The sequence below is a fragment of the Neurospora hispaniola genome (genome assembly GCF_033458365.1).
Source record: "Neurospora hispaniola strain FGSC 10403 chromosome Unknown B0T23scaffold_4, whole genome shotgun sequence".
In the NCBI taxonomy this organism is placed as follows: domain Eukaryota; kingdom Fungi; phylum Ascomycota; class Sordariomycetes; order Sordariales; family Sordariaceae; genus Neurospora; species Neurospora hispaniola.
Genome location: NW_026944409.1, coordinates 4,230,687 through 4,340,205, shown reverse-complemented (window position 1 = coordinate 4,340,205; position 109,519 = coordinate 4,230,687). Strand labels below are relative to the sequence as shown.

The following is a 109,519-nucleotide window of genomic DNA, read 5'->3' as shown; positions in this document are numbered from 1 at the left end:
CCTAACCCTAACCCTAACCCTAACCCTAACCTAACCCTAACCCTAACCCTAACCCTAACCCTAACCCTAACCCTAACCCTAACCCTAACCCTAACCCTAACCCTAACCCTAACCCTAACCCTAACCCTAACCCTAACCCTAACCCTAACCCTAACCCTAACCCTAACCCTAACCCTAACCCTAACCCTAACCCTAACCCTAACCCTAACCCTAACCCTAACCCTAACCCTAACCCTAACCCTAACCCTAACAATCCTTTTTTCAATACCCTTTATAATAACCGACTTTCAATTTATTATACTATTTTTAACCTCCGATTACAACGCAGTCTTTTTACTATAGTATATATATATATATAGTATAATATAGTATAAAATCCAATAAAAATCAAGAATCCCAAATCTGGAGTTCTTTTTTCAATACCCTTTATAATAACCGACTTTTAATTTATTATATTATTTTTAACCCCCGATTGCAACGCGGCTACTTTTCAATACCTAGTATATATATATAGTATAATATAGTATAAAATTGAGTAAAAATCAAGAATCCCAAATCTACAATCCTTTTTTGAATACCCCTTAAAATAACCGACTTCTAATTTATTATATTATTTTTAACCCCCGATTGCAACGCGGCTACTTTTCAATACCTAGTATATATATATAGTATAATATAGTATAAAATTGAGTAAAAATCAAGAATCCCAAATCTACAATCCTTTTTTGAATACCCCTTATAATTATTAATAAAATAGAGTAAAAACCACACTAATACGAAAAGCACCCTACTATACTTAAATATAGTAAGGAGCAAATCCGGAGTTGAATATAACTTTCGTCCTTAGGAATTAAAATAGAGTAGCAAAGTCACAATTCATCAACTACTACCAAAAACTAATAAAAAAGATAAAATTCTCCTTATTAATCTTAAATTAATTAAATAGGTCTAAAAATTAATTTTTTTATAAAAGAGTTACTAAATTTACTATTACAAAAACATTTAATAATAATTCTATAGTATAGGAGCGGGATTCTTTAATTTATTATCGAGGATAAATATTATTTAATCTAGTTTAGAATCCCTACCTTCCTCTCTCTTCTCGGTCGGGATCTCCTCCTTATATCCCCTTTCTACTTATTATATTCCTAAGGTCCTATCCGATTAATATAATAAATCTATTCTTTAATAAATAATAAATTAAAGCCTAAATACCTCTACCTATTATTTAAAAACAAAAGCCTATAATAAGGAAAAGAAGAATATATAAAGAAAATAAAAAAAGAATAAACGAATTACCCTATATTATACTTCCCTTTAAATATTCTTATAATCCTTCTTAAGAATATTTATATATTTAAAATAAAGAATAAAGAAGGAATATACTAATACTTATAATTAGGTAGGAGATCCGTACTAAAGAAATAATAATAAGAAAAAACGAATTATAAGTTATATTAATAATAATTTTAAATAAATAATTAGAGTAAAAGTTTCTTCCCTTATTCTTATTCTCCTCTCTTACGTCTCTTAATACCCTTAATAATAACCCGCTCTCTCTTCTTTACTTCTTTCTTTCTTTTCCTTCTCTCTTCTACCTCCTCTCTAAATAAATCCTTTATATTTTCTAAATTTATATTTAATAAATCTTAAACTTTACTTATATTAATTACCCTAAATTAGAATAACTCTTATTTTATTTTCCTTAAAAAGGTTAAAGTATATCTCTATTCTATATTTATTATAGAAGTATTCCTAATACGTCTAATCTTTAGTAAGTCCCTTATAATTAATCTCTTTATTAGGAATATAAAATAGTTAATTAAAAAGTAATTATAATTTCTAAATATAATTTTTATTATTTATACTTTATTACGCTTCGTTATCCTCTTTTTTTTAAATTTTAAAAGGGTAGAGGGGTTTAATATTAGTCTTTTCTTTTGTAAAGTTTATAATATTTTAAATTTAAGAGCGGATCCCTCCTTTTCTAATTCGGGCTTAAATTTTAATACTTTATTAAGTATAAAGGTAGGGTTTCTATCCTTATCTTTGATATTCTTTTATTTAGATATATTTGTAGTAACGTTTTTCTATTTATTAATAAAAATTAAAATAGGTAATTTAAATCCCTATTAAATTAAATTGTAAAAGGCCTTAAAATTTCCTATTACTACCTCTTTTAGCGGATTTTTAATAATAAACGGGTATAATTCTTTATTATAATTGTATCCGTTACCTAGCCTGTTATTTAAAATTCGTACCAAATCTTTATATTACTCTTCGTTTAATAATTCCTCCGTACTATTAATTTATTATATTCTAATATAATTATATATAATATATATTTATTACCTAATTATAATCTCCTTTAACTATTCTATATTATTAATTTATATTTAAGGTTTCTAATAATTACCCTCTTCCTAAAAAACAAAGTCGATGTAAGGGTATAATATATTAGTAATGTACCGATCTCTATATTTTATTTTAATAAAAAATAATCTGGCCGTTTTGAATATTTAAAGTCCGTAATTCTAACCGAATTATTAATAAAGAAATACGTATGTTAAGGTATTATTCTAAACCTTTTTTTACTTTCCCTTTTTATTTTAATATATATAATTCTCCTTATATAAAACCTTAAGCGCAGTTTTAATCCGTTCTACCCTCTCCGTAGTAAAGTTTGAATTATATAAATACTATATACTATTTATTTAGTCGATAATTACTAGTGAAAAGTAGTTTCCTACCTAAATTGGTAAATATTACTATTGTATCTTTATTAAAAATTCTTTAAAATTCTCCCCTATTACTTTAAAGTACGGATTCGTAATATTTAATAATAGTATTATTAGTAGAATATAAATTTAATTATTAAAATTCTTTAATATTTATATTAAAATTATGTATATTTTAATACTATTTAGTTATTACTTTTAATTAATATAATACTATAAGTTTATTATCCCTAAGGTGTATAAATACTATAAAATCCTATTAGGCTAGGTAGATTCTAACCAATCTTCTAGGGGGAGGAAATTTACTCCTATAACCTTCTTATAAATATTTTTATTTATATCGCTAAATATAAGAATAAATAGTAATTCTACTATATTACCCTAATTCCCTTTCTCTTCGTACTTAGAGAAACGCTAATCTAAATCTAGTAGTAACTTCCTAGGCGGTTCTAATTGTAAGGGGTAGACCTCTCCTAACTATATATCGATTTCTCTCTAATTCTTAATATCCTCCGTCTATACTTATCTTATATTTTTTATATATTCGTTTATCTACGAATTATAACCCTAAGATATAAGGGTAGGGGGAATTTCTAATTATAATTTAAATTTAGAATCCTTTAGAAGGATAGTCGGGTTTTTAAAATTACTTTTTTAAAATATAAATTTATCTTTATAAGAGGGGATCTCTTCCAATATTTATTTTTCCTATTCTATATTTATAATTTTAATAGGTAGGCTATTAAAAATTTCTTTCTTAGCAAATTCTCCCTTCTCTTTCTATAATTTAGAAGGAAGTTTATTAAAAGAAGGGATCTCTTACGCTAATTTTTATATAGGGTTCAATCTGGTAATATTCGGGGGCGAATTTATAAGCGGAGTAGATTTTTTAATAGTAGTAAGTAGTAATATAATAAATTGAATCTCTTTAGTAGGTAGCTCTAGTAACTAACGAATTTTTACTCTTTATTAATATATAAACTCTTTTTTACTCTCCTTTTTTTAAAAGGCGGAAATTTCCTCGTTATTACTATTATTACCTTTAAATCTCTAGTAGCGAATATAAATAATTTATTTTAGCTTTATATTACTAAACGGATCTTCTTTTATTGCGAATTAAGTAATATTAATTTTATAATATCCTAGGGGGTTAATTACATCTTTTTTTAGTAATATTCTAAATTACTATAATTATTTATACTTAAATATAAGCCTAAAGACTATAGGCTATATAGTTAAATTATATAGGTATAACGTCTTTATAAACTCCCTATTAAAGGGTCTTTCGAATTATAATTCCTCGGGCTAGATCCGTAATACCTCTATCTCTTATATTTATATAAATTATTAAATAATAATTTATAATACCCTAAGTTAAATTTATAATTCTTCTATCTTATATATTTATATAGGATATTAAATAATAATTAATATAGATCCGTTCTTAATAATATAATAAAGTAATAATAGTTATCGGCGTATGCCTTTATTAAAGATTTTTCGTTTTTAATATAGTTAATAATTTAATCGTATTATAAAGATTAAAAAGATTACCTAAATATTATTTTGTAATTGCAATCGGAATTTTAAATACTTCTTAAGTACAAATCCGCTAGGAGGGTATTTAATATTCCGTTTATTTACCTCCTAATAATACTTTCGTACTTCCCATCCCTATTTAAAACCTTCCCGCTTTTATTACCTAAGTAATACGTATTTAATTAAATATATTTCGTTTATTTCTTTCTACTTCTATTAATAAGCACCTAATTTTTTTTCGCTTTTCCTTATTTATATCTCTATTAACTTTTCCTTAATAATTAATTATAAGATATCTTCTAATTCTTTTTCTTTAGTAGTATAAATCTATACTATATTTAAAAATTCTCTTCCTAATACTTCTAACCTTCTTTAAATAATAATTTAAATAAAGGAAATTCTTTTTAAATTCTAAGGCGAAAATTTTTAACCGAATACTAATATTCTAAAGTTTATTTTTATTACTAGAAAAAAATTATTGGTTCCTCTTTCGATTAACCCTATCCCTACCTTCCCTTTAAAAATTAAAAATAATCTAAAATATTTTAATAAATATTTTAATAGTAAATACTAATTTTTATTGAAAATTTTTATTAACTTATCTCCGGGTCCGTTCCCTAAAAATAATTTTTAAAGAATAGTATATAATCCTTATTATAAAATTTTTATTAAAAAGGTAAGGATTTTTTCTTTAAAGTATCCTACTATAGTTAGTTTAATATATTTTAAATAGAAATTCCTAAAAAATATTAATAATTTCCGCTATTTTATATTAATTTTTAAGATAGCCGATAGGTATTGTAAGGCGATCCTTTTCTATATTCGAAATTTTAAAGTTAAAAAGTATCCTCCCTAGAGAATTTTTATCGAGAAGAAAGGCGGTTAGCCCTAAGGGTATTATATTAATTCCTTCCGTATTAAGAAAGAATATATTTTAATTCTATTTATTTAAAAATTTAATATCCTGTACGAATCTACTCCTCCCTAATTAATATCTTCTTTTATACTAATTATTATCTTTTCCTTAGGAATTAATATATTTATTCCTATTATTTCGAATAATTCCAAAAAATATTTATTTCCATCTTTACCTCTACTAATAAATAAGAGACTCCTAATATCTAATTGCCCTTTCTTAATTGTATTTCTATATTAATAAATGTTAAAAAAGGGATTTATAATAATTATATATAATTTAGTAAATCCGTTACCTAATATATATTTTCCGTAATTAATTTAGAGTATTTAAAATTTTTCGCTTAATATTAATTATAATATACCGGTCTTTATTGGATATTATTAAATAACCGAAGTTAAGGTAGGGATTTTTTATTTGTTAATAATATTAATTAATCGGATTAGGTATCCTTTAAAGATTGGATTCCTTTTAATAGGAAAATATAATCCGAATATACTATTTACGAATGTAAATAATTAAATTTAAAGGGAAAAGGGGCTATTATATACGGTAGTTATAAAGTATTAAAATTATTTACTTAAAATAATTCTTTATTTTAGTAGAGTTTTAATAATAAGTTTAATAATAATTAGGATTCAAATAATAGTTCCTCAATCGCTAGAAATTTATCCTTTAGTAATATAGAGAGTAATATCGGAAATAAGGGTATAAATTCGTATAAAGTTAGTATACCCGTAGTTAAGGATAATGTTGCTCCTTCTTTAATAGTTTTAAAAAAGTGTAAATTAAGTTATTATAGTTAGAAGCAGGGCGAGAAAGGTAGTAAGGGGATAGAAATTAATATTGTAAGTAAAGGTAACGGTATAAATTCCTATAATATAAATAAATTTATAATTAGAGTTTAAATAAATCTCCTTTCGTTAATTTCTAAGGATATTAAGTTAGATTATTATAGTAATAAGTAGAATGTAGAGGGCGGTAATGAAATAGAGGTTAATAATGCCGATTCGAATGGTAGTACGGATTCGTACGGTACTGATATGTCTCTAATCGAAATAGAAGTAATTTTAATTTTTAAGAAACTTAAAACAATTAAGTACGAAAGGGATTAAAGTAAAGGGAATACTTTAGGCAATTGTATAAATTTTAAAATTCTATTTCCTAAAATTCTACTTCTTAAATTTATAGAGTTCCTTTTTAAAGATTAGGTTTTAGGTTCGTACAACCTTTTGGATATAGACGACGATGCTTATTTTTTTAAAGATTTTAATAAATTCTTTCTACTTAATAGTAGAAAATATAGTAAAGATAATAATAAGAAATATAATACTAATTTGTAGCCTATTACTATTCGTAATATATTTAAGACTCCTTTATTTAATTATACTTCTCCTATTTATATGTATAGTTCTAGGGGTAAAGGGGACCCTATAGTTATTTCTTTATTTGAGGATAATAATTCGTAAAATAGGGAGAAAGGGTAGAGGGGCGGATTTCTTACTATTTTTTAGGTCGAAATCTTCCTTTATTCTTTTGGTATAGCTATAGTATTTAATTTTCCCTTCGAAAGTAGTAAGAGTCTAATTTACTACTTTCGCTAAAAAATTAAATAAAATAATAATAAAATATAATAACTATATATTTTCTAAATTACTAATCCCTTAATTATATAGTATAAATCTATTACACCCGTCTCTATAATATTACTACGTAGTACTACTATATTAAGGCCGGCTTAATCTAATTCCCTTTATATTATAAAAATTAATAAGGACTTCCCTTTATTAAAAAATAAAAAAGTAAAAATATTAAAGTATTTTAAAAATAGAAATATAATTGCAAATATATAAATTACAAACTCGTAGAGAAAAATAAACGTTAAAAGAAATATTATAAAGAAAAAGGGTTAAGAAAGGGGGCTGTATTATTATTTTAGTTTCCTTATTATACGTTAGTTATCGGGTACGGATTTACCTATCCTTAGGTACGCAAGCGGAGCGTTAGGTTAATCCTTAGGATTTATCTATATTTTTAGGGGTTTCCCTCTAAAAATTGTAACCTTAATCCTAATCCGAATTAAATTTTTCTATATCCTATTTTTAAAAATATTCTACCTCATTTTCCTTTTCTCTATAACTATATTTTCTCTAGGTTCGTATTATAATACCCGTCCTAAAGTCTCCTCTACGAATAATCTATTATTAACCGGTTTAAGGTCTTTTTAACCTCCTCCATCCTTAGGTAAAATCTATTCCCTATTAAATATTATATTTAGATTTTCAATATCCAATATTACTCCATCCCTAACTATAAACTTCTTAATCCTCCTAATACTTATAAATTTACTAAACTATATTCTATCTAAAATATTAATATAGTATATACTTCCTAAATTAGAAATCCGGTATATTTTATAGGGGCCTTATTATTGGTACGAAAATTTCCTTATTAAATTTATATCAATCCTTCTAATACTATTGTACTTTAAAACTAAATCGCCGACCTCAATTTAAGCGTTTTTAAATTGTATTTTCCGTTAATCTTATTTATTATAGTAATTAATTACTATTTCCCTTATTACTATAATTTTTTTTACGGCCTATATAAATTTATATTTAGAATTTTTATATATTTAAATAATTATACTAATTAATTCCTCCTTAATTATTACCCTATTATTATTTTTCTAATTAGTAACTTACTAAGAGAGTAAGTTAAATTTAATTAGTAATACCGGATTATAATTATATATTAACTAGAAGGGAATATACCTATAATTTCCTTTAATAGTAGTCCGGTCTATAAAGAAGATATAAAATAAATACTTTTTCTAATTAGTACTACTCCCTCTAATTATCTTTATAAATAAAAAAGCAATTATAATATGTCCTTATTTATTTATACTATTAATTCGCAACTTATAAAGTACAATAAATTCTCTAAGAATCCCTAATTAAAGCAAATATTTAATAATAACCTTCTAAAACTCCGTACTACTATTAACTAGAATTATTAGAAAGTATCCCCACTTTAAAAATAGGAATTTAAAAAAATCCTTTACTTTATTTAATAAAATTATAGGGAGTAAGGTAGCTTTTATATAACCTATTAAATTATTCCTAACTTCTAATAAAGGAACTTTCTTACTATTTGTACTTAGGAGGTATTAGATATTTAATATCTATTTTCTAAAGGGGTAAAAGTTCGGGTAAGTCTATTAGTAGCTATCTTCGAATTATTTGGGATTAAATATTTAGTAATTAGGGTATAAGCGGATTAATTCCTCTACTTAGGTATATATTCCTTTCTAATAGTAATATTTTATAATACGGCGGTACGTCCCTTCTCGGCCTCTATATCCTACTTCGTTATAGTAATAGGATATAATTTATTAGCGTTCCTTTAGACTATTAATTAATTGTTTTAGGCTCTAAATTGAGGTTGTAGGGCGTAACTAAAGAATTCTATTGTATATTATAAATTTAATAGTATTAGTCCGGAATTAGCGTTTTATAACAATTCTTTTCAATTCCGAAGGGACTTCGTAAATTAATAAGTACCTAGTAATTTCTTTTAACTTCTTAAATTATTCCCCTTAAAATATTAATTAAAGGTTATTTATATATATAATAAAGATAAAATAGATTTATACGTTTATAAAATCGTTAATATCCTCCTTATATACCTATTTATAGAAATTAGAAAGTTTAGGGGGTTTACGAAATAAATTATTAATTATTATATTTTTATTCTTTAAAATATATTTAATGTTAAAATTAAAGATTTTTATTTAAATAATCTATTATATTAATAACGCGCTAAGTATATCGCTTATAATTCTATTTAATTGGTAGATTAAAATTATTATATTAGTTTTAATTATAAAATAAGTACCGAATAAATACCTTCTTAAACGCTTTAAAGTATAAAGGAAGCTCTAAAATTCCCTCTTTATAGTATTGTACCTCTTTTTAGTACTAGATTAAATCCTATTCTCGAATTGGTATAGGTATTGCTTTCCGTCCGGGCTAATCTGCTCTAGAATAATTCCCTAACCTTCTAGTAATATATTAATTATAAGGAAAATTATCTTATAACGGTCGTTATTATATATTAGGGTAGTAAGGATTAGTGTAGTAGTAATTATATATTATAGGTACTCTATTACGAACTATTCGTTCTCTATTTATTAGAATTTAATATTTTTTTTATTAAGTTATAGAGGGGGATTGTAATAATACCGAATCTTTTAATTTAGATTCTATAGTACCCTATAATACCTAAGAAAGTGTAAATTTACTCTAGCTCCTTTCCTTTCTTATTGGTTTAGTATTCGTAGTAAATCTATTTATTAATTTTTATAATTTTATTTATAGTTAGCGCTCTTCTATCTAATATATATAAGTATTTTACTAATACTACTTCCTTTTAATACTATTAGGATTTTACGGCCGCAATTATCCTTCCTACCAACTCTATATTAATAAGCACCTTATTAATATTTATAAAGTATTTTAATATATATCTCCTAATTCCCTTAATATTAATTTACTCCTCGTTATAATCGCTTCGGGGTCTTTTAATATAGATATTATTAAAATAAGGTTAGTAAACGTTAAAAATCAAATCGTATAATATTCTTATTATTACCCTTATAAACTATATAATAGAATTCGTACTTCCTTATAGTAGAATAGTTATCCGGAAGTAACTAATAAGGGTTGAGAAGGTAGTAAAGTTACAATTTACTTTATTAAAGGGGATTTAATCGTACCCTAAGAAGAGGTTTAATAAAGATATTATTTTGCAATTTCTAAATACTTTATTAAACTCTTCGTAACCTAAAGGTAAGTTAATATCTTAGAGAATTACCCTATTAATCTACTAAGTATTATTAATAAAATGTAAACCGCTATCCTTCTTTATAATTAAAAACTAATTATTCCTATATACCGTATAATTTTCTTCTAAAATCCCCTTCTTAATTCAATCTTTTAATAAATCGCATACCTTATTATAAAAGATTTTCGGAATTAAAATAGCTTTTATCTACCAAATAAAGTAAAGGATAATACGAATTTCCTAAAATAGAATAATATTAGGATCTAACTTTCTATATTCAATAAAATCCTAAATTAAAATTTACTCTCTATTAAAGAGGATATAAATAAATAATTCGATTTCTCCTTCGTTTAAAGTATTTTAAACTATTTTTAATAAAATTTGGAATTGTTCTTCTATTAAATGTAACCCTCAAATTAATTCTATAAACCTTAATACTATATAGCGGTCTTATTCCGAGCCGTAATTTTTAAGTGTAGAAGCGATCCGCTCCTTTACTATTACTAACTTCTTTTCTTTCTAATTAGAGTCTCCTCTAAATTTTAACCTATCTAATATAATATTATTAATTAAATTTACTTTCTATACTATTCGCTTATACATTATATTAATTTATATAATTATATATTCTAATCTTCCTTTAATATAACCCTCCAACTCCTTCCTTTTCTCCCTATAATCGTCCGGTAATAACAAATACCCTACTAGCGGGTCCTCCGAATTTATATTCCTTAATAACTTCAAAAAAAATTTCTTCTAACAGTAATAAATTTATCGAAAGATATTCAAACTTCGCGGGCCAATTAAGAAACCCTATTCTTTCTCTAAAAAAACTACTAAATCCTCCGCTATTTTATTACTAAAGAAAGTAATTCGCTTATTATCTTCCTCTAAAATATTTTCTAATAATTATTTTTAATTTACTAATAAAGTAGTCTCCTTTATACAATTTTTATTAAACCTACCTCCTTACCCTTTAATATATAAGGCTACTATAATAATAAGGGAGTTAAACCTTCTATTTATCATTTTACCTCCCTTTAAAAATCTCTAAATTAACAACCAAAGCAGTACGGATTACTACCCCATCGAACATTATAACCGTATAATTCCTTCTACCTTCTTTATACTTTATATAAACTTTAGCGTTTTAAAAGAATAGTAACCCCAAAATAATATTATAATTTAATAGGGCCTACTTTATAATAAAAAAATAGATTTCCTATCCCTTATCGAATAATTAAACTTTCTTATAAATTTTACTAAGAAATCCCTTCCTTCCTCTATTACTATTAATATTAGAAATTTCTATAATAATATTTTAAAATCCTAATAAATCTATTAATACCTTATAAATAGTATTATACTTAATACCCGTATTTAATAAAATAGTAATTTTCTTTCCTCCCTAAAATTTAATTAATACGTAAAGTATAAATAAAGGAGTAAAGCGTATAGTATTTCCTTCTATAAGGGGCGATTTATTAATAAATTTTATTTAATTTATAATAAGAGCCAATATATCCCGAAGGGAGATAATACGTATTAGTATAAATCTATTCTTTCTCTAATCCCTAATATTACGCTATTCGAATAGAAAGAAAATATTATCTTCTAAGGATAACCGGGCAAATATAGGGCTATTATTCTTCAAAGCGACTTTAATTAAATTTATAAATATATCCATCCTAGGCTCCTATTTTTCTATAAATACAAAGTAAATTTACATCTTATTAAGCCTAATAAGAACGAATTTATTAATTTCCGAACTATTATCAAGAATTATATTACTATAGTACTTAAATTATACAGTAAAGATCCTATCCTTACTATAAAAAACCCCGGAGAATTATTCAACCCAATTATAAATAGCTAGGGTATTAATAAAATTATTTCAGACAATATCTTTAATAATAACAATAACTTTAATATTTATAAATTTAATAATTATAGGGTACATTTCCTTTATATTTAAAATATTATTTCGAACCCGGATATCCTTTATATATACTTAATTTAATCCTTCCTCCCTTTATACGAATAAAACCTTCTTAAATTATAATTCTAGTACCTTACTAATAGGGGTAAATAAATATATTCGAACTTCGTTATCTAAAATAATCCTAAATTACTTAGGGGCTAATTTAAATATTTCTATAATAAACGGATAAAGAATTAAAATAAAAGGAGGGGTAGTTATAGAGTTTAATACTATATTATTAGTCCTAAGCCTTTTTAATTCGCTAACTACTACTATAATATTCTAAAAAATAATACAAATTTCTTCTTAATCTATATTTATTTTAAAAAGCCCTCTTAATTTAATAACCTTATTAGGATTAATAATAATTATATAAATTTAAATTACCTATTCCCGGGTAAGAGAGGATATTTTATATAATTCTTTAAATACCTCTATTAAAATATAATTAATAGCGATAGCGGGGGAACCGTTTTTAACTTAAATTTAATCCTAACGTTATTTAACCTACTTAGGATCCTAAAGTAAGTCAAAAACTAGGATAAATAGTACGTTCTACAAATTATACTATTATTAAACTTCGAATTCCTACTTCTTAAACTTCTAATAATTAGGGTAATTAATAACTAAAGTTATAAGGAAACGGATCGCATCCCCCAATCAGCCCAAATTAAATATTTAAAAATATACATCCCTAAGGACTTTATTATTATAATCTATCCTAAAGCCTATAAATACTATAATATTCATACTTCTTTCTCAATTAGCAAACTTCTAATTAATAATACTATAATTATAATTAATTTCCTTCTACTTATATTCCTAAATATAATAACCAAACAAACTACACTAATAGTACTACTATTAATACCCTCCTCTATCATCTCTCCTCATACTCTATCCATTCCCAATTCTTCTATATAAAATATTAATTTGGATAACGTTAATTTAGGGATTCGTAAATTAAATAAGCCAATAAAGAGCGGGCTACTAAAAGAGAAGGGTTTACTATTAAATTTAGGGAGCAAAGGCAATACTTCGGGCAATTATTAATTACTCTATACAATTAACTAAACTATTTATAATCTTTTTATTAAGAATTAAAGTAGCCTTAATAGGGATTTACGCCTTTATAGTAATTTTTTTAATAAGGATTTTAAAACTAATATTTTCCTTAAAGAATTTAAAAGAATTATCTAGGCCAATTATATACTTAACTTTATATTTATACTTCTTAATAAATATCTCCTCCTTACTACTATTATTAATATCCAATGAAGTACTAGAATTAATATTATCGAACTATTCTACTACAAATTTATTTAAAGATTAAAAAAATTCAATCTATTTTATAATATAAAATTCCTCCTTCAATTTCTATAAGAAGGTAGTAATTATATACCTTATATCAATATATAATTTCCTATAGAAGTTCTTAATAATATTATAATTAGTACTATACTAATCCTACGCCTTTTAACGAACAAACAATACTAAATAAATAAAAATAATATTAACAATCTTATTTATCTAATAAGGGACGTACTTAATATAGAACTTCTTTAGGGTAATAAATATACTATTTATTTATTTAAAATCCTTTACTCTATAAATAACTTTAAATTTTTTAATAAACTCCTCCTAAGTAGCAATATCCTTAACCTTAAAATTATAAAGGAAACCCTTACTAATATCCCTAAATTCCTTTTTATATTATTAAAACTAAATACTAATCTTAAATTTATTATTTCTAAAATTATAAATACCGACTTCTTCCTCAAATAATTTAATATATTTAAAAATTCTTTTTCTATCGAACTTTTTCTTTAAGAGAATTTCTTAAATAAAAGTAGCGTTATTTATAAGGAGGGCGGCGATAACATTAAAAAATACTTTACCCGGACGAATAGGAATATTAATCGAAGGAATTTTATTAGTAGGGGTACTACTAATATTAAATATAGTAGTTAATTTAAATTTGTAAGGATTTTAGTAAAGAATTTATAATTTATAGTATTAGTATTAAAAAGTAATACTTTTTTCTTTCTTCTTTAATAAGGAATTAATCTAATACTCTTTTTTAATTCTTTCTTCTTTATATAAGTACCTTAGTAACTATAATAATTAATTTTCAGAGTTTTATATAAGTGCTAATATCTAAAGGTCAAACGAACAGTATAACTAACAAATTAAAATCGCTAATACTACCTCCTCACCTACCTTACTAACCTTATAAAATATTACTTATATCGCTCTAAAAATACTAAGTAAGGAATAGAATAATATAATTATTAATCCTATAGTAATTTCAATAACTTAAAGTACTAATTCTATATATAGCGTATAAATATCTAAATACCGAATATTATTTAATAAGGAATAGATTTATATTAACCTTCTTTTCAATTATCGTTCTTTATTTAATCTTTTTTCTTAAATACTATTTAGGGTTTTTCTAATCTAATTTTATCTTCTTTCTTTATTATAATCGGTCCTAAAATTACAAAATAAGGGGTTTCTATTCTAATTTTATAAATATAGCAATTTAAAATATCTATAGTCTACTACCGGCAAATTATAAATTAATTAATAAAGCGGAGATCCAGATACGTCCGGAATTAAAGTCTCTATTAAATTGAGTAAGAAGCTCCTCTACCGGAAGAATTAACCAATTCTTTACTATTCAACTCCTAACGTTCGAACTAGTATTCTAAAGTTTTTAAAATTAATTTTTATATCTTTAAGAATCCCTCTTTAGGAATTTCTTAAATTCACATCAACCAATTTAACTAGGAATTTAAAACTCAATCTCATCCTTATTACTATTTAAAATAGAGCAAAAACCACACCAACACGAAAAGCACCCTACCATACCTAAATATAGTAAGGAGTAAATCCGGAATTAAATATAATTTTTATCCTTAGGAATTAAAATAGAATAGTAAAATTATAATTTATTAATTACTACTAAAGATTAATAAAAAGGATAAAATTCTCCTTATTAATTTTAAATTAATTAAATAGGTCTAAGAGTTAATTCTTTTATAAAAGGGTTATTAAACTTATTATTATAAGGGTATTCGATAGTAATTCTATAGTATAGGAGTGGGATTCTTTAATCTATTATCGAGGATAAATATTATTTAGTCTAGTCTAGAATCCCTACCTTCCTCTCTCTTCTCAATCGGAATCTCCTCCTTATATCCCCTTTCTACTCATTATATTCCTAAGGTCCCGTCCGACCAGTACAATAAATCTGCTCCTCAATAAGCAATGAGCTAAGGCCTAGATACCTCTACCTATTATTTGAAAACAAAAGCCCACAGCAAGGAAAAGAAGAACACACAAGGAAAACGAAAAAAGAACAAACGAACTACCCCACATTATTAACCTTTATTTTTATTTATTATTTTTAACCCCCGATTGCAATGCAACTATTCCCCCTTCTTCCTACTATAACTAACCCTAACCCTAACCCTAATAAGCGTTTTTTCCCTTCCTTTCTACTACCCTACCTTCCTACCCTTCCCTACCCCCCTTACGAATCCTTTTATTTAAAATCGTATATTATATTCTAAAATCGAAATTCCACCCAAAGCCTTTCCATCTACCCGGGTGGGTATAAAATAATAATAAATCATCTTTTACTTACTTGGAAATAAATTTTAATTACTATATATAAAATAAAAATATAAAGCGCAACGCAAATTTAAGCGTACTTCCTAGTCAACTTCGAACGCAACGCAATACTTTCTATACTTATATAATTAAAAATTATAATAACCTTTTTCGGGGTAAGAGTAAATTTAATAAAAGTAACTTTATTTTTACCCTTCGAATTAATAGCGGGAAGCTTTATAATTTCCGTTTCGAATTTAAAATCTATTATTTTATAATTCTTTTTATATTATTATAGCTAGTTCCTCCTTATAGGAGAAGGTAGAGGTTATAGATCGTTAACGGCTTTTCGGTTAGTATGCGCCGTTTAATTAGTATAGCATTTCCTATTAATCGTTATTATAGCGGTAGCGGTAGCGGCAACGCGGGGGTCGGTCTTCTTAATAGTAGTACGAAGTATAGTAAATTACAATAGGTAATTGCGGGCGCGCGGGTGTGAATAGCTTTGTTATTGGTGAAACTAATTGATTCTAACTATTTACAAACTCGCTAGCGACTCGGCAGCTATCCAGATGATGGGGGTGCCAAAGCGGATCAGGCGTTTGGCGGTGGATACGGGGATCAGGCGTTTGGCGGTAGGAACAGACCAAGCAAACTACTCCACCCAGACGACAGCACTAAGACCATCCTCCTCACCAGCCCTACCTTTATTACCAACCTGCAAGTTAGCAACCAAGTTCCCAAGCTTGCCAGTCGCAGGGTCCCTCGACACGATAGCTACATTGGAAGACGTCTGCCCACCAAATGCAACCAAGGTGCCGTCCTTGTTGATGTCAAAGGTGCGAGGATAGTAAGAGTACGAGTTGGCGGCTTCCTTCCAGGCGATAGCACCGGTCTGAGAATCAATAGTGTAGATGGCGACTGAGTCCTGGTTGGAACCAAAGGTCTGATCTGCGCGGTTGGAAGCGTACAGGAAATTGCCAGCAACACGAATCTCGGCAGCCTTGGTAGTCGGACCACCCTTCTTGCCAGGAGCATAGGTGGAAAGGGTCTGCGCTCTGCTGAGGGCGAGGCAACCGTTGGAGTCAGTGGGGTACACCACATTCCAAGAGGAAACCGAATTGCCGAGTTCGTTGAGTGTGTACAGGCGAAGCACGCCGTCAGCGGATTTCCACCACTGTGCGTGACGCGGGCCGTCGCCAGGCGAGGCCTGACCAGCTGGGCATGCGGTCAAGCGGCCGGTGCTGGCGTCGATCTTGAAGATGCGGATCAGGTCGGCACCGAGATCGGGAACGAGCATGAACTTTCCGGTGGGGTCAAGCTGAGTCTCATGAGGATGGGGCACATCCTGACGTGAATTCGGCCCACGTTGCGACATGGTGAACTTCTCAAGCTGAACCTGGCCTTGTCCGAGGGGAAGTTTGTACGTGGTGATGGTTGATGGGGAGCTGCGGTGGGGTCAGACAACAACAAGTCTTGTCGAGGATCGAGGGGTACTTACTACTGCGCCGTGGCAATGAAGCCCTTTCCATCGGATCCTCCGTATACCTTGCCGTGGACCGTGTTCCCACTGGTCCGGGTTTGGCCAGACTGAGTAAGGCGTCCGTCGCTTCCCACATTGTACTGGGTGATGACACCACTTCCGGTCCAAGACTCGTCGAAGCAGTAGGCAGTCTTGGTGTCATTGTAATATTCCAGCCACGCAGGAGTTGTGCCACAGCCACTAGCCTGCGAGGTAATGGAAAGTTTGCCGGTGGTGCCACTGGTGGTCAAGGAGAGGGTGTAGACAGGTCCGCTGAAATGGGAAACCAGCAAAGTGGCGCCCAGGGCGGACGGAGCCAGGGCGAGGCCGATCAGCAAGTTGGACAACAGATGAACCATGTTGATAGCGACGAGGGAGAGAGAGTTGAGGAGTGCTGGCTTGGATGTGATGCTAACGACTTTGGCGATGCCCTTTTGTACCTGTTCGTTGTGGGCCCAGAACCCGGCGGGAAGGGCCGTCTATCACGGTTTGACAAGCTGATTTTAGCCGGAAAACACGCTCTTGGTGCTGTAGATCATCCGAGTTGTACACAATGCCAGGCTGGGTTCGGAGCCGAATGCGGCTGGCGATTGGAACGCTTCGTAGTATATGATGGCTAGGCAGCACGGGGTAAACTCGATGGTCAAACGCAGGCGAGACGGGGTAACATGGGTGCGGTGTAGCCGGAGGTGGACAACGACGTCCAAATGGAGGAAACCGCACCGATTCGGGGATATCGGCAGCACAGGCGGGAGGTTACCCCACAAGACGTGATCCTGCCGAGAACTCGTCAATATCCGGGAGAAAGGCACGAGGGAGATTCGAAGCGTCGTAAATGGGACGTACTTTGATCGAAACTGGCCAATGCCATTGTAGAACAACTGCGTTGGGGACGAGATATTGCAAGAGTCGAGCGAGGATCGAATTGGACAGCAAACTGCTTGTTTCCGGTCGGATGTGACGAGGTTGAGACACCCCCATGTCGCTATGGGATCTAGGGGCCGTCAAGGTAAGCCTGAAGGGGTCCAAAGTCAAGGTCCATCAGATTGGATCGCTTGACAGATGAGACTGGTCATTCCGAAGTTGTTTCGTCGTGAAATGTTTCAGTTGTAAAGTTGATCATCGGGCTCCCTGCAGGGTTCCAGCCTGTCCCCATCCCCGGCCCATGCAGCCCACGTCTTATCTTATCGCATTCCTACCTTTACCCAGCACAACGGCCATGACGTCAGGGCTTCAGCTACCATTTGTGTCCCTCGTCTTGTCTTCTTGTGCTTCCCGGCCATAACTCTCAGCTTGCAACGATTCTGCAAACCGCATCTCTTGTTTTCTCACCAACCAATATTTCCAGTTGATTTGTCTGAATCCAGACTCTCTATCTAGGAAGGAGTGAAAACCAATCGACCGCCTTCTCCATCCACCAAGCGAATTCAGCCGCGGTCAACCGCATCCGCGCGCCCACCATGTCCGACATCATTGAAAACATGAAAGAAGCCCTCAACCCCAGAGAGCGCAAACAGGCCACGGTACCAGACTACGACCCTCACACGCGCGGTCCTTACCCCGATAACCAAGCCTCCACCGTTGTCAACCCAGCGACCGAGAACAAGCAGTTACATGTCAATCCTCCATCAGGCGACATCCCCGACGCAAAAGCGGCGACATCAACGCAGAAGTCGCAAAAGATCGCATCCGGGGTGGGTTTCAATGCCCCCGAGGGAACTTATGGTCCTCATGGCTCACGCATTGCTAACTTCTTGGATCCTCGGGTTGATTCAGACCGGGATGGACGACCGAAGCACGGTCTGAGTGATGTTGGGCCTGTTGCTGCGAGACCAGCAAAGAGAGATTGAACCTCGAAGCGATGCGACAAGAGACAACAGTGGGGACAAAAATATTGAGTTTGGGCCACGGCTGGGGGAACGAAGAGTACGAAACGAAGCGATTCTGTCCATCAAGAGGGAGCAAAATGTCTGCGTCTCGGAAGATTGGAGATTGTGACGAGAGGTGAGGAATATCGAACTATCGGACATCTGCTGAGAACCAGGGAGGCGGGTCGTTGGCACAGATATTGTGATCATCTCAAGAGTTCTAGAGACATCCTCAGCCGTAGACCTCGCAGGCAGTATGCATCATCCATCGCCTGGCATCTGTACAGGCAATGCAGTGCAACCTCAACGTCTGTAACGAGGAGTCTCCATCACAACCTATGATCTAGAAGTATGATCTTGAACAGTGTTTCCCCATGGACCTACACTTGCGATGTTATCTGCTACTTCCACGTCTTTGTATCTTCGCTATCAAACATTACTTGTATACATATTATGCCGACATGGCAGTATTGTTCGTTGAAGATCATCCTAGACCAAAAAATCCGTCTTTCCTGGGACCAAGCCGTCCAAGGCTCATGGCTCGTTACTCCACCAGATCCAGTCTACTCCCAAACGCCTGGCCGTTTTCCACATTACTAAGATACGGTTGTATTTCCCTTTTCTTTTCTCCCTCAAGTTGCTGCCTCAGAGAGGCTTATCCAGAATCTGATCTCCCACCAAGGTCTTGTTCCTGTAATCCGCCACTGCACTCGTCGCATCGCCTCCCTTGAACGCCGACTGTATCAAGAGCGGCAGCATCGCATTCATAATATTGTCATTAAATTCCCTCTTCGCCAGCTCCTTACCGCCCCAATGATGCCTGACGAGCTGTCCCGTGCAACCCAGATTCTTCTTCTCGGGAATCCCGTTTGCCTCATTGCATGGCAGCGCTCTTATCATGCTCTTGCCCGGTTCCTCCGCAATGGTCAACCCGTCCAAGAAGTCGTACCGCACGTGGGAGCTGAAACCCGACTGTTCGTGGAAATAGACGCCCTTCCACTCGGCACAGCCCTTGTATCTCGTCTCACTGGGACATTCGGCCCAGTCCTTGAACATCCTCTGCGTGTTTTCCGAGGCTTGCGCAATGATGAAGCCCGTGTTGACGTTCAGGTTCCCCCTCTGGTCGCGGTTGACCTCGGCATTCGGATCCTCCGCCATAGCCACCATGACCTTGTCGTCGATCTTCCAGTAGTTGAGCATCCACTCCAGCGGCAGCTCGGGGCTGGGAAAGATGGCGTCGTAATCCATCATCACCACTATGTCATATTTCTTCAGCAGCTCCTGCGTGAAGATCACCTTGGTCCAGTGCGGGGCTCGGTCCTGGTATGTAGGCGCCTGCACAAACTTGTAGGTATAGCCGTGAATCAAGGCGTAGAGGTAGTGAGAGAGAAACCCGGCAGAAGCTGGGCTGAGGGCGTCCCAGGTCGGCAAAGACGAGGAAAAGACGCCGCCAGCACCGGTGTGGGGGCGCGTGTCGACATCGAGAATGCAGATACGCTTGCCGAGGGATTTGTGGTGGATCAGCTCTGAAGCTGGAGGCAGGCGTTTGACGGTGCCATCGCGCGTGGTAAATGTGGGGCTAGTGATGGGAACGACAAGGGGCGCGTAGAGTGCCTGGATGATGGACGAGAGGTTGTCGAGTGGGCCACTGGTTTGGTTGGCAGCGCAGGAGGAGGGGTTGGTGGTGATGACTACCTTTGGCATGACCACCGTTGGCCTGGCGGAGGAACGAACAACGGATTAGCGACGGTCAGGTGGTGGGGCTATGATCGACGACGGGATACTCACAAGGTCGAGCGAAAGGACTCATGATTGAAGAGGCCGGTGAGGAGGAGAAGTGTAACGAAAACAACAGGGAGAATGATGAGGAGGCGCCGGGCTGGCTGGGAGAAGGTAGGTAGGACCGACATGCGAGCGATGGTTCCGCTGAGGCGCGGTGGGTGGTCCCTAACAGCTGAATCCAACAACAAAAAGAAGAGCAGGCGAAGGCTTAACCAAGAAGCGCAATGGCATGGAGAGCGAAAGAGCGGCTGTCGCAAGGACAAACGAAGTCCAGCGGGACAAGAGCCGGACCAGCAGTCGCGTTGGGAGAAGAGAAAGGGGAATGGAAAGGGAGGAAAAAGCTGCTTGAGTGGCGCAGGGAGCAGGTAGGCAGGTATCGTGAAGTGACCGCTGAGAGGAGTCGGAAACCCTGGCAGGATACTACCTACCCCGAGAGACCCTGGATGGGGACCAACAAAGTTCCTTCGGTTGGGTTGCGACTATGCTGCTTTCAGCTTGGCCGCGCCGTGCTACCCGCGTTTGCTTTCTGTTCCAGCCCTTTAGCGTGTGTTGGTACTAACTAGCACGGAAGGAAAAACCCATCGCAAGTTTGGTGGCACCAACCTCGGGTACAGTCTGAACAGCTGCACTGGTGTTGGTGATGTTGGTGTCACTGGTTTGGGATGATCAAGGGAACCTGAAGGGAGAGTTCATGGTTCATTTGGCTGCCCGGATATCCCCGCCTTATATGATCATTTACAGCTGAGACCTACGATGACGACAGTCAAATGGCCATTGCCATGGTTTCTCGCATACACGCACCATAGCCATGAGCACATTAACCAAGCGACCTCAACGCCATGCCAAGTATCACGACCTGGGCACCAAGGAAGAGGTAATTCTGCAAACCGTACGGCAGTGCGTTCCTTGAAGCTGTAGGTAGTAATGCGGAACGAACGCACTGCTGTTGTAGACGGAGGGTCTTGGCGTGCGTTCCTCTGCGCGCAGCGCTGCAACGGCCCCAAAACTGAGACCGAAACCACCGATGGTAAATGATGAGACTGGCTCGTCCGACGGAACTCAGAAAGATGCCTCATGATGCGGGTGTTTGCATTGGCCTATTACTTTGTGTATCCGGCCCCTTTCAAGCATTAGTCATTTTGCCTAAGGTACCTATCGATGCACTTGTTAAACTGTTGAATCCTGCCCGTCACAGTCTCAATCTCAAACGGACTCTGTATACCGCCAAAAGGGGCCGCGCTGGATTTTCAATCGCTATGGAGACAGGGGAGTCGGTCTAGCCTGTTGGAGCATAGAAACGGTGGGGAATTCCAGCAATCTCATCTGATTCTCACAAGGATCCATACCTCGAGGTAACCTAGGGTTCTCAGCTTGGCATCGCACGGCCTCTTAGGCGGGCTTCTAGACGGCATCAGGCAGCGGCCGTCAGCGATCCCGTTGCCCCTTTGTTCGTGCCCATTGTGGAATACCTCACCTCGATCACGAATCGCACTGAGGAGGGAGACGAACAAACGCATGATGCAAAGAATTGGATGACACGCTGAGAATGAACCGTGAGAATGGTCAAGAATTGAAGATTGATGCAAAACTGAGCCCTACACTACCCGATCCCTGCGTCAATCCATTCCATCGACCAGGCAAGCGGGCGGCCACCAGGGGGTCCCGCTTTTCCTTATCCATGCCCTTTGTAGGGAGGTACTCCCCTCCTTATCAGCACGTCCGGGTCCACCGGCTGCCTTCCTCGGATCCTCCCGAACCCAAGGACTGGAACAAGCTGTCGGTCAGTCGTCTCACTTCCCTTTCCGCGCATCGGATTGAAGCAATTGCACCCACGACTTTTCGGTAACCACCATATTCCGAGCTGCGCGGGTACATGTTAGCATGGCGCTGCCACTAGTCAGCGAGACAGCGACCACATTTGAGGCCGACTGACGAGCCCTCAGCTGCCTAGGGCCCTTTCTCGCAGAGGTATGTATGTGCCGGGTGCCCGACCGTTTGGACACCAAGAGCCAAGAATGACAGCTCCCATGATCGTCGTTTCTGCGTTTCCCACTCCCCCGACAATAACCACTTTGCTCCTTCAATTCTTTCGCCACGCCATACACTAGCTATATGGGGCCTCAACTATCTCTGACAACTGTTGAACCTCCAGGTACATCATAGCTTATTATCGACGACCCCCGTTTGCCGCGTCTCCCGAGTATCACCGTTCATAGAGGGCGCAACTCGTCGCCGCGGCCAATGCCTACACAGTGCGCTAGCCAACAAAGAGACACGCACCAGTCACAGAACGCGGGGTCTCTGTGCCAACTCCAGTGCGCTTTGACGATGCCGTTGAAATGCAGCCTATCGTCCTAATAATCGCCTTTTTCGTGCTGCCCTATGAGCCTTCCGTTGCATAGCTGGCCCGGATAATAAATCACATAACCGTCTAAAACCATTGGTTGGTTCGGATTGTTGTCGTCCAGTCATCTTCAACCTTCAGCCAAGCGTTGAACTGGGGTCAGGGAGGGAGATTACGCGGCGAAGGTAGAACCCCCTGGGAAAAACAGATTGGACAATGGACGAGTTCTACACGTGGCTGGGTGCGTCTTTGGTGTCAGGTACGTTTCCACATTGGACAATTAGTGTATGATGGGCGAAGCGATGCCAACGTCCAGGAGACTGGGAAACGGTGACTTTAGCGCCTACCAGCACGTTACGGAACCCACGTTACCGACCAGTGAGCCAATCTGCAGAGGGCAGCCAAAACGCAGGAGAAGCAAAGCAGAAAAGAACCCTTCAACCCCCTGGTTGATTGTCCTTGCCAAGGCTTCCAGTGCCTCAAGTTGCTTTCTAGGCCCGAGTCCAGAGTCCCAGCCCATAGACAAGACATGGATGCCACCGCCCTTGTCATTTCTGTCATTCCTGTCAGCCCCCTTGTCGATGTGACATCTCCGCCTTGTTTCCTTTTCATTCACATCCCGTCTTGCCCGTCCGGTCGCCTCGCCCATTTCCATGGTCAATTGATGTGTGACCATGCCGCGGATTGGGCAAGTAAGGTGTCGGAGGTGCCGCCATCTGTGCGACAACACGCTCATGTCAGCAATATAATGTGACTAGACGGAAGGTAGGAAGTCAGTAAGAAATTAGGCCAGCGCCGATGGAGTCGATCCACGCCATCAGACTCAGAAGCTGTATGGAAGAACCCATGGCTACAATGTGTACTACACCCTCCTCTTCCGTGTCACCGCCGTCATTGCTGTCTTCAACTCTGCCATTGTCATCATCGTCATCCAAACAATGGCAGCCATGTACTCGTCGTCTACCATAGCCACGTCCGAACGGAGCCGTCGCTCAAGACTCGATTCCACACTTGTTGACTTCTCTCCGGGCCTGGATACCGAGTCTGATCCCCTATTACGATCTACCTATCCATTTGCCCGCGACCATGATTGCCCTTCACATGAACCGTACCGCTCCATCGCCACCGCCAACTCCTGCTCATTCTCCCATGTCTCCATCAGCCAGCAGTCCCAATCCCAGCCCTCCCTCCTCCAGCTCAGGCACAGAATCAACCGCAAAACAGATCTCCTCCTTCTCCCGCTCCTCTCCACCCTCTACCTCTTCAATGGCCTCGACCGCGGCAACGTCGGGAACGCTCAGACACAGGGGTTCACAGCGGATATCGGGTGCGAGCCGCGCGATTTGAACCTGGCTATCTCAGCATTTTGGGTCATGTTTGTTGCTTGTCAGCCGGTATCCGCTGCTTTTGGGAGGAAATGGGGAGGGAGAGTGTGGATTGTTGGAATCATGGTAGGTTGTTTGATTGAGATACAATCTGCCTGGCTGTTAGGATCGCGACGGTGATGGATCGATGGAGTGAGATTTTGGGTAGAAACCAGAGTTGCGGATGGCTCACTGGCTCAACCTCTCTTAATTGGATCCTCAAACTGAATTCAGGAACACTTGACTAACACGCACTTTGTCTTTTTTGTCCAACTGTAGCTCAGCTGGGGAGCATTGACACTGTCTCAGGCCTTTATCAAAGGAAGAGGTGAGTTGATATTCATACTGTAGCCCTGCATGGCAGTTTTATCGAACTGCTCGAACTCCATCAAGTTACAAGTCTCTGGCTCTCTTTCCCAACCTCCAAACCAGTCACTACTCTTTACATACCCCCACCCACGCACACAGTTCCCAAGGCTAACGTACTCATGAACCATAATAGGCTCTCTCCTAGCCACCCGCCTTCTCATCGGCGCCTTCGAAGCCGGATTCTATCCCACGGCCCTCGCCTACTTGACAGTGTTCTATCCCCCTTATGACCTTGCTGTGCGCATTGCGCTGTTCTATGGACAATACGCGGTGGCAGGGGCGTTTTCTGGGGCCATAGGTATGTACAACGTCCCTTCCGTGTCTCCGTGAACCTTTCGACATGTCATCAGTGCCGCCGAAGGTGCAGTAATGATGGTGAAACCATGACTCAGCCCACCCTGTCGCGGCCAGCAGACGTTAACGTTGACGTGGACTGGTGTGGATGTACACCTATCCACGGCTCCATTCACATCCCCGGCCATGGCCCATGTCCATCAACCCAACAATCATCTATGCACGCACCACAGTCACAGTATAAGTTGCTCTCACCCTGGGGATTCGCTCGCTAACCGCGAGTGGACTAGCCTATGCTATATTCCGGATAGAGCACCCGACGTTGAAGAGCTGGCAGCTCCTGTTCCTCATTGAAGGTGGTGCGACGTGTCTTGTCGCACTGTTTGCATGGGTATGGTTGCCCGAGGGGCCGGAGAGTGCTTGGTTTTTGACATCGGAGGAAAGAGCGTTATTCAGGAAATGTCGAGTCGTAGATGGAGTTAAAGCTAGTAGTGAATGGGCAGAAGAGGGCGATGATGAAGAGGCCGGACATGGATATAGAGTGAACGGGAGATGCCATAATGACGATGAGACCGAGAGCCAGCGGATGGTAACAGGAGGTGTTGAAGAAGAAGCATCCGGGCGTTTTGTAACCTGGCGAGAAATTGTCGAAACTGTCCGTGACTGGAAGCTCTGGTTCCTTCTTCTTTGCAACATTTGCGCCAGTATCCCCAGCACCGCATTCTCGGTCTTCTTACCTTTGGTGGTAGAGGGGATGGGATACTCGGCCCTGCAAGCCAACCTGGTTCGTTGCATGATTTCTCATCTCTGCATCAGATTCCCGCACTCATAGTACATGTCCGCTAATACTCTCCGGCAAACAGATGTCAGTACCCCCCTTCGTCTTTGGCGCATTGGGCGTCTACCTCTTTGCCCTTTCCTCCGACCGCTGTCAAGAGCGGGGATATCACATCATGGCTGGACTTGCCATTTCCGCAGTCGGGTTAGCAGGCATTGTTTTCACCACTTCCTCGTCCGGCAAGTACATGGCCCTGTGCATTCTTCTCTTCGGCTCCTACGTACCCCCGCCCCTAACCGCTGCTTGGCTATCCAATAACACGCGTTCCCCCAACAAGAGAGCGCTTGTGCTGGGTGTCAACGGATGGGGTAATCTGGCGGGGGTTATTGGGAGCTGGGTGTTTAGGATCGGCAGTGGCCATGGTCAAGAGGAAAGGGGACATGAATATAGGGAGCCGTTATTGATCACATTTGGGTTTGTTGGGATAGCAATCATGGGGTATTGGGCGTATACGGAGGTGCTGAGGTGGGAGAACAGGAGAATGGATGAGGCTGAGGTTGGAAAGATGGTGGAGGAGAGCAGCATGAAATGGGACAGCGAGAATCGATGTAGGACAATGGATGGGGAGGGGAAGCCAAGTTCTAGGGGTCATAACTTGTAGGCCAAGGGTCGTGTAAGAAAAACGGTGATAGGTGGTGGATGTAGGTATAGCTCCGTATGTCGGGTACCTGGTCCTCTTGATTGAGAAAAAGATTGGGTATCAACGATCGCAGTCATTAGTGTAATGCAAGGACCAGCAACTACGATGCAGTGTGGCTTCGTTGTGGGTATGTAGCTGCGTTGGTCCTTGGTGGATTTCTCCGTCGTAGATCTGCCTGACCGAGTTCTCGAATGGTGAAATTCTAGACTGGACTGGATGTGAATCAATGTCGTGTGAATTGGTTCCAATGCTACGCGGCCAGCCCCCCCACTCTCGCACATTCATGTTGCGTCCCAGCGTTGCCTGTTTTGGCTCACATTGATCACACATGGAGACTTGGTAGACACTGGAGGCACACCGCCCGTCCCAGGGCCCATTGTTTTCAGGATCGGTGGTGAAAAAGGCGGAGGAGGATTGCCATGCCGGGCACTCCATGGCAACCATGCCATTCCATGACACGGGTCCCGACGGGTTAGCACTGTCTTGGTTGTACCTCTCGAGGACGAGGTGAGTGGAAGGTATCCTCTTTGACCACGGGGTACCCATGTTGCGTTCCACGGCCGTGGTGTAGTGTACTGTTTCTTCAGCAGCTCTGGATGCCACTCAACGCTTGCTGGATACCTTACGGGAGCTATGCTGATGCTCGCTGTGACGAGGCAGAGCCATGAAGTGGAAATCTGATCCAATCATCCGATCCCACGGGTACACTCGCACTGCGCTGTACCTTCCATGTCGACCTTGTCATTGTCTTGTCACTGGATACTCAGTGGCAGGACTGCTTGTCAGCATCGATGGACGCCGCCGTTCGGTTTGTCAGATTGGAAGCTTCACCTTGAATTTTGCACAGGCCGGTCTAACCCCTCTGGGCCTAGCATCCTTCGCCGGTCTCGCGGCTGCGCTTGTCATGGTAGGTACCTAGGTCATGGTGGGCGGCCAGAAGCAGCGAGTGGCTCCCGGTCCCATCCACCCCCCCAGTCGAACAAAATGTTTCCCCTCCTTCCTTTTTTTTTTTTTTTTTTTTTTTTTTTTTTTTTTTTTTTTGTTGCTCCCCTCACCACGCTTTGATGAAAGAGCGATTACCGAGTGACAGGTGACTTGTCATGGGAGTGTGGGTTGATGACTGACCAGTCCCTCGTTGGTATCGTGTCATTGAAGGATGGACCAAGAAGACACTGCTTCGTCCCTACGAATTATTGCCTTGTCGGCAATCATCTTCGACGCAAGGTAAGCTTTTTTGAAGACACTGCACGGAGAGGAGTCGGGAAGTAATCGGGCATCAGCCCATTGGGTGCTTTCCCCCCTTCCGGTGCCGTCGGCGCAAATGGTCCATGCATCCCGGTGAAGGCTGATGCATGAGGATGAACCGGCAAGAGCAGACAAGAACAGGCTGTGAGGACCGAGTTGTGGTAGCACAAGGAGCGAATGTCAAGCCCGGGCCTGTTCTGTCCCATGTTGTTGCCTCCAAGGCTTTGGATACCTCCCGTCTCAGCTATTACATGTTGATGACCAAACAAACAGAAGCGAACGAAGAAGGGCGATCGCGGGTTTAAAGAGGGAAAAAATGAAAATTGCAGTAGGTACCTCTACTTGTGCTACCTTACCGCCCTTGCCTCACCTTCCTCCTCCGAGCCATCTGTGGTACCATGGACATGTTACCCCTCCGAGTCCACATTTCTACCTACTTGCCCACTCGACATCTGTGCCCCGTGCCCCTGTACCCGGTCGGGACCAGTGGGAGGAAACAGTGGGCTCCGACGGTCGATGGAAGAGCGGGTGCGCACGGGCTGTTTTCCGGATACAGTACCAAAGACATGCTCTAGGGCAGCTCGGCAGGTACGTTACCTCCAGATGTAGCTTGGGTTAGCGGGGTGTCTTCCCCCCACCCGCGTGTATGCCCTGGCCGTGTGCCCACCGGTGCCCCAGCGAGCCCTGGTAGCCCCTGGCAAGCCCTCTCAGGCCCCGGCAACGGACTTAGCTGCCACAAAGCCTGCTATCACCGAGTACCTTGCAAATATTTCCTTGGTGTTCTTCCCATCCACTCCCGTCCGTCCCCTCCCCAAGGAATCCCTCCAATCCTCGCACCACGCAATCCGAATCCGCCAAAAGCGCATGGAAGTGGCCGGCGCGGGTACAAAATCCACGGACGGGTACTGACACCGATGCCAGTGCGGTACTTGTACTCGCTGCTAGCTTAATCATCAGCCGCCGCTTGTCGCCGACTCCTTCCTTTTCTTCGACTTCGACCTGTGTGCTGTGTGGCCGACGGTGATGGGATCTTGAGCACGAACGAATTGGAAATCCGGGTGTGGTTCTTGAAAGTCGACGTCTCGATTCCCGACCTGGGCTGATTCCACTTCTCCTCCGGCGGCTGCCTTACTCACCTTGCTGCTGCTCCCGACCTTCCTTGTCCCGTTGTCCCGTCTCTCCGTCGTTGCTGCCCGTTGTGGATGACGACCTAACCACTGACCCCCGTTGTCCCCGTTTTCTCCTTCCCGTTTTCTTCTGGAGCGAGGAAGTGAGTGACTTGGCGGAACGAACTTGCATTTACACTTGCCGTCTTTCGGTCTTGCCTTTTCGTCTTTTCTTCACCTGACTCGCCCCCCCTCTTTCCAGTCTTCTCTTCTCTTCACTTCCTCCTTCTTCCACTCCCTCCACTCCTCTTCCTCCATCCTTCCCGTCTTCCCTCGGTGCTTCTTCTCAGCTTCACCCAACTAACCACCCTCCTTCCTCCCCCCAACGACACGACCTGACGCCCCGTCTGGACGTGCCACCACCATCGCGACCACACGGACCACACCGGTCGGTCAAGAGGGGGAGCCGTTGTCAGCGAGTCCTTCGTTGTGTGCACCTAGTGGTCAAGCCTGCACATCTGTGACCTCGATCGACATCACCCGGCCTCACTTCACCTCTTATCGCTCATTGACGCCGGCCGACGCCGACACTCCCGGGCTCTCATCTCACTCACCTCACCGGTTGACAACTCACTCTCGACTACAAAGACTACCTGCTGAACGCATCATCGCCATCCTCGCCGTCGACAGGAGGTGAACAGGACGACGCGGCACTGGCAAGAACCAAGGCTATTTGACGCACACTGCCAGATGGAAAGTGTGGTCGGGTGCCAGTGTGATCCCAATCGCCTCATCATCCTACCGTCCCTGACCTATCGTCTCTTCTCGCCAACCTTTTCGGCATTTCCCCTCCTCCTTCCAGAACCCAAGGCAAGCACCACTTGGGATACAGGTGTGACAGCAACACCACACCGACAAGCTGGCTTCAGATATGCCGAGGTCGTCCAAGAGTTCGGGCGCCGACGATCCCAACTTTCGCTTACCCGTCAACCCGCGGCGGAAAAAGGTCGCGCCCGAGCAACGCAAGCGCGTGGCCCTCGCCTGCAACAACTGCAATGTCAAGCGCATCAAGTGCTCGGGCGAGAAGCCGTGTCGCCAGTGCACCCAGGCCCAGCGCCAGTGCATCTACCCCCAGGGCGTTAAAAAGGTCACCGTCCCCCAGACTTACATTGACGGGCTGCTCGGCAAGATAGCCAGATACGAGAGTCAACTCCAGATCACCAGCAAAGCGGCTAGCGGCATTGGCAATGGTAACAGCAAGATCGACCTCAGCGGCTTGCTTCAGCCGTTGCAGGCTGTCCAGGAAGGGGATCAGGGCGGCATGAGCATCGACTCGCCAGACGGCGTAGGGGCCGCCGGCCAGGCCTATCTCACCGAAGGCTCGGTCACGTCCACGACGTCGCACTATGACTACCCTGTCCATGCACACAACCACAACTTTGAGCCCGCCTTCTCCATCGATGAGGACACGGAGATGCAGATGGACTACCCCGTCGACGACGGCAGAATGCTGGCCGATGCTGAGGGTACCGCTCGCTACCTTGGAGAAACCTCTGGCGCCACCTTCCTTGACTCGCTCAAGGCCTTCATCAAGACGACGCAGCCGCTGGCCTCCAAAGGTCTCTCTCCCAACCCCGAGACGCCCGACGGCAGCAGGAATGCAACCTTCCTCAATTCGGTTGGTCGCTACCAGACGTTCGATTCCCGTCCTCTCCTGCTTCCGACCATGGACGTGGAGCCGCGCATCCCCACGCAGCTGGAAATCCAGGCCATGATCACGCAGTTCAAGACCTTTCTCCAGGACGACAACGGCAAGGCAGGGTGCGGCGGCATTTTTTTCTGGCCATTCCAGGACCCCGCCAAGATGGCGCTACCGGACCAGTCCGGTTTTGGCACTGGCTTCAAGCTGGACACCACTAAACCGCGGAACCACACCGCTCGGGAGCACGGCCAACTGGCATTGGTCTACACAGCCTTTGCCTTTACCCATCTGCTGACCCTGACCGAGGAGAATTCCCGGGTGGATGGCCAATTGGGCGAAGCCCACTATGCGGCGGCTAGGATGCTGATCGGAAACCCCCTGGACATGACGTCCTACACAATTTACAACGTGGCCGTTTTGGCCCTGATGGCCCTGTACCTGGTGGAGAACAATCGCCGAGATGCCGCCTACATGGCCATCAGCAACGCCATGCATCTCAGCGTGATGCACGGCGTGCACAGGGAAAGTTCAGTCACCGAGGTCGAGCGTAGGACTTTTTGGACGGTTTACAACATCGATCGGTTAGTCCATGCCATTTCCCACCGGTGTTGCCTCCTAGCGTCAACTAGCCAACCACTTGCTGACACATACCCGTTTCTTCTAGCTGGCTGAGCTGCTTGATGGGTCGCCCACCCGCGGTCCCTCATCAGGCCATTACCCTGTCCCTGCCACAGGAAGCACCGTGAGTTGTACCCTTCAATCGTACCTACCTTCACCGTACTTGGCCTAATGGTGTGTCTCAATAGGGGCCTTCCTTCGCCGCTTGGGCTGTGTGCACATGTGGAACTGTCCAAGATTTCCGCGTACATCGTCAACAACAGCTATCGTCATCATGCGAACAAGCCGGCCGACGGGTTCGATGAGCTGCCCTTTTCGGTCGCAATTGGGAAGCTTGATCAATGGCATGAGAACCTGCCCAAGAGCTTGAAGCTCGAGAATTTGGAGGAGAGTCCCAGCAACTATTACTACTATGCACTCCAACCCGAAGCCGAGGACCCGGCACTCGGTACCGACCGGGCTTTGTTGTCACTGCACATGGCTTACAATCAGGTATGCAACCCTGTTCACCCCTCACATGATGTGCATGACAGACAGCTAACGGTTTTAGCTCATCATCTTGGCAATCCGTCCCGCGTTCCTCACCGCCGTTAAGAAGAAGGTGGCCAATACCTGGTTGACACCTGGGCTTGAGGGCCCCGGAGCGGAACCGGAGAATCCTTGGACCCGAGCCATTCGCAAGTGCAGCGATGCCGCACGGCGCAACCTCCGCATCGGCAGACGACTACAAATCATCAGCCCCGGCCAGAAGCTGCTCGTGCAGGACCTCCATCACATCTTCAATGCTGCCATCATCCTTCTGATGCATCAAATCCTCTTTGTCAACCAAAGAGTGTACGACATGTTCCTCATCGACAAGGCAAAGGAGGTGTTCAAGAATGAGGCGATGACGGGCAGTGACTATGGGAAGGACTGTCACAACGTCCTCAACGATCTGAAGCCCTTGGTCGATAAGCTGCACGAAGTAATTCACCGCAAGGAGCATGAGCAGCTATCTGTCCCCACGGAGAAGCAGCAGAGCGGATCGGTGCATAGCCCTGTGAACAGAGAGACCACACCGGGTGCCCTCTCGGGTCCGATAACGGGCTCTCCGACGAAGCCGTATCCCAGCCATGTGCAAGGCTGGTTACAGAATGTGAGACCTGAAGACGGTACCACGGTTGTTCAGGAGCTCAAGACATGGCAGGATGATGACGGTATGCAGGTATATAGACCGGGCAATTCGCTTGCCTAAGACCATGTTATGTTGTTGGTTCTCTCGTGTCATCCTTCTTGTCTTTGGCGTTTGGAAGTTCCCATGTGTTGGACACCACGGATGCACTTGCTTGTTAGGAGTCTCATGATACAAACTGCACGGCAGGCATCGGCACTAGCGATTATACCCCTTTACTTGATAGAATTAGCGTTAAATTTGTTAGATCTTAAAGCATCCTTTGCCTTCTTCGATGACACATTGGTAAAACTCCGTACCCTCGCGCACTCCATGGGCTTCCCTGGATACTTGATATTTTGAGCTGATATCGTTCTCCTTTTTCCCTCATCCGGTACCACTGCAGCATCAGCTCACAGGAGTCCAAAAAGTCGTTTCTCCAAACCCTGAAGCGCCTCTGACTTCTTCTTCACGTTCTCATCATTCCATTCGCCCTCCTCAGTAACGTAAGCATCAATGAGCCCTCCAGCACACCACTCAAAAGACACGTTTCTCACTTGCACTTTTACCTGCGCCTTCTCCTTTTCTTCATGCTTCTTCTCTTTCTTCTTCCCCTCAAATCTTGTGGCATGAGCAAAGTTCAATACTGTCCTGGCAGCCCCTCTAATCCGCTTACTACTGCCCTCGCCCATCCACACCCTCGTCACTTGTTCCAAACCCTGATCCTCCACCACGTGCTGTTCTGGCGGTCCAGGGAGTGCCACCTTTTCCGAGTCGCAAAGGACTACCACCTTGGCTTCTTTTGCGTTGTGTTGAGTGGCGAGGAGAACAGACAGCGAGCCCGTCTTGTTACTCACTGAGCCGTCTGAGGCGATGCGGTCGGCGCCTATCACCACCAGCTGCACCCCCCGAGTGGCATGACAGGCCGAGGCATCGGTGTAGATGGTGATGCTGTGTTGGCGGTCGTTATTGGATGCCAACTCTGTGGAGAGAGCTTTGGCGAGGCTGGCGGCGAGAGAGACGCCTTCGAGCAGGGGGCGGGATTCAAGGACGCGGATATCAAGGACGAAATTGGGGAGAAGGATGGGGAGATGGGAAAGGGCGTGGGTGATCGTGGAGGACTCTGACAAGGTCAGTATAGAAAGAGGTTTTTGAGGTGTATTGAAGGAGGGGAGGTTACGGGAGATGTAGGAGGCGAAGGATCGGGAAATCTGGTCATTGGTCAAGGGGCGGGCAGAGATCTCCCGGTCCAAAACGGAGACGATGGTTGATTTGAGTTGCTTTCCGCTGCTCTTGGAGCTGGTGGCATGGTCCTGGAAAACTTCAGCCTCAACGGAAGCCAAAGCAGACAACAAAGCAGACATGATGGCCGCGCCCATACTCTCCCGTCCATTCTTCCACAGATGCCATGCAGCCATTCTAATTTCCTTCCACCATTTGGCCTCTTTCCCATCTCCATTCTCTCCATCCAAGACATCGTCGTCCATCTTGTCGATCACATCCCGCAAGATACGCAAGGCATCACCTGCCATTTGCCTCGCCCCACTCACATAATCCTCTTCCAGACGTTTACACCCCTTCGCCAGCACCTTTCCGGCTTCAAGTCCAAGATCAATCTCAAACCAGACCCTCCTCAAACTCTCCTTCAGCTTCGGCACTCCTCCGAAATCTTCAGTATCTCGCACGTCCAACGGATCGAACCATGCCCACCCCTCGTGCTCCCAATTGATTTTTATTTTTTTCTCGCTTCCCTCGCCATCCCCAGCCGGGTCCTTCAACAAAAAGGCAAACGGCCAGATTGTCCATTCTCGCCCGACTGATTCATCGGAGAAAGTGTACGGCTTCCCTTGCCGAAGGAGTTTCAGGTCGGAAGCAGTTAAAGTGGTCTCTTCATGAATCTCACGCCAGGCTGCGCTAAGGGGGGAAGGGTCGGATGAATCGATGGAACCGGAGATGGGCGCGTAGTGATGGGTGTAAGTGCTGACTTTGTCGGAGCGTTTGAACAGAGCCACGAGTGGTTTTTGGATAGATGGATCAAAATTGGAGGTAGTCGGTAGAGAGGAGGAGGAGGAGGAGGAGGAGGATGGAGGGGAAAAGTAAGCAGGGGGGAGTTTGAAGATGAAAGAAGAGACCACGGATCGGTGTTTTAGTGGCTTCTGGTTGGTAGAGGTACTTGGAGCAGTGGAGGACGGGGTAGAAGTGGACATCGATAACGACCGATGCAGGATGTGGGTAGAATGGTGATGGGCAATGTATCGCAAGCTAGTCCAGCGTAGGCTCGTCAACAATTGCACAAGGTTACTTTCGGCGCTCGCCCAATGGAGAACTGAAGGAAGGGAAGATGAACAACGTCGGATTTGTTCGGCTGCAATGTCGCGATGAGTAGTATGGTACGATGACGTCATCCTCAAAGTGCCCCGGTCTATCGAGGGCCAGATCAACAGATAAGGGTTAGGGGCTGTGATTGACAATAACGCAAAGAGGAGGTACCTAGAGGTAAACGCGAGACACTACGTGATAGCTATTCGTACAACCTAGGCTTGAGACAGAGTACGCAGAATTTTAGGTAGTTACTTGTGGTTTCTCTGCGATTTTGCGTTCCATACAGATTCATAGTTTCATACCCCCAATGCCTTCCCATTATTCTTATCCCTCCCAGAGCCTTCTGCTTGCTACACCTATCTCAAGATACCTAGTGAGGCTGATATCAAATAAAACGGCGGTTATCAGGCAGGATGAATTGGTTATTTACCTATCATTAGCGCTTATTCAGGCACCGAGATAAATTCGATCATGACTGGTCCGCAGAATAGCAGCCGTTCTCGCCAAGAACATTGAAGGGTGGTGTTACTCAGCGCGCTTGCACAGCATCAAAATTTGGGCGTTTCATTCGTACCACATCGAGCCCCTGACGCCCCTTTTAGTATAAGTCCGAGGCTGGTCCAGAATCTCATAAAGATCATGTTCAGCTTTTGGTTTTGCTGCGCCGCTTGTGTGGATCGGGGCTTGGTCGATTGGACATATAACATTGAGGTCTCGACCATTGTCGACGTTTAAGACGAGGTCAAGATGGCAAGCTACAGCTACCAGCAACAATACCCACCACCAGCACAGGCCGGAGCTGGACACCCTTACCAGCCGTTCCCCGGTCCTCAGCAAGTGGACAAGACAGGTTTTGTGCCCGGCGAGATTCAGCATCCATATCCGGACCAGGGCACCCCGATGTTGCCAGAAAAGAACACAGGTGCCGGGTCGGGGTCGACCCTCCTCACGGTGAAACGGAGCATCGCACTTGCCGTCATCGGTACCTTGGCCTTGCTTCTTGCGACGGTCATTGGTCTTGCGGCAGGTCTAGGTGTGAGCCAGAAGAACCTCCACGATGCCAAGAATAACTTGAAGTTGGCGCAAGCGAGCATCACGGCAGGACTTGGGTAGGTTTTCCTTCCATGAATCCAACCCAATGACCCGAACTAATGAACCCATCTAGGGCAATCACCTCATCCCCGACAATCGCAACTGCCACCTCCACCAGCACTTCAAGTGCGTCTTCGACTGCGACCACCATCGCAAAGATTGAGTGTCCATCCATCAACGGAACTTTTTACACGGCAACGGTGGCCGGTAATTCTAGCAGCCCCGGTGGCAGCAGCAGCAAGAAATTCCAGCGTCTCTGCGGTGTTGACTTTGGAAAAGGAGAAGCCGCCGACATTGGCTCCGTAAACACGACCAGCTTCAACTCGTGCTTGGATAAGTGTGCGGAGAAGCAAGGGTGCACCGGAGCGGGATGGGGTGCGATCACGGGCGACGAGGAAACCCATCACACGTGTTGGATGAAGACAAATCTGACAACAAAGGGGCATGAGGCGGTGGACGAGTGGGCTTTTGGAGTGTTGGAGTTAAGTGGTAGTGGGAAGGGGGAGGACAACGACGATGGTGATGATAATGATGTTGATGGGAATTAAGTTTGGTGATATTGACGTTGAGGAGGGCAATTGAGGTGACAGGGTAAAGCGAGGGGTCGGAGAGAATCACTGACTGATAGTGATTGAGAACTACTTTGTTCGTTTGCTGGTGTCGACGTTGTAGCTGACGGGAGTTTTACCGTACATCAAAGACGGCTTTTTAAGTTCCCTCTGCCATTTTCTGGGTGCGTTGCTGCCTGCCAAGTGAAATCCCGCTGTTAGCACTTTATCGTCCGTTGATTTCCGACTCGGCTAGTTGGTGTTTCCCTCCGTGTCGCGACGCATTCTTGCCATTGCAGCGGTACAGTGTGGTGATTGGCGAGGACGGGAAGCTGTCATCAGGTCAGGTCTGGGACCCCATCGTCGGGTGCTGTCGCCCTTCCTTCTTTCTTCCTCTCTCTGGTGGTTCAGTTGCGTTGTCACTTTTCGAGCCCAGCCTGGACAAAGTGAGCGAGGACAGTGGTACGGGCAGGCACTGCACTGTACAGTAGTGTTCCCACAGTAAAGACATTCAGCGGCAGGCAGTGTGTGCAGCTGAGTGGGCTAGACTGCACCAATAGGTAGCACTGTAGCCCGTTGTGTGGTCGGTGCGGGGCTGCCCAGTATCCGTTTTCGATTGGTGACCATCCTGTGCATTCCATCTTGCCTTCCATGGAACTGAACGAATTGTCACAAAAACATGAATCTCATTCGGCGTCTTGCACCTCCCACACAACCGATTGTTGCCGACCACTCAAGCCAAGTTACTCCAAACCCCCCTGGATCACAAGTCGGCGTTGGTATTGGTGGCACAGTATGGAGGCCACGAAAATCCGGGGAAATTGGAGAAAATGATGGGAACAGCGGCCCGCTTGAGACGACCTGGTCGGGGCCGGGGACGTCCTCCTTTTCCTTTTGCAATTGAACTCAGGGATGCGACACTAATGGAACGACGGGAAGTGGAGTTTACGGCGGATAATGTCACTCCATGTCTGTCACAGCCCTGCCCTACCATCCGGAAGAAGTTGCTGTTGGACTTGCGGTTGGATCTTGTGTTCTTGAACCTGATGGACAAAGAGATCTCCACAGTGAAAGCTGGGGGAGTTGAGCACCTGGGTCGCTCTCTCGCTGCTCCCATTCCACGTGGAAAAGATGGATCAGTGGTAACCTCCTCCTACCAACGGGGCATTTTCCCATCATTACTACCCTATCTACGAATGCAGCCGTACTGACATGGACCACCTCACAGACCTTCCGAGTTCTCATCATCACTTCAAGACTGTGCGTCACAGCTCGAATATTTGCTCCAACCTCTTTTCCTAAACCGAATACGTCAGGCGACGGCTGGCAGATGCAGAGCTCGTCCACACAAGCTGTTGGTCCGTAGCACAATACGACAAGTGCTTCAGCGAAATTAAACATGGCGTTTTCGACTCAATGCTGCCTCGCCCGGTTCACCGTCCCATCCACCCCAGTCGGATGAACATCCCTCGCTGCCGACATGGATCGGCGTCACCTTTGCCCACAGTTTGGGCACCACGAAAGCTCCCCTGGTTCTATTTCAGGGACAAGCGAGCCATGCTCTTTACCCGTCCATGGGGTATCCGACGCGTCGAACGTTCGATAACTCCTGACTCGACAAGCTTTGTTCGATCATGGCGGACTAGAGGTTTGAGGAACGAAGACGCACAGGCGAGGAGGATCTCGTGGCATGCAGCCCATATTGCGCGATTGTCCAACTCAAGACTGCTAGTGCAGGTCATCAATAACCGCTATACACGGGACAAGAGATCGTCGCGATTGGGTGAGAGAATGCCTTCACCTGCGCAGAGTCTCCGCAAGGTAGAACCCGTCTTCCCCGCCATTCACATTACACCACTTCCAAGCATAGAACATACAGCAAGAAGTCTTGTTTGGCACAGAGTATCATTGATGAGAGGTGCCGTCCACTTGCGCTGCAACGGCGGCTGGCGACCCCGTCTTTTCACCGTTTTGTTACAGTTCTGGATTATAGTCCAGTCAGACCTCGTACCGGCCCTCCACTACTGCATTTCTTCTAAATTAAATCAAGAATGATACCATACTTGGCCAAGTAAATGAAGTTTGAGACAGACCATACCGAACAGAGATGAAATCCTTCCCAGGGGTCTATTAGTGGCCTCGCATCGTCAACCCATGGGTACTGGGATGTCACGACGATGGCTTACCCCAGAATGATCACCTATTCTTGTTGCCTCCTTCAGCATGTCAATGCTTCCCCGACCCCTTTTTGCCTGGTTCCCGCTGGAGGTCACACTCTAAATGCTCTGGGGATCCTCATATACTACCCGGAGATGGAACCCTCACTGCTACTCCTTTCTTTCTCCGATGTTCTGTCGTGGTATTCAACCTACTATCGACTCCAGTCTGATCGAAGGTTACCTCTACGCATGCGTGTCCTAGTCTAAACCCAATTTGAAGTTGTCCCTGCTCAGCAGCCTTGATCCTCAACGTCAATGCCAACAACGACGCCTACGACACGAACGATCCGGGTCGAAATTGGGGGCGACCCCAACGAAAGGGCTCCCGACGAAGGAATGAACGTCCATACCAAGCCCAACCCAAACCCAGACAATATCTCGGGGATTTACGAGGAGATTGCGGAGGTAGAATCTCCGCGGTTTGAGAGGGTTTACTGGACAAAGGAACCGCATTTGAGGAAGCTCTACGGCATGACCTCCTTCCTTCTGGTGGCATCGGCAACGACAGGCTACGACAGCATGCTTTTGAACACATCACAACAGATCCATGCGTGGAACCACTTCTTCTTCCTGGAGACGAAGCTGAACCCGGACCTTGCAGATCCCGTTGAGGATAGCAAGCTGGCAATCTTGATTAACATGTTCAACATCGGCTCAATCTTATCGTTCGTTATAACCCCATACGTGGCCGATAATTATGGACGAAGGCCCTCCATCGTAGCTGGTTGCATGTTCATGATCTTTGGGGGATTTCTAACTGGTTTTTGCAACGGTTACGGAAGTAGGTACCTACCTTTTTATCTCGCCTTCTTCAGTGAGTTTACTAACAATGACAGTGTACATGGGTGGCCGGTTCCTCCTCGGTTTTGGCAACTCACTCGCACAAATGGCCTCCCCCCTCCTTCTCACCGAGATCGTCCACCCGCAACATCGCGGCCCCGTCACCGCCATCTACAACTGTCTTTGGAATGCCGGCGCGCTTTTGGTGTCGTGCATAGCATGGGGCACGTCCAACATTGCCTCCAACTGGTCCTGGCGCTCCATCACGCTCCTGCAGATTCTGCCCTCGGCCGTCCAGCTCGCAGGCATTTGGTGGCTTCCTGAATCTCCACGATACCTTATCAACAAGGAACGCCATGATGAAGCCCTCGACATACTCGCCAAGTGGCATGCCGGTGGTGATAGACTCAACAGAACAGTACAGTTCGAGTTTCGTGAAATCAAAGAGACGATTCGCATCCAGAAGCAGCTGGATGAGGCATCGAGCTATGTCGATTTTATCAGGACCAAGGGAAACAGGTGGCGGTTAGCCATTATCATCTCGCTGGGTGTCATTAGCCAGTACTCTGGCAATGCCCTGTTCAGCAATTACATGAATGCTGTATACGGCGGGGCGGGGATAACGGAGCAGAGCCATAAGCTGGCCATCTCGACGGGGAAGATCATCCTGGATCTGATCGTTACCATCTTCGCCGCGCTGAATGTCGACCGGTTTGGACGCAGGCCGCTGTTCTTGATGTCGACGTGCGGTATGGTTGTGAGCTTTGCGTGCTGGACGGCAACGGGCGCGGCGTATGAACATAGTGGGGAGACAAATATGACCATTGGCTATACGCAGTTGGTGTTCATCTGGATCTTTGGTATCTTTTACGATATTGGGTTTTCAGGACTGTTGGTGGCATATGCGCTGGAGATCCTGCCGTTTCATCTGAGGGCGAAAGGCATGATGTTGATGAATATCACGGTGCAGGCTGTGCTTGCCATCTCCAAGTGAGTTCTTTTCCTTTTGTTTCTTTTCACTGCCCACCCTTCCCTTTTCATCTTATCAAGACATTCTCTTAATATCACTCTTGTCGCTCCTTCCTTGCGCTTCCTGTTGCTTTCATCTAAACACTGTTTCTTTCCTCTACCAACTCTGCATCACCACCCTCCACTTCCCGCTCTTTTCTCTCTTTTGCCGCTATGCCGTTCAACGGGTTGAATGCCAACTCCTCCAAGCCAAACCAACAAATTAGCATGGGATAATCTCCCCCACCACTGGAACTTTACTCTGTTCTACACTATATGGAACTGCTTTGAACTTACTTTTGTCTACTTCTTCTACGTCGAGACAAAAGGCCCGACTCTTGAAGAAGTCGCACGCATCTTTGATGGTGTTAATGCCGTTGGACATATTGATATGCAACAAATTGAGAAGGAGATCTACCACAAGGGCGTTTTGGGGAATCCGTTGGAGAGGGATCGGGCGATGCATGGTGGTGGATACGGTGGAATTGAGTTGGAGGAGCAGCGGGGACAGTGATATGAGGGCATGCGAGGCAGAGGAAAAGTGGTGGGTAGGTATGAATGAGGGAGGATGTAATGGTGAGATGTGGTTCAAGAATAGACCGGGGCCTGGTTATCAGGGTGTCCAAAAACACTGAAACTCACTCAGAAGCAAACAAAGGTCTTGAATCTTGATAGGATCTCCACAGAACCCTTACATTGAGACCTAGGGAGAGCAGGTTTCATACTCGATCATCATCACCCTCTCCACCCACAATGATACTAGGAAAGCTTGCTCTCCCCGACATATCTCCCGCAAGCACCAAGCTGGGTCTCCCACCGCCAACCAATGATGCCCTCGCACTCACAGGCTGCACATACTCTCCAGTTGAAGCCCCAGCATCTGCCCCGGCCATCGCGGCCCCCTGGCCAGCAGCCTCTTCATGTTTCCTCCGTCTCCTCGCTGCCAAAGCAGACTCGGAAGTCGAGCCCATCTCCTGCTTGAAGATGATAGATTTCGTCCCCTCGTTCCTTCTTCTCCTAATGAAAACCCAATCCCAAAGGCAAGTAGCCATCGATCCGGCCCTCTCGACGCTATATGTCCGGGTCATCGTTAGCAATTTGATGCCGAAGGGGAAGGGGAACGGATAAAAACGAACATTACAACCACCGCCAACGCCCACACAGCTGTGTCATACTCTGTCTTGAACATAATTCCCCTCACGGTTGGGATGCCCACTGCGCACATGACCAGCGCAACAGCATCAAGGACAGCGATGGTTACCGGCGTAGAGGTTTGTGACATCCTGGCAAAGAGGAAGTAAGTAGTGCCGAGGTCTGTAATGATTGCTATCGCCGCCTGTTTCTCACTGTTAGTTATCATCCTGCAACAGGTGTGGTCAAATAGGAGCTGATCAGGGAAGGAGAGGAAGAGAAGGAAACTTACCCCGGCCATAATAACCGCATATGTTTTCTCCGGGTATTCTTGTCCCCATTTTGCCGCGATGAACACGGTGAGGGCGAGGAGAGCGGCGGAGGTGAGGAGGGTAAAAAGACGGAAAAGGTACTGAGTCCATTGAAGGCTGCCGTACGGGGATGGTGGCTTAGGCGGTGACAATGCTGTCTGGAGGTCTGTGGTTGGCGTTTGTGCGTGTTGGATCTGAAGGGTTGGAAATGGCGTTGGTGTTGTTGATCTGGAGTCCATTTTGTTGGACTTAAGAAGCCTTGATAGAACGCCGTTGGCCAAGACTTGATAGTGCTCTAGATGTACATGTAGGATGACTGATTGCCCGATATGATGATGTATCGTCGGTGATGAGGCTCTGGAAAAACTTCAGCGTTGGGCCTGCGAGAAGTCCAGTCATGGAATTGAAGATTCGTAAAACTTACCTCATATAGATGGTCAGAGGTAGGTATGCTCGATCTTTTAAGCGCCTCTCAAGCATTTGAATGTCTCCAAAATGTAAGACCAAGCTCCGCAAGCTCCTCTCCATCACCGCTCTGTTTCGCGTCTCAGTGTCGATCTTCGACCGCCAGTTCATTGACGAGTGGAGGACGCCCAGCCCTTGTCTTGCGTCCATAATTCCAGACCGCTCTTGCGGAGAGACTCCGGTTCGTCCATCGTGGCTCTTGGTTGCAGTTCAGGACTTGAAAAGGCCGACAGACCATACGATCGTGTCGCACGACACGTTGATCCGCCGTTGGGCGCGACCACTCCAGACCTTCTCACCATGCAAGGCAACGCAAAGGAGCCGACGTGAAGAGCTAAATTGACGTCTAGAAGACGGGAGTGTGAAGAACCGAGCTGCTTAGTCCACCTTCTATTGGACAATGAGAGGAGACCCGAAGATACAGCGCTAGCATCTACCTGACAGGGGCAGAGTTCCTCCGCTCCAGCCCTAAAAGAGCGCTGATCGGCGGAGCATGAGGACCCTGTCACGTCTGTCTCGGCCTCGAGTAGGGTCTGCAAGGTCGGGGACTACATAGGTAGACTTGTTGATCTTGGCGTTTGTGGGGAAGGTGATCACTGGGGAAACGCAAAGTCACCGTTTTTGTTATCGTGGGGTTTTGACAACTCAAGCTCGTAACATCAGTAACATGATAAGTAAGCTTCCAGCTGTGGCTTGATCTGCTTCAAGTTGGCCTGATCCACGAAGCATCCCACGTGCCATACCAGCCTGAGTGCTGTCTCTTTGGCTAGGCTGTTCCCATTTTTATGCATTGAAGTGTTAAGATGAACGATCGCACTTGGAATCAGCATCAAATCCAAGGACAGTACAGATGTAGGTCGGCGATCGGTCGTAGACTTCCACTCTCTCATGACCGGGAACGAAAGATTCGGTATTCGGTGGCCAAAGCGGACCGAGTCTCATTCCCTCCGATGCCATGGGAACAATGATAGCATCGTTACCGCAACCATAGACAATTGAGCTGCCCAACTTCAGGACGCTATCATGACGTTTATCGTGCGTAGAGGTTCAAAGGCGTCTGTGCGTCAAGTCCAACGTAGCGGCTTCAGTAGGGAGACTGCAGGCTTAATGTGCACCTTCACGTCCTTCATTGACCGTAGTTCACCGCGGGGCTGGTGCTTGAGCTGTTCCCGCGGTCGGACTTGATCCCCGACTTTTCAAGGTTGATGGTGGATGATATGGTCCTGATCTGGATATTGGAGCGTACAATGGCGGACAGTAATTACCACTCCAACGTCATCCCTATGACAGCATCATAAAGCCCATCGACGCCCGTATATTCAAGATCCCATAAAGGTTGCGACATGGAGATGCTTTTGTCGCCAACCCTCGCTCACTCTTGCCTGACTCATGAGCTTTTCAACCTGCCCCAGCAGACTGTGATCAGTTAACACTTTAGTCGCCGTCAGCAAAGTAACATTGGCAGAGGTATCAAAAATGGACTCCGCAGGAAGAAGGCGTAGCCCCGACACAGTCCAGCGCCTCCTCCGAATATGGCTTTGGATCAATGATGCCCTGATTTTGGCCTCCTCGGCCATTGTTACGGGCATTTTGGCTCACTTCATCCGCAAATACCATGAGCGCGGCACGCACGTCATCTTTGAGGAGGTTATCGTGAGTATTCCATTCTCTCGAGTCCCTTGCTCGCCTCCTCCAGTACAAGTGTCGTCCTTGCCCGGTTCATTGCGCATATAGTATGTATGGCGGAAAAGAATGCTGATGACGAACAGGCCGTGGTAACCCTCTTTCTCTACCTCTTCGCCATTTTCGCTCCAGCTCTCAAGGGCTATCGCGGTTACCTGCTGCCGCTCAACCTCGCCCTCTCCTATCTATGGCTGACCAACCTCATCTTTTCTTCCCAAGACTATAGCGGCCACAGGTGCCACTACTACAGCCCTGCGTACGTAGGGCACTGTCGCTTGAAGCACACTGTGCAGGCTTTTAATATTATAGGATTGTAAGTCACTCCTAGCTCGATAATTTGGCAAGAGTGAGGCTGATATGTCCGGACAACAGCATTTCTCTCCTCTCAAACGTCGTGGCCGACAGTCTGATGTGGTATCGCTGCTGCGGTTCTTCTCCCGGTACTGCCGGTGGCCGTGTTGGCAATGGAGAGAAGGGTTCAGCGCCGTTGACATCTACTCCTGGGGCTACAACAGGTGCTCCCACTGCGTCCGATGCGGCGAACGGGACTCGTGTCTAGATTCAGATCGTCCTGGGCGTGGGCAACGGGCTTTCGTGCTGCTGCCATAACATGTTGTGCTGCCCAATGACGCCTGGTTTCTTTTCCTTCAGAGGGGTGAGGCTCGAGACTGTAGCGACGGGATATTGGTCAATGCGGGTGGATCGTTGAAACAGTGGCTACGACACGGAGTCGGTGGTAAAGAGAGTGAAGATTTCGGGCAACGATTTGGAGGAAGATCATTCGTTGTTGAGAAGTGTCTGATTGATCATGTCCAGTCGACGTTGTCCGCGAAGGCATGCGTTGAGCCACGGGGAGGACTTGATATCGGAGGGATGGTGGCGGGTGTAATAGGGCCTTTTCTTTTCTCTGGGTTGCTTCCATTGTATATAATGCTTAGGGAAGGGTACGTTACCCTGTTGTTTGTCAACTCTGTTCTCGATAATGTTGACTGTGAAAACTTGGCCGCAACCATAGCCCTGATGATTGAGCCGATAAAACTTCATTGGGTGTACTCAACTCGACTGGGGCAGCGGATCGGAGTTTCGTGGGTCGGAGTCGGAGAGGAAATGCAATGCCCCACTTGACCGGTGTCATGGCCGGCACTGATCAGAGGTTTGTCGTCCGGGTTCCGTAGCCAACCATGGCCGCACGGGGAGCACTTCATGGGGCCATTCGTTGTGATCAGCATCGCGGCATCGTCAATCCTGAACACGGTCCGAGCGAACCAGTGGTTCATCCCAAGATGGCAGGTGAGAGGCTGAGAAGCTGAGGTTCTTTGATTGCATAAATTAGAGGTGGCCAAGTCCAGAACAAGAGCGCACAGGTAGTAATGAGTGGTTTAAATGAGTGCCAGGTGGTCTGACGAACTGAAGTCGCCTGCTTCGGAAACGAGACTCGGTGTGGCCACTGGCCTCAGTGGGAGAATGGCAGGTGCGGATGCAACACCCCGGAGGCCGCATAAGGAAGGACCCAAACACGAAACGGGACACCTTGATGGCCACGGATCGGATCTGGTGGCTCTGAATGGCTGCCTGAATCTGGCGGCTGCTCTGTCCTTTTCGCGAATTGCAATGACTTGTCCGGGTTCGTCTCAATCTCCCTCGCTGGCGACCCAGAGTATGATGAACAGAAATGGGAAGGTGCAGAGTCCTTGGTCAGCAGCCGCCCGATTTCCGTCCATTTGACAGGTCGTCGTTGTAACATCGTCATGGCAGTGAGGCGTCTGGGCCGCGTCAATTGACAGGCATCGAGAAAAGCACCTCCGTCTTGCGTAGGAGGAAGAGTGCACGGGCCATATCCAACCTGAGCACGAGCCAGCGGCGTCGGCAGCATTCTGACAGCCCTGTTTGTAGGTAGGAAAACTTCACGTAATGAACTGCAGCCGTCTTTTGTAGCAGCCGCTGAAGAATGACTCTTTCGCCTTGGCTTGTACTAATCCGTAGGGCGTAATGGCCCTCTCACCGGCCTGAGTCGTGACGGACAAAGACGTTTGCCTACCTAGAGATATCGTTGATTCGTTTCCACAAGCAAACCATTTTCCCTAGGAGCAAGAGTGGTAACAATCCAATGTGACATGGGCGTGGTGTGCCTGGTTCAGTTGTTCGTCTGACCAAAGAAGTGTTGGGCAGCTTCCCATTTCGTCACTCTTTCCAGGGAGAGAACCGAGATCGGAACACACTGACCGGCTGCACCCACCCAATGCACCTGTCGTCCTTCTGCATTGGGACGGGAGGTCGGATTCGTGTCAATCGACTTGCCGATTGGTGGTTCGCCATCGATGCTGCCTGCCCGTCTTACACAAGACGACGACTTGCAGTGTGGCCTACGTAGACACTGTTGACGACAACCTGAACTTTTCCATTTGAGAGGGAGCTTGTTGACCAAAAGGAAACGCGTTCGGTGCAGTGGAGTCGACCCCTCTGTCAGCACCTCCCGTCACCATCGACCCGCGGATGATCCACTGGACCGTCGCAATCCATTTCCGCGTGTCCACATCGGTCATCGGCCCCGTGTCCAGGCTCCCAGGGCATCCCGCCAAAGCTCCTCGTCCAGCCCTCCACATTGCATCGATCGCTCGCTCAGCTCTGTCCGCCCGTCGGCTGCCCGCCCGGATTGCAGAGACAAATCCCGGTGTCGCATGGATCATGGTGTTGTTGATGGCTTGCCGATGACTCCTTCCGGGTCTTGTTGACCTCCTGGTCCGTCCGTCCGTACGACCGCGTACAACTGAACCTGGAAGGTACAAGTGTATCTAGTACTTCCCTTCCACCTAGTACCTCCTGCCTTTTGTCGACCTCGAGTCCGGTGTTCGTTGCTCCCTCTTCCAGTTTCGAGTCCAATCTCGTACTCGAATTGCACATCAGACACCACTGAAGAACTGACAGGATGCGGCTCCGGTTCCACATACTATCATTGAGAAACTCCCCAATTCCACCTGTTAGCGCCGCCGCCGCCGCTGCCATTGCAACTCCCGTCGGTCTCCTTCTCTCGTTAAGCTCAACGCTACCTTAGGAACCTCTAGCTAGCTGCCTCTGCCCCTTCACGACATCCCCATCTGGGGTCCGAACTACTCGCTCATCCCATCCTCCGTCGAGCGATCCTCTACACTACTTGTCGTGTCGCCTTCCTCGACAGCTTCCGGCTTCGATACACGAGACTTGGAAAGACCATGGCCGCGCCCGCGCAAAACTCTACCGTCTCCCTCGAGCGCCTACCGAACGAACTGCTACAGCCCATAGCCGAAGCCCTCGTTCCGCAACCTCCATTGACCACCCGCTTCGCCCTTCGTCACGTCGGAACATGGGCCAGTCAAGAAGCAAAGGACCAGCGGGCGGCATGGCGTCTCGCCCACCGTGAGTTGCTTACCTTCGCGCAGACCTCCCATCGCATGCTTGCCGTCGCCAGACCGCTTCTGTGCCGGAATATCCTCATCTACAACGAAAGGGCACTCGTGTCACTGTATCTGCGCATGATCAAGCATCCGGAAATCAAGCCTTGGATTCGCCACATCACATGTATGGCCAATATCACTGGCACCAAGCTGATCATGGGGATACATCGAGAATGGGAAAGACAAACTGGAGGTAGGATATCTGGATCCCGGTGCTTGGGTCTTTGTTCACCTTCTGACCGCCGCCAGTGAGATGGCAGGGCCAACCCGGCGCCAGTCCCGCTTCCATCGGCTTGGAGCTCCTCATGATCATCATGTGGCACGCCCCCAACCTAAGAGATCTTCTCTTTGCTTTTCCCGACCACCCCTTACCCAACCAGGAACTCCAAGACCCCACCGCCAACGATGTATTACTCCCAGCCTTCCGCGCCACCATATTGAGCTACATGAACTCCCCCGAACCCGTCAACCATCGACAGACCTTCGTCGCGCGCTACTTTCCCTTTCATCAGATGCGCAACCTGTCTTCTCTGCGCATCTACTGTCATAGAGACGAACAGCCTAGTCGAGATGCGACTTTCCCTCAGCTGCTCTCACACTACACCATTGCCTGCTTACCTGATCTCAAGAATCTCAAGACCCTCGAGCTTTGTTGTTCCTCGGCGTCGAATCTTTTCTACGAAGACATGACGATACCTCCGCTTCCCCAGATCCAACAGCTTCGTCTATACGGCAGCCGCATCCATGAGCCGAGGCTGGTTGCGCTATGTCTGGCATGTATCAACCTACAGGATCTACTTGTCCATTTCGAAGAGAGCACTACGGACGATGACAGGGATCTTTTGCCCGATGGGAAGACCCTTGACGTTGCCCTAACCGGTCTTTCAGATTCGCTGCGCAGTCTCGAGTTGGTTGCTTTGTCAGAGGGCCATTACCTTACGCGCGGAAGGGAACGTCCGAGGAAACCGGAGAACCACCGACTCAAGTGCATCCCACATCTTAGACGGCTTGAGAGCCTTACCCTCGACTACCGCGGCGTTTTCGGTACCCTGGGCATCCTGGAGGAAGATGACGGTGAGAGGCTGTGTCAGCTACTTCCGTCGTCACTGCGTGACTTCACCTTGGTGTGCGAGTGGGGAACCGCTAAAGACTGGAAGCAAAGCTATCTTGCCAACCTCGACATGATACTGCACGGCGTAGCCTGCCTCTGCGCTACCCAGTCACCGAAGCTGTCAAGCATATCGTTGGCTATTCACTCATGGCCTGCAAAAAGCAGGTTCCACAGACGCTTCGGCAGAGAGGTCGAGGAAACAAGGCTGCGCTGTTTGAAAGCAGGCATTACCTTTCGGACGTTCGACTTGTTCCCTTCGTATCAGGATGAAGATGATGTTGAACCCCTGGACGAGGGTGACTTTGAAGACGAGGACGGGGGGGACATATTACCCGAAATGGGCGATGGCGGGTTTGAAGAAGAGACCGAACTCGAGCTGGAAGAAGAGGATGAAGCGTCCGAATACTACTTTTCCGGCGACGAGGAAGAGGATCCGGAACGCGAAGCACGGAGGCCTCCTACATTTGCCGCATTCATGGAACAATTGGGAGAGGACCATGGACACAGCTTCGACGAGCTTTTCTATGCGTACCATGAAGATCGATGGGATGAGTATCTATTCTGAGTATGCTGTTGCTGCGATCGTAGCCAGTTGCATTTCGACTTTGTCACATAACCCTGTCAGGAATCAGAATACCGAAGGGAAGAGCTGTATGATTCGGCAAGGACATCGGTTACCATCATCCAACTTCTCACCAGACGAAGACAGGTGATTGTCTGTACCGAGCAGTATCGGGGTCTGGGTCGATATCTCATCACCGCATCAACCCATTCGGCAGACATGGCATTGCCTCGCCGCCCTTCTTCATTTTTCGGCTATTATTCGATGGCAAGGACTGCCTGAACCAACCACGCCAATGTAACGATCCATTCTAGATTGGCTTTGTTGCGTGCCCTACAAACTTGATACCCCAATATATCGACCTTCGATTGCGCAAGCTCCTTGCTCTCGAACCTCATCCCTGTGACTGGTTCTCATTCTGCCGCTTATGCACCCCAGTCCATATGCCTGAGGATATAACCTGTACGGTTAAATATCCAATCTGGATGTATACCAAAACATGGGCCACTGTCGAACTGCTCTTCGAGTCCCGAGCAAATGAGCATCTCTGCCGTCCTAGTAGCCCGTGTCAGCAAAGCGACTGCCGAAGGTTGGATCTGTTGGACTCGTTGCGCTTGCGTGTCTTGTAATTTTCCTTCACCTTGTCTCTCCACCACTTGTTGCCTCTCTTTCCTCCAAGCAACCAACCAACGTTTGGGGCGAATGCTTCCTTTAACTGATTTTGTCAGGTGTTGACCCAAATTATCCTGGAATTGAACCGCAAGGATACATGGCCGCCAGTGTGGTAACTGATGATTTTATGTGCAAAGTTGAGACCCCATTCCGTCTCCGGATATTTCTTTCTCTGGCATCCCTCGTTACCACCAACCTGGGAAGACCAAAACACTGCACTGCCAGGCCTTTTCTTCCCTTCATCCACCAAATCGAGCCATGGTGACCACGACTACATGGCCTTGGGGCCTTTTAGTCATGACCGGCTATCTCATCAACCTCACCTCAGCAGCTTACCCCTTAACCACCGACGCCAACTGCCACTGCTACAAAACCAACGCCACCTCCACAAACTACTTTCGCCAACACAAATTCTTTGACTTTCGCAACCTCCAACACTACGCGAACACACCGCCAAACCCAATTTCCACATTTGAGGGAAATGCGGCCGCTCCTCCGACATCTTCTTACTTCGACTCGAACCAATGGAAAGACAACTGGGGCATCCAGACCTGGAACAATACCGAATCAATGCGCCTCAACAACACCGACGTCAACGACGCCACAGTGCCAATGGTCAACTCGTTCAACAACATCTACATCGAGCGCTCTTCTGATAGGAACGCCAATGGGCAAACATACTTGGTGATGCGAACAGTTCGACACTCTTTAGACGGCCCTTCCACGCGCTATGGCTCCAACTCAAGCTCTGGCTTTCAAAGTTCTGCCGAGTTCGAATCCAAGCTCACCTCCTACCAATTTCTCTCCCTGCGCATGCTCGCCCGTACCCGCGGTTCTCCGGGCGCAGTAACCGCCATGTTCACCTACCGGCCTCCTCCTCAGCCTCAGCAATTGGCGCTGGTTCAGGAAGCCGATCTGGAGATTCGCACGCAGGATCCGCCTAATTTCGTCCAGTATACCAACCAGCCGGCTTGGAACAGCACTAGTGACATCAAAGAGGCGACGAGGAACGCGTCCATGCCAAGTGGAAAGAAGTGGAGTGACTGGGCATTTTATAGAATGGATTGGACGCCTGGGCAGTCAACTTGGTTCGTGAACGGTGTGGAGGCTAGCAAGATCAACTTCCAGGCACCAAGGGACCCGAGCCAGGTGATGTTCAATGTCTGGAGCGATGGTGGCAGCTGGTCAGGTATCATGGGGCAGGGTGGGAAGGCGGAGATGCAGGTGCAGTGGATTGAGATGGTTTACAACAGCACAGAGGCGTCTGGGCCTGTGACTGGACCGTGGGGAGACAAAAAGGGCTGTGCCAATATTTGCAGTATTGACGAAACGACTCAACTGGGCACTCCGGTGCTTATTAGCAATCCAAACGGTGAGTTTTCACCCCGTCTCACTCAGCTCCCAACACAGCCGTATCCTTTTGCACTTCCATTTCAACCCATCATCATTCCCATAGCCCTTGCTCTCTCTATCCTCAGTCTCATCACCCAGCTTACTCTACCTACTCAGCCTCTGCCCCGTCCTCCTCATCCGCTATTTCCTCATCTACTTCAACCCATTCCGCATCTTCTCTCTCTGCCCGTTATCATGTCCCCGTTGCCCTTTGCTATGCAGAAGCGGTACTTGTTCTACTCTGGATGTTAACAGGTGAATAGGTGGTAACACGCCCGCCAACCCTCCAAACAGCTGCACAACCGCCAAATATGGCCAGTGCAACGGAAAGAACTGGAATGGGTGCAAGACTTGCGTCAGCGGGAGTGCGTGTCAATATCAGAATGATTATTATTCGCAATGTCTGTAGGGTAAGCGTAGGCGTGCGAATGTACACAGTCCGGTACTGGGTGGTATAGGTAGGAATGAGAGATTGTGCTTCTTCTGGCTCGGAGACGATTGAAGTTGTTCTATCGGTAAAATCGCGAGTTTGATACCTACGTACCTACATCTATGCGTCTTTCTTGTCTGGGGAAGAAAGGGAATTTTGGTTGACATGTCGTTGAGCATGATGGTAATGTGTGGAATGCACTTCTTTTGGAACAAAGGAGCGAAAGGCGTGTTTAGGCCACTAACATCTACCTATCCTCGGGTATTGCGCACAAAACTATCAAAACAATATCTAGGCCGACTTCTTCTCAACACGTCCCCAGGTCCTATTATGCGGCCACTCCACCGTCTCAACACCACCCCTCTCCTTGCTCGTCAAACGATCCCTGAAATCCCGAAGGAACCTCCAATGTCCCTTTTGTACCCACCCCTTTTTCACAAAGTCGTTCATCGTTGCCGGGTAAAAATCGACCACGTCCAACAACGAGTCGTCATGTGCAATTGCCACAAACACGTTACCCAGCGCGTCAGGCTCCTGCAGCTTGCCCGCCGTATCAATTGTCTGCTCCACATCATGATGCCAGGCCTCTCCCCTCGCGGCTTCGTAAAAGCTCTTGGTCGGTAGCTCAGGGTTGGGCAGCAGCTTCTGAAGCGCCGCGCCGGGGCATTTGCTGTCGCAACCGGCCGAGAGAGGAAGGAAAGGGTTGGGAGAGACTTCCTCGGGCAAAGGCTTGAATTTTGAGGGCCGGATCTCGCCAACGTGGTGGACGGCGTCGCCGCCTAGGCAGATGAAGCTGTCATATCCATCTGTTTGTTGGGAGGTCACCCGTGCGAGGCCGCACATGTGTCCGATGGCGTGGCCGGGGGCATCGAGGAGGTAAAAAGAGCCGTCACCGAAATAGTCGACTGCTGGGAAGCGGCCGATTTGCAGGCGCTTCCAGTTTTTGCCGTCTGAAGCGGCCGAGGTAAAGTCCACTTCGATCAACTCCCGGTCCTTGTAATCCGCTTCAAGGATCGGCGAGTCCGGGTTGGTAGGGTACCCCGGCATCAACCCCTTCTTAAACCCCGGTCCGACGATCAAGGCCGCCTGCGGTCCGATGGTGGTGATATCGCCGATGTGGTCGAAATGGTAATGGGACCAAACCACCGCTTCCACTTTCGAAACGTCAAACTTGTTTTCTTTCAATATATCGGCAACGTTCTTCTCGGCTGACAACGTCCACCCGATTTCGCCAAAGTGGTGAAGCAACTTGGGAGGCATATTCTCAATGTCTTTGCGCATGCCGAGGTCGAAGAGGAGAGAGCGGCCGGTGACAGGGTGCTGGATGAGGAAGGCGAACATGGGGGCTGCGAGCCAGTCATGTCCATGTTGGGGAGGAGAGACAAAGGATTTGGCGGGCACGCCATGGAGGGTGCCGGTTGAGTTGATGATGGACACCGATACGGTGGAGGGGGAAGGAGGAACGTTTAGATCTGGAGTGGGAGCCATGTTGGTGAGTTCCCTTTGGGATTGTCGTGCGGTTGTCACGCTGTGATACTTGGGGGGGGTGAGATGGTTGCATTGGTTCGAGAAGGGAGGTCCCGTTGTCTATAATATACCTCTACCTCTACCTTACAGTAGAGGTACCTATGCATGTCTCCGTGAGGGGTCGCGGGATCAACCGGTCGCCCGAAAATGAGGAGGCGGTGCGGAGGTTTTGATGGGGGAGAGTTGATCATGAGCCCCTGAACATGGAACTCTTGGCCGGATATCCTCCCCCGGATTCCAAGCTGGCGAGGTCTAGGATCGGCGTCCATCGATTATGTTGTCCATTCATTGGTTGACCCAAGGTACGCCGAGGCACCGTCGACACTCTCGAGACATTGCATCCTGGAACGTCTGGGTTCCTCCCCATTCACCGTCGGTTTGTCAGGTTGTCGGGTTGTCAAGTTGTGAGCCATTTCGAGACCCATACAACTTGCCCGAGTTTTCAAGTAAACCTGAAATTCGTTCGGTTTGGGGACTGGAGCTCCCATTCATATGACGATACACCTAGGTAGGGTAGGTAGTATCAAAACCCTTTCGAACGACCAACGGATGATGTCAGGACTGGAACGTCGTTGGACGGTATTCCGGAAGCGTGGGAACATTTGAGAACATGATATCCACGCAGTGACCGGTTGGTTTTCAGTCACACCAATGGTAGGTACCTACATCAGTGTGCAAGCCGCCACCCAGTCCGCGTAGATCTGGGGTTACATGTAGATAACACGACAAAGACGACATCCGACGGGAATGTACATGCTCGCCAGATTGCGGCGAAACTTTACGTTTCAACAGCTCCAGCCATAGGTTCAAGATGAAGGAGATATCTTGTGTTTCCAATGACGTTGTCGGGTTCATCTTCGTTCGCTTACCTCTGGTGCACATGGCCACTGAATGTGCAGTGTGCGTTGTGTTGCGTGAAGGTCTGCTCGGTTCACATACCTACTAACGGCGGCGGGTGATAGCGCTCTGATGTTGTCTGGTCCAACCGCTTCACTCATCCATTGCGTTCTTCCGTCTGTGGCCGTCGTTGAGAATCCGACTGAGGCTGGCAATGGAAGATCCCGATGCGGGGTCGAGATCTCAAGGTGGGGTCGTGAATCTCGCGGAGTTACAGCCCCTGTTTAACCCCGCCACGTGCCCACAAAGTTCGGCCGAAAACCATCCGATGAGTGACATGGGAAACTTTTTCACAGCGGCTGCACATTTGCCCCTCATAGCAGCCGAAATTTTGAACAACAAACAATCAGGTCCGCTGGCTCAATGGCAGAGCGTCTGACTACGAATCAGGAGGTTCCAGGTTCGACCCCTGGGTGGATCGATTCTTTTTGAAGTTTTCTCATTCATATCCTCTCTTTTTGTCTCCTGGCCTTCATTTTCCAAGATGTATTCGTTGTTCACACCGGCACGATTTCTTCCTCGACCAGTGGTTTCTGCCCATACCAGAAGTACATCCACATATACCCGTGAATCTTGGTATCACCCATCGCCTTCTTGCAACCCTCTTGTAGTTCTTTCACTTCCTCTTCGACAAAACACTTCCTCATCGATGAGGTCGCCATGATAGCGGGTACCAACCCTTCCGTTGCTGCCCTTAGCAAGTTTCCAAAATTCTTCATCCTCCTACCACGTATCCTGTCAGCTTCAACATGTCTTCTTTTTCCAAATCTCTGTGCGCTTTGGGGGGCTGGGGATGGAACTGAAAGGGGCTCCTTACTCGTCCCTAGGCCATGGGCCCAGCGGCACCCTAAACTGTCTACAAGTCACGTTGACGAAGCCGGCTCCCTCCATCATCTCTCCTATCTGGGGGGTGATGCGGCAATCGACGCCTGCTTGAGCCCAAGCTATGTGTGCCAAGTCCATAAACTGCGCGGGCGGATACGTGTCTTTTGCGGGAATGGAATTATCGTCGGACATGATCCGAGGGTGGAGGTCCTGCGTTTCAATCCAACCGCCTGGCTTTAAGTGACTTTTTGGCCTCGTGTTAGCCTCGCTGTCTTTGTTCCACACAAGCAAGAGGATTGAAGCCCTGGCTTCCCTTTGGAAAAGGAAGAAAAAACTCACTCGAAGCATTTCCATATCAGTCCCGCAGGATCAACTACCGTGGAAAGTAGGTATCTGGCATGTACGAGATCGTAATCATTCCTCTCTGTCTCAAAAAAGTTTTCCTCCTCATCCTCAATATCATCAACCCACCACTCCACATTCTCCGGACTCAGGACCGGTTGGATTGGGCTCAAATCCACTCCCACCACCTTTGCGAACGGGAACTTGTCGGCAATCTCCACTGTCCATTTGCCTGTTCCGCAGCCAAGATCCAGAATCTTGTTGAGGTTGTCGCCGATGGGGGACAGGAAGTGGCGGCCGTAGATGAGATCCAATGACAAAAGGTGCAGAAGGTCCTCCCGATCCTGTTCGGGAGGGTCGTTAGGAAGGATGTAGCCGCAGGACGACTGGAAACCGTGGTAGCGGCGGCCGTAAGGGGAGATGTGATGGTGGTAGAAGGCGGGAGTCAGAGAGATGTGAGAGTTGTCTGATACTGTGGAGGCATTATCATGTTCGGAGGCGTCATCATCTACCTCTGCTTGGGAGAAGTCATGAGGTTCGCCAAAGTGGATGAGTTCATAGTCTGAGTCTGTCGAGATGGTGCTAAGTCGGCGAACGGAGCCGGCTGTGAGTTGACCATCAGAGTCCTGAATCGGGTTATGACCGACGAGGATCAGGTCGCTTGACTTTGATGGGAGAGGCATGTTGACGGTGGTTCAGGATGGAACCGGTCTCCGTAGTTGTTAAAGACGATGACAGGGAAGTGGAGACTGGATCTCAAAGGCAGAGATCCTGGCTGAGGACAGTACTGGATATAGGTAGGGTGCCCCTCGCAAACAAAGGCAGCTCGTCCGTAAACATCAGAAACCCACATGGCATGCACGAGTCCAAGTTTCGAGATAATCCGACGACCCAGGATCAAGTAATCACCATCAGGGTCGTATAGCGTCCGCACTGTCTGGTCTACCTGGTAACATCGTGACATCAATAGCGAAGAAAAGGGTCCATCGAGGGTTCATGGCATTCGATGGATAAAGTTGCAGTGCAGCCGCAAAAGAAGCCTGAAACTAGTGTCTCGGGCCGCGGCATCCTTCGAACTGTGGCCCAGTGCAATCTTTGTCGGCCGACTAGTCTCGGGCCGCGGGCATACATGGGCGTGATATCAGGACGTGTGATGATCCGAATGGATGGCTTGACGACAGTCTGCCATTGCTGCCGGTGTCTCGACTGGAAAGCAGAAACGTCGAGATAATAGGTAGGTATGGAGACGGCGGCTGGGGGTTTGCCAGGCCGCTCATGACATGCTGTGCCATATAGACCATGATCTCCAGACGCAAACTAGGTACTATAGACGATACGTATGCGGTTTGTGAATCGGTCACATTGTGGGGTCTTGGGTTCGCCTTGCGATACGGAACGATGTGGATGGTGAAGAGTTTCCACTGCCATGTGCAGATGAGCCAGTGTCGGCCAGAAATATTGGGGGAAAAGACAACAGCTTGCTTTGGCCGCTTTGCCGTCAAGTAGGTGTTATCGGGCTGTCACGGCCGACAAGCGGCAGAATTCGTCCAGTCAAGTAGATGCCGTGTGTTGGGTGGGAGCTACTGTGTAGAGGAAGTAGTGTAGTAGGTAGTAAGAACGAAGCTGGTGCAGCGACGTGGATGCCATGGGAAGTTGGTGTTTGGTTCGAATCTCAAGTTGGGTGGGGTCCGAGATTGTTAGTGCAGTACGCTACTATATGGTAATTTGTCCAGGCCGCGTGTTTACCTCTACCTGTTTCCAACCATCAGCTTACCTAGGTAGGTAGGTACACCCAACCCATTCACATTTCTTCATCGTTTTCAGAGATTCGGCTGAGCTTTCACTTTTCTTTATCACACTTTTGGCTTGGTTCGATATCTCACAACTTTCATCCTGTTTATACCTAGGTACTCATCTATCGTACCTACCTCACACTTGCCATGTGTCTCTCCACTCACGGACTCAATCAGAACCCACGCCTCAACGTCCCCGCCTGCCAACACCCTCACCAACGCCTCATCAGTTCACCCCGCCGTCTGATTGAATCGATCAACCACCGCCAGTCGAATGGTATCCCGAGCTCGACCACCGTTAGCGGCACAATCAACACCCCCCCAAAAGGCGCAAATGTCACTTGGTTCGCTTTTTCTTTCCGAATTAGACGCCGGCCCCCCATCCCGTGCACAAGCGCCACTTCGCACATGCACACGGCACCGTGCGCCATCGTTCGACTCTTGCACGCCGTCTTTATGTTCCACGACATGTCTCGATAACCCAACAGAACCTTCAGACTTGTCATCCACCACCAAGATCACCACCCTCAATCATCTGCGCTCCCTGGTGCCTCACTCTTACTGCATTGGCATCGATGTGGAGGGCATCGAGGGCATAGCGCAGGGTATCACCTCTGTGGGCATCTCCATCCTGCCACCCGTCTTCTCCCTCTCCACGGCATCCGCGGATGGCTCGTGGCCATGGCCCTTTCCAGACCACCACCAAGGGCAAATCGACCTCGACACCATCGCTTCTCACTACCGTCTGCAGTCTTACTGCTTTGCCGTCCTTGGCCGTGAGCGTGCCCGGTCCTACGAGCATTTCCACTACGGCGAGGTTGTCCACCACCCCGTCACCCACCTCCAGTCCACCATTGTCTCCGTACTGCAGTCCGTCCGCCTTCAAAACCCCACGGCCCATATCATCCTCGTGGGATTCGACATGGAGCTTGAGCACCGCGCTGTCAAATCTGTTTTCCCTTTGTTGGATGACCATGTCACACACTGGTGCGATGTCTCGCATACCGGTCTTGCGGATGCGAGATGGGAAAGTAGAAGGGTAGCGCACAAGACGCATCGCAAGATCTCCTTGCGGGATACCATGTTGGCTCTCAACTTCAGGCGTAACCATGGGATACAGCCCCGAGCGAGGCATCACTCGGCTGGTATGGACGCTGTGCGCACACTGGGAACAATGCTTGCGCTTCTGGCGAGGGCGCCAGAGGCAGGAGGTTTGGTGGTCAAAAGATTTACGTGGGAGGAGCATGGGAACAGAAAACTGTGGGAATGGGTTCCAAGACCGGCATCCAAGTTCCCTTGGACAGTGAAAATTGTACCGGTGCCGACAGATGACAAGGACGGAACAGCGCACCTGCCAGAGTCCCTTGGCAGACCAGCCCGGTTGTTCAATTTCGTAACGAGGAACTTTGCCGAACCAAAAGCCGTAGCGGTCTGTCCCCCGGCTAGGTCGGGGCCGCTGAAGACACATGGCTGGGTGAGTCTACATAATGAGGAAGAGATGAAGAGGCTCGTAAGAGACTGGGATGGGAAGATGGTTGTCGATGGGGTGATGTTGAAGGTCGGGGGGAGACCGCCTCCTGAGAACCCCTCTAAGATCTCACTTGAGCACCCGATGAAAGCCAGTTCCAGCGTAAGCGAAATGGTTAAAAGAGCTAAGACAATGGCAGATGAGCTACAAGTTGAAGAGGAAGAAGCAGAGCGGGACTCGTTTCTCGCAGAGGGTCTGTCCAACATGGAGCTTGATGACACTGGAGAGGTACCAGCTAGCGCGCTAGAGTCCTTGTTCCAATCGGACAGTGATGGCAGCTCCTCGGGTGATATATGCCGTACTTATTCCCCAATTGAAACGGACTGGAACAAAAACAAAACAAATTGGCGATGAGGTTCAAACGAGTGTCGGCGATTTGCCAGACGACCCTAACCCTTCTCCGGTGCCTCAATTGCTGCGCCCGTGTCAACTTGCCGGGGGGCTGCCGCAGCACTGCTGATCCCTGCACCGTGACGCGAATCGCATTCTCCACCGGCGGTCTCCACCGGGCAGCACTTGCAGCTCCAAGTTCAATTGCGACAAGCGACGGGACTTTCGTTTTGCGATTCGGTTCGATTTCCATCTTTCCATCTTTCCATCTTCCGTGTCTCCGGGCAGCTAGGCACCTATCGATACCACTTCCACCCAAACCACACCCACCGCAACATTTATTGGACCGCGATGCTGAAATCAACATACAAACCCTCTCCTGGTGCTCTTCCTCCCCTGCCACCAGGCTGGACCGAACACAAAGCGCCTACCGGGCACACATACTACTACAATGCCTCAACCAAGGAGTCAACCTACAAGCGCCCCGGCGTTACTCCGACTCCCACTCCTCCCGCCGCCGCTTCTCCGTTCGGTCCTCCGTCCGCTTCGCCAGTCCCCGGCGCCCATCCGCTCGCCGCGGCGCCAGCGAACCCCTCCATGAGCTACCTCCAACACCAATCCGTTCCCGCGATAAACCTCTCCGATCCACGCGTTGCCAATGCCCTTATGGCGCAGTATTCCCAGCAGTCCCAGCCTCAACACCACGGCGGGCGAGGGGGTTTTGGAGCAGGAGGTAGGGGCGGTAGCCAGCAACAGCAAAGGCCCCGACCACAGCCCGTCGACAAGCCAAAAGCCAAGATCGCCATCCTCGGCTGCGAGCCGTGGTTCCTGGTATACACAAAATATGGGAGAAGGTTTGCTTTCAATCCGGTAAAGAACGCGAGTTACTGGCGGATTCCGGACAAGATCTTGCCAGCAGTAATCGAGTTGGATAAAGAAAGGATCAGGAGGAAGGCCGCTGGGGAGCCACCGCTCGAGGAGGATCCGAAATACAAGAGCCATGATAAGGAGGAGGAAAAGGCGGAGGGGAAGAATCTGGGTTCGGGGCAGCAGGGTCTAGAGGAGACGCACGACTACGACAGCTCAGAATACGAAGAAGTAGAAGTCACCGATGACGAAGGCGCAGACCACAACGACGCCGAACACCCCTCCCAGCACCAGCGTACCGAAGACGAAAACCAGGGGCCGATCGAGTTTACAGAAGACGACTTTGCCGCTCAGCTGGCCATGATGGAAGGCGATGGTATGGACATTGACCAAGAATACGATTTTGAAGCACAAGCAGAAAATGTCGAGCCCCTTTCTGACGTCGACGCCCGCCTCCTCTTCCGCGACCTCCTCGCCGACTTCCGCATCAACCCCTACTCCCCTTTCCAAAAGCTGATTGACGAAGGCGAGAAGACGGGTGTCTTCTCCGACCCGCGGTACACTGTCCTCTCATCCATGCGCGAGCGCAGGGAAGTCTACGATGAGTGGTCCCGCGAGGCTATCCAAGCCCTGAAAGAAGCGAGGGCAAAGGAAGAGAAGAAGGACCCGAGGATACCATACCTGGCCTTTCTACAAGAACATGCCACGCCAAAGCTATATTGGGCTGAGTTCAAGAGGAAATATCGAAAGGAAGATGTGATGAAGGATTCGGCGCATCATAGGAGCTTCAACGACAAGGAAAGAGAAAAGCTGTACAGGGAGCATATCAACAGACTGAAGCTACCGCAGTCGCAACTCAAGAGTGACCTGAAGAAGTTGCTTGAGAGTGTACCGCTCCGGCAGCTGAACAACCGGTCCTCAGCAGCCAGCCTCCCGAGCCAAATCTTGGCAGACATCCGATACATCTCGCTCGATGCGAAAACGCGCGACGAATTCATCGAGGGTTACATCCAGGGTCTTGCCCCACCTCCAGAGGCCCAAAGCGCTGCGGAAGAAGCGGAGGATGAGGTACTGAGGAAAGCTAAAGAGGAGAGGAAGAAGAGAGAGAAAGCGTTGGAAGAGAGGGAGAGGAGGGTAGAAGAGGAAAAGAGAAGACAAGAAAAGAGGTTAGCCGTTGAACGGGCGAGGCTCAGGGAGGAGGAGAGGGAGCTGCAGAGGGCTATGGTTGTTGATAAGAAGGGGCTGCAGAGTCAGCTGGGCGGTGGTGCTACGGCTGGCGGGGAGGCGTCGAAGGATGATGAGGCAAAGGAGGAGAGATAAGGGAGTGAACAAGTGGCCGCCTCACAAGATGGTATATACCCAAAATTGTTCATCAGCATAGCGCTCAGGAGTTCCCATCTTTATATCACGCCGCGGGTTTCCAGGAACAACCAGGTTCCATGTATTCAACAGGGCATTTACACACTAAACATGTGGGAGAATGGAAGCAGATAGGTACTCATCAAAAATCATGTACAAGAAAAGCCAAATTGGCATCAGGCCTTCGTGGCACACCTCGTCAAGTCATCCGTCAGTCGCCATCACATGTCAACCATCACTGGTTTCATTGTCACCAACATCCACCATGCTTCACGCCCCTGTCCTAGCAGTCGACCTAACCCTCCTCGCCGTCGCCAGCGTAGTCGCTACAACCGTCTTCGTCGTTTGTTCCCTTCCAAGCCCAGGACCACCCTCAGGCCCGCGATGTGCTGCCGCCTCCAAGTCCAGTTCCGATACCGTCCCATTTCCACCATCCACTCCATCCATCCCCGCCCGCCTGCTCGACGCGCCCGCCGCATACGCCTTGAACATATTCAACACCGTCCAATACGCCGGCTTCTTGACATAATTGTTATCCCACATGCACGCCTCCCCCTCTGTGGGGATCTCGCTCGGCACCCACGAATACTTGTCGGTGAAATCCCACAAAGTCACCCCCACGCATTTCCTCCCTCCATACCCCTTGTTGACATCCAAGCAAGCGCCCACCACCTCTCCATAATCCCTCGCCTGCGCGTTCCACATTTCCCTCGTGCTCGGCACCTTCAGCGGGCTGTGTCGAATATCCAGCTCCGTGATGGCCACCTCATCCACCACCTCCAGGAACTGCTGCATGGTATTGACAATCTCGGCACGGGCAGGGACAAGGCCGACTTTGAGGTGGGATTGGAAGCCGACGCCGTGGACGGTGCCGCCTTGGGCCTTTACGGTGCGGAGCATGGCCAGGGTGATAGAAATTTTGGGGCCCGTGGAGAGGGACGGTGATTCTAGGGCGTAGTCGTTGTAGTAGAGCTTGGCGCCGGGGTCGGCTTTGGCGGCGGTCTTGAAGGAGAAAGTGATGAAGTCGAGGCCCATGGCTTTGTACACTTGCGGGATGTCAGCTTAAAATAGGTAGGGTATGGGCGGGATTGAAAGAGCAAGGCATGGAAAGACGTACTTGGACTCTGCCTAAACACTCCGTTCTCGTCGATGGCTTCATTGACCACATCCCAAGCATAACACCTCCCCTTGAAGTACTGTGCCAGATTCTGGATGTGTGCGGCGAGGATCTTTTCCATGTCGTCGCGGGAGTACGTCGTCTCAACTAAGGCATTATTCTCTCTCGTCAGTTTCCATTTGTTTCTCGCTCTCCAGCCTCTGCACACATATAAGAGGACATACCCCAAGAAGGCAACCCCTTATACCACACCATGGTATGACACCTCAGCGTCTTCATTCCTCCCACCCCAGCTTTCGCCGTATTCGCTATAGCATCCGCTTCCGCAAAGGTGAATACTCCTTGGACCTCCTCAGTCTTCTTCCATTTCTGTGCATTGATGGGTGTCAGCGAGCCAAACTCGCCAGACCCCTGAAGCACAGACATGTACTGCTCGTTATATAGACGAGGGTTGTCGACGGCTGTGCCGAAGTAGGAGAGGCCGGCAAGTTTGGCATACTTGTCGAGCTGTGCTGAAGCCAGGGGAAAAAGGGTGGAGGCGAAAGCTAAGAGGACGAGAAGGAGAGGGAACGAACGGGGAAGAAGGAGGGAGAGAAAAGGCTGAATAGCCGAAAAAATGGTGGAGGTGAGCAGCTTCATCTTGATTAGTTGGAGGTGGTTAGATGATGAAGTGTAGGTATAAAGGAATCTAAAGGGCAGGTCCGAAAGGTCTACTGAAAGGCCGTCCGAGCGAGCTGTCCCTTACTTCGATGCCCGGATTTTGCAAGGAGCGAGCCTGGATGGAGGCTGGAAGAGGTGACAATGAAAAGGGCTTGATTGTGGAGTTGTCTAACGCAAGGGGAGAAACGGAAACCAGGGCAACCTAAATACCTGGAGGGTGAACAGGCGAGATCAGTGAATTGGGCGGCCCAGGGTATTTCTAAGGTTCCAATGGAGGCTCAACTCTCATCTGATACTCTGACCTTCTTTTTCTGGAACGGGCAGACGTACGACAACCGAGAGAACGAGGAGGCAAGTGCAACCTTCCACTTATCCAAAAAGTCCAATGACCATAAGCGGCCCCCAATACCCTCTGTCTCCGCTCCTCAGTTGGAGTCACTCATCAGGACATATTTCTTGAGTGAGCATCCCCTCCCCAGCTCCAAGTCCAATGAGTTCAAAGCTCGGAGCAATTCCTCGGAAAGAACCGAGCAAAAGTGTGAGAGAGAGGGGTGATGGGAGAGGGGCAACTTAGAGCCAGTCTCGGAAGAAGCTCGGAACTAGAGCTGACGGCAACACAAGAACGTCCTGTTCCCGTGACGGTGGTCTTCGGGGTGGTGATTCTGGTGGGTGTGGTATTGAGCGGATGGCTGACGCCACGGTTTCCGTTCAGGAACTTGATCGATTCGTCCATGTCCTCAGATCTTAAAGTCCAGCGCCAGACAGAACTGCCAAGTTTCTTCTCTGCTTACTTCTGCGACATTGTCAAGAAAAAAAAGTAATATGAGGTAGGTATCGAAGCTCGTAGATGTGGACTTCAAGGGAGCAAGTGAGCGGCGCAAGAACGTAGGTTCCAGCCGGTGATGAACTCCGGAGACGGAGAGGTTGACCGCGTTTGAAGACATGGAGTAGTTCAATGACGCACTTGAAGACATCGTAGTTCCTGTGCCAAGATCTTGGGACGGCGAGAGACACGAATGGAGCCTCAGTCATACTACTGTAGGAACACTGGACTCCTGTGGCGTCAATCTATCGCCTCCAGACTTTCCAGTCCTCAGACGTTGGGCTCTACATGTAACATAGCTTCACTCATGATTCATCTGCCCCAGACAAGGCTCGCCCAAATATTGACCTGTCACTTCCCCAGATTTTCCCCAACTTTTTAAATACTCCGAGATCCCAACGGTCTAGGCCACGTTTCCACCAGATAGAGAGCGAACCACACCTCGCAACCATCCCAGTAACAAGTAAAGCAGTCGGATATAAGGTGCTGGACCCAAATCCACGGTGGTCATCACGCGTCACGAGCTTATGCTGTGTCTCCATGATATAGTAATGGTCTGGCTGACAACAATTCATCGCTGAGGTCATGGACGGACAAACTCATTGTTGGTTGATGACCGAGACTGGAAGGTTAGACAGTAAGGCCGAGGAAGGAGTCTTTGGACCTCAGAACTGACAGCAGGATCTTGCACTTTGCGTTTTGTCTTGTGAGAAATGTGACGAATGCCACTTGCAAAATGCCGATGCCAGTGCCCGTAGTCATCTTGTGACGAGCTAAGAATCTGCAATGTAGTCGTGACAACTTGGCTGTGTCACCTTCCTTGTCTATCTTATTCCAGTCGAGGACATTTCTTACTCCAGTCGACTTTCAAATTGGGTTGTGCTACTCATTCGGTTTTTGGGCACCTCGGCCATGTGAGCGCTTCCCCTCCCTGAATTCTTTGTCTTCGTTCCTACAGCATTCAATGATCAGTTAGCTTTGTGAAACCAAGCCCTCATAACCTTCTCAAGCTTTCTGGCTTACAGATACAGTCCTCGTGGTCTTTCGGGGAGCATACGTAACTAAAAGCTGTCCCGAACAACCGGAGTGAACGTGATACTCGAATTCCACCCCACTTTGAACTGACTGTGGTGAGTAACCGGACTACCTCATCCGTCAGCAGTGGCGCACCTCCCTTTGACCATTTCAGACTTTCGGCTTCAATAAACATGGAATCAATCAATGCTCGACTACCTAGCTGGCCTTCCTTTTCGTTTCGGTTTTCGTTTATTGCTCGTTCAAAGGAAGAGATGGTGTGATTGATAGAGAACACCCGAACCCAGCCGCAAAACTTGGCACTCTTCGACGCACAACTCTGGATTGACATTTCGATTGAGGCCGTTGTTATCGACATTAGCATTCGTCAAGTTTCCTATGGGGTATAAATTCTAGAAAACCACCGCTCTCTCCGACCAAGTCGCTTGCTCATGACACTTCTCCAGAAGACAACGAGAACAACCGCCTTCGCCAACGCCATCAAGCCTTATGATTATACATTTTACGCCAACCAATCCCAAATCTTTTCAATTATGGTGACAGGAGGCTTATACTCTCTCTGCCAATGCTCATCCTCTGCATCAAGCGCCGCCTTTCCAGTCGTGAGATCGGCCTCTGATGGTTTTATGACCTTCGGTCGCTTGATAATCTTCCAGCCACCGTAGAGAAGGAAGAAGATGGGGATGCCAATGTAGGCAGCGATGAAATCTGTTTGCAATCATTATTAGTACTTCTATTGAGTGAAGCAGGGACACGCCCGGGGATCTCCACGAGGTGGCCGCTACATAGGCGAAACGGTGACATGGACGAAGTCAAGGGAGACTTACCAGCGACATCCCAATTGCCTTTGATGAAGACAGCAAACCCGCTGAAAATGATAATGATAGCAAAGTAGATAAGCGCGAACCATGCCGTGTATGGTTGAAACCTGCTCTTGAAGACCAAGGTATCGCGGCTAATGCCCTGAGCCTTTAGCGCCTTGTAGAAGCGAAGGTAAGCAACGCAGATCGAGCACCAGGTGAAGAGACTAGCGATGGTCGTTAAGTTCTGGAACCAGCTGAACGCCTTTGCGGCACCACCGTTGGGATCGACAGAGAGGTAAGTGAGACCGCCGATGATAGCCGTGGCGGCAACGGCGTAATAGGGGACACCCTTCTTACTGCAAGTGAGGAAGATACGTGGGGCCTGACGGTTCTGCGCCAAAGCGTAGAGGTAGCGAGAGCCGGTGTAAAGGAAGGCATTGCCAGAGGAAGTCGCGGAAGTCAAGATGACAGCGTTGATGATGGAGGGCAAGACGGAGATGCCAGCGTTCTTGATGCCGATAACCCATGGGGAGGCAGCAGCGTCGGAGCGGCCTTCGGCCTGAGCATCAAGGAGGCCCTTGTCGTTGGAAGACACAAGGACACCAATGGCGAGAGATCCCAAGACGTAGAAAAAGAGAATACGCCAGAAGACACGACGAACGGCCTTGGGGATGTTCTTGCGAGGGTTTTCGGCCTCACCAGCGGCAACGGCGACCATTTCCACACCGCCGTAGGAGAAGGCAGCGTTGACGAGGGTAGAAAAGAGACCCAGAAAGCGACCAAGGTCGCCGTGGACCTGGGGTGGATACTCTTTCATGGCGCCCGGGTTCTTCCAGTAGCGAAAACCAAGACGTTCGTGGCGCGGGTTTCCGCCAAGGTCGACAATGAAGGCCATGATGAGCAGGCCGACAATGGTAATAAGCTTCATAGATGCAAACCAGAATTCGGCCTCGCCGTAGAGGGAAACGGCAAAGATGTTGAGGAAAATGATGACAACCCAGATGATGCTGATCCATACGGCGACGTTGACACTTTGAGCACCTTCCCAGAAGCCGATGACAAGAGAGGCGGCCGAGATTTCGGCGCATAAAGTGATGGCGGCGGAGTACCAGTTATTCCAACCGACAGCAAAACCGAGAGCATCGTCGACGTATCGAGCGCAGAACTGAGGGATAGCACCGGGAAGAGGAAGCCATGTGGCCATCTCACCAAGACACTGCATCATACCGAAAACAGCGAGACCGGTGAAGGTATAACCGAGCAGGATGGAGAGAGGGCCAGCGTGGGTGAAGGCATTTCCGATACCGAGGAAGAGACCGGTACCAATAGTTCCGCCCAGAGCAATGAACTGAATGTGACGCGACTTGAGACTATGGTTGTCGTCAGCGCCGTGATTGCTGTGACGAGATTGGAGTGGTACTCACCCACGACTCACGTAGCCATACCTGGCCGCTTCGTCCTCACCACCAAGGACAGCGGCACCCTCCATGTAGGCATCGTTTTTCCTCTCGGATGAGCTGTGTCGTGAAGGGACGCCGGCCAATTCCGGGTCGGAAGAGTGTAGGTGTTTTTCCGCCATCGTTTCGACGTCGATGTTTGGAAGCGGGAGACGGTAGTCAGAGTAGCATCAGTAGTGCGACAAAAGACTGACTGCAGGCGCAACGCGTCAGGAAGGAGGGAGATCTGGGGTATTATAAAGGACGGGTAACGAGAAGGGAGGGGGGACGATATGTGTGTGCAAGGTTGAAGGTTCATGTCCCGCCCAGCCCAGACCTTGTTCATCCAATATCCGCGTGCGTCCTGGACGGCATAGCTACGCACACTAGTAACTGGATGATGAACATGGCTTTGCTTCTTCTTTGTTACACTTGACCGGGATCGTTGTCGGTGTCTCATATTGCAACCCTCCTATTGCCGGGTAGCACGCCACCAGTCTGCATGGCCAAATGTCCTGCGGTATGAGAGACTGGCCAATGGGCATAATTTGGCGAGAGATATATTCACAGCACCGCTGTAAGACAGTCCCTGAGTACCACACTGGGTCGCCAACCGCAGCCTTGGTGTCCGCCTTCGATGGAGTCCAGCTGCGATGATGGCGTACGAGGCTGTGTGGGGGGTCAACTTGAAGATAACAGGTCCGTTTTTGGAACGGGTACGCCGTGGTTTGGGAATGGTCGACTGGCTGCCATGTCCGTCACTGGTCGGGAACCAGGTTAGTCCTTGGCCACCTTCACCCCACTGCCTCCAGAGAGCTTTGACATGATATCGTTTTTGCATCACACTGGAGGAGTTCAACGTGTAGGTGACAAGCGAAAACAGAAGGGAATTAGTAGTGCTTTTGTCCACTGGACGGTATATCGGAGGACACTGACCGATTTGGATTGCTGATCCGGCATCGTCTGCCAGTCTCAAAGTGCATCGGACGCATACCACTCTCCTGGGACACTCGGGCATGTAGGTGGTCTGGAGCCTCTGCCTCAGCTAGGTGTCAGCCCAACCGCGGAGTGCCATCGATGTTCCTCTTGATGCCTTTGTTGGGTTGTCTGTTTTATCGTCCAGATGGCAGTGGTCATGGCAAAGCGACAGGGCAGATTTCGTACTGGAGTGACGCCGGGCAAGGCAAGGCAACGCAAGGCCGTTGACCTGACCAGAAAATGGGATCGGTCATCGGACGGGCTTCTGGCTGAATCTGACAATTGAAGTGCTTGCCGGTCGATTGTTGGTGGGTGTCGCACTGATTGTCGGTTCGGTGATCGTTTCTGGAACACATGCCGTCCAGTCTCGTCGGAGGGTCGTCCACCAGTTGGCACAAACAGGCAGAACTGGAGAGAACACTCCCACACTGCAGTGGGCTGCTCTGTCATTCGGTCCACGCACTCCCGTCTGGAAGGAAGGAAGTCATCGTCCCAGATTGAGACTGCAGTGCCTGCTCCTGGGCTGCCACCCGTCGAACGACACTGCCTCCTACGTCCCCCGTCGTCGTGTCTTATCACTTGACGTCGCGCGATTGGTTCGAGTGGCATGTGAATGGTTCCCATCCGGGGAAGGTACGGAAATCCACTCTGATGCCAAGCTCGCCAAGAACCCCAGACCGGAAGGTGCGCTAAAACCACAAAACAAGGGCCCAATTAACCCACTATATCCACTGACGCCTCCCTAAAAGCGGGCGCTATTTGAGTCCTCCACTCTTCACTTCAGCCAAGCCGGGTGCCTTCTTGTCATGTGGATCTCATCTTGTGTCTCGACTTCATTCGATCCTTCTTTTATTCAAGCTTTTTCCCCAAGATGAACCAAGCCGGGACAAGACATGTCGAGCACGCCAAAGGCGATCAAGCAAAGCGGGCTGACAAAGGGGCAGGAGCAGTTAAGCTTTTGGAGTGAGGGGACCATCGGTCTCATTTCCCTTTCCCAAGGCAAGAGAGACGGGAGCAGAGGCGGGACTGGAGCACTCCATCCCGTCCTTTCCCAACGTTGTCGATTGGGCGACCAACATCCCGTCCATGTCGAGTCGATGAAACATACGTACCGTATCGTACGCGTTCCTTATCACGATCTTGTCCCATTTCGGCCACCGGTTCCCACCCCCATTCTTCCTCGCTTGTCGGCCAATGTCGTCGCGTTCCCCCCCTCTGCGCTCCCAGTCATGATAAGGAAGGAAGGTTGCTCGAGTTCGGGTGGAATGGCTCCTTCCTTGGACAGGGAATCGAAACACTTTCATCGATACCTCTACTTTCCGAAACTAGTACCAAGTATCGTCAGTTGGACCCTTCCGTCATCAACAAAGAACATTGTCTGCGTTCGTCCGAGGGACTGCCCGTTCTGCCCAGCCCGCCCGGTCTAGTCCACCCAATCTACCAATCCCCATTCGACAACCGCTTCGACCATTTAGATGAAGCCGTTCACCAGATAGATTGGGTGCCATTGCGGCCATGGCTTGCATCCCACCCACTAGCAGTCTACACACCTCCCTGGTCACCACGCACAACCAGGGGCAATTCCCCCATTCCATTTCTGCGTACCATGTAGCCCCCATTTGTTCCCTTGTCCTGCCTGCTTCTCGAACCGAAGTCCAGACTGAGAGGATCCTTCACCTGCTTCAACCCGTACTATGAACCGATAACTGAAGCGAGCTGCGGAAAAAAGAAAAGGCAAACTGCCTTCTTCACACGCATCTCAAGACGTGGCCAAGTTCCGTGTCTGGTGCACAACAGTTTTTGACACCTTACTGATTGACGAGAAATCTTTGCATTGATCCATACAGTCCCTCAAACATGGTGGCATGGAGCCGTTGACAGCCTCCTTCATGCTGAAAGGCTAGTGCTTACCAGCATGTCTTATCTTCACCGTTCTGACCGTTCAATTGTGCGCACTTCTCGGTCAGTGGAACACAGCCTTTCTTTACTGTGCCATCTGCCTACTTACGGGGCCCATGGTGACTCCATTTCACTTGGACCCAACAGCATCGGGTCTTGGTGAACCTTTTGTTTCCACAAGTTCATGAAAGCAAAGATTACCCAATGGTACCTAGACATGATAACTTCAAATTTTGCACTTTACAGCCACTCGGGCTAACAAGAGCCTCAGTCACCAGCTGTTCAATCATGCCAAGCCCATCCGAAAAACGATGAGCACCAGATTTTCATGTCGGAGGCGAGATTCAGGCGAGGTGCCACAGACACACGACCTTCCTGTCGTGTGCGTGGCGTCTCCCCCCTTCAAGGCTTCGCATCGAGGCAGACAGCTTCTGCTGCAACTCAACAACTCAGCTCCTCAAAATGCGACCTTGGGCTTACATTGAGGCAACATCAAAAACAAGATTCGAGGTTCTAGAATCCTTCTCTTTCCCAGCTACAATCCCATCCAAGCAGTTTGGTCTGAACATGTTGGCCACCGCGGCCGACCCAGCGACCATTGCAGGGGTCCCACACGTACCATGAGCCACTGCACCATCAATGAGCCATTTCATTCCTTCATTACCTTGGAATTTCGATTGGGTAAATGCATATATATGTTGCTCAGCCTGAAGTGTACCTCTGGGTAGCCGAGGTATCTTATGCCCACTGTCAATTGGTAAGTGTGGAAAGCGGTCTTCGTAGAAGAATTCGCCCTGTATCCGTAAACCGTAGCGATGTGAGAAGGACTGGACGATTCTGCTGAAGTACTTCAACCCTTGTGCCATCACATCACAAGGCTGCAAAGCCGACACTGCAACACATGTCGATTTGATGTGTTGAGATTGCTATATTTCTCTTGGCCATCCAGTCATAGACTTTCTACTCATTTCCTTACCTAACAGTGGCGCCGTCTCCATCTCTTCCCCGGACCAAAGGACCCTTGGGTTCACATTGATGGCTTTATGGCTTCACTTCCCCGTGGGGTAATACCCTTATAACGCTGAGGTGTCTTCCCGTGTTTGACATATGCCTTGAGGGAACATCATTTTCACTTGATCAATTCTGAGGGCTGGAGGTGCCATTAATCCCCTTCGCCTTGGAAGGCAGTAGATACCGGCGACAGGGATCAAAGGTCTTGCATATGGTACATTCAGCACGATCATTTTCAGGGCCTCACCACATGCCCCGAGTCTTCCACACAGGAGACATGAGTCCATGTCACCAACTTACAGGTACCTACTGTAAAGCAGCAATGGAGGTCACATCCGATTGAGGTGCCGGGAAACTTGCTTCACTTTTTGTTTCACTTCAAGCGCGCGATCAGTGTCTGTCAGGGCTCTTCTTCCGGCGGCCGCTTTCAGTAGTTCTTTTTCGACCTCGTGCAAACGAATGCCACCCGCTGCATAGTACAAACCGACGGAACTCACCTTGACGAATTACCATGCATCTATTTTCGAGCCACACGGAGTGCGTAGATATACTGGACAATGGGTGCGGTTTGTGTTCATGTTGAACGGTTTGAAGGGAAGTCGACCCTTCTTGCCGTCTGTCTCGAGGATCGAAATGTCTCATGTTTCGCCGCTGGCAAATTCATCTATATACTCAGACATGATGCCTGCCGAAACGGCTTGGAATGCTTGGCGTGCACGTGCGTACTCGATTGGGCCCAGGAAAAAAGAGGATATCGACCCTAACCCTACTTTCTGATAAGAATGTCAAACTAGGAGCGGAAACTCCTGTACTTATACCAATCATTGTAGATCGAGAGGAGTGAATTCTGGTGACGGAATTCTGGTGATTCTGGCCAGAATAAGAGGTTTCAAGTCGTATTTGAATTCCTTCTGTCACCTCCTTCTCTCTTCCAATCAGGCATCATCAGCCAATCAGAGCGCGTAGATAAACGTGTCTGATCCTGCTACCCGAGTCAAAGGATGTGGGGCGTGCGTGCTCCGGGCCGCGCTACAGTACCTCTAACCACCAAACCAGGGGCAGCATTGCCCTGATGTGTATTGCCCCGCCATCTCCCAATAGGTCGTCGGAATAGAGTCAGAAGTACAAGCTGTATTGGTTTTGGAAATACAACCAGAACAATCCAGAATCAACAGCAATTGTCACCGCCAACACGTCGGCATGCGGTTCCGATTCGGCGCTCTCCCGGAGCGTTCGGCAAGTTTCCGCAGCGGGGGCTTTGATGATCTTCGGCGCTAACGAGCGTGCGACGGCGAAGGGAACTGGGAATGGGGTCAAAAGTGGGCTCGGCATTGACGCGTGGGAAATCGGACAGGATTTATGACGCCGTAGTCAAGCTTACAAATCGCTCTCGGATGCCTTTAATTTGAACCACTCCTTTCCCCTTTCTTCGAGTCTTTCCTCCTTTCACCGGGCAGGTATCACCAAACCGCTGAACACCACAAACAGACATCACAATGGCCTCTAATCCTCCCTCCAAGTGCTGCGTCATGGGCTTCCGCCATGAGTAAGTTTGACAACCAACCTCCCTACACCACTGTCTGGTCGCTGACACCTGTTTGCTTCCAGGGGCGAGCCAACCGGCACCATGACCAAGGTCGCCGACAAGTGGGACGCCTACATCGCCCAGCCCACTGGCTCCCAGAAGACCGGCAAAGCCCTCCTCTTCCTTCCCGACATCATCGGCATCTGGCAAAACTCCAAGCTGATGGCCGACCAGCTGGCCGCCCAGGGCTACCTTACCATGGTTCTCGACATCCTCAACGGCGACCCGCTCCCGCTCAACCGCCCCGACGACTTTGACATCATGGGCTGGCTGACCAAGGGCAGCACCGGCGATAACCCGCATACCAAGGACTTCGTCGATCCCATTGTGCAGGCCGGAATCAAGGCTCTGAAGGAGCAGTATGGAGCGACCAAGATCGGAGCGTTGGGATACTGCTTTGGTGCCAAGGTAAGCTCCGTCCCTTTCTCTTTTCTGCCCCCCACTGGAAGCGCTGGTCTTTTCCCCTTTCAGTTGCCAACAGTCACTGACATGCCCAAAAGTCCCTTGTCCGCAACATGACGGCCACCGCCCCCTACACCGGCATCGACGTCGGCTTTGTCGCCCATCCCTCCTTCGTCGAGGAGGAAGAGCTCGCCGCCATCTCCGGTCCTTTGGCCATTGCCGCCGCCGAGACTGACTCCATTTTCCCTGCCGAGCTGCGCCACAAGTCCGAGGAGATCCTCAAGGAGACGGGTTTGCCCTACCAGGTCACCCTGTACTCTGGCGTCTCCCACGGCTTCGCCATGCGCGCCGATCTCAGCAAGAAGCCGGAGAAGTTTGCGAGGGAGCAGGCGTTTGCGCAGGCTGTCGCTTGGTTTGGAGAGTATTTGGAGTAAAGGGGATGGAGTAGATGAGATACCCGAACCTGGTTGGAGGTGTTTGCTAATTGCTTGCCCGGGAGCAAGCGAGAGAGCGAATATCGATCGTTGTTGATACGTAAATGTACGAACCAAAGGACGATTTGATGAATGTGAAGAACAAAAGTACAGTCGCATAAAGCCCACACGCCCGTTTCCCTCCTTCATATCATGGCAGCTTCATGGTCCCTCCACCCAACTCCATGCCTAGCTCCATTCCCCTCGACTTTAGAGAGCCTTGTGGTAAACTCTATACCTAGCCTTCCTCGCCAACAACGGCCCTAGTTCTGGAATCCCCTCAGACAAATCCATCTCCTTGACATTTTTATACCCAGCTCTCTCGTACCAACCGGCCAGCTTCGTCTTCTCCTCATGTTCCCACCCGTCTCCCACCACCAGCTCCACCTGCATCTTCTTCCCTCCCTTCTCCCTCGTCCAGTCCTCGGCGAACTTGAGAAGGTCCCTCCCCACTCCGGAACCCCGGTATTCAGGACGGCAGATCAGACATCCAAACTGTCCGATTGCTGTATCCGGGTCGGGGCTGAAACGCGCAGTGGTGCGAGAGTCGGCCTCGGAAGGAGAGGGGAGGAGTTGCACGCGGCCGCAGCCCAGCAGGTACTCAATGCGCGGCGGCCGTGAGTACCCCGGGAGCCATGCGATGGCTAGGGTCCCACTGGTGATGAAGGAGCGGACTTCGGCCGGGTTGGTGCGGGTGAAGGGATCGATGGACCAGAAACCGCGCTCGGCGTCGGTATAGATCTCATTGATAAGGTTGGTTAGACTGTGGACGAAGGCATCGTCTTCGGCAAGGGAAGCTGGAGCGATGAAGATGTCGGCGTTGATACGGCCCTGGAGAGGAGGACTGGGGAGTTGGGAAGTTGCGACGGCCTCATTGGTGTTGCGCATGGCGACTTTTTCGTCGGCGAGGGGGGCCGAGGGGGCGGTGGATGGCGACTCCGTTGAGGCCGTCATTTTGATTCAAAGCTGAACGTGAGGTACTGTAGCGAGTGGTGAATCACCTGTATTGGTGTGGTAGGGCCCGATGGGTTTTATATCCGGAGTCATAGGAGTGATAGCCCGAATCCTTTCAATTGCAAGTGACTCAATCCACTATTTCCAGTCTTGGGCCGACCCTTGTCAGCGAAAGGGCGTGGAGGCGTGGTAGGCCATATCAGTCACAGCAATTCTATTTTTAGCCGTATCATAGAGACGATGGTTTCTTGCCTGTCCTCGAGGCATATTCTCAATGTCGGGCTTCACGACATTGCCGGCGTCGGTTCTCCGATTCTTCGCCGACGAGGGTCATGAAGGTTGAAAGGCGACAAGCCGACAAGGGGGTGTCAACCCTAACCCCAAGCACATGATGCTGCAAGGGGCCAAGACCTTTGAATTATGTACGTATGTGAATGATGCACAGACCGAGGCGGCTATAGTGTACATCGCTGCAGCTGAATCGGGGTCCGGTGCAGGAAAAATAAATTAAGGCAACGACATCGATTCGAGATCTGATGTTTCGGGTAAGTATCTTGAAAGTGAAGGACGTAGGAAAACAACAGCAAAAAGTCAGACTGATCAGATCGGGAATCGAACACGGGAGGTTCAACTCAATACCGACCAGATGGCAGACCTACGAAAATTCGATATCAACGGAAGATAAGGAATGTTGCCGGGGAGCACTTTACAGGGGTCTCCAGCAGCTCATTAGTGGAGCTACCTTAACGGCCAGGAACCGCAACGTCATTGGCGCCAAGGCTGAACCACACGCCGATCATCCACTTGTTCTTTCTCGCTGTCCGCCTCGTGTCATTCTTTGATCTTTTGTCACGACACCCGCCTTGCCCAACAACAGCAACATGAAGGCACTGGACCGGTCATAACAGCTATACGAAGTGCGGTAAATACTCCGCCCGGACGAAAACCATGGAGGGGGACACTGCGGTCCCAGATGGCGGACAGCAGAACGGCCACGGCCACGACACCAACACACAAGCACATGCCCCGATAGTACAAGTCATTGATGTGAAAGCAAGCGTCGAAGATGGCGATGAGCACTCCAGCACAGCACCCACCCATCTCCCATCTCCGCACCTCACCGCAAGCGACCTCGCAGCTCGGGCGGCCCACGACACCAACATGACATCCGCAAGAGTTACGAACGGCACCACGGCTCCAGAACACTCGAACGACCGCCTCACCCCCTTCAACGAGACATCGTCCTCTACTGGCCCGACAGAGCCCTTCGTGCCTTTTGTCCATCTGCCCACACCCGAGCCTGAGACTCAGCCAGCCACTCCTGCGCAACCTCCCAGTCCCAGCCGCTCCAAGACCCGAAGCCGATCTGAGACAAAGACAGGTGCTCAAAACGGAGTACGCCGTCTGTCCGCCTCCAAGATCCAAGAACTGACAAACGCCCCCGAGTCCCTACCCATTGCGACAGCTCCCGACCGCCAGCCGGCTGAGCCTACATTCTCACCCGCCCTTGCCGAAGTAAGCTCTAGACTCCAGTCTCAACTGGGACTTGCAAATGGGAATGGTCACAGCACATCGAGCACAAGAACACACCCACAAAGGCCTGCAATCGCCGCGCGAACCGTGTCTACTCCACCGGTGAGCAGGCGTCAGACGGCCACGGCTGCCCAACAAGCTCACCCAGCTCAGCAGGCCTCGATCCGTCGCAATTCGTACCAGCCGAATCCTCGACCGCCGCCTCTCGATCTCGATGGAACGAGCAACTTGAACACTGGCGCCGAACCCAGGACCGCCCCTCCACTGCGCCAGCCCGAGCCCGACCCGGCGCCCCCATCTCCCATACCGTCCTCTATCCCTCTACCGCCCATGTCAGTCCCTACGCTCCTGCAACTCGAGCTGGCTGGATCGCGACCGAGTCCTCTCTACATACACCACTCATACACAAGCGACATCCCCTACGAGTCGAGCGCAATCAAGTTTGAGCGGTTGAAGAACTTCTTGGTTCTGCCCTTTGTCCTCGAGCGATGCATAACCTTTGGTGCTTTGGCTTGTCTGGACGCTTGGCTGTGGACCTTCACCGTCCTACCTATGCGCTTTGGCATTGCCGTGTGGATTCTCCTTCAATGGTGGGGATATGTTATCGGCAAAGAAACTCGATGGGTGGTAGGATTCGTGTGGTACGGCTTAGGCCGCATGTGGAAGCGCGGCCGTCGGGGTCGGTCTGAGTCAGTCGCCAGTACGGATGGTCAGCGGTCCAGGAGTCAAAGTCGGGTACGGGAGCAGCCAGTCAATCACAATAGCACTGCTGCTACTACCACCACCACCACCACCGGCGCCGACACTCGTCATCCCAACCTCCGCATGGCTCCCGGGACTAAGCCCCCCGGTCCCAGTCGTCGTGGGAGAGGCTACCTCGGTCACCGCCGCACCAAGTCCAACCCGTCCAACCTGTCACACTACAACAAAGCCGACCTGCTCCAAGGCGCCGTCGTCATCTTCTCCTCCATTGCCCTCATGTCTCTCGACGCCTCGCGCATGTATCATTCCATTCGCGCTCAATCCGCCATCAAGCTATACACCATCTACAACCTGCTCGAAGTGGGCGACCGTCTGTTGTCGGCCCTCGGGCAAGACATCTTTGAATGCTTGTTCAGTAACGAGACGTTGTCGAGGGATAGCCTAGGGCGCAGCAAGGTCTTGCTCCCCTTGGGCATCTTCTGTCTGGCGCTGGTGTACAACATCCTGCATGCGGTGATTCTGTTTTATCAGGTCATTGCGCTGAACGTGGCTGTTAACTCGTACAGTAACACGCTGTTGACACTTCTTATGTCGAACCAGTTCGTCGAAATCAAGTCAGCCGTGTTCAAGAGGTTCGAAAAGGAGAACACCTTCCAGATGGCTTGTGCCGATATCGTCGAGCGGTTCCAGCTGTGGATCATGCTGTTGATCATCGCCATGCGTAACGTGGTGGAGGTTGGCGGGCTCAGTGTGCCTGGGGCAGGCAGCGAAGATACGGGCCCTAGTTCCTTTCCTCTACATACGGCGAGTATACTGCCCGCGAGCTTTACGATTCTGCCCAACTGGCTGTGGTCCGGCGAAGTACTGAGCCCGCTCGCTGTGGTCATTGCAAGCGAGATGGTGGTGGACTGGATCAAGCATGCTTACGTGAACAAGTTTAACAATATCAAACCGAACTTCTATAGCAGGATTTTGGATATATTGTGCAAGGACTACTATACGAATGTACGTCTGCCCTCTCCCCCTTCTTACCTTCATCGTCTAACAGCAGTTCAGGCCTTCGTAACGCCCCAGTTAACCCGCCGCCTGGGCCTGCCCCTATTGCCCTTGTCCTGCCTCTTCATCCGCGCCTCATTCCAGATTTATAACATGTTCGTTGCCGTACATGTCCCTCCTCCTCTGCCGCCTTCGACACAAACTTCTCTCTCCGTCGAATCAGCTACACCCTCACCCGCCATGCTAGCCGCTTTGGACCATCTAGACAAGAAGATCCGCATTGCTCTAGGCCGAGCGGTATACGGCTACCCTTTCGGTGAATCCGGTGGACTGGGGGATAATGTTTATGGCCCGGCCTCGGCTCCCACAGGGGATACACCCGAACCAGCCGGCCTCGCAACTCACATTTGGCACTCGGTGTCCAAGTGGTTGCCAGAGTGGAAATGGACATCCGACGACGTCATTGCTTTTCTGACCATGATAACCGTCTTCCTTCTGATCTTTTTGGTGCTTCTCATCTTCAAGCTTTTGTTGGGTATGTTCTTGCTGCGGTATTCGAGAGACAGGTACGCAAGGATGAAGGTTAAGGAGGCTGCCATTGCTGCTGGACAGGCGGAAAAGGAGTCATTTGAGACACAAGGCAAGAGAGTAGGGGGGTATGGACAGGTCGAGGTGGGAGAAGAAAGAAGGAGGTGGATATTTGCCGATGATCCTAAGGGGCTGAACAAAGTACGGGAGAGGGAGAAGGGCGGCGGGGGAGGGAAGGGAGGAGGGGGTGGTGGGAAACCAGAAAAGGATTTGGGAACAGTGATGAGGTATGAGATGATTGCCAAGAGGATTTGGTAAAGGGATCCATGCCATTCTGAAGTTGGGAGAAATCGAAGCTTGTAATGGTCAATTCATTATTACTTCCTGGATCCGGCGTCACCAAACACATACATAATATTATTATCTGTATTATATACATACCTACCTATGTCTGTCATTGGAGTTCGGTGGGAACCCAGGTTGATACAAAATCTGTCCTTCCTGATAGCCTGCGGCATCTACATCTTGATTGAGTCTTGTGCCGTCGTCGGCAATTCAAACGCTGTCTTTCGTTGAATAGAGGTGCGTGAGTTTCCTACCCGAGCAAGGTAGCAGATACCTCTACCTAATGGTGTTTACAAAGGAATAGCAACACTCTTATCACTCTTCAACCACCCTTTTTTCGCAAGACCATACCGCTCGGTTCCTAACCTGTTTGAATGTCAGCTTTCTCGGCCCTCATGCAAGAAAATGGAAAGAGAGATACGAACGTCCACTCGTAATGCCCAGTCATGATCGTATACACCGAGTGCAGGTACTTCTCAACATGCTTCCTCACCATAGGGTCGGGATCTTGAGCGACCATCTCCCGAAGTCTCGCGCCAGCTGCTTCCATCTTGTTACTGACTTGACGCAAATCTTCAACGAGGAGATTGATAGCCTTATCCAGATTATGACCAGATGTGCGGTAGGTGAGGTCAATAGCCACAAGCCCAGGCCAGTTGACCTTCATCTCTTTTGGCAGGGAAAGGACGTCGTTTACACTGCCGCCGCTCTTTGTCAGTCACATATAGTTCACAAGAAAACAAACAAACACCCCGAGAAATGGGCTGGCAGGACGGCACGAAAGCAGGGGAAAAAAATAGGACTCACATGACAACATTCTTGGCCAACTCCTCCCACAGCGTCTTCATCTCTTCTGTTTGAAACAGATATTGAGGAATCGTGATCTCGGTCATGAACTCCCCCAAACAAGAGAAGAATCCGATCCCATTCGTGCCGCGCCTATAAACCCAGTACTCTTTCTCGGTAGGAACTGTGCCGTTGCCGCCCGCGTAGGTGGCTACTTCCAGCGCGGACGAGTGCAGGTACAGTTGGATCTCCGAATAGAGTCTTGTTCGCTCAGTGAGAGTGCAGCCTTGTTTGAAGCCCTCGGCCGCAGGTTTGAAGAGGACCGAGTACTTTGTCGGCGGGGGCGGCTCCTTCGACGACGAGGACGAGAGAAAGAGGGAATCGGGGTCGGAGGAGTCCTCTGATTGATGGTGGTGGCGGCGGCTGGTCGGCGGAGAAGAAGGAAGAACACATGCAATGTTGCCTGAAGGTGGGGGGGATGGAGGATCAAGACCCAAGTGAAAGGCAACGTATCTCAATGCCCTTTCACTTAAAGTGGTCTTCGAGTCCAAGTCCAGGTCCTGAGTTGATGACTCCTCGGCTTCATCATCCCATACGAAGATCCAGAAGACAAACCAGCTCATCGTCACCAACCGCTCAAGTGAAGAACGGGGCCACCAACTGCATGTCTATCAGTGTCCATTTCCCCCCCCTGAGGTGTCCGTCGCTAATGGTTTATTGATGTTGACGGGTGGAAGAAAAAAAAAGGGGGGGGTACACTCACTATGCGCAGAGCAGAGCAATGTTGATCTTCTTCGCTTTCGCCCTTATGTCCGGTTCCTCGATCCTGTCATCAATGTTTTTCTCCACAATCTCACAAAGTCGGCCATAGTGCGGGCTGAGCTCCGTGGGAAAGGAGGAGAGAATTGACTGGAGACTGGGAAAGTGCAGTTTGAGGCCATGGAGGTTGGCATAGACTTGGGCCGTTGTTGGTCTTTCAGAGGTGGCGGGGGCCATGGTCACCTCCAGCGTCATGTACGAATGAGTAGAGTATGTAGGTTGTAGTGTTCAACGAAAGATTGGGGCAAAGGGATACAGTCGGAGGATACAGCTCGATGGATGACCGCCTTACGAAGAATCGGGTGGTATATTCGAATGAGCGTTCAAAACCAAACAAACGGTATGGTGTACGTGTGGAAAAGAAGTAGATTGAGAGACATATGGGTCAGTGTCTCTGGCAAAGTTACATTCTTTTTGCCTTGAAGGTCCTCCCTTTCTTATAGACAGTTTGAGCCGCGCGGAGGATTCTGTGAGAAAACCACTGGTACCTTTGGAATCGTCATTTCCAGCTCATTCTAACGATAGCCTGTTTGGTCCGGTACGTCAATCCTGGAGTCCGGAATACGGATCCGAGGCCCAGAATCCTTCTTCGACTTTTTATTTTCGTTTCTACCCTGTAAAGTTGTTACAGGACGAAACCGTTCGCACGCCGGAAACATAACAATTGGTTTCCCTCATTGTAATGCTGGTATGTACGACTTCGTACAACTGACGTTGAGGCCGAAGGAACTGTGAAGGTCGAGGTATTCAAGGATGATGCCACGGGTGTACTGGGTGTGCACGGCAGCACCTAGGGTTGGACCAAAGCTTGAGAGTGTTGATAAGGAGCAAAAGGTCTGCAGAGTTATTCACGCTAACAATGTGTGGACTGGGTCGGTCTGGCTGGCTGGGAGTGCTAGCTGGAGGTCTCTGCAGCAGCTGCATGGCCGGCAGTACGCACCGCTGACACAGGAGCTCAGTCCTCTCGTCATGTCCATCTCTGTCTTCTAGACCGGCATTTATACGAGCTATACGAGCCCTGGGTCATGAAGGCTGCTTTGATTGTCGAGGTTCATGGCTGTTGCCGGGAAGGGGGCGCTTGAAAGTGTAACTGGGAGGGTGCGGATGCGGCGGTGCCTGGTGCCTCAATCGATAGGGGGCATCCATGCGAGTATAGACCAGTAATCAGACTATAAATATCTAGGTATCCTCAAGATTGGTGGTAAGATGGGTGAGTCAAGGTTTTACTGTCGTCACGTATCAACAGACTTACGATGTTTATGTGGCGGTCAGACTGGAGCGGGAACCGAAGCCGTGCCTACAAGGCTTGGCCAACCAAAGGGATTACCCAGGAGGTCTGCAAGCCTGAGGCGAGATGTATTTGAGCCAACAGCCTCAATACATGATGCACTCCCACCATCGAGTCACCAACTGAGCGGCGTAAGATGACACATCCATGTTCGATATCGAGTCGCTTATAACCGTTCCTTTGCAAAAATCGTGGTAAGGACTCCATGAAGAGCGTCAAGGTGTGAGAAACGCAAGTTCAGGAGCCGTGCAGCTGCAGGGCTGGATCTTTGCATATTGGTTTCGTCAGAGCCATGAAATTTTTGTAATAACGTACCTCTCCATCCGATTCGTGTGGTCTGACTTTTGCTGCAGACGTTCGGATGGAAATGTATGCGCATTGATGGAAGAGGATGTCGTATTTTGGCCGGGAAACTGGGTGTCATGGTGATTCTTCGTGCTTTTGACATGGGATTCCGGTGTTCTTGAGCGTCTCATCTCCTCCCCTTCATTGTTTTCCCTGTGCACCAGACAAAGCACGCTCGACAACAACAAGTTGCAAATAGATCACATCTGAATTCTGCGGTGTGTGGATCACTGGTTGTGTTCATTTGTATGATGAAGAGGGAAAGAAGAAAGGAAATCAACCAGTGCGATAGGTATCGACCAAAAAATGACAAGGACTTATCCAATCTGTGAAAAGACAATAAAAGAAGGAAACCAACACCAACCACCTCATACGCCGTAGTTCCTGCCCCATCATGTTCTGTTAAAATTCCGCCGCGGCTGCGTGTCCAGCACATGTTGTTGATTGCTCCGGTGGCGATTGCCCTGTATCCCGATGTCCAAGCCCGTTGATCCCATCAATCCCATCCCGTAATCCCAAGTCCCACCTCTTGCCAGCCAAAAAATGCCAGAATTCCATCTCTTACATGTATCGTGTTTATATCCGCGTTCATCTCAAATCATTGCTCATCCCATCATGACCTACGCCTTAGTTCGCGACACTCGCCGCCCTTCTCACATGGCGCTCTCCATGTCCCTCCTTGGAGGTCCGTCTCTCCCGTTCTTTATCCTTCCCATCTCTCTCGCGCCTCTCCTCCCTCTCTTTGGTGGCAATCTTCTCATCCTCCTTGTCCTTCATCTTCTTGAACAACGACTTAATCATGTTGCCCTTCTTCTTTGTGCTGTCTCCATCATCCAGATTCGCCTCCTTGCTGCTGCTGATGCCGACTCTCGAGGCCGACTTTCGCTCTCTGTCCTTGGTGTCCTTCTCTCTCTCTCTGTCTAGTTTCGAACGCGACGAGGAGCCACCGCCAGCTTCGCTGCGAGTGCTTGTGCGGTGAGAGCGAGAGCTGCGATAGGACACTTGAGAGGAGGCGCCGACTTCGCTTGTGGCTTTATCCTTCTTGTCGCGAGAGGATTTGCGGTCGGGAATGTCGAGATCGTCGCGGTGGCGTCTGCTGCTGCTGGTCTTGTCTTTGCTGTCTCTCTCCCTCTCCTTGTCCTTCCCATCCCGTTCCTTATCAGAATGTCCACCAACAGCCTCCCTCAACCTCTCCCTCAACCCACTCGGCTTATGCTCCTTCTTCACCGTCGTGCGTCTCGCCAATCCCACCTGAGAAACCGAATCATCGGGACTTACCTCCACCACCTCCTCCTTGTACTTCTGTTTCAACGCCTTATCCGCCTCCGGACTCCTCAACTCCACCTCCGCCTCCTCCTCACTCGTCACCACGATCCCGCGTCTCCAGCACTCAATCGTGCTCAACTCCTCATCCAACACCAACGCATCCTCATGCCCTCCCGCAGCAGCACCTGCCCTTGCCCCCGCATCAAATCCCATAGCCCCCATAGCAGTCCCATTCCCGGAAACCGCATTCATCTCCACCGCCGCCTCCTTCTGCTTCGCATTCCCCTGCGTGATCTTCCGGATGATCTTCCACCCGCCAAACATGACCACCATCACTCCGGCCGCAATGCCGGTACCAATCAAGAACTGCGGCGAGCAAAGCAAGGCGTAAATGGCCGGACTGCCACCCTTCAAGAATGCCAAGAAGGCAGGTGACATCTTCCCAATCATCGCACTGAGCTCGGCCAGCGACAGCGCCACAGCCGCCGCGGCTTCCGGGTTCTGCTGCAGATTTTCAATTATGCACGACGCTGAAGCCTGCACGCAGTGTGCTTCGAGGAGGAAGGATTCGATGCGGGAGATGAGATCCAGCGCTTCCTTCTGTTCGGGTTCCTGGGGCGCGAAGTCGGGGGCGAACGTGGGGATGCCCTGAGGCGGGACGGGGTAGGAGTGATTCATGCTGTCATGGGAGGAGCGGTGACGGCCGCGGTTGAGGTCGTCGCGCAGGTGAAGGTCAGGAGGAAGGTCGCCGTAGGCTAGGTCTTGGTCCCGGTCTCTGTTCTTGTTCTTGGACGAGGATGGGGTTTCGGTTTGGCGACGGTGAAAGGGGTTGCGACTACGACTGCCCGAAGCGGCCACGTCGAAGGTCGGGCTGGCAGGCATGGTGTTGGCGTGGTTCAGACTTGGTCGCCTGGCGAGTTCTAGGTCCTTGCTGTACCCCTTTGGTGGCTTTGACGGCGCCGTTGCCGATATTTCCGTGTACGTTTTCAGATTTCCCTCTGTTAGGGCTGTCGAGGGATTAGGCGCTTGAGACGATGATCGCTTGCGGTGGGACTTGCTGCGCGAAGTAGAGGTGTAGCGAGAAGCAAAGGAACGGGTGTCATCATCGTGGGATTTGCGGCGCCCACTGCTGCTGTTGCCGATAAGCTTACGATCCCTAATGCTGCCGCCATCGAGCGTCTTGATGGGACCCGGGGAGTCGTATTCATCGTATTGTCGGCCACGAGGAACTGTGATGTGGACTTCTCCCCGTGATCGGCCCGAGGAATAGCTGCCGTTCTGGAAGTCGCGCTCCGCCCTTGCGGCTTCTTTCCTCTCACGGTATGTAGCTTTAGCATCTTTGAAGATGCCCATCAGCTGCCTCCCCTATATCGGAGTTGTTAGTTACTGTCAAATTGGCAGGTGAGACAAGGTGGGTGACACGGATGTCAACGGTCTGCCCAAAAGACAGACAGGGGAGTCCTTACCGTGCTGATGATCTTGCCCGAATTGTTGACAATGGTGATAATCTCTTCGCCTGGCATCTTGGCGCCTGATATGTATCGTCTTTTTGTGTTGTAGTGTTGATATGTTGGACCTGAAAAGGGCCAGAAGGTGCTGTAGGCGTTGTGAATAGCGGGGTACCACGCCTGGAGTTATCGAGTGTTATTCCCAGCCTGTGGTTGACTCGATCGTGGCTGGCGCTGGCGGGTCTTTCGGCGCCGGTGTTTGTATGTGAGGGGTATAGGTGTGCCTAGCTGACGAAAGAGCAACGAAGAATCGAGTAACCAAACAAACCTAATGTATGGGAATATGGTTTCGGTGCGTCAATGAAGAAAGATGCAAGAGTTAAAGTGGTTTTAGTCAAAGGATTGCGCGCTTCGCTTCTCTTCGCTTGTCGGTGCCAGCCCCCCGGGAAAGAAAGTGTGGATACAGCGCCACTCTTCTCTCCCCCAGGACTCTTGATGTTCCACTCTCTGGGCTGACCTCCGATCAGATCAACTGAGGCAGCCGGGATCTAGGTTGTATGTTTCGATCTTAGGACGGTCGTATGCAACTGATTTGAATGTGAAGAGTCCAGCAAGATGTGAGAAGAAAGAGACGAAAGACGAGAAGTATGTAGAGACAAAAGCAAAAGCCAAGCAAGAACAGAGTCAGAGTAAGTAAGGTTCAGGTTCAATACGCCAGGGCCGGGGGTATTGCCATTCGTTAATTCATCATGCTATATGACAAGCCCTTGCTCCCTCGTAGGTTTTGTCCGTACACTATAATGGAAGTCAGTCCAGTCAAATGTAAGTCACCGTCTTTTCTTTTTCACTTTTCTTACTGGCGAAGAGACAGACCGGAAAGTCCAGAAGCAGGGAGTGGGATGAGGGGAAATGATGTGGTGGGAATGAGAATCGGAACCAGACCTCCTCCACTGGGAGGTACCTTGTATCGATTCATGCTTCATGCTTCGAGCAAGTCTTGTCCTTGCAAGCCCTCCCACGTTTCCCCGTTTCGGAGACGAGAACATCGACAGCCAGCCAGCATGCCTAGCATAACCAACGCAAGCAATCAACGCAAGCAAAGCAGCGGGAATGGCGGAAGATGCGTAGCATTTTCAGGGCTGCTTGCTGCCACTTGGAAGCTGACGACACTTGACCAGTCAATGTTGAATGTCACTGATTAGACGTTACCATTGATTGGGCAAGATGTAGCCAAGATGTCAGAAGTCGGGCTTCCTTGCAGTTTGTCACATTTGAGAACTTCTCGAACCTCAAGTCATCTTCTCGCTCTCTTCTCAACCTCTTCCCCTCTCCCCTTGTCAGTGCGTGAACGGCGCAGCAGTAATTGGGTTTAGTAAATGTTACTGACCGTAATTCCCAAGTCGTAAACGCAACCACCAATAACCGATTTGCTAGTAAATCCCTGCAAAATCAGTTCCAGTAAATTTTCTAACCCACAACCCCCTTCTGGCCAATCATACGTGTGTAATCGACCATAAATTTTCTAATTTAATTTATAACCGCTAGAGGTCCGAAAATGTACTAGAAACCCCTAAAAACCAGCTTTTTTTTCGTTATATAATAACCCCTAGTGAAATTATATTTTAACCTCTATCTACTACTATACCCTCTATTACTCTCTAAATTCGTTGCCGTTGAGTGTAACTTTGTGAGAAGGTTCTAATTATAATCCTCGTAGCTCTATTATACTTTCTAGTATTATAAAAACCCTTTAGACCTGCTAAATTAAATAATTAATAAAGTCTTTTTACTACGAAGGAGTTACTAAATAATTATATTAGGCGCTTTAGAAACCTAATTTATATAGGTCTCTGGATGTTTTATACTTTAATTAAATAGTTATACTACTATACTGGATTATTATTAATTAAATATTTATTTACTTATAAGAAGGTTTTAATTTTCCTTTTTGTAATTAGTTAGGGCTTTACTTTCTAGATAGCTAACTATTTACTAGGGTATAATTATAATTCTACTAGAAGGTTTGTTAATATAAGTAAATAATAATAGTAAGTATATAGATTTATTAATAAATAGAGTTTTTTATAAGGTATTCGATGTTTGTATTGTATTTGGGAATTAGAAAATTAGATTACCCCTATTATAAACCTTTAGCGTTATAGAAGGTAATCCGAAAACCTTTCCCTATTTCTGTAAGGTACTGGGAGCTCTCGATGGGTTATACTTTGCAATACGCTTATATACTAATATAGCCAAGCTGTAGCGTAACTATAAAGGAGGTTACTCGATTAACGTACTAGTTGTATATGATTTTAATAGTTATATTTTATATATATTACCGGGCTAGGAGGGGTTAATAAATAATTAGAAGGTATTAAATAATACTTTCAACCACTATGGAGCTTATAAATTTAATATACTATAAGGATAGTATTACCTTGCTAATGCTAAGTATAATTATAACTACCGATAGTATTACCTTTAGGAGACGGCGAAGGTAGGGTTTAAACTAATTAATAATGAAGAGTTTTTTAACCTTCGTTATAATTAAACCCGTATTATTATTAAGAGGGTAATTAATAAATTGAAAAGAACGTTCCGAGTTTACTATTATACGCTTTATTTCAATATTGATATATAGGTAAAGGTGATTTTTATTACAGTAGTATTATTAAATTAGCTTTTCAAATATAATAATATCTTTAATTAATATAATAATTTATTACGGGGTATAGTAACGTTAGACTAGGTAATGAAAAACGAGGTAGCGTATTTTTAATTGGTTATAAACGGGGATAGTAATATAGTACGGTTTAATTTTATTAATTTCGAGGTTTATAGAGGTGTAAAGGGATATATAATTTAGTATTGCGATTATATTATTAGAAGGATATAGATTGATTATTATAATAAATTTAGAGGAAGAGGAAAAATATAGAATATTAAATCTAATTAAAGGGGGTTAATTTAGTAGTGGAGGGAGGAGGGGGGGGATAAGGCGAATTAATTTATAATACTAGAATTTAAGAGTAAATATAGTAATTTAGCACCAGCCGCTCTAATTACCCCCTAAATTACTATAATCTAATAGAATTATATATATCGAACTATAAATTTAAATTATTAGATTACCCCTAAAGTGCTAAAGTGTGTAAAATCTATCTTTTTTAAAAATTTAATTCTAGTATTTGAATTTCAAAATTTCTAATAATATTTATTATATTAATCGGTATTAATACGGTTTTAGCTTCCGCCTCCCTACCGAACTAAAAAATTATAATATTATTTCCAATACTTATATTTACTATAAATCTGCTTTAAATTTAATGTAAAGTGGATATATCGATTCGGCTCAATTCAACGAATAGAATAGTGTAGTTTTTATATATATACGATTTTTTTCTGTTATTTTGTATCGGTATTGAAAAAAGTATATTAAAGAGATAAAATATGAAAATCCGGGGTTAATCTACTTCCTGCTCCCTCCTGCCTATATTCTACTAGTAAATATACCTTTAAATTTACTATAATTTAAAACCGATAAAATTAGAATAGATGCTAGTCTTTAAATAGAAGTTTCCTCCCCCAATTATATTATTACTTCTATTAATCTTCTTTTTTAATTTACGAAAATACGCCTCCTTTTTTCTATTAAATATTTTTATAAAGTAGCGTGCCTTTTTATTAGATTCCTTTTATTTTTAAAATACGATTTTAGTAATAGTATTATTAATTTTATTTTCCTACTCCTTATAAAAGAGATTAAGAGCGTTAATACGGATTATTCTATATATGTAGACTAGCTCTATAGATTCAGTGCATGCAGGTCGCTCGAGCCCGCCTTGACTAGCCCGCCTACCGGGCTATAAGGTGGGTTTGAGCGATAAAATAAAGAGGTAGGCCCGCCCAAATAGATTATATTAATCTATCTACGCCCAGCTCCTACTCTTCCTAATTCTTCTTTCTATATCACGCTTTACATAGGAATACTATTATTTTTACACATCAATTGTAGGGTTATTCTTTAAGGTAAAAGTAATCTATATTATATAGTAGCTATAACGACTTTAATCCAATCACCTTTTTAATTCTCTCTATCAATTAAATTGTAATAAATTATATAGAAACCTATAATCTAATCGAATCGTAGTAGGCTAGAAAGTATCGTATTACAATTAATTTAAATAAGTTGTATTGCTCCCCTACCTCTAATAACCTATTACCGTTTGGTCGAATTATAATAGACTATAGCGATACGTACTTCCCTATTACTATTAATTAACCGAATTGTAGTAGGCTGAACAATATTTACCCTATTTAACGAACTTTAAATTTTTATACAATTTACTACCTAGAACTGAGGTTTTTAAATTGCTAAATTGTAGTAGGTAAATAATAAAATACCCTTAATATAAAAAATTTCTCCCTACTTTCGAATTTAAATAAAAAGTAAGTTTTTCCTAATCCTTTATATCTATTTAGTTTTAATTTGTACTTAAGCGTTAATAACTGAAAATTAATAAAATCGTTAATTAATATAGCGTTATAATAACCGAATAAATTACCCGATAAGGGCTCCCCGTACGGCAAAATAAAATCTAATACCGGTATAATATTGCCCTCCAAGCGGTCTATAACCCTTCGTAATCTTTAAACCTTAGTAAAAAATATACGTTCTAAATTAATTAATAAATAATTCGATTGCGAATTAAAGATAATAAATTTACCCCTTAATTAATAAATTATTAATTAATTACCCCCTAATCCTCTACTATAAAATTAAAATAAGAACTAATATAACCCCGCTAAACCTCCTATACCTAAAGCGCTTAAAAGAATTAGAAATAACGTAGAAATAATAATGTACATATTGAATAAGATTAATAGGAACGCCTACGAATAGGACGCCCAATACTAAAGAATCGACTATAATACCGACTATCTATATATTAAAATAGACGAAACAATAAATTGTATTAAAAATGTTAAAACTACTTTAAATAATTTTAGTAAATTTAATAATTAAAGGTACTAAAATATAGGAATAAGGATAGATATTATAGAATAAGGTATTAATATTACGTTTAATATAGTAATAATAAAAATAGATAATTTAATAATATATCACACCCTAATACTACCCTTAATTCGATTATTAAATAATTATTCTACTTAACGTTTAATATCTCCTTTATTAAAAATATCCGTTACCTAAGCGCAAAATATATAACCTAATAATTTTATACCTATAATTCAAGGTTATTTAGTTAAGATTGTAATTAATATAGTAAAGAATCTTATTCTTAAGCTACTAAAGAATATTATTCTACTACTATACAAATATAATTTTTACTAACTCTCCCCTTATTAATTAAAAATTATTAATAAATAGTATAATAATACTTTCCCTCCTATTAATAATTTAAAGGGCACCGGTACTATTATTTATTACAGGAACCTATTAATTTAGGGTAGCCAAATATCCTTTGGACCGTTTTTAGGATTTTCTAATTCTCCCGAATATAATAATTCGTACCCAGCGGTTACGGATTTTCCACTTACTACAATTAAACCATTTAAATATAAATCACTATAGGCGGAAGATAAAAGTAGAACCCTAATCCCTTTATACAAAAATCCTCTATATTTAATAATAGTCCAATTAACTATTCCCCTTTTTTAAAACTAGAGTAAAGCCTCTACGAATAACTTTTAAAATATTATAATTCTCCTTTATCGAAATAAACAATTAATAGCACCCTAATTTATATTTCCGGCCGGCCTAATAGTACTAGAAAATAAACTGCTACTAATAATTCTAACTCAACCTTCGTATAAATATTAGGCCCCAATTATAACGCCTCTACCAACACGCTAAAACCTAACGAACCAACAATCGCTAGCCGCTTAAATAATAGCTATCTAATTATAAATATTCCTAATTGATTTAACCTTACTAATAATTAAGCCTATTCCTCTAGCCTCTTTTTAAATTATAAGTAATAGAATACTATATAATGAACTATATAAGACTATTTAGGGTATAAAGCGAAACCCCGTTTTTACTTTATTTATTCCTTAAATAATTTAGCGATAAGCCGAAGAATACCCAGACCTTTATATACCGGGCGAATATAAATACTTTATTACGAAAGGACTATTAACGCTGGGCGGTATTTTAATTAAGACCCTAGCGGGCCCACCTCTAAGTAATCCGCCCCGGAATGTTGGAAGGAATAGAAACCCGGATAATAATAAAAGAGACGATAATAATTTAAATAATAATAGTAATAGACGTAGCCCCTTGTAATGCCCGTTTAATAAAAATTACTACTCTTGTAAATTATAGTCCAATTCCTACGGATTAGAGTTTAAATTAAAATAAAAAGAAATTAGGTAGTTCTACCCTTATTAAAAAGATCCCGACAATTTCGGAATAATTATTAACGGGCGTAATTTAATCTATATAAATATTTTTTGCTTTACTAATAGGTTACAATCCTTTACTAAAAATAATTTTATAATTGAGTTAGTAGAATAGTAATTAATATTTATATTTTAAGTATTCTTAAGTAGATTAGCCGTATATTAGTAAAATATAGAAATATTTTTAAAAATTAAACGTACCCTTCGATATAATTCTTTTAAAAACCTATTTAATATATTAATTAAATAATAAATTCCCAACCTTATAATTGTAATAAGAAAATTTACCGAAGGATCTATTACCCTTAGAAATATCGCTACTAATAAAAACGTACTATTAGACTTTATTTAGAAGTAATTATACTATATTTATATAATAGGTATTTTGGGCAAAAACTCAGCCAATTGGACCGGCGTTATAGTATAAATATAGTCGAAAATAGATTTTTATATTTAAATATATTTAAGACTATTTAAGTACGGCTCCTTCGGTAATTATATTAAAGAAATCAATAAAATTAAAACTATCCTAATAGTTATTACTACTAAATAGTACCTATTTATTAAATATATTATTTACTTATTATAGAAGGAGAAGGACGCTAATAATAAACCTTCGGCTAAATTATATTAAAAGAATTTTTCTTCTAAGAAGAAAGACTATCGGGGTAATAAAGATAATTATAATAACGGTTATAATCGAAGTAATAAAGACGGATTAGACCGCAACCGACGTAACCGGAATAAAAATAAGGACTAAGCGTATTATATTACTAATAATAATAATAATAAAGCCTACTACGTCGGTTCCGATAATAATATATTAATTACTTTAGACTTAGATAATAAAATTGCGAACGTTATTTACGATACTAACCTTATATACTATAAATATTATAATATATTTATATTAAAATTCGAAGTTCGGTAATATTAGAAGTAATATAAATTAAATAAATAAGCGTAGGAAGAAGTAGCACTTTTTAAGCTAATAAAGAATAAATATATTTATTATAATTATTAAATAGCCTCGAAAAATATTCTATTCCAATATATTAAATATTATTTTAAAATTAAAAAAGGATTTATCGAAGGTATACCTATAGATTTATCCCATCTCGCCTATAATAATAAAAAAACCGAACCAAAATTATATAATATTAAAGAAGTATAGCTACTCAATAAGTAAAATATCGAGAATAGTCCGCTATTAAGTTATATTTATCTCTAGGTTAAAGTAAAAGTAAAACCCGAATCTACTAGTTCGGAAATATATATCGACCTTAGAATAGGGAAATTAATAATCGACCGTACCTTCCTATAAATATTCAATTATATAATTAAATATAAGAATCCCTGTTGAATTAAAAGTATTAGAGGATTTTAAATAATCGAAGAGTAAATAACCTTCTACCTATATTTAATTAGTATAAAGGATAGAAAACCTACCCTTATAAAATTAATAAAATTAATTTAGGTTATTAATAATCTATCTATAAAAATGCTACTAGCTAATAATTTTATAAATACTAAGAAAGGCTATATTATTATTATTAGTCTTATACACGCTAACTATATACATAGTCCGCCCAGTGGGCACGCGGTGCTGCTTCGTTCGTAGTCGGTGGGAAAAACTGTACTGTAATAGCCGGGTAAAAACCCTCCGCTTTACTATCGTAACAGCACTATATTAGCTCCGTACCTTCCTAATTTCCTTCCTCTCAATATAACTTCACTATTATAACCGAAACTATAAACTTGTATTATATACGTAGCCGACCCAATTCTAGCCTATAACTATCCTTCCTTTATCCTCCTACCGTAACTTCTCTACAGTTAGCGGTCTTTTATCCCATCTTTCCTCAATTACATTATCCCGGGCCGCCTTAATATTTTTATAAAGGAAACTTCGACCTAGCTCTCTCCTTCCTTCCCTTTTTTTTTCCTTATACTATACTACCGCCTCCGCTATATTATATTTATATCCTAACCAAATCTACCACTACTATTCACCCATACCCAACCCGAACTAATACTACTACTACTTTATAATATTATATAAGAAACTTAATAATACTACTAAAAAAATATTTATTTTAAAGGCGGCTAAAGTTGTAAAAACTATAATTTCCCCTAATAATTCGAAAAATAACGTTGCTTCGAATATAGTACCTCCTAATATTAACCCTATTAATTCGCTATACAATAATACCCCTATTAAACCTATTACCTTCGAAAAAATTCGGAAATACTTATTAAAGGAGATATTAAAAAAGAAAAATACTATTATAAAGCACTTCCGGACTCCTATAAACTATAAATAGTATAAAATTTATACCTATAGACTCTAATGTACCTTCCCTCTAATTTACTAGAATATAGCCGCTTTTAAAATTACTTTTAATTAAATTTAATATTTCTAAAATTCCTATAAATATCCGTACTATTACTATAGTATCTTTATTTCTAATCTGTAAGGTAATCCGTCCTTTTACTCCCTATTATAAATATTAATTGTAGAAAAGGACTAAGGAATACCCGGATATTAAATTTACTCCTCTAGTATATACCTTTATTGAAACTGCTACAATTCTATATAATTACAATACTATTAAGGGTAATCTTAAGGTTTTTATTAGTAAAGTAAAGGTTGTGGCCGCTGTATAGATTATGGCGGACTATATTAGCGCCGAACCCTTCTTTATTAGTAATTTCCTAGCTTTTAATTTAATAATTACAATTAAATCTCTTACTAAGAAAAGAAAATTTACTTATACTATTATTAATACTTCTATAAACCTTACTATATTTTATAATAATATTGCTATAATTCGTCTCTATATTATAAAAATCGAGGAATCCATCCGCCTTCTTTCTAATAAAATTAATATAATTACTATTAATATTATACGTATTAACGAAGGAATAATAGCGGTCCGTACTAAGTAAAATAGCTTTAATATTTATTTTTCTATTATAAATACCCTATATTACTCCTATATTGGTACTTCTACTAACCTTCTTTATATAATTTATTAATATCGAATAAATTATCTATAATATTTATAATTATATTTTAATTATAAATTTAATCGATAATCCGGCTTCTATTTGGCCCCGCTATAATATAAAGACGGTATTTACTAGCATTATTATTGAGGATTTTAATAAGGATAATAATAGAAGTTCCGATTTAAAAGATAACTACGATCCTAAAGAAATTAAGGCTTATAATAATATTAATACAATATTAGATAATAATAATATAGAATAATTAATTCCCTAATTTCCCTAATTTAATTATAATTTAATTTTCTTCCAGGGTTACCTTCAATATATTTAATATATATTTAATTAACTTTTTATTAATTCTAATACAATTCTATTCCAATTTAGTAATCACCGGCTTCGGTTAGGTTTTTTACACACACAATCAAATATATTAATCCATATCCCCAAGCGTCTCTTCTATTTCCCTTACTTTTTCAATCTTAATTACCAATTCGTATTCTTATAACCTCCCTAACCGCAAAGCCTATTTTAAAATCCATTCTATATTCGTTTTAAACTCGTTATAGAATTCTTCCTCATTTATCGGCCATATAAATATATTTTTGCCCTAAAGTTAAGTTTATTTTATCTCCCGGTATTTTAATATTAAATATTCGAACGTCTCCTTCCCTATACTATATTAGTAATATAATATTATTACTTCCGGTACTTTTCTTTCAAAGAAGAATATTTGTAAATTTATTTTCCTAATTTTCGCTTATATTAATAGGGAGTTTATTACTTTTAATAAGTAGTACAGTATAGGATTTTCGTCCGTATTAAACCGTATATAATATTATAATATAATTCTATTAAATTATATTTATGCCTCTATAGTACTAAAGCGTTTTCTCTTCCTTATAACTTCTATTATTTTTATATACTACTTTACCACCCACTCCCTCCTTATTGCCTCTTCTAATTATTTCTCCTTCTCCCCTAATATAAATTCTCTTACTTCTCCCTATAATATTAGTATATCTTCAAATAACGCCTATTGTACAGCCTATTCGGCCTTTACTCTATTATTAATTAATATTAAATTTAATAAATATTATATCCTTTAATCCCGGACTTTGGCCGTTACTTATACTAGTATACCCCGTATAAAAATTATAATTAGGAAATAGGTTAACTACTCTTTAAATACCCGGACTCTCTTATTAAAATAAAGGTTAAAAGGGGGGTAAAAGGTTTCTATTTCGAAGTTAAACATCGATACTACCTTATATATACCAGAAATTACCCATAGATAATTATTTTAGATTGTAATTAAATCCTACATTAATCCATAAAGTTCCCCTATCAGTTCCGTCGGAATATAATAAATTAATACGCTATAGGTTACTACCGCCCTTATTACCTTAGTATAGACCTTTCGCACTTATATAAAATTATACTCCTATATTTTTACTATAATTCGCATTAGGGCGTATACCTATATTAATATTTTCTTCTTTATTATTTAAAGGTATACTTTATAAGTAAATTTATAGTTGAATTATATATTTAAAAACCGTACTATCTCCGTAAGTACTAATTAATAGCCTCCTAAGTTAACCATTTCTTACTTAGGCTATTATATTTATATAAAGTAAATAAACTCCGATTTTACTATTTCGAACTCTATTCCCCTTTCTATCGCCTATTCGTAGTAGATTCTCTACGTAATTATAAGTTTTTTACAATTCTCCTTTATCGACCTCGAGAAGGCTAGAATATTAGTATTGTCGGTAAATCCTACTATAATAATACCTTTAAACTTTTTCAATACTTTGTATAATATTATAATAAAGAGGAGTGTTACGATGCCGACCAGGAAGGACTTGGAGAAGACGTAATATTATATGAAGAGGAGAAGATTAGAAGAGAATAGCGAAAATTCTACTCCTAAACTATATATATAAACTAAGTAGAGATTCGATAGAACTAATTAAAGGACGGTTGGGTTGCGGTAGCGGAACGCCGAAAGGGACGGAACCATATCATATAGTGCCGTAACAATACCCCCGGCCTTAAAACGCAATTAACCTTAATTATAAATAAAACAAAAGTACTACAAGCTCTCCGCTCCCTTACCGTAATAACATCGCTATACGTTTATATTCGCTAAGACGCGTTGCCGGCCGTACGTTACCTACCGAAAGACCGTTACCCTCGGCAATAGAAATAGTACTACATTAGTTCCGATTCGGTTTTAGCAATACAAGTACCGTACGTTACGTATTTCCCTTACTTCTTCTCTTACTCCTTCCTCCTATTCTTATTCCTTCCTTTCTTTTCTTAATAATAATATATTATTATTTCCCTCTATAATAGCGTATCGCTAATAAAATACTTATACTCCGTTCTTATTTCACTATCGCTTTCCTACCGTTATTATAGGCAAAAAAAATCTTAAAAGGGAGCGTATATTATACTACCGAAATAATTAAAGGATGTACCGCCGGTTATAAGGCTGCGATATTAATCCTTATATTTAAATTTAATTATATACCCTACCTTCATTATTATAACCTAAATATTAAAATTAATAATACTACCCTATTGAAGATCCCTTACCTTCTTCCTATAAGGAAGAAGAAGAAGTATTATTATTATTATATACTTAAGGATAATTATAATCCTATAAGTACTCTTAAAAATCTTAAGTTTAAAGTTTTGTTAATAAAATAAAACTATTCCGCTAATAGTTAGAGATATTTTTAATATTACTACCCTAACTATTTAGGCTACTTCTTTTTAGGAGAAGGAGGATAGTGAATTTATTTAGAATAAGGCTATTCGTATAAATATCGTTACCGAAATATAGAAATTTCTTAAGAATTTTATAATAATTAAGGAGGACGTCCGCAATAATTAGGGATTTATTAATATTAAAAAGGCTACTAAGAAAGTTGTAAATAACGTTATATTAGTAAGGTGTTAATAAGGGTATTTAGACGAATTATTAATATTATATTAGTATACTAATATTTATACTATTATTAATTTATATTATAATATACTTATAATTACTAGTAGTCTTCGCCCTACTTTTAATATACTTACAGTCGAACATTGTATTTAGGCCGAAGATATTAAACCCCGTCTTATAAATAAAGATATTAATTATATATAGTAGACCCTAACGAAGTTCTAGTTCTACTCTAGTATTAAAATTAAGGTATTTTACGTAGCTGCCGGCGTTAAGGATACAATTCCTAAAAGTATTAAAGAATTTATTAGTTAAACTATATTTAACTATCCGAGCTAAACCGAAATATAAAGTAACTACTTTATTTACAGTGTATTAGCGTTCCTATATCGAGGGTACTATATTACTAAAATTAGAGATTAAGTTCTTTATTAATATTCTAAGAATATAATCGACTAGGGTAATTATAGTAGAATATTTAAATAATATAATTAAAAAGGCAGTATAATTATAGCGATTCGCTATTAAGTATATTAAACGAAGTGGTCCTATATCTTTAAAATTATAAAAATTGTAAAATTATTATAGAATAACTATAAAGAAAAAAAAACTATAGAGATTTTACTAAATACCTAGAGTTAAATATAATTATCCTAATTACTTAGTTCGGTTAGGAGCGGGAAGGGGTGGTTTATAATAGTAGTTACTCCAATAGTACACTAATTACTAATTTAATACTCCTATAACGAATAAGTATTTTAATATCGTCCTTATATAGTTAGGGGCCGGGCTTCCTTAGATTTTTAATATAGAAATCCTTAATATTATTAGTATTCGCCTAAAAGTCTTTAGTAAATTACTAATCGGGGCAGTAGGATTTCGGCTATTTAATCTAGTATTCAAAATTACCATCCTCGTCCTATTACAAATTTAAAATACGCTCGAAATACTATTCTTCCTCCCTAGGGTTAATTAGCAAAGTAATAATACTACGGGCCTATTAATCTAAAACTTCATTAAATACGGCCTAGCCTAAGAGGCCTTCTTAATAGGGACGGACGAGGGAAATATAAAAAACCGGGAAGACCTTATATAAAGGATCTATAATAATAGTAACAGCCCGGCGGTACACCTTCTTAATAATGAAAGGGCCCGCCTATTTATTAGAGAGCTTAAGGGTTGGACGGCCCTAATTCTAGTACTATATATTTACCCAAACTTTATTATTTATAGTATAACGGGGGGCGTTGGATTGGTACAAATCAATATAATAATAGTAGTATTCTTAGGCTTCCTCTATAAATAGCCGAACTCTAAAAGTAACTCTATTAATCTATTCCTTAATATTACGCGCATCGAGGAATTCTTAATATTATATTACCAATATAGGGCCGGTCCGGTAATTAAGAAGTTCGGTACCTATCCTTAAGTACTATTTATAATTAATAAAGAACGGTAAAAGGCTAGTAGTTTCGGAAATATAATTATTAATTGCAAATTCAGCGAAGGGGAACTACTATAGCTAATCGTCCTAATAGTAAGAATAGAAGGTACGGAGGTATTATTCAATATAAATATTAATAATTTCTATCTAACCGTCTATTTTAGGGTAGGCGGAGGAGAATAGCCTTTATTTAATACTAAATAAGCAGTAGAACTCTTACTAGAAGGCGGCGACGAATTAAGTACCGCGGTCGGAAATAATAGAGTCCAGCGTACTATAGAGGTAGTAAACTTTACGAAGGAAAACGGCTATAATTTCCTTAATTAATAGGCTATAAATAGCAATATAGTAGCGTATCTTCATTAATTTATTAATAATAACTATAATATAAATATAAGTACAGCCGCCCAATTTTATTTCCAGGAAGGGGCCGATAAAATCGATAGAAACATTAGACTAATTACGAAAAGGGACCGGCAATAATTCGAAAAGGTTAAGTAGTACGAAGCAGGAATTCTTAACCTTAGCGTAGAAGTAATAATCCTAAACGAAAATAGCTATATTATAAGAAAAGTTCGGCTAAATATAGGTCTACCGAATAAAATTATAAGTTTTAAACCGTCCGGGGTAGCCGCCCGGAGTTAAATTATAAGTATACTATAAGACCTAAAGTCTAATTTTAGAGTAAAAGGGAATAAAAATCCTATTATTAATTAAAATCCTACTATTAGCCGTTATATAATCGGTTATAACCGTACTAATAATTTTTCGTAATCATTTTAGGAAAGCCTTACAATTAAGGTTTTAGAACGTTACAAGGGCTACTAAAGCCTCCAAGGAAACGAAATAAACTATATTAATATAGTTATTAATAGGAGATTCGGCGTCGAAGACGAATAATTTCGCCAGTATTATTTTAACTTCGTTAGAGTCCAACTTTTTAATCTAATTCTCCTTAAATAAAAACGTACGTATATAATTAGTAATTCGATTATTATTAATATCTTATTTATTAATTAAAACGCTACTAGGGAGGCGGAATAACATATTTAGGATTATAATATAGGTACCCGGGTAATAAATAATTTAAAAACGAAAATCATTAAGGAATTCGGACTACCGTACTTACTATTAATTAAGGAGCTTCGTAGAGGTAAAGTATTATAAATTCTTATAATCTATAATAATTTTAATTAATTCCTTTATACTTTAGAATTCGGGGCGCTATTCTTCGAAGGCCTTAACAATAGCGAACAACTCTTTATTATAAATCTTATAATTATATTCTACTAGAAAATACTTTAACGAAAAAAAGGCGATAGGGTAGTATTTCCCTTCCTTATCAACTTACAATAAAATACCCCTAGAAGCCTAATCCAATATATCCACTTCGATAATAATTTTCCAATTAGAGTTATAATAAACAAGGACCAGCGCCGAAATAAAGGCGACTTTTAATTGTTCGAACGCAACTACAGTAGTTAGGGGTATAGGCGAAGTCTATTTATCCTTAAATATTAACGCGGTTAAGAGTTAAACAATCTTCGAAAAACCTTTAATAAAACGGTAATAGAAATTTATAAAACTAATAAAATATTAAAGGTCCTTTAACATTTCAGGGGCACCCCAATTCAATATAGCGTTAACCTTTTTTAAATCTATACAAAAGTTATCCTAAAAAATAATTAGGCCCAAATATTTAGTTTTATATTTATAGAATTCGTACTTCTAAATATCAATTGTAAGGCCTACTTTATAAAATTGCAAAACAATATTCTCGAAATAACGCCTATATTCCGCCTTAATTTCGTTATAAATAAATATATTATTAAGGTAGGCTATAATATACTTATTAAGGACGTCGAATAAAACATAGTTAATATAATACTAAAAAGAAGCAGGTACGCCTATTATACTAAAATTTACTATAAAGCACTTAAAGAGGCCAAACTTAATAATAAATACAATTTTCCACTTATCCCCGGGAACAATCCGTAATTAATTAAAGGCCGCTATAATATTAAACTTACTAAACTATTTTACTTTTTAAAGGGTATTAATAATCTCCTTAATAAAGGGGATAGGGTATTTATTCTTAATAATAACGTTATTTAAACCCCTATAGTCGATATAAATACGGACGCCCCTACTAAACTTCTTAATAAATAGGATTAGAATAGCTATTAATAAGGAATTCGGACGGATAAAGCCAGCGGCGAAGTAATTATTTAAATACTTACAAATAGCGCGGAATTCCTCTTAAAATATAGGTTATAAGCAATAGTAAGAGGGATTCTAACCGGGGATTAAATCAATCTTATAATCGAAAGGACAGTAGGGTAGTATCGTTTTAACAGTATTAAGGTCGAAGGCCTTCTATTTCGGCCGAAAATAATCTAGGAGGGTATCGAAAATCTCCTACTAAATTAATAGTAATTTACTATTAATATACTTCTAAATATCCTCTACTAAAACAGCCTTAAACTATAACTTCTCTATTATCCAATCCTTATAATTAATAATTAATTAGGAGAGGGGCTATTCAATAAATTAACCTTAGAAGACTACCTAAAATATAATATTATCGAAGCTATAAAGAAATTAATTAGAATCGATTAAATTATTAAATATTTAAGCGTCATCTACGGTACCGGGGGGTTCTAATACTAAAGGCTCAATAAGGTAATAGAATTAATTTAACATATACCTATAAATTTTAATACTAAGTTCCTTATATATAAAAATAAAATTAAAGGCGGATAATATTTAAATAGAAGCGTCCTAGGGTTAGGTACGGCTATTTAAATATATACTCGCTAATAGCCGTAATTTCCTTACTACTATAGAATAATAATAAAATATTTTAAATTTTATAGTAGGCCTAAACCTATCCTAGGGAGCGGGCTTAATAATTAGTACAGTAATTAGAGGGTTAATTCTAACCGGGCTAAAACTAAGGGGGACGTTCTTAAATACTTATTAATCGGGCCTAATAGGGGTTAGAACTTTAATAATAGTAAAACCTAGGAATTTTATAAAATCGTTAAACTAATTAATCCTTAAGTTATACTTTTACAATTAAAGGAGGCCGAAAATTATATCTGGGCCGCCAAATAATTATACGAATAGGGCTAAGTAGTCCGTAAACGAACCTAAAGAGTAGGATAGGATATAAATATATAAAATTTCATTACCCTCCCGGCTATTAATTAAATAAAGGATACGTAACTAAAGGAGTAGCATAATAAAGATATTATAATAATACGCAAATAAGGAATTAATAAAACCTATCGGGGAATAACTAAAGTCGATTATAGTAGAGTAAAAGACCAACGAACCGGCGTTAAAACAAAGGGAATTTAAAAAAGAAAAATTAATATTAAATCCTATAGAATATAAATATAAATCCTTTAATTTCTTTGAATTTCGCCTCTAACAGCGATTTATATTAGAAATTAAATTTTTCCTACGTTCTAAGAAAGTACTAAAGCAATAGCAAGGCTAATAGGTTTCAATTTAGCCTTCGCCGTACAAACTATTATATAGTAGCTAAGGGCACTATAGTATATATATAAATTAAACTTCTAGCGGCGGTCCTTCTCAATCTAGGAGATCAGTCCCTTCTAGAGGGTACCGACCTTATTAAAGACTATAGGGTCGCTAGCGTTATTAATTAGAGACGGCGGGCGGAACGGGGCCGAAGAACTATTACTTTAATAATAATAATTATTAATATTATTAATTAAAACCCGGAGGAATTTAACCTACGTATTAAAATTGTCGGCCGCTAATCGTATAATAATATTAATTAAAGTATTTTAGAAGGTACTACTAATTTTAAACTTAAAGGCGTTAATATAGCGCCGTCCGTCGAACTCGTACTAATCGGCCAATTTAATAAAAATAGCAATAAAATTAGCGAAAGGGGTACTATCCTATTTAAAACGGTCTATTTCCTACACTATTTTAATATAAATATTTAAAGTAATATAATAAGGGTCGAAGTAAATAAGGATATTTTAAAAATTAAAAAACCTAATCGGTTAGGCCGAAGTATTATAGAAATTAAGGGTAATAACATTAACTTTAATTCAAATATACGTATAAACATTATTAGAAAAGTATTAAAAAATATAAAAGATATAATTAACCGAAGTTAGGTATATAGCAAAATCGAATACTAATTTAGTAATTAATTAGGACCGCTAATTAATATACTCTTCCTAACGCTTAAATAGGGATATTTCAATATTATTAAATATAAGGGGTTTAACACTACGTAGGCGGGTAGTACCAGTAGTTAGGGCAATTATAATTAATACTACCGTTATATTAATATTCTATTACCGGGCCCAATCTTCAACTACAATAAATTATTATTACACCTATTAGGTTTATATAATTATAGCGGCGGCCTCGGCTATAACCCTAATAAAGTCCTATTACACTTAGGAGGCTATAGTAAAATTTTAAATAGTAACCTATTAAATTTAATTAATTATTTACTAAATATTTAGGGCCTTCCGTCGGATAGTGCAAAGTTTGCTATAAATCCGGCCAAAATAATTTTTAATAGTAATAAAATAGAATTAGAATTAAATAAGGACATCGGGGTCCGTCTTTAAAGTAGAAATAAAATTAGAAAAGTCTTTTTATAGGCCCTTAACCACTTTATAAATAAAAGGGAGGGTATCTAAGTAAAAGAGAGTCCGAATAGTAGCTTCGTAGGTGGGTATAACGTTAAAACTAGGGGTAAACACGCCTAACGAATTTATAAAGTTATTTATAATTTAGTACAAGGGTTTTAGTAATAGAATATTAATAGTACATTATATAAGGAAAAGGAAGTAAAGTATTATAAATAATTAGGGTACGTAGTATAATAATAACGGAACATAGTAATAAAAATAAAATTATCGGTTTAGGGCGTTTTTTAAAAGAGAGTTTTAGCGAAGTATAATTAGGTTATATATATAGCGTAATAGGGCTGGGACTAAGGGACTAGGAGAGGTCGGTACCAATTTTAAAGTAAATCGAAGTAAAATAATAAGGAGGTCGTCGGGCCATTAATTTAATAGAAAAGGTATAATATACTATTACAATACCGACTAAGAAGGATTTAGAAAAGACGTAATATTGTACGAAGAGGAGAAGATTAAAAGAGAGTAGCGAAAACTCTATTCCTAAACTATATACATAAACTAAATAGAGACTCAACAGAATTGACTAAAGGACAGTTAGGTTACGGTAGCGGAACGCCGAGAGGGACGGGACTATGTCATATAGTGCCGTGACAAGGAGGAATAAAATTAGAAAGAGGGGGGAGCTTTATAGTACCTCCGCGGCTATACGGAACTCCTTTAATATTGCTCCGTCGAAGTAGAGGCTACTTATTCTATTTAATAAAAAGTTTATTATCTAATATAAGAGCTATATCGGCAATCCTTTTTCCCAGAGCATGTGCAGGAGCCATCTGTGGTTTACCCGATTAAATACCCCCTTAAGGTCGAGGAGAAGTAGTAACGTAACCGCTCCCAACTCCCACGCTATATATACCATCTCCGTTACGACTCTTATTGCGAATTTAATTGACCTCCCTTTCCGGTTTCCTATTTAGCCCTCGGGCAGGAGCCCATGCTCCTCCGCCACGAGCGCAAGCCGTTCGAAAGGCTATATTAATTATACTACTAAAATAATCCGCTTTAGGACTATAAACGGTTTTACCTTACTATTTTCAATAAACTATTAATATATCCTATACATCCGTAAAATTACAATTCTAAAAAAGGTTATACTATTCCTAGAGTAATAAACCTACTTACTAATTAACTATAAACCCCTTTTAAAAGGCCGAAGTTTTTTATTTAATATAAAATACTATTTAACCGTTAATATTATTATTAATACTAAAATACCGATAATAATCCTAGTTAAAAATAATACTAATAGTACTATAATAATTAATAAGAGGTTTAATATTGGTACTATTACTGAAAATAGCGAAGGTATATTCTTTAAAGCCTTTTAGGACGGAATTTAGTATATAGCCTCGTTAAATTAAATAATAATCGCAACCTATAATTATTATAATATAAACAGCCGAGGAATTCGTAATATAATATTCAACCTCCTACTAATACTAATAAATAGAGAGTTTGAATTAAACCTACTAATATAGACCGTCGCCTTAGGATTAGACCCTATATTAACTATAAACGTCTATTATATTAATACCCTCTTTCAAAAGGCAGCGGAAGGAGCCTTACCATATAAGGATCCCAATAATAAGAAATTGTACGTCCTAAAAAAATACTCTATATTAAGTATATATATAAGTAGCAACGTTCTAGACGAAGTTTCGAAGTAAAGCGTTTACATATATAGCGGATATATAAAAATATAATTATAGGAATTCATAGATTTAATCTATAAATATAAAAATATATAGGAGGAAGGTCGAATTATAGAAGTTAAAGAGGAGGATATAATAAAAGTCCCGTTAATAGAAGAATAATAGAATTAAAAGATTAATATTAGGATATACCTATTAAATAAAAAAGATTAAACAATAGTAAATAAAATCTTCAATAAACTTTATACCTAGGGAAAAATAAAGTAGTATAAAGAAGCTACTCCCTTTACGTATTTAATCTTCGTAATTTAGAAAATAATTAAGAATAAAGTAAAAGGCCGCCCGGTAATTGATTTTAAAGTATTAAATTAAATTATAATACTAAATAATTACCCTTTACCTTTATAATTAAAGGTTATTACTTATTTAAGAGGAAAGAGGTTTATTATAATTATTAATATAATATTTTTCTTTTATTAATTCGGCGTTTAACCCCCTTATTACAATAAATTTACCTTAATTAATTATCGAAGTTTAAAAATATTAATAGTTACGCTTATAGGATTCTATAACTCACTTATATATATCTAATACTTTATAGACTATTTATTAATACCCTACAAAACGTACTATTAAATATTTATTAATAATATTATTATTACTTCCAACACCCTAAAAGAATATTTCTAGTATTTTAAGAGCATTTTTAATTTATTTACAAAGAAAAGTATTTTTATTTCCCCAAAAAAATCCTATTTAGACTACCTAAATATCAAACTATTAAAATTCAAGGTTAATACGTTAGGGTTGACTACTATAGCTAAGCGTATTACAGCTCTAAAAAACTTAATATTTTCTAATTAATTAAAAGCATTAGAATATTATATTAGTAATTCCGGCTTTTTAAAGCATTTCATACTATACTACACCCAATTATTTAAACCTCTCTAAATATAAAAAGTCAATTTATTAATTAAAAGTCGTAAATTAAGGAAAGTAATAATCGGAAATATAAATAAAAGAACCTACTATTATTCGTTAATTAAATTCAACTTAATAATAGCTAAATTAGAATTATTCCAAGTACTATAGGAAATACTCTATAATATAAATAATAGAAAGAAATTAAATATCTTTTACTATTATAACTTAAATAAATAACTATTTTTATAAATAAACAGCTCATTCGAATATAAGTTTAACGTAATAGCCTTTTATATAAAGGACGGTTACGAATAATATTTAAATACGTAAATACCTACTAACTAAATACTACCCGTTATATTTTTAAATAAATACCTAATAAAGGTAGAAATAAAATATAATCTATTAGAATTAGAGGTCGCTTACTTAATTTAGGCCGTAAAGAGGCTTAGGATAACGATCTATTTAATAAATTAACTAGTAATTATTCTAACTAACTATTTTATAATTAAAGGAATTATTAAATAAACGAATTTTCAGACAATATTAACAGATCGGGCCAACCGACATTTTATTAATATATCTATTTACTTATTGTAATATAACCTCCAAATCTTCTGTATCCTTAGTAAATTTAATTTCGTACTAAATACCCTTAATTGCTTATAGGTAGTAGACAATAACAAAAATCCTAATAAAGAACCTTCCCTAAATAATTTATAGAAAAATACCGAAGTATACCTAATAAAAGAATAAACTCTATTTATAATAGAAGTAAAAATATTTAATAACTTCCATAAACAATTAATAAAAAGTTATAAAAAAAATAAAAAATTCATTAAAATCCTAAAAAACTTTAAAGGTTCCACCAAAGACGGAAGAATAATTTTATACACTAACTACCCCTTTATTATTAATAACTAATTTATTTACTATAATCGATTAAATAGATTTCGAACCTTAAATATTCTATTTAATTATATTCAAGAAATATTAAATACTACGTACAATAAAAAGCATTACTTTAGAAAATAATAAATAATATACGATCTAAGGGATTTAGCCATTCTTTACAAAATAAGCCTAGTCAAAAAATATTTTAAGTACTACCTAAATTACCAATTAAACCAAACTAGTAGGGACCTACTAAACGGAAACTATTAAGCCATCCGCCCTAAAAATATATATTTATTACCTATAAATATTATTACTATCGACTTTATCGTCGGATTACTAGAAATATCTATAAAGAATTCGCTATAGAAATTCAAGGGCTACAATACCTTCAATACCCTTATAACTATTACTAATAAAATAATAAAGTAAACACTCCTTATACTTAGGCATTCTATATACAGCACTAAAGAATAAAGTATAATATTTATAAAATAACTTATTATATTCGATTAGAGAATACCTAAAAATATTATTTCGGATTAAAACTATAAATTTATATCCGAATTATAAATAGGCCTATAGAGAATATAAAGTACTAAATTATTAATAATAACCGCTTACCACCCACAGGCAAACGGTTTATTAAAATATAAAAACTAAATAATAGAAATAATAATCTACTTTCACTATTTTATATACCCCAACTTTAACTAGCATAAAATCCTCCTAATACTATAATAGAATTTCAATAGCGCCCTTATATAGCTAATTAATACTTCCCTATACGAATAATTTTACGGTTTTAAATTACCCAGGCTATTAAATATTCTATTAACCACCAAGTATAATCTAGAAGCCCCTATTATTAAAGAACATTTATAATAAAACGCTATATTCGCTATAGACTTCGTAACTACCAATATAAAAAGAAAATATAATAATTACTACTACAACGTCCAATTCTAGAAGGGAAATAGGGTATTTCTACAGTTATATTACAAATATCACTATCCTAATAATCCCTTATACAAATTCTTATAGTAACGTTCGGGACTATATACTATATTCAAGAAGGTCGGAAATTTCGCGTACCGGCTTAAATTCCCTTATAGAATGAAGATTTATTCTATAATATCCATCACATACTTATTATTAGCACTAAATAGTAAAGATATCTTTAAATAAGATATACTACCGCCTAGCCCAGTAGAAGATTCGTAATATAATAACGAGTATGAAATAAAAATAATTCTAAAGCACAAGGAGGTATAGAATAAATTGAAGTTCCTAATTAAATAGAAAAACTAGGGATATTAATATAATTACTAGATAACGGAAAAGAATTTGGAGAATTATTAGGAATTATTATTAGAATATTAGAATTATTAGGGAGGAAAGCCTAGCTAGAAGCGTAGTAGAGGACGGCCAAAAGGATTAGGGAAACGAAAGATTTAATTATTAAAATTAGTTAAGAATAGTTACTTTTTCATCCGGCGAGCCGGGACTTGATACGGATTATTCCATATATATAGACTAGTTCTATAGATTTAGTGTATGTAGGTCGCTCGAGCCCGCCTTGATTAATCTGCCTGCCGGGTTGTAAGGTGGGTCTGAGCGATAAGATAAGGAGGTGGGCCCGCCTAGATAGATTATATTAATCCATTTACGCCCGGCTCCCACTCTTCTTAATTCTTCTTTCTATATCACGCTTTATATAGGAATACTATTGCTTTTGCACATTAATTGCAGGGTTGTTCTTTGAGGCAGAAGCAGTCCATATCAAGCGTAATTAAATTAAATATTAGAACCGATTGTAGAATTTGTAATAGTAATAGATTAAAGTAGAATCTTCCTTATTATTTCAATTAACGTTTTAATATTCTTAATAATAATTTTGGTCGTATTATTCCTCTTCCTCTTTTTAAAATTTATATTAAAAGTAGTAATTTTCCTCTTACTATTACGAATGTAAGTAGGGATAGGAAGGGTATTATTATTAATTTTATCGTTATTACTAAAAATATTTTTAATAGGTGGGAGGGGAATGGGGGTTTCTTTCGAGATTAGTAATATACCTAATATCTTTATATATTACCCGGTAGTATTTTAATTATTTATAAATACTTTTTCCATAAATTTATAATAGGGGAGAGGTTTATTCCTAAATTAAGTAACCTTTTTATTCTTCTATTATACTTTAATTAATTCGCCTTTATTATAATTAATCTTATATAATATTAATACAGGACATGTACGATAGAAAGATAGACTACCCTCCTGCCCGCCGGAACCCTCCGGCAGGCACGGGGCTGCCCAGCCGGCCTACAAAGGTTCTTACAACCTTTATTAACCGCCTTTAATAGGGCACCCATTTACAGGCAGAGTAGAGGCTTCTAGAAGCCTTGTAAACACCCTATTTAACTAACGCTTATAAGGCCGCCTCTGGCCTACTCCCTTCCTAGAAATTATTATACTTCCTACTTAGAATACTAAATACAAGGTCTTCTATAGGAATCCCAAACTTCCGCATTAAATAGTAGCTGCAACTAAACAATTAAATTAACCGACTACTTTTCGCAAAAGGCTTTTTCAATGTCACAATTGATTGGCAATCTTACTACTACGCGCAACACTCCGGCACATTTAATACTATCTAATTATAGCGTTAAGCCTTAATCTAAGATACGAATAAACGTATAGTAATCCTTACCGATTTAGAAGTTTGAACTACGGCGTTGAGCCTTAACTTTAAACGAAGACGAGGTTATCCCACTTCGTAATTGTCTATCTTAGCCGTTGAGGTATAGAAGGGATAGGCGCGATAGTGTTGTAGATACTTAAAATATCCTATTGTACGACGCAATTTGAGTATCCCCGACCTATTATTATTACTATCCTTACGCTTCGACGAAAATTAGATAATTAAAAGAGTAGTAATACGTTTTACTACCCGGATCCGGAATTGAGATTACCCTTATTTCTAATGCTAAAGGTTTCCCCCGTTTCCGAAATGTATATAATAGTAGGAATGTAGTATTATTTCTCTTATAATTATTATTATTATATTACAAATTACCGAAGTAATAAAATAATTAACCTATTAGAAAAAATACCTCCTAAGCACCCGTCCGAACTAAGTGAAAACCCGATATTGCAAACCCAAGCTATGGAC

At 43.8% G+C, this 109,519-nt stretch overlaps 27 protein-coding genes and 1 non-coding gene across 28 annotated transcripts; 14 read left to right on the top strand and 14 right to left on the bottom strand.

The window, feature by feature from the left end:
• Positions 1-16,123: 16,123 nt before the first annotated feature.
• Positions 16,124-17,716, bottom strand: B0T23DRAFT_155410 (Lactonase, 7-bladed beta-propeller-domain-containing protein). Its single transcript, XM_062832625.1, has 2 exons — positions 17,139-17,716; positions 16,124-17,085 (listed from the first exon to the last, which is right to left on the bottom strand). The coding sequence occupies exons 1-2, from the start codon at positions 17,516-17,518 to the stop codon at positions 16,293-16,295; spliced, it is 1,173 nt and encodes a 390-aa protein (XP_062693532.1). The 5' UTR covers positions 17,519-17,716; the 3' UTR covers positions 16,124-16,292.
• Positions 17,717-18,363: 647 nt separating this feature from the next.
• B0T23DRAFT_381116 (uncharacterized protein) lies at positions 18,364-19,376 on the top strand. The gene has a single exon (XM_062837245.1). It carries the CDS (start codon positions 18,620-18,622, stop codon positions 19,007-19,009), a length of 390 nt encoding a protein of 129 aa, XP_062693531.1. The 5' UTR covers positions 18,364-18,619; the 3' UTR covers positions 19,010-19,376.
• A 273-nt stretch (positions 19,377-19,649) lies between these two features.
• B0T23DRAFT_155398 (uncharacterized protein) lies at positions 19,650-21,205 on the bottom strand. The gene is made up of 2 exons (XM_062832624.1): positions 20,816-21,205; positions 19,650-20,744 (listed from the first exon to the last, which is right to left on the bottom strand). Exons 1-2 carry the CDS (start codon positions 20,935-20,937, stop codon positions 19,673-19,675), a joined length of 1,194 nt encoding a protein of 397 aa, XP_062693530.1. The 5' UTR covers positions 20,938-21,205; the 3' UTR covers positions 19,650-19,672.
• Positions 21,206-24,091: 2,886 nt separating this feature from the next.
• On the top strand, positions 24,092-26,619 carry B0T23DRAFT_316725 (major facilitator superfamily domain-containing protein; the record flags this gene model as incomplete). The annotated part of the gene is made up of 5 exons (XM_062834949.1): positions 24,092-24,604; positions 24,797-24,845; positions 25,020-25,184; positions 25,471-25,964; positions 26,044-26,619. 5 exons carry the CDS (start codon positions 24,092-24,094, stop codon positions 26,617-26,619), a joined length of 1,797 nt encoding a protein of 598 aa, XP_062693529.1.
• Positions 26,620-29,571: 2,952 nt separating this feature from the next.
• B0T23DRAFT_155282 (uncharacterized protein) lies at positions 29,572-32,728 on the top strand. Its single transcript, XM_062832623.1, has 4 exons — positions 29,572-31,292; positions 31,376-31,453; positions 31,518-31,821; positions 31,880-32,728. The coding sequence occupies exons 1-4, from the start codon at positions 29,941-29,943 to the stop codon at positions 32,561-32,563; spliced, it is 2,418 nt and encodes an 805-aa protein (XP_062693528.1). The 5' UTR covers positions 29,572-29,940; the 3' UTR covers positions 32,564-32,728.
• Positions 32,729-32,754: 26 nt separating this feature from the next.
• On the bottom strand, positions 32,755-34,806 carry B0T23DRAFT_359251 (uncharacterized protein). Its single transcript, XM_062836220.1, has one exon. It carries the CDS (start codon positions 34,684-34,686, stop codon positions 32,893-32,895), a length of 1,794 nt encoding a protein of 597 aa, XP_062693527.1. The 5' UTR covers positions 34,687-34,806; the 3' UTR covers positions 32,755-32,892.
• Positions 34,807-35,406: 600 nt separating this feature from the next.
• On the top strand, positions 35,407-36,639 carry B0T23DRAFT_155278 (uncharacterized protein). The gene is made up of 2 exons (XM_062832622.1): positions 35,407-35,910; positions 35,967-36,639. The coding sequence occupies exons 1-2, from the start codon at positions 35,549-35,551 to the stop codon at positions 36,439-36,441; spliced, it is 837 nt and encodes a 278-aa protein (XP_062693526.1). The 5' UTR covers positions 35,407-35,548; the 3' UTR covers positions 36,442-36,639.
• Positions 36,640-37,558: 919 nt separating this feature from the next.
• B0T23DRAFT_155215 (uncharacterized protein) lies at positions 37,559-38,706 on the top strand. Its single transcript, XM_062832620.1, has 2 exons — positions 37,559-37,583; positions 37,670-38,706. The coding sequence occupies exon 2, from the start codon at positions 37,858-37,860 to the stop codon at positions 38,494-38,496; it is 639 nt and encodes a 212-aa protein (XP_062693525.1). The 5' UTR covers positions 37,559-37,583; positions 37,670-37,857; the 3' UTR covers positions 38,497-38,706.
• Positions 38,707-38,996: 290 nt separating this feature from the next.
• Positions 38,997-40,434, top strand: B0T23DRAFT_317668 (MFS general substrate transporter; the record flags this gene model as incomplete). Its single annotated transcript, XM_062835015.1, has 2 exons — positions 38,997-39,441; positions 39,497-40,434. The coding sequence occupies 2 exons, from the start codon at positions 38,997-38,999 to the stop codon at positions 40,432-40,434; spliced, it is 1,383 nt and encodes a 460-aa protein (XP_062693524.1).
• A 630-nt stretch (positions 40,435-41,064) lies between these two features.
• Positions 41,065-42,689, bottom strand: B0T23DRAFT_155182 (uncharacterized protein). The gene is made up of 4 exons (XM_062832619.1): positions 42,315-42,689; positions 41,872-42,247; positions 41,585-41,784; positions 41,065-41,519 (listed from the first exon to the last, which is right to left on the bottom strand). The coding sequence occupies exons 1-4, from the start codon at positions 42,503-42,505 to the stop codon at positions 41,168-41,170; spliced, it is 1,119 nt and encodes a 372-aa protein (XP_062693523.1). The 5' UTR covers positions 42,506-42,689; the 3' UTR covers positions 41,065-41,167.
• Positions 42,690-43,831: 1,142 nt separating this feature from the next.
• Positions 43,832-44,597, top strand: B0T23DRAFT_317203 (uncharacterized protein; the record flags this gene model as incomplete). The annotated part of the gene is made up of 3 exons (XM_062834987.1): positions 43,832-44,008; positions 44,125-44,294; positions 44,411-44,597. The coding sequence occupies 3 exons, from the start codon at positions 43,832-43,834 to the stop codon at positions 44,595-44,597; spliced, it is 534 nt and encodes a 177-aa protein (XP_062693522.1).
• Positions 44,598-45,241: 644 nt separating this feature from the next.
• On the top strand, positions 45,242-45,916 carry B0T23DRAFT_405038 (uncharacterized protein; the record flags this gene model as incomplete). Its single annotated transcript, XM_062838957.1, has 4 exons — positions 45,242-45,328; positions 45,372-45,402; positions 45,695-45,792; positions 45,854-45,916. The coding sequence occupies 4 exons, from the start codon at positions 45,242-45,244 to the stop codon at positions 45,914-45,916; spliced, it is 279 nt and encodes a 92-aa protein (XP_062693521.1).
• Positions 45,917-47,144: 1,228 nt separating this feature from the next.
• B0T23DRAFT_155110 (uncharacterized protein) lies at positions 47,145-49,173 on the top strand. The gene is made up of 2 exons (XM_062832618.1): positions 47,145-47,662; positions 47,719-49,173. Exons 1-2 carry the CDS (start codon positions 47,248-47,250, stop codon positions 49,143-49,145), a joined length of 1,842 nt encoding a protein of 613 aa, XP_062693520.1. The 5' UTR covers positions 47,145-47,247; the 3' UTR covers positions 49,146-49,173.
• Positions 49,174-49,975: 802 nt separating this feature from the next.
• On the top strand, positions 49,976-51,712 carry B0T23DRAFT_155102 (concanavalin A-like lectin/glucanase domain-containing protein). The gene is made up of 2 exons (XM_062832616.1): positions 49,976-51,186; positions 51,470-51,712. Exons 1-2 carry the CDS (start codon positions 50,073-50,075, stop codon positions 51,613-51,615), a joined length of 1,260 nt encoding a protein of 419 aa, XP_062693519.1. The 5' UTR covers positions 49,976-50,072; the 3' UTR covers positions 51,616-51,712.
• A 1-nt stretch (position 51,713) lies between these two features.
• B0T23DRAFT_155103 (beta-lactamase-like protein) lies at positions 51,714-53,281 on the bottom strand. The gene has a single exon (XM_062832617.1). The coding sequence runs from the start codon at positions 53,122-53,124 to the stop codon at positions 51,928-51,930; it is 1,197 nt and encodes a 398-aa protein (XP_062693518.1). The 5' UTR covers positions 53,125-53,281; the 3' UTR covers positions 51,714-51,927.
• Positions 53,282-54,409: 1,128 nt separating this feature from the next.
• B0T23DRAFT_t188 lies at positions 54,410-54,481 on the top strand. The gene has a single exon. It is a non-coding gene; the product is annotated as a tRNA-Arg (tRNA).
• Positions 54,482-54,837: 356 nt separating this feature from the next.
• B0T23DRAFT_155093 (S-adenosyl-L-methionine-dependent methyltransferase) lies at positions 54,838-56,071 on the bottom strand. The gene is made up of 2 exons (XM_062832615.1): positions 55,225-56,071; positions 54,838-55,119 (listed from the first exon to the last, which is right to left on the bottom strand). Exons 1-2 carry the CDS (start codon positions 55,908-55,910, stop codon positions 55,005-55,007), a joined length of 801 nt encoding a protein of 266 aa, XP_062693517.1. The 5' UTR covers positions 55,911-56,071; the 3' UTR covers positions 54,838-55,004.
• Positions 56,072-57,354: 1,283 nt separating this feature from the next.
• B0T23DRAFT_316676 (uncharacterized protein) lies at positions 57,355-61,065 on the top strand (the record flags this gene model as incomplete). The annotated part of the gene is made up of 2 exons (XM_062834948.1): positions 57,355-58,494; positions 59,344-61,065. The coding sequence occupies 2 exons, from the start codon at positions 57,355-57,357 to the stop codon at positions 61,063-61,065; spliced, it is 2,862 nt and encodes a 953-aa protein (XP_062693516.1).
• Positions 61,066-61,281: 216 nt separating this feature from the next.
• Positions 61,282-63,212, bottom strand: B0T23DRAFT_381082 (glycoside hydrolase superfamily). Its single transcript, XM_062837244.1, has 3 exons — positions 62,446-63,212; positions 62,222-62,368; positions 61,282-62,150 (listed from the first exon to the last, which is right to left on the bottom strand). The coding sequence occupies exons 1-3, from the start codon at positions 62,858-62,860 to the stop codon at positions 61,375-61,377; spliced, it is 1,338 nt and encodes a 445-aa protein (XP_062693515.1). The 5' UTR covers positions 62,861-63,212; the 3' UTR covers positions 61,282-61,374.
• A 1,736-nt stretch (positions 63,213-64,948) lies between these two features.
• On the bottom strand, positions 64,949-67,285 carry B0T23DRAFT_154986 (amino acid permease/ SLC12A domain-containing protein). Its single transcript, XM_062832613.1, has 3 exons — positions 66,967-67,285; positions 65,567-66,912; positions 64,949-65,447 (listed from the first exon to the last, which is right to left on the bottom strand). The coding sequence occupies exons 1-3, from the start codon at positions 67,119-67,121 to the stop codon at positions 65,242-65,244; spliced, it is 1,707 nt and encodes a 568-aa protein (XP_062693514.1). The 5' UTR covers positions 67,122-67,285; the 3' UTR covers positions 64,949-65,241.
• B0T23DRAFT_154993 (uncharacterized protein) lies at positions 67,140-68,455 on the bottom strand. The gene is made up of 3 exons (XM_062832614.1): positions 68,143-68,455; positions 67,915-68,018; positions 67,140-67,739 (listed from the first exon to the last, which is right to left on the bottom strand). The coding sequence occupies exons 1-3, from the start codon at positions 68,404-68,406 to the stop codon at positions 67,451-67,453; spliced, it is 657 nt and encodes a 218-aa protein (XP_062693513.1). The 5' UTR covers positions 68,407-68,455; the 3' UTR covers positions 67,140-67,450.
• Positions 68,456-69,268: 813 nt separating this feature from the next.
• B0T23DRAFT_412973 (uncharacterized protein) lies at positions 69,269-70,148 on the bottom strand (the record flags this gene model as incomplete). Its single annotated transcript, XM_062839502.1, has 5 exons — positions 69,965-70,148; positions 69,802-69,856; positions 69,709-69,767; positions 69,505-69,648; positions 69,269-69,379 (listed from the first exon to the last, which is right to left on the bottom strand). The coding sequence occupies exons 1-5, from the start codon at positions 69,971-69,973 to the stop codon at positions 69,269-69,271; spliced, it is 378 nt and encodes a 125-aa protein (XP_062693512.1). The 5' UTR covers positions 69,974-70,148.
• A 1,931-nt stretch (positions 70,149-72,079) lies between these two features.
• Positions 72,080-73,578, top strand: B0T23DRAFT_154959 (dienelactone hydrolase). Its single transcript, XM_062832612.1, has 3 exons — positions 72,080-72,412; positions 72,475-72,859; positions 72,952-73,578. The coding sequence occupies exons 1-3, from the start codon at positions 72,363-72,365 to the stop codon at positions 73,285-73,287; spliced, it is 771 nt and encodes a 256-aa protein (XP_062693511.1). The 5' UTR covers positions 72,080-72,362; the 3' UTR covers positions 73,288-73,578.
• Positions 73,412-74,489, bottom strand: B0T23DRAFT_154934 (uncharacterized protein). Its single transcript, XM_062832611.1, has one exon. It carries the CDS (start codon positions 74,278-74,280, stop codon positions 73,537-73,539), a length of 744 nt encoding a protein of 247 aa, XP_062693510.1. The 5' UTR covers positions 74,281-74,489; the 3' UTR covers positions 73,412-73,536.
• Positions 74,490-75,441: 952 nt separating this feature from the next.
• On the top strand, positions 75,442-78,357 carry B0T23DRAFT_317812 (eukaryotic membrane protein family-domain-containing protein; the record flags this gene model as incomplete). The annotated part of the gene is made up of 2 exons (XM_062835027.1): positions 75,442-77,520; positions 77,572-78,357. 2 exons carry the CDS (start codon positions 75,442-75,444, stop codon positions 78,355-78,357), a joined length of 2,865 nt encoding a protein of 954 aa, XP_062693509.1.
• B0T23DRAFT_381070 (isoprenoid synthase domain-containing protein) lies at positions 78,280-80,382 on the bottom strand. Its single transcript, XM_062837243.1, has 4 exons — positions 79,934-80,382; positions 79,192-79,830; positions 78,810-79,082; positions 78,280-78,750 (listed from the first exon to the last, which is right to left on the bottom strand). The coding sequence occupies exons 1-4, from the start codon at positions 80,182-80,184 to the stop codon at positions 78,675-78,677; spliced, it is 1,239 nt and encodes a 412-aa protein (XP_062693508.1). The 5' UTR covers positions 80,185-80,382; the 3' UTR covers positions 78,280-78,674.
• A 1,024-nt stretch (positions 80,383-81,406) lies between these two features.
• On the bottom strand, positions 81,407-82,153 carry B0T23DRAFT_154897 (uncharacterized protein). Its single transcript, XM_062832610.1, has 2 exons — positions 81,593-82,153; positions 81,407-81,455 (listed from the first exon to the last, which is right to left on the bottom strand). The coding sequence occupies exon 1, from the start codon at positions 82,056-82,058 to the stop codon at positions 81,750-81,752; it is 309 nt and encodes a 102-aa protein (XP_062693507.1). The 5' UTR covers positions 82,059-82,153; the 3' UTR covers positions 81,407-81,455; positions 81,593-81,749.
• Positions 82,154-84,751, bottom strand: B0T23DRAFT_154842 (uncharacterized protein). Its single transcript, XM_062832609.1, has 2 exons — positions 84,355-84,751; positions 82,154-84,253 (listed from the first exon to the last, which is right to left on the bottom strand). The coding sequence occupies exons 1-2, from the start codon at positions 84,409-84,411 to the stop codon at positions 82,250-82,252; spliced, it is 2,061 nt and encodes a 686-aa protein (XP_062693506.1). The 5' UTR covers positions 84,412-84,751; the 3' UTR covers positions 82,154-82,249.
• Between the last annotated feature and the right edge of the window lie 24,768 nt (positions 84,752-109,519).

Coding starts and splice junctions, on each gene's coding strand:
- B0T23DRAFT_155410 (XM_062832625.1), bottom strand. CDS start 17,518: ATGGTTCATCTGTTGTCCAACTTGCTGATCGGCCTCGCCCTGGCTCCG. Junction 17,086..17,138: donor TTCATTGCCACGGCGCAGTA/GTAAGTACCCCT, acceptor ACCCCACCGCAG/CTCCCCATCAACCATCACCA.
- B0T23DRAFT_381116 (XM_062837245.1), top strand. CDS start 18,620: ATGTCCGACATCATTGAAAACATGAAAGAAGCCCTCAACCCCAGAGAG.
- B0T23DRAFT_155398 (XM_062832624.1), bottom strand. CDS start 20,937: ATGTCGGTCCTACCTACCTTCTCCCAGCCAGCCCGGCGCCTCCTCATC. Junction 20,745..20,815: donor GAGTCCTTTCGCTCGACCTT/GTGAGTATCCCG, acceptor TTCCTCCGCCAG/GCCAACGGTGGTCATGCCAA.
- B0T23DRAFT_155282 (XM_062832623.1), top strand. CDS start 29,941: ATGCCGAGGTCGTCCAAGAGTTCGGGCGCCGACGATCCCAACTTTCGC. Junction 31,293..31,375: donor ACGGTTTACAACATCGATCG/GTTAGTCCATGC, acceptor CGTTTCTTCTAG/CTGGCTGAGCTGCTTGATGG. Junction 31,822..31,879: donor TGCACATGGCTTACAATCAG/GTATGCAACCCT, acceptor TAACGGTTTTAG/CTCATCATCTTGGCAATCCG.
- B0T23DRAFT_359251 (XM_062836220.1), bottom strand. CDS start 34,686: ATGTCCACTTCTACCCCGTCCTCCACTGCTCCAAGTACCTCTACCAAC.
- B0T23DRAFT_155278 (XM_062832622.1), top strand. CDS start 35,549: ATGGCAAGCTACAGCTACCAGCAACAATACCCACCACCAGCACAGGCC. Junction 35,911..35,966: donor AGCATCACGGCAGGACTTGG/GTAGGTTTTCCT, acceptor GAACCCATCTAG/GGCAATCACCTCATCCCCGA.
- B0T23DRAFT_155215 (XM_062832620.1), top strand. CDS start 37,858: ATGCTGCCTCGCCCGGTTCACCGTCCCATCCACCCCAGTCGGATGAAC.
- B0T23DRAFT_155182 (XM_062832619.1), bottom strand. CDS start 42,505: ATGGACGCAAGACAAGGGCTGGGCGTCCTCCACTCGTCAATGAACTGG. Junction 42,248..42,314: donor CCTCTGACCATCTATATGAG/GTAAGTTTTACG, acceptor AAGTTTTTCCAG/AGCCTCATCACCGACGATAC. Junction 41,520..41,584: donor GCGTTGGCGGTGGTTGTAAT/GTTCGTTTTTAT, acceptor CCGGACATATAG/CGTCGAGAGGGCCGGATCGA.
- B0T23DRAFT_155110 (XM_062832618.1), top strand. CDS start 47,248: ATGGCCGCGCCCGCGCAAAACTCTACCGTCTCCCTCGAGCGCCTACCG. Junction 47,663..47,718: donor ATGGGAAAGACAAACTGGAG/GTAGGATATCTG, acceptor GACCGCCGCCAG/TGAGATGGCAGGGCCAACCC.
- B0T23DRAFT_155102 (XM_062832616.1), top strand. CDS start 50,073: ATGGTGACCACGACTACATGGCCTTGGGGCCTTTTAGTCATGACCGGC. Junction 51,187..51,469: donor GCTTATTAGCAATCCAAACG/GTGAGTTTTCAC, acceptor ACAGGTGAATAG/GTGGTAACACGCCCGCCAAC.
- B0T23DRAFT_155103 (XM_062832617.1), bottom strand. CDS start 53,124: ATGGCTCCCACTCCAGATCTAAACGTTCCTCCTTCCCCCTCCACCGTA.
- B0T23DRAFT_155093 (XM_062832615.1), bottom strand. CDS start 55,910: ATGCCTCTCCCATCAAAGTCAAGCGACCTGATCCTCGTCGGTCATAAC. Junction 55,120..55,224: donor CTGATATGGAAATGCTTCGA/GTGAGTTTTTTC, acceptor AGTCACTTAAAG/CCAGGCGGTTGGATTGAAAC.
- B0T23DRAFT_381082 (XM_062837244.1), bottom strand. CDS start 62,860: ATGAAGCTGCTCACCTCCACCATTTTTTCGGCTATTCAGCCTTTTCTC. Junction 62,369..62,445: donor TAAGGGGTTGCCTTCTTGGG/GTATGTCCTCTT, acceptor ATAATGCCTTAG/TTGAGACGACGTACTCCCGC. Junction 62,151..62,221: donor AGTGTTTAGGCAGAGTCCAA/GTACGTCTTTCC, acceptor ACATCCCGCAAG/TGTACAAAGCCATGGGCCTC.
- B0T23DRAFT_154986 (XM_062832613.1), bottom strand. CDS start 67,121: ATGGCGGAAAAACACCTACACTCTTCCGACCCGGAATTGGCCGGCGTC. Junction 66,913..66,966: donor TATGGCTACGTGAGTCGTGG/GTGAGTACCACT, acceptor CGACAACCATAG/TCTCAAGTCGCGTCACATTC. Junction 65,448..65,566: donor AGGCAATTGGGATGTCGCTG/GTAAGTCTCCCT, acceptor GATTGCAAACAG/ATTTCATCGCTGCCTACATT.
- B0T23DRAFT_154993 (XM_062832614.1), bottom strand. CDS start 68,406: ATGACAGAGCAGCCCACTGCAGTGTGGGAGTGTTCTCTCCAGTTCTGC. Junction 68,019..68,142: donor CCTTGCCCGGCGTCACTCCA/GTACGAAATCTG, acceptor CACCTAGCTGAG/GCAGAGGCTCCAGACCACCT. Junction 67,740..67,914: donor CGGATCAGCAATCCAAATCG/GTCAGTGTCCTC, acceptor GTTCCCGACCAG/TGACGGACATGGCAGCCAGT.
- B0T23DRAFT_154959 (XM_062832612.1), top strand. CDS start 72,363: ATGGCCTCTAATCCTCCCTCCAAGTGCTGCGTCATGGGCTTCCGCCAT. Junction 72,413..72,474: donor GTCATGGGCTTCCGCCATGA/GTAAGTTTGACA, acceptor GTTTGCTTCCAG/GGGCGAGCCAACCGGCACCA. Junction 72,860..72,951: donor GATACTGCTTTGGTGCCAAG/GTAAGCTCCGTC, acceptor CATGCCCAAAAG/TCCCTTGTCCGCAACATGAC.
- B0T23DRAFT_154934 (XM_062832611.1), bottom strand. CDS start 74,280: ATGACGGCCTCAACGGAGTCGCCATCCACCGCCCCCTCGGCCCCCCTC.
- B0T23DRAFT_381070 (XM_062837243.1), bottom strand. CDS start 80,184: ATGACGCTGGAGGTGACCATGGCCCCCGCCACCTCTGAAAGACCAACA. Junction 79,831..79,933: donor ATTGCTCTGCTCTGCGCATA/GTGAGTGTACCC, acceptor ATAGACATGCAG/TTGGTGGCCCCGTTCTTCAC. Junction 78,751..78,809: donor ACTGGGCATTACGAGTGGAC/GTTCGTATCTCT, acceptor ACATTCAAACAG/GTTAGGAACCGAGCGGTATG.
- B0T23DRAFT_154897 (XM_062832610.1), bottom strand. CDS start 82,058: ATGTGCTGGACACGCAGCCGCGGCGGAATTTTAACAGAACATGATGGG.
- B0T23DRAFT_154842 (XM_062832609.1), bottom strand. CDS start 84,411: ATGCCAGGCGAAGAGATTATCACCATTGTCAACAATTCGGGCAAGATC. Junction 84,254..84,354: donor CGGGCAAGATCATCAGCACG/GTAAGGACTCCC, acceptor ACTCCGATATAG/GGGAGGCAGCTGATGGGCAT.